At 56.0% G+C, this 100,939-nt stretch overlaps 11 protein-coding genes across 19 annotated transcripts; 9 read left to right on the forward strand and 2 right to left on the reverse strand.

The window, feature by feature from the left end:
* Positions 1–451: 451 nt before the first annotated feature.
* On the forward strand, positions 452–25,308 carry SPATC1 (spermatogenesis and centriole associated 1). The gene is made up of 6 exons (XM_088844522.1): positions 452–656; positions 17,708–17,842; positions 18,304–18,960; positions 19,064–19,576; positions 19,685–19,824; positions 24,979–25,308. The coding sequence occupies exons 1-6, from the start codon at positions 452–454 to the stop codon at positions 25,306–25,308; spliced, it is 1,980 nt and encodes a 659-aa protein (XP_088700648.1).
* A 2,356-nt stretch (positions 25,309–27,664) lies between these two features.
* LOC129560225 (sphingomyelin phosphodiesterase 5-like) lies at positions 27,665–29,783 on the forward strand (the record flags this gene model as incomplete). Its single annotated transcript, XM_055432288.2, has 7 exons — positions 27,665–28,528; positions 28,623–28,695; positions 28,883–29,023; positions 29,113–29,202; positions 29,298–29,361; positions 29,438–29,573; positions 29,645–29,783. Coding segments are annotated over 7 exons (1,461 nt in total), but the record flags the coding sequence as incomplete, so codon positions are not given.
* OPLAH (5-oxoprolinase, ATP-hydrolysing) lies at positions 29,701–38,619 on the reverse strand. 2 transcript variants are annotated; one of them, XM_088844519.1, is made up of 26 exons: positions 38,449–38,619; positions 38,186–38,377; positions 37,592–37,691; positions 37,390–37,513; positions 37,090–37,285; positions 36,857–37,022; positions 36,634–36,772; positions 36,475–36,542; positions 36,081–36,346; positions 35,884–35,996; positions 35,630–35,800; positions 35,356–35,493; positions 35,137–35,275; positions 34,900–35,012; positions 34,555–34,706; positions 33,848–34,131; positions 33,667–33,768; positions 33,422–33,596; positions 31,771–31,955; positions 31,531–31,677; positions 31,313–31,447; positions 30,997–31,146; positions 30,730–30,887; positions 30,487–30,647; positions 30,242–30,339; positions 29,701–29,986 (listed from the first exon to the last, which is right to left on the reverse strand). In XM_088844519.1, the coding sequence occupies exons 1-26, from the start codon at positions 38,617–38,619 to the stop codon at positions 29,840–29,842; spliced, it is 3,990 nt and encodes a 1,329-aa protein (XP_088700645.1). In that variant the 3' UTR covers positions 29,701–29,839. The 2 variants fall into 2 exon arrangements, with proteins under 2 accessions (XP_088700645.1, XP_055288147.1); XM_055432172.2 differs by having other exon boundaries at positions 29,704–29,986; positions 33,848–34,008.
* A 52-nt stretch (positions 38,620–38,671) lies between these two features.
* Positions 38,672–42,677, forward strand: LOC148775303 (uncharacterized). Of its 6 annotated transcripts, none has more exons than XR_016039286.1 (4): positions 38,672–38,961; positions 39,660–39,823; positions 40,252–40,608; positions 41,441–42,677. XR_016039286.1 is itself a non-coding variant. In XM_088844521.1 (4 exons), the coding sequence occupies exons 2-4, from the start codon at positions 39,722–39,724 to the stop codon at positions 41,808–41,810; spliced, it is 744 nt and encodes a 247-aa protein (XP_088700647.1). In that variant the 5' UTR covers positions 38,672–38,961; positions 39,660–39,721; the 3' UTR covers positions 41,811–42,677. The 6 variants fall into 6 exon arrangements, 1 of the variants encoding a protein (XP_088700647.1); XM_088844521.1 differs by having other exon boundaries at positions 39,660–39,738; XR_016039285.1 differs by lacking the exon at positions 38,672–38,961 and having other exon boundaries at positions 39,484–39,823.
* A 6,117-nt stretch (positions 42,678–48,794) lies between these two features.
* On the forward strand, positions 48,795–50,650 carry EXOSC4 (exosome component 4). 2 transcript variants are annotated; one of them, XM_055432323.2, is made up of 3 exons: positions 48,795–49,008; positions 49,938–50,144; positions 50,248–50,650. In XM_055432323.2, exons 1-3 carry the CDS (start codon positions 48,838–48,840, stop codon positions 50,605–50,607), a joined length of 738 nt encoding a protein of 245 aa, XP_055288298.1. In that variant the 5' UTR covers positions 48,795–48,837; the 3' UTR covers positions 50,608–50,650. The 2 variants fall into 2 exon arrangements, with proteins under 2 accessions (XP_055288298.1, XP_055288299.1); XM_055432324.2 differs by having other exon boundaries at positions 48,798–48,915.
* A 1,188-nt stretch (positions 50,651–51,838) lies between these two features.
* On the forward strand, positions 51,839–55,182 carry GPAA1 (glycosylphosphatidylinositol anchor attachment 1). Its single transcript, XM_055432220.2, has 12 exons — positions 51,839–52,026; positions 52,248–52,427; positions 52,513–52,624; positions 52,792–52,939; positions 53,019–53,120; positions 53,208–53,404; positions 53,478–53,674; positions 53,770–53,923; positions 54,086–54,181; positions 54,328–54,518; positions 54,599–54,769; positions 54,872–55,182. The coding sequence occupies exons 1-12, from the start codon at positions 51,953–51,955 to the stop codon at positions 55,113–55,115; spliced, it is 1,866 nt and encodes a 621-aa protein (XP_055288195.2). The 5' UTR covers positions 51,839–51,952; the 3' UTR covers positions 55,116–55,182.
* Positions 55,183–66,427: 11,245 nt separating this feature from the next.
* Positions 66,428–68,779, forward strand: CYC1 (cytochrome c1). Its single transcript, XM_055432312.2, has 7 exons — positions 66,428–66,593; positions 67,167–67,363; positions 67,445–67,571; positions 67,657–67,814; positions 67,898–68,058; positions 68,274–68,374; positions 68,476–68,779. The coding sequence occupies exons 1-7, from the start codon at positions 66,462–66,464 to the stop codon at positions 68,578–68,580; spliced, it is 981 nt and encodes a 326-aa protein (XP_055288287.1). The 5' UTR covers positions 66,428–66,461; the 3' UTR covers positions 68,581–68,779.
* A 1,166-nt stretch (positions 68,780–69,945) lies between these two features.
* Positions 69,946–73,830, reverse strand: SHARPIN (SHANK associated RH domain interactor). Of its 2 annotated transcripts, none has more exons than XM_088844523.1 (9): positions 73,248–73,830; positions 72,784–72,958; positions 71,169–71,300; positions 70,953–71,091; positions 70,778–70,868; positions 70,547–70,700; positions 70,349–70,467; positions 70,138–70,266; positions 69,946–70,067 (listed from the first exon to the last, which is right to left on the reverse strand). In XM_088844523.1, exons 1-9 carry the CDS (start codon positions 73,443–73,445, stop codon positions 69,984–69,986), a joined length of 1,221 nt encoding a protein of 406 aa, XP_088700649.1. In that variant the 5' UTR covers positions 73,446–73,830; the 3' UTR covers positions 69,946–69,983. The 2 variants fall into 2 exon arrangements, with proteins under 2 accessions (XP_088700649.1, XP_055288273.1); XM_055432298.2 differs by having other exon boundaries at positions 70,953–71,094; positions 73,248–73,827.
* Positions 73,831–74,287: 457 nt separating this feature from the next.
* Positions 74,288–77,093, forward strand: MAF1 (MAF1 negative regulator of RNA polymerase III). The gene is made up of 8 exons (XM_055432318.2): positions 74,288–74,427; positions 75,148–75,270; positions 75,374–75,502; positions 75,578–75,743; positions 75,874–75,995; positions 76,082–76,201; positions 76,367–76,504; positions 76,614–77,093. Exons 2-8 carry the CDS (start codon positions 75,188–75,190, stop codon positions 76,633–76,635), a joined length of 780 nt encoding a protein of 259 aa, XP_055288293.1. The 5' UTR covers positions 74,288–74,427; positions 75,148–75,187; the 3' UTR covers positions 76,636–77,093.
* Positions 77,094–77,168: 75 nt separating this feature from the next.
* Positions 77,169–89,213, forward strand: WDR97 (WD repeat domain 97). Its single transcript, XM_088844593.1, has 23 exons — positions 77,169–77,363; positions 77,531–77,659; positions 77,838–78,466; positions 78,625–78,746; positions 78,940–79,645; positions 79,717–79,859; positions 79,946–80,182; positions 80,258–80,348; positions 80,518–80,650; positions 80,740–80,873; positions 81,002–81,179; positions 81,326–81,475; positions 81,549–81,779; positions 81,861–81,986; positions 82,077–82,160; positions 82,982–83,080; positions 83,172–83,378; positions 83,460–83,654; positions 83,744–83,941; positions 84,026–84,147; positions 84,217–85,236; positions 85,333–85,394; positions 85,493–89,213. The coding sequence occupies exons 1-23, from the start codon at positions 77,229–77,231 to the stop codon at positions 85,693–85,695; spliced, it is 5,334 nt and encodes a 1,777-aa protein (XP_088700719.1). The 5' UTR covers positions 77,169–77,228; the 3' UTR covers positions 85,696–89,213.
* Positions 89,214–93,148: 3,935 nt separating this feature from the next.
* Positions 93,149–96,098, forward strand: HGH1 (HGH1 cochaperone). Its single transcript, XM_055432301.2, has 6 exons — positions 93,149–93,827; positions 93,900–94,000; positions 94,099–94,197; positions 94,409–94,500; positions 94,587–94,709; positions 94,786–96,098. The coding sequence occupies exons 1-6, from the start codon at positions 93,265–93,267 to the stop codon at positions 94,963–94,965; spliced, it is 1,158 nt and encodes a 385-aa protein (XP_055288276.1). The 5' UTR covers positions 93,149–93,264; the 3' UTR covers positions 94,966–96,098.
* The last annotated feature ends 4,841 nt before the right edge of the window (positions 96,099–100,939 follow it).

Here is a 100,939-nt window from a genome sequence, read left to right on the forward strand (position 1 = left end):
CACCCGGCCCTTTGCTGGATGCTGGCGAGTCACACAGTCCTTGCCCTCGACTTGAAGTGAGTGAAATGGGCTAAAGAGCTAACTGCATAGGCCCAGGCAAGTGCTGTGACAGAGGACACGTCTGTGGGGGCAGCCTAGAGGGCGGCAATGGGGAAGCCCCATAGTGGAGGCACCTTGAGAAGAAAGCTGGCTGGACAGGGAAGGGGTGGAACATTCCAGGCTGCAGGGGGCAGGCACATAGGCCTGGAGGCATGGAGAGCTGAGCCTGTTAGAGCAGAGAGAGCATGGAGGAGGTGCAGCCTCTGACCTCACAATACCCAGGCCCACTGGGCCAGCCTTGCGACTTGCAAACTCTGGTGCCCTCCTCCAGCCGGGGCGAGGCCCGTGGCCCTGGGCAGCCTCCAGGTGCAGCGTCCTCCTGAAGGCCGCACCCTTCCCGCTGCCCTGGGGCATGTCTCTACTCACCAATTATGAGGGGCTTCGGCAACAGATCGAGAGGCTGGTGCGGGAAAATGAGGAACTGAAGAAGCTGGTGCGGCTCATTCGGGAGAATTACGAGCTCAAGTCAGCGATCAAGACACAAGCAGGCGGCCTGGGCATCAGTGGGTTCAGCAGCGGGCTCGGTGAGGCGGCGGCCAGTGCTTCTCCACACCAGGGTAACTTCAAAAGGCCTGAGTTCAAGGAAAGCAGGGAGGGAAGGGTGAGACCACAACCACAAGGGAGGGAATCTGTGTGTTCAGGTCTGGGGAGAAGGGCGTAGACAGCAACAAACATGGGGTCAGCAGGCCCCCTGGTGAGGGGGCGGTGAGGACACGGGACAGCCAAGATAAAAGGACAAAACTAGATACCAGCCCTGTTTGCCCGACAGCAGGAACCTTGCCCAAACCCTCCACTCAGGTGAACTTGCAAGCAGCTCCATAGACTGAACTTTCCAGCCCTGAAACCCAAACGTGCTCCCCAACTGGACCCGACACAGAGCCTACCCTCAGCTTCTCCACCCGGCCCCTCCACCCTCCCCTCTGCCCCTCCCTCAGCACCCAGGCCTCTCCCCTGTTCCTCTCCACTCAGAGGTGACCAGAAGGCAACTAGCTACCTGAGTCTAAAAGCCAAGGAGAGAAACCAGAACTGAGGCTTGAGGTTTGAAATCACTAATGCGTGACACCCCTGGGGCTGGAGAGGATGTTGAGAGCGGGGTGAGACAAAAACCGGCAAACAAGTTAGAGGCATTTGCAGAAAAGCAGTTAAAGTGATGAACTTCAGGGCTAGGCCTGGAGCTTAGGGACTGGGCCAGAAGGGTCTTCAGAGGCCAGGAAGCCAGAGAGGCTGCACCGTTGACTGTGGGGGTGGCAAAAAGGGATGCAGCAAAAGAACAGAAAGCTGTGGGCACAGAATGGCTGGTACTGAAGCAATCAGAGGGAGAACTTCCCAGGGCATGGCAATAGGCTGTCAGAGTATGCTGGTGATGAGGTGACGAAATGCCTTCGCATTTGTTACATCCACATCCCTCCCTCTCTACAACGTCCTTCCTGTCCTGGAGAAGGCTGTGTGCCTCCTTCCCAGGTGCACTTCTGCACCCACACTTGGCGCCCACGCGCCCCTATGGAGACCCCCACTCTGTCAAAGGCCCTGCTCCTTGCCATCTTGCTGCCCCCACCTCCACTTCACTCATCAACATGTGTGAGGCCAGCCTCCTTCACTGAAACAGGACTCTGCTCTTTCAGTCTCTACAACTTAAGGCTCTATAGCTCTGCAGCGGACCTTGACACTCTGCTATTCTAGAAAGGTGGCTTCCTAGGTGCCGCATCCTTCTCAAACTCTGCATGCCACTTGGTTTTTTGGCTGCGAGGTATATGGGGTCTTTGCTCCCTGACCAAGGATCGAAATCAAACTCATGTCCCCTGCACTGAAAGGCAAAGTCTTCACCACTGGACTGCAAGGGAAGTCGCTGCATTGCACTTGGGACTGATAACCCTCCTCTTTCTGAGTTCCAAGAACACCTTCAGCTGGGCCATCCTCCCCCATCTCAGCTCCTCGTCTGGTTCAGGCCCTGCCCTCCAGCCAGCCTGCCCACCTGGGCTTTTCTCTCCACTAGAAGTGGTAATCTGGAGAAGGCAATGGCACCCCACTCCAGTATTCTTGTCTGAAAAATCCCATGGAAAGAGGAGCCTGGTAGGCTGCAGTCCATGGGGTCTCAAAGAGTCAGACACGACTGAGTGCCTTCATTTTCACTTTTCACTTTCATGCATTGGAGAAAGAAATGGCAACCCACTCCAGTGTTCTTGCCTGGAGAGTCCCAGGGACAGGGGAGCCTGGTGGGCTGCTGTCTATGGGGTCGCACAGAGTCGGACACGACTGAAGTGACTTAGCAGCTGCAGCAGCAGCCGAAGTGGTAATCAGGCCAAGGAGTCCCTGGAACACAGCTCACCCTAAACTAGGTATGCTTCTGACTAAGAACTTGACCTTGTGACCTGAAGCTACTTCCCTTCAGGTCTGGGCTCCTTTCCCTACAGTCCAGTTCCAGTTGGAAGCTGCCTCCCCCTGCTTTCTGCTCACTGGGTTTTCCACCTCCCAGCTTGGCTGTGGTCTGGAACTGGGCTTCACAGTCCTCCCTTACTGGTCACAAGCACAAAGGTCACTCTCCTCTGAAAGGGTCTACTTCCATGATTCTGAGACAACAGACAGGGCAACAAAAATGATATGCTTGGGGAGATACAATATTTAAGAAATGTTACACTTCAATAGAATGGGAAAGACTAGAGATCTCTTCAAGAAAATTAGAGATAGCAAGGAAACATTTCATGCAAAGATGGGCACAATAAAGGACAGAAATGGTATGGACCTAACAGAAGCAGAAGATATTAAGAAGAGGTGGCAAGAATACACAGAAGAACCATCCAAAAAAGTACGTGTGGTGTGTGTGTGGTGTATGTGAGTGTTTTGTGAGTCGCTGTGTATAGTATGTGGATAATCGTATACTTTGATAGAATAGAATAGTATGTGTAAGCGCATTTGTGAATGTGTGTTTTAGTGTGGGACATGTATGAGTGTGTGGTGTGTGGGTATTAGAGTATGTTTATGCTGTGTGTGCTAGTGTGAGGTGTGTGTGTACTGCTTGCATTTGTGAGTGTACTTGAGGGGGTTGGGGTCAGTGAGAGGTGTTGATGCAGTTGGAGGCCAGCAGGGCTCAGATGCTGAGGACTGCGAATGACATACTAAGGAGCTTGGACTTGCTCCCAAAGGCAATGAGCAGACACTGGCGGGTTCCTAAAAGAAGTAATCATATTTATGCTTCAGAAAGACCATTCCCGCTGCTGTGGGGAAATGGGAGTCAAGGGAGATGAGAGTAAGGTAGGGAAATGAATTAGACTGCAGCTCTTGAGTCACCCAGGTAGGAGATGATGGTGTGAACTAGCAGTGGAGAGAGACTGATTCAAGTGACTCAGTAAGAAAATGAACAGCTCAGATGTGAGGGATGAGAGTCCAGAATGTGTCTGATGCTTCAGCTGAGGGGACTGAGGGCATCACTTCCTGGAACCGCTGAGCCCTCCACTTCCACGGCAGCCAGGGCAGATCTCTGCAGCTGCCTGAGTGGGTCTTCAGCCGCTCACCTCCCCAGGCTGCCTGCTCCCCCTGCCTGTTCTTCGTGCTTGGCCTTCCGCATGGAGTCAGGCTCTTAGTCTTGTGCTCTCATGGACCTGGCCTTCAATTCCTCTTTCTGGGCCTACTCTTTTCTTCCCTACTCCTGTGCCCAGCACAACCTCCTAAACTCTCCAGTCTAGTCCTCTGACCCATCTCCTATTAGGAGGAACACAGGCTGTCAGCTTGGGCTTGTGCGTGCTCACAGCATGTGTGCCAGGCCCCTCAAGGTGCAGGACAGAGCCCAGGTGGAAGAGAAGGGGTGTAGGATGAGGCCCAGGGGCCAGGGGGCGGCTCTCCCCAAGCCACCGCATTCTGGCACAGAACCCCAAGTACAAGAGTCTTATCAAATCTTCCAGGTTGTCACAGAGCTTTATTTTTCAGGTAAGCAGATAGAACATAGTTTAATAGCTTGTTAGTTTGACTGATAACTTGTAACTATTTTGACATATTACAGAAAAGCCTCCACTAGTGCTCTCGATGAGGATGAGCCTGGGAGAAGGAAATCCAGTCTTGGAGGAAGAGAATAAGTTGTATTTTGCTCTAAGATATTCTCATGACACCCACCTGGAGCATCTAGGAGGCAGTGGAAAGATGAGCCTGAGGCTCAAAGGAGAAGTCAGGGCTAGAGAGAAAAGAGCCAAGAGTTGTTGATAACTGAAGTCACAGGAGGGGGTGAGACTATTTGCAAAGAAGGGGAAAGGTAAGAAGAGGTTGCGGGAACAAGTCTTGAGTCAGGACAGGTAGAGAAGCTGGCAAAGCAGCATTCAGACAAGGGAAACCTCAAAGAAAAAATGTCACCATTATGCCAAGAGACAGCTTCAAAGGGGACAGAATTGTCAACAAAGTAAAAGCTGCCTGAGAGGTCAGGCAAGAAAAGTGCTAATGGTTTGGCATTATTAACCTTGACTAGAGTGACTTCAACCCCATTGTAAGTAGGAAAGCCCTACCAAGTGAGGTGACGAGTGAATGAGAAAATGGAGAGAATAGATGGTTGACACTTCGTTCATGAAGTAGGGTTTGGAGGGGCACTAGCTGGAGAGGGGCCTGGAGTCCAGAGCTGCTTTTCCTGATGGCAGAGACCTGAGTTTATTTCTATGTAAAGGAAGATACGAAAGAAAAAAGGGATACTTTTAGAGCAGAACTGCCTTAACTGAAGGAAGAACATATCTTCCCCTGTCTGTGAAGGGAAGGAGGAAGGAAAGGGGCGTGAGAATGCCAGGTGGGAAGCTAAAGAAACTCCAGAACCATGGCTTTAATTTTCTCTGTAAAACGTTCATGGTGGAGAGAAAAAGATGAGGAAAGTCTGAAATAAAGTAAAAATGGCAGAAGGAACTGACTGGAGAACCTGGGAGGTGTGTAATGGGCCCAAATGATGCTGGCATATATGGATTATACAGGCAGCAGCCACCAACCTTCTCCAGCAGCATTTGATGGGTGGGGTGGTGGCAGACACGGGAAAGCAGGCAGGCGGAGCTAAGGGTCTCTCAGCAAGAGTTCGGGCACATCAGAGAAGGAAGTGGGCACCAGCTGGGCTGTCAGATAAACAAAAATAAAGAGACCAGGGTACTAGAGATCTAGAGGCTCGCAGGGATCTTGCAAGCAAGGCAGAAGGTACAACTTTGGGCAATCTGAGTGACAGGAAATCAGTAAACTATTGGCTATGGGCTGAATTAACTTCACAGGGAAGAAAGGCCAAGAGATTTAGGCCTTGGCCTTGTGAACGTGGCAGGTGGGAGGCGGAGCCAGGATGGGATTAAGACTGCAGGGCTTCATGCTCCTGAGGGAGCATGTCCTCAGGACATGTCCTCAGGGACTGTGCCAGGATGTCTCGAAGACTGAAGATGGATGGAGATTCAGGGCATTTGAAGCAAAGAGGAAATGCAGACTACACTGAGGGCTCAAGTAACTAAAACAGTGACTGCCTGCCAAAGTGGTTCCTCCTTACAGAGGTGCTCAGGACAAGGCAGGTGGTCAGGCTACGAAGGGCTCTCAGGGCAGGAGGGCTTCTGTTGCTCTTTCTGCTGGGCACCCTCCCCTACTTCCCACTCTTTCCTCACCTAAGCTTGTCCTCACCCAGGCCCCCACTCCTGCTGCCCCTTGTCTTCCTGTGGGGTCTGCAGGCTGGTGGAAGTTTCCTCAGGCAGGTAGCAGTCTTTCCCCCCTTCTCAAAAGGCCTTTTACCAGTCCTGCTCCACACAATCTCCATCCCTTTCCCCCCAATCCGGAGTTTCATTAACCCAAGGTCTTTACCTTGTCACCAGGTCAGGGCCTCCTTCCACACCTCAGGAGGTGTTCTTGTCGTCCCCCCACCAGGACCCATCCTCCCCCAAGTCCCAGTTTCCTACCTCGGGCCTAATACTACTCCCATCTCCCCACCCCAACCCTACACCCCACCCCTACACCCCACCCCTGACCCAACACCCCACCCTAGGGAGTTAACCTAAGCCCGCCTAGCCCCACCCCTAGTGGGAAGCCATCCTTCCCTCAGGAACTGCCTTCCTCTTGGAACCCTTGTCTCCCTTCAGAACCAGCTCCCTCAGGACGCGTCCCTCCTCAGAACTCAGGACCCACCCGCCATCAGAACCTCTCCGCTCAGAATCCTTCTCCCTCAGAACCCACCCCCCAGAACCTCCCACCCCTCTCAGGACCTCAGCCCACCCTCAGCCCTTGCCTCCCTTTCGGGACCTCGGCCCCCACCTCAGAACCCGCCGCCTCTCAGGATCTGTCAACACCCTCCTCTCTTTCGTCCTCCCGCTGGCCCTCCAAACCTTGGCTCTGGCAGCCTTTGCTCACTGGTCCGTTGGGCCTTCTGGGGTTGCGCCTTAAGCAATACCTTCCCTGCTAGACCCTCTGGCCCCGCCCCCAGGGCAGCACCAGGACGCTATCCCCGCCCACAGGTCCCGCCCCTTGAGCTTACCCCTTGCTCTGGCTCCGCCCCCACGCTTGTGCCCCGCCCCGTCAGGGCCCACCAGGGCACCCCGGCCTCTCAGGGCACCCTGCTGGACCTCCGCCACCTCGTCTGTCCCACGGCTCCGTCCCCACGAGGATCGGGGTCTCGGTGGCCGGGCCGCCCTAACCCGGGTGTGGGCCCGGCCGGGTCCTCGTGGGGCCGGCATTCTTGTGCGGGAGGCAGGGTTGGCTGCGGAGGCGCAGCCGCCCAGAGCCAGAGGCCTGCCGGGGAGAAGACGCTTGGGCTTGGCCGAGGTCAGGACCATATGGCGGCCACGTGCTGACAGACGCAATGAGGGGCAGGAGACCCGAGCAGGAAACAGTTAAAACACTGTGAACTTCATTGGATTAAAATAAGACATTTGCTTTAAAAAAAAAACAAACTTTAATTGTTCGATGTAACAAACAAAGCTTCCTGAACCCCAAACAATTTTTATGTATAAAATAAATAAGTGCAGTGAATCTAAGCTAAGTTTCTAACACTGTATGTAGTAACATGGGACTTCCCTGGAGGCTCCGCAGTAAAGAACCCACCTGCCAAATGGAGGAGATGTGTCTTCGATCCCAGGGTCAGGAAGATCCCCTGAAGAAGGAAATGGCAACACACTCCAGTATTCTTGCGAGGGAAATCCCATGGACAGAGGAGCCTGGCAGGCTATAGTCTGTGGGACTGCAAAAGAATCAGATATGAATTAACTAAACAACAATAAAAACATGTACTAAAGTACCTAGGAACATTTCAACTCACAAATCTAAATCAGTAAAACATAAATTTTAATAAGGTTAAAACAATCAATCACCTGCACATTTTGCTTGGGAATACAAAACTATAGGACTGAAATCCCTTAAACCAAGGCTTAATCTGGGATCCAGGACACTGTTGACTCAGGATGCTCCTGTTCATGGGAATTCCCCTGTGGTCCAGTGGTGAGGACTCTGTGCTTTTAAGTGTCCCCACCCCCCAGCCAAAATTACAACAGGCCAATCCTGAGATTCTCATTGCTGACCTTTATGGGTCAAAAACCTGTGAACACTGTGTCCACAAATGAGGCCACAACAGTCTTGGCTCCAAGCAGTGGACACACAGCTCCCCCAGGAGCTGAACCAACACAGCCTGAGTGCCACCCAGGGAGGCACTTAATTGGCCCCTGAACCTTGATAGTGTCTTCACTGCAACCCTAAATGCCTTGAATGAATCCTTTTGTTAATGACAATTTTCAGTTCAGTTCAGTGGCTCGGTCGTGTCTGACTCTTTGCTACCCCATGGACTGCAGCACACCGGGCTTCCCTGTCCATCACCAACTCCTGGAGCTTGCGCAAACTAATGTCAGTGATGCCATCCAACCATCTCATCCTCTGTCGTCCCCTTCTCCTGCCTTCAGTCTTTCCCAGCATCAGGGTCTTTTTCAAGGAGTCAGTTCTTCCCATCAGGTGGCCAAAGTATTGGAGCTTCAACTTCAGCTTTAGTCCTTCCATTGAATATTCAGGACTGATTTCCTTTAGGATTGACTGGTTGGATTTCCTTGCTGTCCAAGGGACTCTAAAGAGACTTCTCCAACAACACAGTTCAAAAGCATCAATTGTTTGGCTCTCAGTTTTCTTCATGGTCCAATTCTCACATCCATACATGACTACTGAAAAAACCATACCTTTGACTAGACTGACCTTTATACGCAAAGTAATATCTCTGCTTTTTAGTACACTATCAAGGTTTGTCATAGATTTTCTTCCAAGAAGCAAGCATCTTCTAATTTCATGTCTGCAGTCACCATCTCAGTGATTTTTGGAGCCCAAGAAAATAATGTCTGTCACTGTTTCCACTGTTTCACCATCTATTTCCCATGAAGTGATGGGACCGGATGCCATGATCTTCATTTTTTGAATGTTGAGTTTTAAGCCAGTTTTTTCACTCTCCTCTTTCACTTTCATCAAGAGTCTCTTCAGTTACTCTTCACTTTCTGCCATAAGGGTGGTGTCATTTGCATATCTGAGGTTTGATATTTCTCCCAAGAATCTTGATTCTAGTTTGTGCTTCATTGAACCAGGCATTTCAAATGATGTACTCTGATATAGGGCTTCCCTTGTGGCTCAGCTGGTAAAGAATCCACCGGCAATTTGGGAAACCCGGGTTTGATCCCTGGGTTGGGAATAGCTCCTGGAGAAGGGAAAGGCTACCCACATCAATATTCTGGCCTGGAGAATTCCATGGACTGCATAGTCCATGGAGTCACGAAGAGTCTGACATGACTGAGCAACTTTCACTCACTCACTCTGCATATAAGTTAAATAAGCAGGGTGACAATATACAACCCTGATGTACTCCTTTCCCAATTTGGAACCAGTCCATTGTTCCATGTCCAGTTCTAATTGTTGCTTCCTGACCTGCATATAGATGTCTCAAGAGGCAGGTAAGGTGGTCTGGTATTCCCATCTCTAAGAATGTTCCACAGTTTGTTATGATCCAAACAGTCAAAGGCTTTGGCATAGTCAGTGAAGCAGAAGTAGATAGTTTTCTGGAACTCACTTGCTTTTTCTATGATCCAACAGATGTTGGCAATTTGATCTCTGGTTCCTCTGCCTTTTGTAAATCCAGCTTGAACATCTGGAATTGTTTGGTTCATGAATTGTTGAAGCCTCACTTGGACAATTTTGAGCATTATTTACTAGCGTGTGAGATGAGCGCAATTGTGCAGTAGTTTGAACATTCTTTGGCATTGTCTTTCTTTGGGACTGGAATGAAAACTGACCTTTTCCAGTCTTGTAGCCACTGCTGAGTTTTCCAAATTTGCTGGCATATTGAGTGTAGCACTTTCACAGCATCATCTTTCAGGACTTGAAATAGCTCAACTGGAATTCCATTACCTCCAGTAGCTTTGTTTGTGGTGATGCTTCCTAAGGCCCGCTTGATTTCATATTCCAGGATGTCTGGCTCTAGGTGAGTGATCACACCATTGTGATTGTCTGGGTCATGAAGATCCTTTTTGTATGGATCTTCTGTGTATTCTTGCCACCTCTTCTTAACATCTTCTGCTTCTGTCAGGTCCATACCATTTCTGTCCTTTATTGTGCCCATCTTTGTATGAAATGTTCCCTTGGTATCTCTAATTTTCTTGAAGAGATCTCTAGTCTTTCCCATTCTATTGTTTTTCTCTATTTCTTTGCGTTGATCACTAGAGAAGGGTTTCTCTCCTGCTATTCTTTGGAACTCTGCTTTCAGATGGGTATATCTTTCCTTTTCTCCTTTGCCTTTCACTTCTCTTCTTTTCTCAGCTATTTGTAAGGCCTCCTCAGACAACCATTTTGCCTTTCTGTATTTCTTTTTCTTGAGCATGGTCTTGATCACCGCCTCTATACAATGTCACGAACCTCTGTCCGTAGTTCTTCAGGCACTCTGTCAGATCTAATCCCTTGAATCTATTTCTCACTTCTACTGTATAATCATAAGGGATTTAATTTAGGTCATACCTGAATGGTCTAGTGGTTTTCCCTACTTTCTTCAATCTGAGTCTGAATTGGCAATAAGAAGTTCATGATCTGAGCCATAGTCAGCTCCCGGTCTTGTTTATGCTGACTGTATAGAGCTTCTCCATCTTTGGCTGCAAAGAATATAATCAGTCTGATCTCAGTATTGACCATATGATGTCCATGTGTAGAGCTGTCTCTTGTGTTGTTGGAAGAGGGTGTTTGCTATGACCAGTGCGTTCTCTTGGCAAAGCTCTGTTAGCCTTTGCCCTGCTTCATTTTGTACTCCAAGGCCAAACTTGCTTGTTACTTCAGATATCTCTTAATAACAATTTTATTAAGATATAATTCACTGGACTTCCTTGGTAGTCCAGTGGTTAAGACTGCGTTTCCAGTGAAGGAGGCACAGGTTCAATCTCTGGTCAGGGTACTAAGATTCACATGCTACAAGGCAAGGCCAATAAACAAACAAACAAAAGATATAATTCACATACATACCATACAATTCACCTATTTAAAGTGTACAATTTAATATATTTTTATATGCACAGATATGTACAAACACCACCATAATCAGTTTTAGAACTCTTTCATCGCCCCAAAAAGAAGTCCTTTAGCAGTCATATTCCTACCACTCAATCCTCCTCAGCTCTAAGCAACCACTAATTTACTCTCTGCTATTATGGATTTGTTTGTCCTGGACATTCCGTATAAGTGGATTCATATATAAGTGGCTTTCATGGCTGTCTGCTTTCATTTAGCATAGTGTTTCCAAGGTTTATCCGTGTTGTAGCATGGATCAGTACTTCTAGGTGGGGGATGGGGGAGGCTGTTTTTATGGATGGATAATATTCCATCAATGGGTGTACCACGTTCATTTGTCCATTCATGGACTTTTGTTTCCTCCTTTTGGCTATTATGAATAATGATGCTGTAAGCCTTCATGTACAAGTTGTTGTGTGCATATATATTTCCATTTCTCTTGACTGTATATCTGGGAGTGAACATGCTGTGTCCTGTATAACTCTATGTTTAACTCTCTGAGGAACTTCCAGGTTGTTCTCCAGTGGAGCGGCGTGATTTTACATAAGCCACCCGCAATGTAGGAGCATTTCTGTTCCTCCACTTCCTGCCAATACTTATTCTCTGACTTTTTGATTATAGCCATCTTAGTGGGTTTGAAATGGTATATCATTCTGATGTTAATTTGCATGTCCCTGATGATTAATGAGGTTGAGCAACTTTGAATGTATTTATTGGCCATTTTTATATCGTCCTTGAGAAATGCCTATTTAGATCTTTGGTCCATTTTTAAATTGGACTATTTGGTTTTTATTATTGAGTTGTAAGAGTTCTTTATATAATCTGGATATAAGTCCCTTATCAAATATATGATTTGGAAATATTTTCTCCAATTTTGTCTTTTCAGTTTCTTGATAGTGTGCTTTGAAACACAAAAGCTTTTGATTTTGATGAAATCCAACTTATTGTTTCTTTCATCACAGTATTAAGTCTTCCAATCCATAAACACAGGATATTTTCCATTTATTTACAGTTTCTTTCATTTCTGTCAATGTTTATAGTTTTCAGAGCATAAGTTTTACATAACTTTTGTTAAATTTATTCCCAAATATTTAACTCTTTTTGATGCTATTGTCTTAATTTTACTTCTGGATTGTTCATTGATAGTATATGGAAATACAATTGATTTTTGTAGACCCACTGATGAATCTTGCACTCTGTATTCTAAGGACCACACAACTCCTTCCGCTGTTAACTGTTAACTGACTGAGTTTGGGATCTCACATGGCTGTCACAAGGGTCACAGTTTATAGGGTCATTCTCTGGACAATTCCTAGACTGACCCTTTTTTTTTCTTTTTAATTTTTTTTATTGAAGGACAATTGTTTTACTGAACTTTGTTGTTTTCTGTCAAACCTCAATCTGAATGAGCCATAGGTATACATATATCCCCTCCCTTTTGAACCTCCCTCCCATCTCCCTCCCCATCCCACTCCTCTAGGCTGATACAGAGCCCCGTTTGAGTTTCCTGAGCCATACAGCAGATTCCTGTTGGCTATTTTATGTATGATGATGTAAGGTTCCACACTATTCTTTCCATACACCTCACCCTCTTCTCTCCCAATGCCCATAAGTTTATTCTCTATGTCTATTTCTCGTTGCTGCCCTGTAAATAAGTTCTTCAGTACCATTCTTCTAGATTCCACATATGTGTGTTGGAATATGATATTTATCTTTCTCTTTCTGACTTACTTCACTCTGTATAATAGGTTCTGGGTTTATCCACCTCATCAGAACTGACTCAAACGCATTCCTGTTTATGACTGAGTAATATTCCATCGTGTATATGTACCACAACTTCTTTATCCATTCATCTGTCGATGGACATCTAGGTTGCTTCCATGTTCTAGCTACTGTAAATAGTGCTGCAGTGAACAGCGGGATACATGTGTCTCTTTCAGTTTTGTTTCCTCAGGGTATATGCCTAGGAGTGGGATTGCTGGGTCATATGGTGGCTTCATTCCTAGTTTTTTAAAGAATCTCCATACCGTCTTTCGTAGTGGCTGTATCAATTTACATTCCACCAACAGTGCAAGAGCGTTCCCTTTTCTCCACACCCTCTCCAGCATTTATTGCTTGTAGACTTTTTGATGATGGCCATTCTAAGTGGTGTGAGGTGATATCTCAATGTAGTTTTGATTTGCGTTTCTCTAACAATGAGCGATGTTAAGTATCTTTTCATGTGTTTGTTAACCATCTGTATGTCTTCTTTGGAGAAACGTCCGTTTAGGTCTTCTTCCCACTTTTTGATTGGGTTGTTTGTTTTTTTGGCATTGAGTTGTATGAGCTGCTTATGTATTTTGGAAATTAATCCTTTGTCAGTTGTTTCATTTGCTATTATTTTCTCCCATTCTGAGTGCTATCTTTTCACCTTGCTTATAGTTTCCTTTGCTGTGCAAAAGCTTTTAAGTTTAATCAGGTCCCACTTGTTTACTTTTGTTTTTATTTCTGTTACTCTAGGAGGTGGGTCATAGAGGATCTTGCTTTATGTCATCAGGTGTTCTCCCTATGTTTCCTCTAAGAGTTTTGTAATTTCTGGTCTTACATTTAGGTCTTCAATACATTTTGAGTTTGTCTTTGTGTATGGTGTTAGGAAGTGTTCTAATTTCACTATTTTACATGTAGCTGTCCAGTTTTCCCTGCACCATTTATTGAAGAGGCTGTCTTGCTTCCTTTGTCAAAAATAATTTCTGGGCTTTCTATCTTGTTCCATTGGTCTATATTTCTGTTTTTGTGCCAGTACCATACTGTCTTGATGACTGTAACTTTGTAGTAGAATCTGAAGTCAGGAAGGTTGCTTCCTCCAGCTCCATTCTTCTTTCTCAAGATTGCTTTGGCTATTTGGGGTTTTTTGTATTTCCATATGAATTGTGAAATTTTTTGTTCTAGTTCTGTGAAAAATGCCATTGGTAATTTGATAGGGATCACATTGAATTTGTAGAATAGTCATTTTCACAATATTGATTCTTCCTACCCAGGAACATGGAATATCTCTCTATCTGTTCATGTCATCTTTGATTTCTTTCATCAGTGTCTTATAATATTCTATGTACAGTTCTTTTGTCTCCTTAGGTAAGTTTATTCCTAGAAATTTAATTATTTTTGTTGCAATGGTGAATGAGATTGATTCCTTAATTTCTCTTCCTGATTTTTCATTGTATATAGAAATGCAAGTGATTTCTGTGAATTGATTTTGTATCCTGCAATTTTGCAAAATTTGCTGATTAGCTCTAGTAATTTTCTGGTACTATCTTTAGGGTTTTCTCTGTACAATATCATGTCATCTGCAAACAGTAAGAGCTTTACTACTTCTTTTCCAATCTGGATTCCTTTTATTTCTTTTTCTTCTCTGATTGCTGTAGCTAGGACTTCCGAAACTATGTTGAATAATAGTGGAGAAAGTGGACACTCTTGTATTGTTCCTGATCTTAGGGGGAATGCTTTCAGTTTTTCACCATTGAGAATAATGTTTGCTGTAGGCTTATCATATATGACCTTTAGTATGTTGAAGTAAGTTCTTTCTATGCCCATTTTTTGAAGAGTTTTAATCACAAATCGGTGCTGAAATTTTGTCAAAAGCTTCTTCTGCATCTACTGAGATTATCATATGAATTTTATCTTTCAATTTGTTAATATGATGTATCACATTGATTGATTTGTATATTGAAGAATCCTTACATTCCTGGAATAAACCCAACTTGATCACGGTGTATGAGCTTTTTGATGTGTTGTTGAATTCTGTTTGCTAAAAGTTTGTTGAGAATTTTTGCATGTATATTAATCAGTGATATTGGCCTGTAGTTTTCTTTTTTTGTGTTGTCTTTTCTGGTTTTGGTATCAGGTTGATGGTGGCCTCATAGAATGAGTTTGGAAGTGTTCCTTCCTCTGCAATGTTTGGAAACAGTTTTAGAAAGATAGGCATTAACTCTTCTCTAAATGTTTGACAGAATTCTCCTGTGAAGCCATCTGGCCCTGGGCTTTTGTATTGGGGGAGTATTTCAGCACAGCTTCAATTTCAGTGCTTGTAATTGGGTTGTTCATAATTTCTATTTCTTCCTGGTTCAGTCTTGAAAGATCGAATTTTTCTAAGAATCTGTCCATTTATTCCATGTTATCCATTTTATTGCCATACAGTTGTTCATGATAGCCTTTTATAATCCTTTGTATTTCTGCATTGTCTTTTGTAACCTCTCCTTTTTCATTTTTAATTTTGTTGATTTGATTCTTCTTTTTTTCTTGATGAGTCTGGCTAAAGGTTTGTCAATTTTGTTTATCTTCTCAAAGAACCAGCTTTTAGTTTTATTTTACTATTGTTTCTTCATTTCTTTTTCATTTATTTCTGATTGTATCTTTATTGTTTCTGTCCTTCTACTAATTTGGAAGGGGGGGGTTTTGTTCTTCTTTTTCCAGTTGTTTTAGATGTAAAGTTAGGTTGTCTATTCAATGTTTTTCTTGTTTCTTGAGGTAGAATTGTATTGTTATAAACTTCCCTCTTAGAACTGCTTTTACTGCATACCACAGGTTTTGAGTTGTCATGTTTTCATTGTCATTTGTTTCTAGAAATTTTTTGATTTCCCTTTTGATTTCTTCAGTAACCTGTTGGTTATTTAGAAATGTGTTGTTTAATCTCCATGTGTTTGTGTTTCTTAGTTTTCTTCTTGTAATTGATATCTAGTCTCATAGCCTTGTGGTTGGGGAAGGTGCTTAATATGATTTCAATTTTCTTAAATTTACTGAGGTTGGATTTGTGACCCAAGATGTGTCTATCCTGGAGACTGTTCCATGTACCCTTGAGAAGAAAGTATATTCTTCCGCATTTGGATGCAATGTCCTGAAGATATCAAGGAGATCCATCTCATCTAATGCATCATTTAAGACTTGTGTTTCCTTATTAATTTTATGTTTTGATGATCTGTCCGTTGGTGAGAGTGGTGCGTTAAAGTCTCCTAGTAGTCTTGTGTTACTGTCAGTTTCTCCTTTTATGTCTGTTAGTGTTTGTCTTATGTATTGAGGTGCTCCTGTGTTTGGTGCAGAGATATTTACAATTGTTATGTCTTCCTCTTGGACTGAGCTCTTGATCATTATGTAGTGTCCTTCCTTATCTCTTGTAATATTTTTTATTTTAAGGTCTATTTTGTCTGACATGAGGATTGCTACTCCAGCTTTCTTTAGCTTCCTATTTGCATGGAATATATTTTTCCATCTTCTCACTTTCTAGACCGACCTTTTTTTAAATCTCAGGTTTCATCTGCACTCATATATAATCATATTCTTCATATTTATTGAGTACTTCCTGTGGCCCCAGCACTGTTCCAGGCACAGGGACACAGCAGCACACAGACAAAGCCCTGCCTTCATGGGGCTTCCATGCTGATTGAGGGAACGGGACAAGCCAGGAAGGCAATGCAGAGAGTCTCAGAGTGAGATAAGTGCCAAGAAGGAAGTCATCGAGGAGAGGGGAAGGAGCAGGTGGCCTGAAGGAACCTGGCGATTCCAGATGGAAGACCTCCCTGAGAAGGTCTCACGTGAGGGATGAGTGGCAGTGCAGGGCCAGCCATGCACACAGGAAGAGCAGTCCAGGCAGAAATGAGTGAGTGAAAGTTGCTCAGTCGTGTCCAACTTTTTGTGACCCCATGGACTATATAGTCCATGGAATTCTCCAGGCCAGAATACTGGATTAGGTAGACATTCCCTTCTCCAGAGGATCTTCCCAACCCAGAAATCAAATGCAGGTCTCCCGCATTGCAGGTGGATTGCAATGGGACCAGCCAACGCAAAGACAGAGGCAAGAGTGTGGTGGGGGCATCAGTGAGATGGTCTCAGAGACCATGAGGACCATCCGTGCGCAGACGGTCTTCTCTCCCAGGTCCTGGAGATGTAGCCTGAGTCATCCAGACCCTAGGATCCTGGAAGAGGAGACAGGCTGAGGAGGACGGAGCTCGGATCTCCATGCCCTATCACCTCTGCCCCACCTCTGCCCAGTCCCTCAAACACTTCCTCCCCGTGGGCTCTTCCCTTCGGGCCACAAGCTTCACTGTCTCCTCAATCCTAAAGCAAAAAAATCCCAAAAAGTCAAAACAAGAAATCATCAAAGACTGGTTGATTCTGAAATTTTAATTTATTTGTTTTGAAAAAAATAACAAAACTTAAATAATTTGGCAGGACGTCCTGGTAGTGTAGCAGCAATGTGCCACACCCAGGACTTCTAAGGGAACATCAGATGTTCTAAGGGGTCTTAAAGCAGAGGGGCTCAGCAGTGTGCATTGAGAAACTGTAAAATGTCTGTTTTCAGGGGGAAAAATAACAAAGATTTACATAGTAGCATTTTTGTCACTGGGAAAACTGGAATCAATAGAATCCCCCAACTGAAATCAGCTGGATAAATAATGGCGTGTGCACAAGATGGAAACCAACTTGGCCACAATAAGCACTGTTTTCCAAGAGTGACACAGCTGGAGAGCGCCCCCCAGAGGTGGGGCACATAAGGACACAGGGACGTGCAGTCACTGCACACGTGTGCGCGGCCTGGGTGCCAGGAACAGCTGGCTTCACCTTTTTTTAAAGGGCTAAGAGAAAAATCAAAGAAGACTATTTCACAACATAGAAGAAGTCCATGAAATTCAAATATTAGCGTTCATGAATTTTTGCTGCCACGCATCCATGTCCATTTGTTTCCACGTTGTCCGTGGCTGCTTTCAAGCAGCGACGACAGAGCTGAGAAACCAGCAGGACTGGCCAGGAAGGCTGGCGGTCTGTAGACAGCTCCTCACTGAGGGGTCTTCCAGCCCCTGACCCACACAGACACATGGAGAAGGGCTTCAGAGCTCCTTACAGAGGGGTCTGCCAGCCCCTGACCCGCATAGCCACCTGGAGAACGTCTTCAGGGCCATGCACACAGAGCTTTGCAACACGATGCACTGAGGGGTGACAGGTCAACCAGTGGCATTCATTGCTTTTTGGCTTTTCTTTATCTCCACTCTTTCCCTATCATAAGCATGTTCTGCTTTTATTTTTATAACGTGGAAGCTTCCATCCAACTGCACACTCACAGAAGCCTTTCTCGCGCCCTCCCTAGGGGACTTCTCCTTCCAACAGCGGTCACTTGGCCATTCTGGGGCAGTCTCCTCAGGAACCAAGGGCAAACAGGCCCCCAGGCCGCATGTGGGGGTGGCTGCAGCAGGCCCTCCTGCAGCCACATCCCCTGTGACAGGTAGGCAGGGGCCAGGCACACCCTGGGCTCCAGCCACTTCAAGCTCCAGCCCCCTGAGGGTCCCTCATGTTGTGAGTTTCCGCTGTCCTTAGGAGGACAGTGGTCAGGAGGCCCGGGCCCACCCCTCCCCACCAGGGCACAGACGGGTCAACTTGGCCACTTGTGCGTTCAGACCGTCCCCTCTTCAGCGAGGGGTCAGCAGCTCAGGGCAGTGGCCCGTCTGAGGGGCAGATAGCGTAGAAGGTCCCAGCGGCAGGGGCAGACATTTAGGGAGGTGATTCTGGGAGGAAGCAGGTGCCTCAGAGGACAGAGACGAGGAGCCAGACCCTCGCGTGGGATCCGCCTAGAGGGGAGGCTCAGAGAGAGCTCGTCAGCTCGTCAGAGGCAGATGGGCCCCATGGTCCGGGCCCTGCCACAGTGGGCAGAGCCTGGCGTCTCAGTGCTTTCTCTGTGTCCCCCAGGTGTCTTCCTGCCCCCGTCCCCAGCAGCAGCAAACGAACCTGTCCTGGAAGAAGTGGGGACTGTGGCTCTGGCACCCCTGGCCGACATGCTAAACAGCCCGCAGCCTGGCCCCGTGGCAGGCCCCATCGTGAGCCCCCTGGCAGGCCCTCTCAACATACTGCTGCCCGGCCCGGGGCCCATCTCCCAGAGCAGCCCACTCACCAGCTTCCTGAGCAGCCACGTGGCCAGCCCCCTGGTAGTGCCCCAAGTGGGCACACCAACCAACTCCCTGGGCCCGCCCTCCACAGGCTTTCTGACTTCCAGCAGCCCCCTGGCGGGCCCTGTGGCAGTGCCCCCAGGGGGCACACCGGCCAGCTCCCTGGGCCTGCCCTCCACTGGCCCCCTCACTCCAGGAAGCCCCCTGACAGGCCCCCTAGCTGTGTCTCAGAACAGCCCCCTGATGTCCCCTATGACAGCCTCAGGGGTCCTCTCCCTGAGCAGCCCCCCGCTCACCTCCACGGCTGCCCCTCTAGGTGTCTCTCAGAACATTCTGGCCAACCCCATGAACAATCTGGTGCTGTCGGAGGCCCCACGGGTGCGGCTGGCAGAGCCGCTCCGAGGATATTCCCCGGGACCCCTCCCCTCGGCTGGCGGGGGACCTTCTGCCACCTCCAAAGGTAACAGATGCAGGGATGGGGGTGGGCCCCGCCAGGCCAGTCCCTGGTCCTGCCTGGCTCTAATCTGCCTCCTCTCCTTTCTGCCCCTCCCGCACATCACTAGTCCCACTCTCCACTGAGCAGCCCCAGCCAACCCAGGAGCCGGAGCCCCTCGGCATTACATTTGGGGGTGCGCCCATCCAGACCTCCACCCCCGTTGGTGCCCTGGGCACTCCGGGCCCCGTGACACCCTTCTCCTATGGCACCTCAGATGCCCAGACACAGCCTGGCGGCCCCCAGGGACAAGTGGTCCCTGCCTCTGTCCCTGTCTCAACTGCCTCCAACATCGCCATCCTCACCTCTGCCCCCACCCCCACCCCCCTAGTGACCACCAGCTACGCCCCCTCAAGCACGTCGCACCCCTCTGCCCGGACGCACCACTCCCCATCCCAGCCCTCGCCCACCCACCACTCCCCTCCACGCAACCCCCGCTCCCCACCACGAACCTCGTCCTCCCCGGCTTCAGTCACCGACACCCATGGTTCACGCGGCCCAGAGCAGTCTCGGAAAAGCGTCCTGGAGTTGGAGCGGAAGCTAGCCCACCGCAAAAGCAGCAAATTCCCCAACAGCTCTCGAGGTCAGCGCAAGGCTGGGGTCCCCTCTGCTGCCCACAGAGACCTCCCAGGCACCCCCTGGGCTGCTGGCCACAGCCACTGACCACTCTGTCCACCCCTGTTGTCCCCAGAATCAAAGCAGCTGGCCTGGGAGAGGCTGGTGGGAGAGATCGCCTTCCAGCTGGACCGCAGGATCCTATCCAGCATCTTCCCTGAGCGTGTGAGACTCTATGGCTTTACAGTCTCCAACATTCCGGAGAAGATCATCCAGGTGTGTCCTGCCCATCCCCACTGGCCACCAGAGGGCCTGCCTGCCACTGCAAGGATGGGGAGCTTGCTGGCTCTCGACAGGCTTCTGGGGGCCAGAAAGGCAGAGCACAGAAGAATCTGAGGGCGCCCAGGGATGCAGCAAGCCCAGTGCTCAGTCCAGTGGCCAGCAGGTGTCCAGGGTGCCCGGCCGCAGGGGCCTGTGTCCCAGCCCCACAGGAGGCCTTCCCAGAGGGTAGAGCAGCGAGGGCCCCCGCAGGGTCAGATGTGCGCTCCCAGCCTTAACACTGCCCTGGCCTTTGGACCTCTGAGCCCGACTCCCAAGGGCCCTTCCCCAGGCTGGCAGAGCTGAGGCCTAAGCCTTCCTCCCCGCAGGGTCTGAATCCTCAAGGGTCATGGGTGGACACCGGGGAGGCCGGTTTCGGAGCCTCTGAGCAGCTGGCGGCCTGGTGGCCATTAAGGCTGGGCTAATTCCAGTGTACTCCCAGTCTGCTGTCCACTGAGCCCACTACCCCCGAGGGTCGCGGAGGACGGTGCTTTCCAAACACGTTGCTTCTTGCCGCCACCATGTACTAGGCGCTGACAAACGGGAGCCTGGGGGTGGGGGGGGGCGTGGGCTGGACACCTTGGGGCCCTGCCCCCCAGAATGAGCGAAGGCGCCCCTTCCCCATGGACTGGCCCAGAGGGTGGGGGTGGGGGTGCGCACAGGAGTAGGGGGCGGGGCAGCCTCTGCCTCTCAGCGGTTATCCGCGGCGACTGAGCCCTCTGTGCCCCTTCCTCGCGGCCGTCATCCTCCGTGGAGGGGCTGTGGGCCTGAGTCTGAGTGGGCAGAAATGACATTCGGTTACAGTGGGCTCATCGGTTCCGCGGGTTGCACTTGCCTTTTCCGTTTGTTAAGGTGTCCTGTTAGGTTTTTCATTTTACCGTGGCCAGAATTATCTGCCTTTTCCTTTACCTGTGCTTTTCAAGTTGTTTTTAAGGCTGGAGCTGCCAGCCCCGCCTCAGTCCCCTCTTCCAGGCCACGTGTGTGGGCTCCGGGTCCTCCCTTCCAGCCCTGCCACAGCCGATGTCCTAATCCGGCTGCAGAGGGAGCCTGGGCATCCTTCTTCCAGACTGTAGTAGCTCTTCTTGGGGCCCTTCGCTCTTCAATATGAATTTCAGGGTCTGTCAAGTTCCAAGAAAAACCTAGTTCAAATGTTTAGGTTTTCATTGGTTTACAGGTTGAGCTGGGACATTTCCCATCTTTGCCCTGTTGGTATCCCTGTGTTGCTGGTTTCAGCAAGGCCCACGTTGCTAACATCTGGTTTGATGACCCTTGACCTGTCTTGGGAGCTAAAATTCAGATTTAAATTGAAGAAAATAGGGAAAAGCACTAGACCATTTAGGTATGACCTAAATCAAATCCCTTACGATTATACAGTAAAAGTGGCAAATAGATTCAAGGGATTAGATCTGATAGAGTGGCTGAACAACTATGGACGGAGATTCGTAACACTGCACAGGAGGCAGTGATCAAGATCATCCCCAAGAAAAAGAAAAGCAAAAAGGCACAATGGTTCTGAGGAGGCCTTACAAATAGCTGAGAAAAGAAGCAAAAGGCAAAGGAGAAAAGGAAAGACATACGCATCTGAATGCAGAGTTCAACAGAATAGCAAGGAGAGATGAGAAATCCTTCCTCGGTGATCAATACAAAGAAATAGAGAAAAATAGAATGGAAAAGACAATATCTCTTCAAGAAAATTAGAGGTACCAAGGGAACATTTCATGTAAAGACGGGCTCGATAAAGAACAGACAGAGTATGGACCTAACAGAAGCAGAAGATATTAAGAGGTGGCAAGAATACACAGAAGAAGTATGCAAAAAAGATCTTCATGACTCAGATAACCACAATGGTGTGATCACTCACCTGGAGCCAGACATTCTGGAATGTGAAGTCAAGTGGACCTTAGGAAGCATCACCACGAACAAAGCTTGTGGAGGTGACAGAATTCCAGCTGAGCTATTTTAAATACTCAAAGATGATGCTGTGAAAGTGCTGCACTCAATACACCAGCAAATTTGGAAAACTCAGCAGTGGCCACAGGACTGGAACAGGACAGTTTTTATTCCAATCCCAAAGAAAGGCAATGCCAAAGAATGCTCAAACTACAGCACAATTGCACTCATTTTACACGCTAGCAAAGTAGTGCTAAAATTCTCCAAGCCAGCTTCAATAGCTCATGAACCAAGAACTTCCAGATGTTCAAGCTGGTTTTAGAAAAGGCGGAGGAACCAGAGATCAAATTGCCAACATCCACTGGATCATAGAAAAAGCAAGAGAGTTCCAGAAAAACATCTACTTCTGCTTCATTGACTGTGCTAAAGCCTTTGACTGTGTGGATTACAACAAACTGTGGGAAATTGTTAAAGAGATGGGAATACCAATCTACCTAACCTGCCTCCTGAGAACTCTGTATTCAGGTCAAGAAGCAACAGTTAGAACTGGACATGGAACAACAGACTGGTTCCAAACTGGGAAAGGAGTACATCAAGGCTATATATGGTCACCCTGATTATTTAACTTATGCACAGAGTACATCATGCAAAATGCCGGGCTGGATGAAGCACAAGCTGGAATCAAGATTGCTGGGAGAAATATCAATAACCTCAAATATGCAGATGACACCACCCTTGTGGCAGAAATCAAAGAGGAACTAAAGAGTTTCCTGATGAAAGTGAAACAGGAGAGTGAAAAAGCTGGCTTCAGTTCACTCACTCAGTTATGTCCAACTCTTTGGGACCCTCATGGAGTGCAGCACGCCAGGCTTCCCTGTCCATCACCAACTCCCAGAGCTTGCTCAAAGCTGGCTTAAAACTCAACACTCAAAAAACGCAGATCATGGCATCCGGTCCCATCACTTTATGGCAAATAGATGGGAAAACAATGGAGACAGTGACAGATATTATTTTCTTGGACTCCAAAGTCATGGAAGACAGTGACTGTAGCCATGAAATTAAAAGATGCTTGCTTCTTGGAAGAAAAGCTATGACCAACCTAGATAGCATATTAAAAAGTAGAGATGTTACTTTGCTGACAAATTTGCGAATCATCAAAGCTATGGTTTTTCCAGTAATTATGTATGGATGTGAGAGTTGGACCATAAAGAAGGCTGAGTGCCAAAGAATTGATGCTTTTGAACTATGGTGTTGGAGAAGACTCTTGAAGAGTCCCTTGGACAACAAGGAGGTCAAACCAGTCAATCCTAAAGGAAATCAGTCCTGAATACTCACTGGAAGGACTGATGCTGAAGCTGAAACTCCAATACCGACTCATTGGAAAAGACCCCGATGCTGGGAAAGATTGAAGGGAGAAGGGGACGACAGGGTATGAGATGTTTGGATGGCATCCCTGACTCAATGGACATGAGTTTGAGCAAGCACTGGGAGATGGTGATGGACAGGCCCGCCTGGTGTGCTGCAGTCCATGGGGTCGCAAAGAATGGGACTCGACTGAGCGAATGAACTGAACTGAACTGAACTGACCTGTCCTGGACCACAGCCACCACTCCTGCTATGTCATGGGTGCAGGCATAGCAGCTATTCAAAAATGGGCACATGACACAGAGAAGCACAATATTTATGTCTCTAAAATGCTGCATCTGATATCTAGTTGGCAAAGATTACATTAAATTGCAAGGTAAAGTCCAGTTGCCCATGTAGATTAGACATCAAACTGTGGAAAGAGGTTTTTAGTTGTTTGAAACCTCCCATTTAAATGGAGATAAGCTCAACCTTTCAGATGCCTGGACTGTGCAAGTTCTCCCCTTCCCCACCACTCTTCACCCTGCCTGATGTTACTGCTTATACTGGGCAATAGTCACAGCCCTAAATGCAACTCTCCAGAGAAGAGGCAAGAAGAGGAGGTAGAATGTACGTAAGGCAATTTTTCAGTGTTTAAGAAAGTCAACACTTCCGCCAATACTCCAGCCTCCACCTTGCTGGCCTCCAGCAGATGGAGCCAGATGGAACCCAGGTCAGGAAGACAGGCCTGTCCTGGTGTTGCAAGGTGGCTCAGGGTTGCCCCTGCCAGAGGTCAGAGGTCGCTTTGGCTGAACCCTAACATGAGCCTGGTGCTCCGCTCACACGACCACCCAGGGAGGGGCAGACAGGGAACTAACTGGAGAAGGCGATACTTGAGCAGACTGGGCGACCCTAGCAGGTGGCGTCTAGGGAACCGCGGGCAGAGGGTGAGCAGGGCCAGATGGGGGCCTTGAGGGTCAGCCCTGGCCCAGGAGCTGGAGCAGCGGGAACCACACAGGGACTCTAGCAGGGCAACACCCAGCCAGCTCCGTGTACTGCCAACCCACTGTTTGGTGGGCCTGGGGGCAGCGGTACCAGTGACAGGTACAGAATTTGCAGGACCAAGTGCACAGGAAAACACAGCGCTACTTGTTCAAAAATTAAGAACCTCGAGATTGCTTCAGCAGAACGTCAAGCTGAGGGCACCAGAAGGCAGTGGAGGGAGGGGCTGGGAGGGGGGGTGCAGGCCTGGCCCGGCAGGAACAAAGTAGGTGAAGACCGACCTCAGGCCCAGATGCCGGAGCTGGCACCCGAGTGACAGCAGACCTCAATGCTGGGACTCAGGGCCTTGGCTCTGGGCCCGGGATTGTCAGCACATCATGAGGGCTGGAAGGGACCCCCGCAGGGTGTGGGTGCTAAGGGTGCTAAGGATGGGGTGTTGGGACAGGGGGCCTGGAGAAAAGCCTGAGAAGTAGAAGGGCTGGACCCAGGAGGAGCCCTGGGAAAGACCCTGGGTGGCCTCTTCCCAGTCAGGCAACCCTGGGGGTTTGGGGAGGTCCCCTGGTGTCTCATCACCAGCAGCCATGCCCTCCATCCTCTGCTGCTTGTGGTCCCAGCTCAGTCCGATTCCAGGTGGTGGATGGAGCTGGTGCTGGGGCTGCTGGAAGCTCTGTGCTCAGGATCAGCCCACAGGGTTCCCCCACCCTGGATCCCTAGAGGCACCTCAGCCAGATCCTCCAGGACACCTCCCTGCAGGGCCCGCCCTCCAACCGTGATCGTGGCAGAACCACACCCCCGCGGCCCCCTTCGCCCCCAAGTGCTTGCCTGCTCTTGGGCCAGGGTGGAGCCAAGGGTCCCTGACCGCTGCTGTCCCCTCAGGCTTCCCTGAACCCCAGTGATCACAAGCTGGATGAGGAGCTGTGCCAGACGCTCACGCAGCGTTACGTGAGCATAATGAACCGGCTGCAGAGCTTGGGCTACAACGGGCGGGTGCACCCAGCGCTGACGGAGCAGCTGGTGAATGCTTACGGCATCCTGCGGGAGCGGCCGGAGCTGGCCGCGTCCGAGGGCGGCTCCTACACAGTGGACTTCCTGCAGCGCGTGCTGGTGGAGACCGTGCACCCTAGCATGCTCACTGATGCGCTGCTGCTGCTCTCCTGCCTCAGCCAGCTGGCCCACGACGACGGCAAGCCCATGTTCATCTGGTGACACCACCATTAAAGCTTCCCTTGGACGCTGGCCGCTGGGCCGGGGCCGGTACTCCTGGGTGGTGCTGCCTCCTCTAGGGCCCTTCTCTCCTGTCTGCCTTCAGGGCTCCTGCCCCTCGGGGCCCCAGAGAGAGCCCCAAGACCAAAGTTTGGCAGCTGCTTTGCTGAGCGGTGTTCCAGAGGCCCCACGTCTCCCCTCACATGGCCTGAGGCCTGGAGTGGCCAGAGCAGGAAGCAAGAAGGAACCGAGCTGGCAGGGGGTGTGTGGGTGTGCCCGCAGCCCTGGCCACCTGCTGGCGGCCGGGTGAGACCTGGGCCCAGAGCAGAAGGCAGAGTGGGCTCCAGAGGAGGCTGTGAGCACAGGAACGCCTCCCTCTGCACTAGATGGGGGACAAGGAGGGTGGGGACATATTTTCTGGACCCTCATCAAGGGCAGGGGGACATTAAAGGGACAGGAGCCAGGAGAAAGAGGCTCACTCACACCTGGGCACTGGGCAGCCCAGGGAGGTGGGGGCCCTGCAAGGCCAAAGGCTCCTGCAGGAAGGGACTAGACTGGGAGAGTCAGAGCTGGGAGGGCAGCTCCCCACTACTGAAGGGGTGTGGCTGAGCAGCACAGGCCCCAAGGAGAGCAGAACAGGAGAGCTGGTGTGGGGCAGGGTAGGAGGGGACGCGGGAGGTAACATATGAGACTCGGAGGGGGAGGGCTGGTGGGGAGTGCAGGATGCCCTGAGTGTAGGCCAGGGCACTTGTCCCCTCAGGACCACATGAGGAGCGGAGAGAGCCTTCCTGCAGAAGGGGAGGAGGCCAGAGGTGGTGGTGGGGATGCGGACCCCAGCCAGGAGGCTCCCTGAGCACCACTGCCCACCAGCCCGAGGATCAGTAGGGACAGAGGAGCCACAAGGCATGGGTTCATGTCAGCTACCAGCAAGGGGTAACAGAGGAGTGGGGGTTAGGGTGAGCTGGGGTCTCTGGCCCCAGAGCTGCTGCCTCTCTGCAGCCTTACTCCCCTCCCCCCAGGCCTACTTCAGATGAAGTCAGACCCCTGGGAAAGGCAGGGAGGGCCCCTGCGTACAGACAGGCAGAGAGCCGTAGGTGTGCCTAGTTCTGTCTGCTGAGAAGGCTGAACGACAGGACAAACGAGCTCACCCAGCACCAGACTTTGGTTTCTACAGGGGATCCGGGATTTCTGGAAAATTTGGGGGGTGGTGGTACGGGGAGCAGAGCCCCTTCTCTGTGTCTGCAGGCGGGAAGGGCAACCCTGGCCCAAGCTTCAGGGCAATTTAGGAGCCAAACGTAAGAGCTCTAGGAACCACTTCGCAGCTGGAGTGAGAAAGATGGGGGCCAGGGAGGGGAGGGGAGAAGGCAATGGCACCCCACTCCAGTACTCTTGCCTCCCATGGATGGAGGAGCCTGGTAGGCTGCAGTCCATGGGGTCGCAGAGTCGGACATGACTGAGCAATTTCACTTTCACTTTTCACTTTCATGCATTGGAGACGGAAATGGCAACCCACTCCAGTGTTCTTGCCCGGAGAGTCCCAGGGATGGCGGAGCCTGGTGGGCTGCCGTCTATGTGGTCGCACAGAGTCGACACGACTGAAGCGACATAGCAGCAGCAGCAGCAGGGAGGGGAGGGCAAGGCAGCACCTGAGCAAGGCCAGGCAGCTCGGTCCTGGGCCCCAACAGAGTGGCTCCCATCTGGCTCGCGTGCCCTGGAGTGCCAGGCCTGCGGCGCAGAGCCGAACCAACGGTCCTTCCCCCAGACTGGAAGTTTCTCGTGGTAGGCCCACAGAGCCGGCGCAGAGCTGTCGGCTGGTTAGGCTGCTCCGCCCCTCATCTGTGGGCGTGTCTTCGTACTCAGGTGCTAGAAGTCACGAGCCCGGGCACAGGTCGGGGTTGAGTATACGCCGCAATCTGGGCAGCAGGAGCGAAGGGCCACTTCACGCTGACTGGCGGGAGGCGGCAGAGAGCTAGACGCAGTGCGCACTCCCTTCCGGCCGCCGGACGGGAAAAGTGTTGGCCTCCGTTGGGTGTGGGCTGCACCCAGGAGCCGCGCTGGTCCGCGGGGTCTGCGGGTTCTCCTTGAGGCTTTTAGGGGCGGGGCGACGGGCTTCTGGGGCGGGACCAGGGTCCCTTCTGCTTTCCTTTTGGTTCTCTCCAACCGCCGCAGAGACTCCGCGCGAGTGAGCAGAGGGCGGTTTCCCAGAAGGCTCCACCAGCGTCCGCATCCCCAAGCTCGCGGGGCACAGCGCCTTCCCAGCCCCAGGCACAAGCTGTGCCACGTATCCTTGACCCCTGCGACTCCCCCGCAGCTCCCGCGGACCAACGCACGGATCGACTCGCACGCTGGAAGCCAATGAGTCTTCGGAGACTCACGCTGCAGAGGAGCCTCGTGCGCCGTGCCATCCCCGCCCGACTGGCCCCCGACGCCCTGCACCCTACGACCCTCGCCCTTCCCGCACCCTGTGCTGCACGCTCTCCACCGCCTGACCCGCGCGCTGCTTTTCCCGGCCTACTGGGCCCTGGACCAGTTGCTGGGCTGCTGGGCGCCGGCCGAGAGCCGGAGCGAGCAGAGCTGGCTGAGAACTGCCGCAGGTGCCGGGGCCGCGCTGCTGCTGCTGCTTGTGGCCCTGCCCCTGACTCTCCCGGCGCTGCTGCTCTGGCTGCTGCTGCAGGCCTGGCGCCGCCCCTACTGCTACCAGCCCCCTCCGCGGTGCTGGGCGCCCCCTGCGCCCTGGTGCCCCTGCACTGAGCCCGCGCGCAGCTTCGGCTTTTTCAGCGCAAACCTGTGCCTGCTCCCCGACGGGCTGGCGCGCTTCAACAACTTGCCGCACACGCAGCGGCGGGCCGCGGCCGTGGGCGCAGTGCTGCTCGCCGGCCTGCGGCGTTCGCCCTGTGGGGCTACGGACTGCGGCTCGCCAGTGCAGACGATGCCGTGCGGGGTGCTGACAGACGCCATGCCAGAGAGTCTGGACTTCGTGTGCCTGCAGGAGGCGTTTGATCTTCGCGCAGAACGACGCCTGGTGAGCCTCTTGGCATCTAATCTGGGCCCGGTGTTGTACGACGTGGGCACATTCGGCCTGCAGCCCGGCCTACACCTCAAGTTGCTGGGCAGTGGGCTGCTGCTGGCCTCGCGCTATCCGCTGCTGCGCGCCGCCTTCCAGTCCTTCCCCCACGCACGCGGAGAGGATGCTCTGGCCTCCAAGGGACTACTTTCCGTGAAGGTACCTGTCCCCTGGCTGTGGCGCTCCTGGACCAGGGAGGGGCGGGGCATGGAGCCGAACGCGCGAAGGAGCGCCAAGGTCCGTGGTGTTGCAGGCGCATCTGGGCATCCTGGACGGGGGCCGCGTCGTGGGCTTCCTGCACTGCACACACTTGCACGCGCCCAGCGGTGAGCCCTGCCGGGTTCGTAAGCAGGCGGCCCCTCTGCGTGACGGCGGCGGCGAGTCCCAACCCTGGCCAGCACCTCCCCTCCTCGCAAAGTTTATTCACTGCCCCAGCCGCCGCGATGGGGTGGGACAGGGGGCGAAGCTGGGTGTCCAGGATGCGGACACCAGCTCCTCCGCCCCGCCCCTCAGAGGACGGGCTCCTGCGCTGCAAACAGCTGACAGTGCTCCTGGACTGGGCCGAGCAGTTCGAGGCGGAGAGCCGCCAGAGTAACGAGGCCATGGCCTTCAGCGTGCTCCTGGGTGACCTCAACTTCGACAACTGCTCGCTAGGTAAGACAGACCGCACCCCACCCCGACCCCGCGCGCACGCACACACACACTCACATACACACACACACCTGAGTGTCGCCTCTCCACAGATCACCAGCAGGAGCAGGAGCACCAGTTTTTCAGCTGCTTCCGGGACCCCTGCCGGCTGGGCACGCGCCGGGAGCAGCCCTGGGCCCTGGGTACGCTGGGGCGGGGCACCCGGATGGGGGCGGGCGGACCTCAGGCGGGCTCTGGGGAGACGCCCACTGGTACCGCCCTTCCCCGCCCACCCCAGGGACATTGCTGAGATCCTCCCAGCTCCGCCGCTCCGTGGCCTGCTCGCCAGAGATGCTGCGTAGGTGAGTGGCTACCTGGGGGTCAGACAAGGTCGGGAAGGAGGGCTGCCCTGACCGTGGTGACACGCCCCCTCCTCAGGGCCCTGGAGCAGAAGAAAGGGCGCCGCCGCTACCTGGCAGGCCCTCCCCAGGGAGGCCCCCCAGCTGAGTCCTGGCGGGGCCGGCGCCTGGACTACATCACCTACCGCAGCGCGCCTGGAGGCCTTCTGAGCCCGGTAAGTGCCAGAGCTCAGGATGCAGGCCTGCCACGCTGGGGCGACTCTCCAACCTCCCTCCCGCCCTCCAGGAGGTGGAGCAGGTGACATTCAGCACTGCCCTGGCCGGGCTCACAGACCACCTGGCCGTGGGACTTCGGCTCCGAGTGTCCATGTCCTCTTAAGGCCAGCTCGCAGGAGACAGGTGCCAAAACGGATGGAAAGACGGACGGTGACACAGAACGTGTGCCTGGCGACTCAGGGATCTTTATTGTGTGGGCCCTCCTTCACACAGCCTCCTGGGCCCTGCGGTACTCATACACGCTGCCCCGCTCGGGGAAGACTAGGGGCTGCAAGGGCGAACCTGGCAGTGGGGCGGGGTCCTCCGGGTCCCCGTATCCCCCACCGCCTGGTGTGTGGAGACAGAACACATCCTGTGGAGCAGAGGGGCAGGATCAGCCTGGGCCTGGCGCTACCCTGCCTCCCGCTGCAGGCACATCCCCACCGGGCAGGGCGTCCATATCGGCCAGCTTGGACCGCGGAGCCCGGGTCCTCAGCCCGGTTTAAATTAAATTCGGTCTCCGCTTATCTCCTCAATTCCATTCACCCTCTGTGGGATGAGGGCTACTGGGGGTAGGAGGGTTGGGGGTGGGGAGTGGGGATGGGACAGGCCAGGCCGCAGTCCTTACCCCGGGGTACACGGGCACCGAGGTCTTCCCACCTAGGTTCACTGTCCGGCCGTCCTTCCGGATGAGTAGGTTTAGGCCCCGGGCACCGGGCTCACCCCCTGCAGGAAGAGGCAAGGTGGGAGTGGGGGGTGGGTTTAGTGGGGAAACAGGAGGCTAGATGGGATAGGATATGGGTGGGGAACAGATCCCCCGCGGCGATGGGGGGCCTGGGGGCTGGGCGGGGCCGGAGGGAGGGAACCACTTACCCATCAGGCCATACGGCTGGAAGGCGCGCCGCTCGGTCAGCACGGACAGCAGCGCCTCCTCGCGGAAAAGCAGCTCACGGATAATGCCATCGCCGCCCCGAAAGCGGCCGCGACCCCCGGACCCGAGTCTTAGCTCGAAGCGGCGCAGGATAACCGGGTACCTGCACGGTCCCGGGCTCAGACCAGCAGGCCCCGCCCCCGCGCCGCCCGGCCCCGCTGCCCAGCCCCGCCCCGCGCCGTCACCTGCTCTCCAGGATCTCGGGGTCGGTGATGCGCGTGTTGGTCATGTGGCTGTGCACGCCGCTGCGCCCGTGCCAACCCGGGCCCGCGCCCGCGCCGCCCGCCACCGTCTCGTAGTAGCCCATGTGGGCGTTGCCCAAGGTCACGTTGTTCATGCAGCCCTGGCAGGGGCAAGGGGTCGCTGTGCTGGCTGCGAGTGCAGCCCCTCCCTGCCGCCCGCAGCCCGTCCCCGCCTCTGGCCGCACTGAGCGTCCCCTGGGCCCACCGCACCTGGGAAGCGGCGCAGGCCCCGAAGGCGCCCAGGATGACGTCCACCACGCGCTGCGACGTGAGCACGTTGCCGCCCACCACGGCCGCGTCGGGGGAAGGGTCTAGGATGGAGCCTTTAGGAATCACCACGCGCACCGGAGCCAGGCAGCCCTGAGGGCAGAGGACGACGGCTCTCAACAATCATGGGGTGGAGGGAGGTACACCACCTGCTCCCTAGGATCAGGCCGACCTTGGGCTGACCTCGCCCGGGCTCACTGACGGTGACGCGGGCTTGGGGTGGAGCCGCTGTCCCTGCACACAGCGCAGGCCCACGCACCTGGTTGAGTGGAATGTCACGGCCGACCAGACAGCGAAGACAGTAGATGAGCGCAGACAGCGTGATGGCCCGCGGCGCGTTGAGGTTGCCGAACACCTCCGGCCCAGAGCCGCTGAAATCAAACACCGCGCTACCCTGCCCACCAGAGTGCGGGGAGAGGTAAGCAGCCTGGCGGGCGTGCCCTGATGCCCGAGGAGGTACCCCCTCCCAAGACTGACCTGACTCAGATTGATCTGCACTCGGAGTCGGATGGGGGAGCCGTCGTCCATGTGGTCCTCTGCAGACACCTCCAGGGGCAGGCCCCGGGCCTGCCGGGCAGTTCCAAAGGCCCGGAGCATGTCCCTCACAGCGAGCTCTGCGTTTGCCTGGTGGGGAGTTAATCAGCCGTGCCCCCTCCTCCCCTGCCAACCCGCCTGGGGGTGGGCACAGAGCCACCCGTGCTGCTGCCCCCGGCCCACCTGAATGTGGCCCATGTAGGCCTGCACCACGTCCAGGCCATACTGCCCGATGAGCTCGCCCACCAGCTGGATGCCCTTCTGGTTGGCCGCCACCTGGGCGCGCAGATCCGACAGGTTGTCATGCAGGTTCCGTGTCCCGCTGCAGCCTGGAATCTTGCCTGGCGCCCGCAGGGCTTCAGTCACCGCTAAACGGATGGGACCGCCCCTGAGCCACCCGCGAGTCCCAGGGCCGCCTGGTGCCCTGCTCCTCTGCCGGGGCACTGCAGGCTCCACGTGTTGGCCCAGCACTGGCTCCCTTCTACTCTGCTGACTCTTCCCCCATCGGCTGAACCTTCTCCTCACACCCCAGTCCCCCAGGGCACCCTAAGATGGACAGGTCGCTTTGCTGTGACCACACATGGGCTGGAGGCAGGGGCAGGGGGCAAGTTCCCTGAGCAAACTCTCCCCCCACCTCCATTCCTCCTGCCCTACCATCCCCACTGGCCCACTCTCCAGCCTTTTCTAGGCCTCCCACCAAGAGGAAAAACCACTTCCCCCTTACTTAACCCTCTCCTCCAAGGGCCCACCACTTGCGGCCACGGCCAACCACTTTGGAAGAGTATCAGCATGGCTGTCTGTCCCCCCATCCCTGGCCCCAGCAGACCTGGACAAAGCCTCCACCCATGGCAAGCAGTACAGGTTCAACCCCAAGGACCACTCCGTGCCTCGGGAAAGCACCTCTCCTGAGTCTGGGTCAGGGTCCTCTCCGAGGCTCCCTAGCCACCAGGTCCTCTGCCTGCTCGTATCCCTCAGGGGTCCTTGCCCTCTGCCCCCACCCCACGCTGACCAAGGCAGCAGCCAGGCCTCGACCCCTTTATCTGTGTCCTTACACCCACAGCAGTGCATGGTCCGGTCACCCATCACCTGCTCTCATTCTGAGATGCCCCCAGGGGCTCTCATCCCTGGCAGCCTCACACTGGCTGTTCTGCCCCCAGGTCCCACCAAAGCTGCTGCCCCACCTCCTCAGCAACCACAGAGCCAGAACCTCCATCCTACAGCTGTCCAAACTTCATTCCCTCCTCCGTGCCCAAATCCCACCAGACACCAACCCTGACCTCCAAACCACCTTCACCCTTGTCCCCAGCTTGAGGCTCAGCATCCCCCAGGTCAGGTAGAGCCCTTGCCCCACCCGCCCGCCTGGCCTGCAGGCCATCCTCGGACCCTCCATGTACTGCACATCAGCAGGGGGCTCGCCAGTGCACCAGACCAGCTCGGGCCCGGCTGAAGCCCTTCAGAGCTGCCCCGCCACCCACTTCCCTGACCCAGGCCCAGGGAAGCTCTCCAAGAGCCTGCAGCCCCTGGCATCCCTGTTTCTCTGCAGCCCCCAGACCCAATGCAAACCAATGCATGAATTATAAACAGAAGCAGCTGCCCACCTTGAACCAGGCTTCTCCCTCTCCTGCACCCTTGGGTGTCCTGGCCAACTCCCCAGTCCCAAACCACTGAGGCCTCTCTGGGCCCAGGCACAACTTAACTCATCACCTCTGATTATCTCTGAGAGATACTGTGCAACCACTCTGCGGGGTCACTGCCTGGCTCCCCCAGCCTGGAGGCCAGCCTGGGGGCAGGGCGGGCAGAAAGCAGCCAGGTGTGCCAGCCCAGTGCCACTCACCCTCTTCCTGGAAGACTCCCCCCTGCACAAGTTTGAAGGACAGGAAGACTGCGCCCTCCTGCTGCAGGCTGGTGGAGTGCGGGGGCATGGAGCCTGGTGTGATGCCCCCAATGTCTGCATGGTGCCCGCGGCTGGCCACATAGAACACAGGCCGCGTCTGCCCCGGCCAAAACACCTAGGGGTGAAAGCAACGGTGAGTGGAGCCAGTGGCCCTCCTCCACGGGTCCCTGGGCAGCGCCCCTCACCGGTGTGATGACAGTCAGGTCTGGCAGGTGGCTGCCCCCCGCGCTGGGGTGATTGCTCAGCAGCACGTCTCCGGGGTGAAGATCAGCCCCCAACTGCTGGATCTGAAGCCAGGAGACAGGTGCAGAATGGGGAGGGGGCAGGGCTGAGGGGTAGGGGTGTCGGGGAAGGGGCCCGCCGAACCTGGAACTGCACCGTCTCCTGCATGGCACCCAGGTGCACGGGGATGTGAGGGGCGTTGGAGACCAGCCCCCCGTCGGGCCCAAAGAGGGCGCAGGAGAAGTCCAGACGCTCCTTAATGTTGGTGGAGATGGCCGTGCGCTGCAGGATGCGGCCCATCTGCTCTGGGGGCACATAGTGACCAGATGCTCGCTGGCCCCATGCCACCCACCTGGGTACAGAGGGGCTGGGCCCACCGCCTTCAAGGCCTCTGAGTCCCAGACCCAGGACCCCAAGCAGATGACGGTCTACCTAGACACGTGAGGACATGGCCAGACATCTTGCTCATGCCAAGGGCAGCCCTTCCCTCAGCCCTGCCCAGTCCCCCATCAACCCTACGCCCTGCCTCCTGCAGTAAGAACCCAATGTTGGTGGCCCCAGCACCAAGCCTGACTCTGGACCTGGGTTCCCTGTGCAGAGCCCAGATCACACTGTGCTGGGAGGGGAAAAGCGCCCCCCTGCCCCAGACCTGCAGGTACAGCAGGTCCATCCCAGGGCCGGGGCCACACTGCCTGCCCCACCGCTCAGAGGCTCTGCTGCTGCCCTTCCCCCAATCGCACTTTCTCCCTGAACACCCCTGCCAAGCACCCAAGCACACACCGCGCGGCAGGCAGACCCCCACCCTGCACCGCGGGGAGCAGGCCGGGGAGCAGGGCTGTGCAGCCACTCACCAGCGATGCTCATGAAGCGGTGGGAGAAGATGGACAGGTGGATGGGGTCGAGCTGCGCGCCCACCATGCTGGCCGTCTCGGCCCCCACAGAGATGCGGATGTCCCCAGTCTCAGTCACCTCTGCCTGGCAGCCTGGCTCCACCAGAATGGTACTGGGGGCAGGGGAGCAGAGGGGCTGGAGGAGCCAGGCCAGACCCCCACCCAACCAGGGACCCCACATGCCCAGGCCAAGGAACATCCCAACCGTGAAGGGACCCCAGAGTCCTCCAGACTCCTGCAGCTCGGGCCCCAGTTCACCCTGAGCCTCACCCCATGCACCCCCACCCCAGCCAGGCCTCCGCCCACCTGTTGTTGTCAATGATGAGGCAGGGCCCCTGAAGCTTGTGCCCACAGCCCAGCTCTCCCAACAGGTACACGGGGGTCTCCTGGTAGCCCCCCTCAAAGTAGCACTGGGTCATCTGAGGAAGGTGTGGGGTGAGCTTGGTTCCAGGCCCGGAGCTCTCCCCACGGCTCCCCCTCCACTCCTGTCCTCACGTCCCAGTGGCTGTGGGTGGGTGGGTGGGCACAGGCGGGATCGCTAACCTTCTCTACCCGGGGAGGCCCGCTATGGGCTTTTGGGACGTCCTCGAGGCGAAGGCCGCTGCTGCCTGTGCCCCTGACCCGCACGTCGTCCACCACCACCGGCCGCTCGGGAATAATGAAGCCGAACTCCCTCATGTACCTGCGTCCCGAGGGGGCTGTCAGGGGCAGCAGCCAGGCCAGCCCGTGCGCCCAGGCTCCTGGGAGGCGGAGGTCGCGTACCTCTCCACAAAGGCCGCCCCGAAGTCACCAGCTCGGGGCGAGCGGGCAGTGGCCAGGTGCTGGTGGGCAGACACCATCAGGGCGCAGTCTGTGCCCTGGTAGCGCAGGTGCAGGAAGCTCTCGGTGCTGATCTGGGACCTGCAATGGTGGCAGGTGGGGCGCTCGCATGGGACACCAGGCGGGGACGCCTCCTACAGCTCTCAGAGCCCGGCCCTCCCCAATTGCCACTGACGGGACCCCAAGTGAGGTGGCCTGGCAGCCCCCAGAGCCCCACCTGGGGAAGCCCTGGGCCCGCAGGGCCTCCACACACTGCTCCTCCAGGCGGCCCAGCCTCTGGTCCAGCTGCGCAAAGGTCTCGGGAGCATAGGGCAGGGAGCAGGGCTCCTGCGCCTCGTGCACCACATCAGCCAGGGCCAGCCCCAGCGCCGACAGCAGCCCACTGTGCCTACAGGACAAGGGCGGCAAAGCGGTGGGCACAGTGTCTCCTAAAGTGGCCTCCCCAGACCCACACACTGCACCCAGACACACCTGTGAATGTGCACAGTGTCCATGCCCAGGGCCCGGGCGATGGCACAAGCATGCTGCCCACCAGCTCCCCCAAAGCAGGCCAGCACGTGGGCTGAGGGGTCATGGCCTCGTGCCTGGGGAACCAGAAGGGGATCAGTGGACCCACACCCACCTGCCCCCCCCACTCCCCCCACAAGCAAGGGCAGCAGTGGGCGTACCTGCGTGAGCGCACGGATGGGCCGACACATGGCCTCATTGGCCACACGCACAAACCCCATGGCCACCTCCTCCAGGCTCAGCGGGGAGGCCGGGCAAGGCCCGTTGGTCAGGAAGCTGTTGACCTCCGTGGCCACAGCCTCCAGGGCCTTTCGGGACGCCTCCGGGGAGAGTGGCTGGTCCTCTCCCGGCCCAAAAATGCAGGGGAAGGAGGCAGGCAGCAGGCGACCCAGGACCAGATTAGCATCCGTCACTGTCACAGGGCCCCCTGGGAGGTGTGCACAGTGTGGGGACTGGGGGCTGTAGGTGGGCGCCAAGCATGGCCAGTGGGGGTGGGGCTGGGGGAGGGGCTGGGCTGTGCGGGAAGGGTCTCATGGAGAGTATGCCAGTGCTTACCTTTTCGGTAGCAGGCGGGGCCGGGGTGGGCTCCCGCAGACTCTGGCCCCACCACAAAAAGGCCCGACCTTTGGAGAGGGGACTGGTGTTGAGGCGGGTTGGGAGGCGGGTTAGGAGGTGGGGCTGCGGGTCCCCGCACAGGTGCGGGATGGTGCTGACCTGAAGAAGAGGCGGGAGCCCCCACCTGCTGCCACCGTGTTGATATCCAGCTGGGGGGCCTGGAGGGTGACACCAGCCGTGCTGGCCTCAAAAACGTGCTCAAACTCGCCAGCATAGCGGCTCACGTCGGTAGACGTGCCTGGTGGGGGTGGGGAGCAAGGAGACCCAGATGCTGCCCAGCCCGGCAACTGAGGCCCCCAGACCCCACTCTCGGCCCTCATACCTCCCATGTCAAAGCCGATGACAGGCTGGCCGCCCTCCACCCGGTAGGTGGTGGCTGAGTAACCAACCACGCCCCCAGCAGGGCCGGAGAGCACAGCGCGGGAGCCACTGAAGGAGTCCATGGGCGCCAGCCCACCGTCGGAGCGCATGAACAGCACCTGCACATCCTGTGGGCAGGCGGGCTGTGAGGGGCGGGGTGGGGCGGGCCAGGGGTGGGCAGGGAGGGGGTCTCACCTTGAGCTGACCCTGGAAGCCACGGCAGAAGCCCTGCACGTAGTTCTGGATGGTGGGCGTGAGGTAGGCGTCAGCACAGGCTGTATGCCCCCGAGGCACGATGCGCACCATGGGCATGGCCTCCGAGGACAGCGACACGTGCGTGAAGCCCAGTTCCCGGGCCAGGGCGCCCACCTGCTGCTCATGCTGGGCCCACCTAGGAGGACCGAGTGCCACTGAGACCCACCCCCTGCCCGCCAGCCTGCACCCCGCGTACCCCCAACCCCCGCCTGCCGGCCTGGCCCCCCACAGCCCACTCACGTGTACGAGTGCATGAGCACCACGGCCAGGCTGCGGATGCCCCGGGACAGGAGCCCTTCTAGCTTCCCTCGCAGGGCCCCCAGGTCCACAGGCTGCTGCACTTCCAGCAGGTCCCCTGTGCAGCCTGCAGGGAAGCCACAGGCCGGCCCGGGTCAAAGGCTGTCAGGGTCTGCTGCCCCGCCCCCAGCACTCAGCGCCATACCTTTCACTGGTGTCCCAGCACCCGGCTCCCCTCGATAGAGCACCACCCGCTCGTCCACTTCCAGCACCTCCTCGTACAGCATCTCGGGCATGGGCACGGCCTGAGGGCGGGCAGAGGCTCAGAGGCAGCCTGGGCCTGAGTGTCCTTGCTGGGGTCCTGCATGGATGGGGCGATGCAGGCAAGGGGATGTGTCCCAGCAGGCCAGTCCACAGCCCCAGGAGACACAGTCAGGCGGGATGGTCCCAGGAGACAGACTGAGTGGCCCCAGGAAGGCCCACCCAGGTGGCTCTCTGCCCCCAGGCATCTGAGTGCTGCCAGCTATCTGCCCTCACAGAGCTGCTCCGTCCCAGAACCCCGCAGAGGGGTGAGCGTCAGCATCCAGGACGGAGCAGAGTGGAGGACAGGCCCAGGACAACACGTGGCCACTCAGGGCTGGGGGGACGCAGCATCCCACCATGAGTGTCCAGAACCTGCTATCAGCTGTGGCCTTGGGCTGGCGCTGAACCTTCCAAGGACTGCCCTCCCAAAGGGGCCCAGGTGCCCCAGGAAAACATGCTCTGCAGAGTCAGCCACCGCTGGAGTGGATGAGCTCACCAGGTCAAAGAGGTCCGAGCGGGCCTGAGTGCCCACGTGCAGCAGGTCTCGGAACCCGCGTGTCACCAGCAGCGCCACCCGCTCTCCCTGCCGTTCCAACAGCGCATTGGTTGCCACCGTGGTGCCCATGCGGATGCTGGCGATGCGACTGGTGTCCAGTGGCCGGTCCCGTGGCAGCAGCACTCCCCCCTCCTGGAACCACGTGGTCAGCCTTCAGGCCTCTGGACCAGAGATCCCTCCACCCGCCACCCTGCCCTGCCCACCTGCTCCAGGATGCGGCGGATGCCCTCAGTGGGGGCGTCTGCATAGTTGGCAGGGTCTTCCGAAAGCAACTTTAGGACCCTCACGTGCCCCCCTGGGCACTGGGCAAAGACATCTGTGAAGGTGCCTCCACGGTCGATGGCAAAATGGAAGCGCCCCTCTGGGCTACCCATGGTGATGGGGTTGGAGTCCAGCAATGACTCTTCAGCCGGCAGTCCTGGGAGAACTGGCCAGAGGCAGTGGGTTATCCAAAGGCAGGCAGCCCTGAGCAGAGCGGGGATGGGGAGAGGACAGAATTCCAGGCCCAGAAGGGGCCCTGGGTGGAGCCAGAGCTGGGCAAGTCCGGGTTGGGACTAATGCCCCCTGTGCCTACTACCCAGTTCCAGTGCCCAGGGCTGCGGCAGAAACCCAGGGCCTCCTGGAGCAGGACTTTCCGAGGAGGAGGTGCAACGGGAGCCCTCGGGCTGGGGTTTCTGGACCCTTTAAGCAGGAAGAGGCACGTGCGTTGGGGGCAGGTGAGAGAAGGCCCACTGCCCGAAGGCTCGACCTTGGAGCAAGAGGGGACGGGGACCGGGCGGAGCCTGCGCAGACGCCGGCCGGGGCGGGGGCCGGGAGGCGAGGAGGAGCGCGCGGCGGGGGCGATGGGGGGCAAGGGGTACGGAGAGGGGCGGGGAGGGTCCCCACCTGGCCTGTCGGCTCCCGGTCACTCGCCGTCCGTTCGGCAGCCTGCCCGCGCCCGCCCCCAGCCCGGAAGCGGGACCCGCCCGCCGCACTACCGGTCCCGGCGCTCCGGGCTCTCCGGTTGCGTCAGGATCCAGCGGCCCGGAGCCGTCCCCTCCCTCGGCCGCGAGCCATCCCGAGTATGGCGGGGCGGGGCCGAGCTGGGCCGGAGGGCGAAGGGCGTCTCCTTGCTGATCCCCGCGGAGGCGGCGCTGTGCCGGCACAGCCCCACCCCGCGGCCCGGCCCGCGGGCACCTGGGCTCGGCGGCCGCCCGGCCCTGCGCCGGCTCGGAGCTCGCTGGATGTGGACACCCCGGAAGCGTCTTCCAGGCGCCCCGGGAGAGGGGAGCAGGCTGCCCAGATGAGCTCGGACTGCGCCCCAGCGCGCCGCGGTTGCGGGGGCGGGGGAGTCGGGGAGCGACGCGGGAGGCTGGAATTGAGGGCCCTGGCAGCCAGGGGTTCGAACCCTGGAGAAAGCCATCACTCCCCCCAGGCGCTGTGGGCAGGGGAGCCTCCACACCACCCTCCCTGGCCGACCCTGCGGTACTCGGGCTGATGTCGCCAGACAGCAGGTCAGTCCCGTGACCACCAGGAGGATGGCTGCCCCTCCCCGGCGTGCTCTCCTGTGGACTGAAAGCTGCCTGACAACCTGCCCAGGTCTGAGGTGGGCTCAAGCTGTGAAGGGCTCTAGAAAAGGAACGGTGGGGGATAGGGGGCTTCCGAAGAGCAGCAGCAGGTGAAGGGGGCCCCCTTACCTCAGGGACCAGGCAGACAGGGGGCCAGACAGGTAGGGATACAGTCCACGCCCTGGCCCCCGTCCCACCCCCCGCTTTGCACTCCTTTGACCCTTGCTGGGCCCTTGAAGCTGGTCCCAGGAGGAGAGGGAGAAGTGGGCTGCTTTAAGGGCGCAGGCTCCAGGCTGTACCCTGGCTGCAGTGGGGCTCCCCACTGACTGGTCTCTGGCCACCTCAGTGTCCCCTGTATGTTGCGGGGTTGAAGGGAGCCACTTCTGGCTCCCTCCCTTTGGTCTACCTCTGCTGCACCCCTGAAAGAGCCCCCCGCTCCAGCTCCCCCTTCCTCCACAGCCCCTTTCAGCACCTGAGAGGACATGGCCCAGGGGCACAAGGGGCCCCACTTTGCTACATGGCTGAACTGGTGGAGCCTGCGGCCCCCGGAGTCCCCAGTCTGGTGCACACCTCTCTCCACATCCTTGAACTTGATGGTTCTGCGCCGGGGAAGCCGGGGGCCGGCGGCCACCTCAGCCAGGAGCCCAGGGCCACAGAAGCTCAGGCTGCTGCCCCGGTTCCTGAGCACCAGCTTCAGCTCCTGGTTCTCCTGGATGAGCTGCACCAGCCGCCGCAGCTCCTCGTTCTCCTGTGCCAGCCGCTGGATCTCCTGCCGCAGGCCCTCATAGCTGCTGAGGAGGGACATGCCCGGCACTGGTAGGCAGCAGCTGCTGGCGGCCGGCAGGCTGGCCAGGGGCAGCAGACCCCACCATTGTGAGGTCAGCATCTCCCTAGACCCCACCGCAGCCACATTCCGGGGCTTCAGAGCCAGCACCCAGCAGTTCCAAGCACCCTGACCGGGGTGCCCCCCAACCTCTGGTTCACGAGTAGAGGAGCCCAGATCTGCCCCAGACTTGGGAGTCCCTCCCAGAGCATGGTGGTGTTGCAGGACAGGAGCTGAACGATTCAGGCATCCCTCCTCCCCACTGGCCACCCGCTAGCCACCAGCTGCTCATGCCAGGTTGTGGGGCTGGGTCCCTGGGCACAGTCCCAGAGGCGGTGGTGGCCAGCACATCATCTGAAGGGGGCAGGAGGGTGGACGTTTGAGCTGCCCTGAGGGAGGGGGTGTGTTTGGCCCAGCAGCAGCAGGAGCGGGACTGACCTCAGAGACCCTGGCGGGTCAGAGCTTGGGGGCGCGGGGTAAGCCCGCGAGGACCTTAGGGTAAGCGCAGGAGGTCCTCCCGTGCAGGTGGCAGGGAGGGTCATTGTCCCGTGAAGGACAGGCACCCCAGACAAGGCACCACGTTCAGGGCCACAACCTCAGGGAACATGGTGGGGCAGGCAGCAGGGAGGCCCCAGCAGACCAGGACGGCAGTTCCTGAGGGCAGGGGAGTCCCGCAAAGGCAGACTGGCTTGTGCCTGAGAACACATGAAGGCCTGCCTTCCTTCTCCCCACGTGTTTTCTAACGGGACGGCTCTGTGTAGTTGCCATTATTTTGAGCCATTTCTTCCATTATGATTTATTTCATGTCATTTTTGCTTTCTGCAGGCCTGCTCACTGCAGTTTCCACTTGTTAGCCAGTAGGGCAGACGAACCTAGGAAAGATGAGATGAGAAGACAAGGCCTCCCCCTCAACACCCACCCATGGGTCCGGGGGTCACTCTGGGAGGGGCAGGCTCCCACCAGCCAAGCTCCCCCAGACGCCGCCCAGGGTGAGAGGCCAGGTGGAAGGACTAGTGGCTCCACAGCACGGCGGAGCAGGCAGACTCTCCTGGACACCGAGCATGGACTCGAGGACAGTGGAGATCTCAGTGAGGAGAAGTTACCTAAGAGTTCAAACACGTTACCAGAAATGCAAAGGCTTAAAACAGCAGACATTTATTCTCTTCCATCTCTAAAGGCCAGAAGTCCAAACTGAGTCTTATGGGCTAAAATAACAGACATTCTTCCGGAGATTCCTGAGGAGAGTTTGTTCCTTGCTGTGTCCAGTGGCCAGCACTCCCTGGCTTGAGGCTGCCTCACTCCACAACTCTGCCTCCAAGGTCACCTCTCCTGCTCTTCTGCACCCAAATACCCCTTTGCTGCCACCTTGAAAAGACCCTCATGTTTCCATGGGGGCCCCCTGGATACTCCAGCACACACACTCCTTCTCAAGACCCATAGCTTAATCATATCTGCCAAGTTCCTTCTGTCACAGGTGATATTCATGGTCTCCAGGAATCAGGACCCAGCTATCTCTTGGGGGTATTCTTCAGCATATTATGCCGGCTGGATGTGGGGCAGACTTGAAAGTGTTCCCCAGGTGCACCCTGATTCATCAGCAAAGAACAGCTCATCACTGGCTCGGGAGCTGAAGCACAACCTTTGCCCAGCTGGTGACCGAATGCTCCGCTGACTCAGATGCGACTTCTCAGCAGCCGGGCCTGACTGTAAGAAGCGGGGGGACAGGGGACTGAGTAGTGACGTCAGAAGCTGCGCACCACGGAGGAACAGATTCCACAGAACTGCTCCCAATGAGCCCCGGAACTAATGAACTAACAGCAACAAGGCCAAGGAGGAGCCCACTGGTCACAGCCTGGAGTTCCTGCAACAGATCAGTAACTCTGCCAACTGGCCGCTGAGCCCTCTTGGGATGGGCCGCTGCTGAGATGCATCCATGCTGCCTGGCGGGTCTTGGGCAAGGGCCAGATTCAGTGTGAATTCACAAGGCTCAGGATCCCTCCAGGTCAGGGCCTCAGCAGAGTGTTCACAGGGTTGCACACTCTGTATAAAATTTCCAAAAGCATGTCATCACAGTGAGGTTAATTCTGTCTCTTCCCACTACACCAGGCATTGTGTCATTTCTTCCCCTGCTGTTGGGGATGGGTGGGGGCATGGTGGGCTCTGCTCAGGCAGGCTGAGGTGGGAACAGCCACCCCCTGGTGTCATTCAGGCATCACTGTCATTCTGGTATAGAAATGGCTCTCAGGAACACAGCCGCCCCTCTGTGCTGCACGTCACCAACATCAGGCTGATGGAGTTGGCTAATGTCTTCAATTCAAAAAACATCTACAATGTGATAAACAGCCCCTGCTGCTGCTGCTGCTGCTGCTAAGTCACTTCAGTCGTGTCCGACTCTGCGTGACCCCACAGATGGCAGCCCACCAGGCTCCCCTGTCCCTGGGATTCTCCAGGCAAGAACACTGGAATGGATTGCCATTTCCTTCTCCAATGTGTGAAAGTGAAAGTGAAGTCTCTCAGTCATGTCTGACTCGTAAAGGCCCTAAAATCTTAGGGCTCATATGTAAAAGAAATCTGATAGAGGTTTTCTCAAATTTAACAATTCTGAGAACGTACACAATATTAGATAAATGCAATATTAGATAATATTAGATAAAGCTACCATTAGGTAGCTCAGATGGTAAAGAATCTGCCTTCAGTGCAGGAGACCAGGATTCGTTCCTTGGGTCAGGAAGATCCCTTGGACAAGGGAAAGGCTACCCTCTCCAGTGTTCTGGCCTGGAGAATTCCATGGGGTCACAGAGAGTCTAACACAACTGAACAACTTTCACTTTCTAGTATTCTTGCCTGGAGAATTCCATGGGCAGAGGAGCCTTGCAGGCTACAGCCCATGGGTTTGCAGAGTTGAACACGACTAAGCAACTGACAAACACAGCTAAAGGGAGGTGACTGGATGGCATCATCGGCTCAATGAACATGTGTCTGAGCCAAGTCCAGGAGATGGTGAAGGACAGAGAAGCCTGGCCTGCTGCAGTCCATGGGGTTGCAAAGAGTTGGACATGACTTAGTGACTGAACAAGCTAAAGGGGCTGTTACCTGAAAACAATTCTACTCCTAAGCTGCTGCTGCTGCTGCTGGTAAGTCACTTCAGTCGTGTCCGATTCTGTGTGACCCCATAGACGGAAGCCCACCAGGCTCCCCCATCCCTGGGACTCTCCAGGCAAGAACACTGGAGTGGGTTGCCATTTCCTTCTCCAATGTGTCAAAGTGAAAAGTGAAAGTGAAGTTGCTCAGTCGTATCCGACCCTTAGCGACCCCATGGACTGCAGCCTGCCAGGCTGCTCCATCCATGGGATTTTCTAGGCAAGAGTACTGGAGTGGCTTGCCATTGCCTTCTCCTACTCCTAAGCTAGTTAAGTTACAAAAATAATCTTTGATTAAACATGTTAGAGGGGAGACTAAACTATCCTCTCTCTATATATAGAAGGGGACATCATGGAAGTGTCACCATCTTAAGAGGCCATCAGATTTTGCATCCGAAAAGCAGAGGGGAAACGTGGAGAAATGTATCAGGAAGTTAACTGAGGACATTGTTTTTTGTGTTTTGTGGTATCGGCCAACTTTAAAACTTGTGTTGAGACCTCCCTGGTGGTTCCGTCAGTGGTTAAGAATCCACCTTCCAGTGCAAGGGACGCAGGTTGAACCCCTGGTCAGGGAACTAAGGTGCCACGTGCTGCAGGGCAACTGAGCCCTCACACCACAAAGACCCTGTGCAGCCAAGAAAATTAGTGTTTTGTGTTGGGACTTCTTTCTTCACTCAATTCCCTTAATTTTGGATATATGATCTTGTTCTCCTTCTTAAAAAGGACCCTGAGATGGCTCTCCTTCAGGACAGTTGCAAAGTTGCTGTGTCTGGGAACTTAGGTTTCAGGAGGGCTCCTGGCATTCCCCAGTGAGAGGGGCTCACTGCACCTCAACTCTGTACAAACAAATGTGCTTTATGTTGAACCTCTGCTTTCCTCCTAGGAGTCCAGGTACATACCAGGCAGAGGGTGCCTATGACCAGCCCTTATGAACGCCCTGGGTCCTGAGTCCCCAGTGAGCTTCTCTGGTGGCCAGCATGTCACACACCATGTTGCAATTTGTTGCTGGGGGAATGGAGAGTGTCCCGAGATTTTTCAGGGAGAGGACTCTGGAAGGAGGCACCTGGTTTCCTCTGACTTCGCCCCAGCAGGCTTTTCCCTTTGATTTTCATTAACATCCTTTCCCTCAAATCCTGGTCATGAGTACAATTCTGTGTGCTGAATTCTGTGAGTTCTAGTAAATAACTGAATCCAGGGCCAGGGCTGCTCTTGGGGATCCTCAACACAGCTCCCAAATCTGTATAAGCTTTATACTCCTCGAACCTGAATCCACCCAGGTGTGTATGTTGTGACTAGAACACAAAGGCCAGAGAACCAAGGGGTTCTCATTCCTGAGTTGCCCATACCTTAAACTGAGATGCTACTGGGGGTGGCGGGGGCCGGGGGAAGGACACTTCCATGAGGGGCACAGTAAGGCATGCAATGATGTGAAAAGAACAGCCACCCCTCAGTCACTGTGGGCTCCTTAGGCCCAGAACCAACATTATTCTGATTATCCTGAGCTGCTAGGGCCAACCATGCAACAGGCGGGGCACCCAGGGGCTTCCACCTGCGTCAATGGACTACAGCAATCTTGACCTATAAGAACAGAAACAGGAAGTGTCCACAGTGCTGAGAATAAGGCCTGTGTGACTCCACCGGTAACCTGCTCAGTCCAGCTGAAGAGCCAAGGGTGAGGGCACTGAGCCAAACAGAGGATAATGGCCATCACGGCCATGCACCAGGCACAGTGACAAGGCCTCATGCGGCAGTATTCCAGAGTGCCTTGGAGGGGTCACTGTGCCTGGGACTTAGGCCCAAGCCCACCACAGCATGTCTGTTCCACCTGCTCTTCCCACAGCTTGACACTGAACTGCTCCTGTGGGTGGGAAGTGGGGACCATGTCACCTCCTCTTGAGCCTGGCAGACCTGTGACTGTCTTGACCCAGAGTCTGGCAAGAGTGACACTAGCTGACTTCTGGAGGCTAGGTCTTAGAACATCACGAATACCCACTTTGTCTTGGGAGGCCACCTTGGTGCCGTGCTTTGCGGAAGCCCAGGCTGGATGGAGAGGCCACATGAAGGTGTGCTGTCTCTCACAGCCCCAGTTGAGCCCTGGCCAATAGCCAGCACCTGCCACCAAAGACATGAGGGAGGAAGGCTTCATGACAATGCGGTCACCATCTGCAGTGATCACAGACAGGAAAGCCACAAGTGCACACCGCCCTCAGTGCCTGTGAATGTCGCCTCCCTGTGGTCAGTGTCACAGCCCTGCCGACTGATCCTTGCACATTCAAACCTGAAGCATGGGATCTGGTTTCTAAGCACTGCAGAGGGGCTGAATAATGCCCTAAGTTTAGTCCTAAGTTGTGTCTGACTCTTACAACCCCACGGGCTATAGCCCATTAGTCTCCTCTGTCTGTAAGATTCTCCAAGCAAGAAGACTGGAGTGGGTTGCCATTTCCTTATCCAGGGGATCTTCCCAACCCAGGGATCAAACCCGGGTCTCCTGCACTGCAGGCAGATTCTTTACCAGCTGAGCCACCAGAGACGCCCGAATAATGCAGATGAGGAGGGGAATGAGCTCCCTGATGGTGACCTTGACCACCAAGCAAGAGGTATATGGAAACAGGAGGCAGCTGTGGAGGAAAACATCTCATCCCTCTTCCTGTGAGCCCCTCTGCAGTTCCAGGGCACTTGACTGACACAAGCAGCTGGAATACCTCAGGCCAGGAAATGCAAGAGGAATGGCAGTAACCCTCTGAAGGGGGAAGGTAAAGTCGCTCAGTCGCGTCCAACTCTCTGCGACCCCATGGACTGTAACCAGGCTCCTCCATCCATGGGATTTCCCAGGCAAGAGTACCGGAGTGGGGTGCCATTTCCTTCTGCAGGGGATCTTCCCGACCCAGGGATCAAACCCAGGTCTCCAGCATTGCAGGCAGATGCTTTAACCTCTGAGCCACCAGGGAAGCCTCTGACGGGGGAAGGATTATGTAAAAAACTTTTAACACTTATTCCAGGTGGGAGAGGAGGGAGAATGTGACTCCCACACAGCCTTAACTCAGAAAGTCACTGCACTGGGGCTCCATCCCCCAGAACCCGGGACACACATCCACTGCCCACAACAGGGTGGTTGCTGGGTTCAGTTCAGTTCAGTCGCTCAGTCATGTCCGACTCTCCGTGACCCCATGAATCACAGCACGCCAGGCCTCCCTGTCCATCACCAACTCCTGGAGTTCACTCAAACTCATGTCCACAGAGTCGGTGATGCCATCCAGCCATCTCATTCTCTGTCGTTCCCAGCCATCTCATTCTCTGTCGTTCCCTTCTCCTCCCGCCCCCAACCTTTCCCAGCATCAGTCTTTCCAGTGAGTCAACTCATCTCATGAGGTGGCCAAAGTATTGCAGTTTCAGCCTTAGCATCAGTCCTTCCAATGAACACCCAGGATTGATCTCCTTTAGAATGGACTGGCTGGACCTCCTTGCAGTCCAAGGGACTCTCAAGAGTCTTCTCTAACACCACAGTTCAAAAGCATCAATTCTTCAGCGATCAGCTTTCTTCACAGTCCAACTCTCACATCCATACATGACCACAGGAAAAACCATAGCCTTGACTAGATGGACCTTGGTTGGCAAAGTAATGTCTCTGCTTTTTAATATGCTATCTAGGTTGGTCATAACTTTCCTTCCAAGGAGTAAGCGTCTTTTAATTTCATGGCTGCCGTCAGCATCTGCAGTGATTTTGGAGCCCAAAAAAACAAAGTCTGAATATTGCATGGTTCGCCTTGGAAACGAACAGAGATCATTCTGTCGTTTTTAAGACTGCATCCAAGTACTGCATTTCGGACTCTTTTATTGACCATGATGGCTACTTCATTTCTTCTAAGGGATTCCTGCCCACAGTAGTAAATATAATGGTCATGTGAGTTAAATTCACCCACTCCAGTCCATTTTAGTTCACTGATTCCTAGAATGTCTATGTTCACTCTTGCCATCTCCTGTTTGACCACTTCCAATTTGCCTTGATTCATGAACCTAACATTCCAGGTTCCTATGCAATATTGCTCTTTACAGCACCGGACCTTGCTTCTATCACCAGTCACGTACATTCTACTTATTACTTGATACTCGTATCAAGCAAAAAATTATGAGTTCCACAGGATTACTTGGACAGATTTGATAAAATATTTTTTGGTTAAATGCATAAGTGTATGAAACAATCCCATTTTAAAAAATAACAGAGTTCCACAGGCCTCTATATGGCTGCACATGTACAACTGCATATACATGTGTCTGTGTGTGACTTGGATGTAACTATGAGCGTGGAGAAAAACATGGAACCATTTTTTAAGCTATAGTAGATAGGGGGATGCGTGCAGAGAAAAAAAGGCAACATGGAAAATTGAAACTAAAAAATCTGGTCTAAAAATACGACCACGTGTATGTACAACATAAATATGCCTGCTTTTTAAACGGACAAATGTAAAGACTAAACGGTTAAAAAACGAAACAAAACAAGAGAACAGAGTGTGTGTCTCAGCTTGGGAGAACGCCTGCATTTATGACCGCGGAAGAACTTAAGACCAGCAGTGGCGGCTATCGCCCGCAAACCTCGAAGGAGAAGCCGAGCGTCAAGCAGAAGTAAAGGCGCGTAACCGCCGCGGGGGGCGCGGAGTTCAGTGGAGAGGCAGAGGGAGAGGCGGCGGTGCAAAGGGAGCCCCACACCCCGGGTCCCGGCACGGGCCCCGGCCGGCGGCGACTAAGACGGCGTGGGGCGGGCAGGCCCGGATAGTAGACGGAGCGGCCCCCACGACAACCCGGGAAGAAACGACACGGCGACTCCACGTCCAGCATGCCTTCAGCCCTGCAGGCGCGAGGCCGTACCCGAAAATGCCGCAGGGTTCCCTCCGCGCGCCCCACAGTCGCAGTTCTGCAAGGACCGGAAATGAGAAGTGGTGCCCTCGGGAACTCTGGGAGAATCGCAGGGCTCCGGAACCGGAAGTTGGAGTAGGTGCCCCGGAAACCGGAAGTGGGTTGTCAGTTCTACCGGGAATTGTAGTTCTGCGGGGATTGTAGTTCAAGAGGCGCTAGCGCTGGGGCGGCATGGCTGGGCTAGAGCTCCTGTCGGACCAGGGCTACCGAGTGGACGGGCGGCGCGCTGGGGAGCTGCGCAAGATCCAGGCACGGATGGGTGTATTCGCGCAGGCCGACGGTTCGGCCTACATCGAACAGGGCAACACCAAGGCGCTGGCGGTGGTCTACGGGCCTCACGAGGCGAGTGGGCGCGCGCGAGCCGGGCTTCCTCCGGGAGCAGCAACTGCGGCTGTGCGGAGCTACCAGTCTGAGCAGAGGCCTCGGGGGTGAGGCTGGAGCGCACCGCCTTGTGGGGCCGCGGCGGAAGTCCTAACAGTATCCTGCACGATGGTCCCTGACTTTCTCCAGCCCTTTCTCCACTCCCCTGTTACTCCTAAAACCGCCAGGGCCGCTCCCACTCGCTCCCTCACCTCTTAGCTCCACTCCGACGTCACCTCCAGGTGACACCTCACCCCACCCCACCCCAGACCACCTTACCCACCCCTTACAAGTCAAGTTCCCTCCTTTACATCCACACACGTATCTGGTTTCCCGCACCCGCCTCCTCAGCCATCAGTTTAACTTATTTCTCACTGTTTGTCTCCTCACTGGAACATAAACTCCGTGAAGACAGAGTGTTAATAAAACCGCTTGGGTTTATCGCCACTCCAGCGCTGGAGACTTAAGGCCAGAGAGGTAGAAGTAAGCATGGCACTCTTGCAGAGCAGAAAGGCTGGTGATGGTGAAGAGAGGGGTAATTCCAAATGAGACTGAGGGATTTCTAGGGAAGCAGGAACTCAGGACCTTTGTAAAGAGGGAAAAGATTTAGGACTTTTATCTCACGTGTGATAAGGTAAGCAGTATATGTATTGTGTAGAGGAGGTAGAATAAGACTTGATATATGTAAACAGACTCTCATACAAACGAAGCATGGGTCGGAAGAGAACGAGTCAAGAGGGGAAACAGGGAGGCCAGTCAGGAGAGAGATCCAGGGGGGATGGTGGCTTACAGCCTGGTTCAGTGGCCCTCCCTCGGGCTGTGTTTTGCAGGTAAAGCGGTTGCTTGTTGGGATTTTGGAGGTAGAGGGAGGAAGGGCCTGGCTCATGTGTTCTCCCCCAACCCTATCCCAGATCCGAGGCTCCCGGGCACGAGCCCTGCCTGACCGGGCCCTGGTGAACTGTCAGTACAGTTCTGCAACTTTCAGCACAGGCGAGCGCAAGCGGCGGCCACACGGGGACCGCAAGTCCTGCGAGATGGGTCTGCAGCTGCGTCAGACCTTCGAGGCAGCCATCCTTACACAGCTGCACCCACGCTCCCAGATTGACATCTATGTGCAGGTGAGCAGGTAGCATCCCTCAGCCTGGGGAGGGGAGAGAGAAAAGAGGAGGGGTTGGGGTTCAGCGGCTTGAAGGACTGATGCCACTGGGGGGGTTTCTGCAGGTGTTGCAGGCAGATGGCGGGACCTATGCAGCTTGTGTGAATGCAGCCACGCTGGCAGTGTTGGACGCGGGGATACCCATGCGGGACTTTGTGTGTGCCTGCTCAGCTGGCTTTGTGGATGGAACAGCCTTGGCAGACCTCAGCCACGTGGAGGAAGCAGCTGGGGGCCCCCAGCTGGCCCTGGCCTTGCTGCCGGCCTCAGGCCAGATTGCACTGCTTGAGATGGATGCCAGGCTGCATGAGGACCATCTGGAGCAGGTGCTAGAGGCTGCTGCCCGGGCTGCCCGGGACGCACACACCGTACTGGACCGTGTGGTCCGGCAGCATGTGCAGGAGGCCTCTGTCTTGCTGGGGGACTGAGCACATGGCCACCCAGGCCCAGAATAAAAACCCAGGCACCTTCCACTGTACTTTTATCTCTCCCCACCGCACTTCCTTGCCCTTGGATCCTGGCCTGGTGCTGGCTCCAGCAATGACTAACGGTCCGCCCCCAGACATGCACTACACACCCCTTGCAGCCTCAGTCCTGCTCACCCTGCTCACCAGGGTGCTTCAGGTGAGCACCCTGAAGAAGGGGGATGTCCCTGGATGAAGCGAGAAGCCTGGACCAAGAAGGGATTGAGGCAGCTGGGCAGTGAGACACAGCCTGGTATAACGAGCCACGTCCCAGGACCATGGAGTCTGTCGTTGTCATCCCAACGTATCCAGAGTCCTGAGCACAAGTCCTGAGGGGTGGCTTTGGGTATTCACCATGGTCATGTGGGGGCCGTGTCCCACATCCTCTGGATTGTGGCTTGGACTGAAGGGTCTCTTGCCCCCTAGGAGCCCTTTGGGCCTGTCCTGCTACTTACCTGGGGCTCCAAAAGTACAAGAGACACATAATGTCACCTGGAGTCTTCTCAGTTCTGACCCTAAGTCAGACAGACACTCCCTGCTGCCCCACCACTGCACCTTCCTCTTTCAGGCTCCCCCTTCTTCCACTTCAGACCTGACTGAGCCCTGACCACCAGCCCCTGTGGCCTGAACCAAGGGGCTGCTGCTTGCCTAATATCCCAGGCACCTCCTGGCCTGGACAGGGGTGCTTCCCACTTTCTACCCAACACACCCCAGTTCCTTTGAAACCCTTTGGCCAGTAGTCTCGTGCACCTTCTTCCCTGTGGTCATCTGACCCCAATGATCTTGGTTCTGGGCACATGCCTGATTCCACTCGGCTGTTTTTGGTTACCGACATCCATAGGAATGGGTCTGCCAACGCCTTGGCCTCTCTGTCCGTGGAAGCTCCCTCACTCTACCACGGCATTCAGACCGGTCAGAGCCAGTGGTTGCACCTTCAGAAATCTTCCAGCGTCTATGCTCTGATTGCCGCTTCTGTTCTTACTCCCAGCTGCCCTATTCATCACCCTTCTCTGATTCCAGCTGGAGCCGAGCTTTCTCGGGGGGGTGGGGGGGGGCGGTAGTCTTCATTGCCTCGGGTGCCGCACACAGCGGGTGGCCTACCTGGAGGCCGCTCTCGCCGGGCGCGGGAACCCAGACCTGGGTTCGCTCCGTCCACAGCGGTTCTGTTCTGGGCATGCGCGGCGGCGCGAGGGCCGTCGGGACCGGAAGTACGGGCGGGCGCCGAGCCCGGGTCTGACAGGGGCGGCGCGCCGGCCCGGCCGCCGTCACTGGCAGTGGGAACGCCGTCCCGGAGCCGCCCGGCCCTGCCATGGGCCTCCTGTCGGACCCGGTGCGCCGGCGCGCCCTCGCCCGCCTCGTTCTGCGCCTCAACGCGCCGCTGTGGTGAGGGCGGGGCCCCGCGGGCAGAGGCCCCTCAGACCGCTCGCGCCCGTCCCCTCCCGCCCACCGGGATCAGTCGGGGCCACAGGCTTGGGGCTCAGCTCTCCCCTCAGGCGTCCTGGGACTCGGTCCAGGTCCCGCAGATATGCTCCCTCCACCCCCAGTGCAGAGACAGAGGCAGGGCCTCTAACGCTCCGGTGGTCCCTCCGTCCCTCTCCCCGCAGCGTGCTGAGCTATGTGGCGGGCATCGCTTGGTTCCTGGCGCTGGCTTTCCCGCCGCTGACCCAGCGCACTTACATGTCGGAGAACGCCATGGGCTCCACCATGGTGGAGGAGCAGTTTGCGGGCGGAGACCGTGCCCGGAGCCTTGCCCGGGACTTCGCTGCCCACCGCAGGAAGTCGGGGTGAGCGGCAGAGCCATGGTTCTCAGGGAAGCAATGTCAGTCAAGGCCAATGAACTCTGCTCAGAAGCTCTCTTTGTGTCTCCAGGGCTCTGCCAGTGGCCTGGCTGGAGCGGACGATGCGGTCAGTGGGGCTGGAGGTCTACACGCAGAGTTTCTCCCGGAAACTGCCCTTCCCAGATGAGACCCACGAGCGCTATGTATTGTGGGGGAGGGGTGTGCCTGCGACCGTGAAGCACCTTGAGGGGACGGGGGGATGTCCTGGGGCCAGAGCAGTCACTGGTGGGCATTCTAGGGCTAGAAGGGGAGGCTCTCAGCCGCCTCGAGTGCGGTCGTGCTGAGACTCCCCCTCAAATACTGCGTGCAGATGGTGTCGGGCATCAACGTGTACGGCATCCTCCGGGCACCTCGCGCTGCCAGCACAGAGTCCCTGGTGCTCACCGTGCCCTGTGGCCCTGACTCTACCAACAGCCAGGCTGTCGGGTTGATGCTGGCTCTTGCTGCCCACTTCCGGGGTGAGGCTCAGGGGCTCCTGCTGGCAAGAGAGGATTTGGCCACCGCCTCAGACCCTGCTGACCCGCTTCTGGTCTCTAGGGCAGATTTACTGGGCCAAAGACATCATCTTCCTGGTGACAGAACACGACCTCTTGGGCACTGAGGCTTGGCTTGAAGCCTACCACGACGTCAATGTCACTGGTGGGTGCTCTTGCCTGACCCTGGCCCCTCCCAGGGCCACTCTCCTCACTGGCCACTTGTTGGCAGCTCACTCACCTGCTTCCACAGGTATGCAGTCATCGCCCCTGCAGGGCCGGGCTGGGGCCATCCAGGCAGCTGTGGCCCTGGAGCTGAGCAGCGATGTGGTCACTAGCCTCGACGTGGCTGTGGAGGGGCTCAATGGACAGCTGCCCAACCTGGACTTGCTCAACCTCTTCCAGACCTTCTGCCAGAAAGGGGGGCTGCTGTGCACGCTGCAGGGCAAGGTAGTGTCACCTGCCTGGGTATCATGGGACCTGTGTGTCGGGCCTATCTGACTTTGTCCCCAAATTTTCTAAGCTGCAACCCCAGGACTGGACCTCTATAGATGGGCCACTGCAGAGTGTACAAACGCTGCTGCTCATGGTTCTGCAGCAGGCCTCCGGCCGCCCCCATGGTGCCCATGGCCTCTTCCTGCGCTACCGTGTAGAGGCCTTGACCCTCCGTGGCATCAATAGCTTCCGCCAGTATAAGTATGATCTGGTGGCAGTGGGCAAGTAAGTGGCTTCTGATCCCTTTGCATGCTTGGGACAGGGTAGTGAGTGAGTGCCTGGGGGTCTGGCAGTCTATGACCCTCGCCCACACCCGACAGGGCTCTGGAGGGCATGTTCCGCAAGCTCAACCATCTTCTGGAGCGCCTGCACCAGTCCTTCTTCTTCTACCTGCTCCCTGCACTCTCCCGTTTTGTCTCCATCGGCCTCTACATGCCAGCCGCTGGCTTTTTGCTCCTGGTCCTCGGTCTCAAGATATCCTCTGCCTCCACTGTCTGTTTGTGGCTGGCTTCAGGTCCCCCGACTCTAGGCTGAGGAGAGCTCTCCATCCTCGGGGCGGGGGAGTAGGAGTGAGCCCTGGGTCCCCCACTGGGCAAAGCCCATCACACCTCTCATCAGGGTCCTTGACTCATCCACGCTTTGGAACTGTGGATGCAGCTGCATGAGGCTGGAGTGGGTCCTGAGGAGGCTGGGGGGACCTCTGGGTCCAGTCCCCCCCACCCTCCAACACAGGTGAAGGTTCCCCCTCCTGCTATTGGGGTGAGCTTTTAGGGTCCCAGGTGGTAGTTATTGCTGCCGCTCAGTCTCAGCTGCAGTGGGATGGGGAGGGTCCTTGGGACACCCTTGGATCTGTCTCCAAGTGCCCGTGTGCCCTGCAGGGTGTGGGGCTGGCCTCCCTCATGGCTCCCTTGCTGGTCTCCCAGGCCATGGGCCTGGCAGTCTACATCCTACCAGTGCTGGGCCAACACGTGGCCGCCCAGCACTTCCCGGTGGCTGAGGCCGAGGCCGTGGTGCTGACACTGCTGGCCATCTACGCAGCTGGCCTGGCGCTGCCACACAACACCCACTGGTGAGGAGCTGGGCTGGGTGGTCATAGGCAGGTGCACCCTAGATGTGCAGGTGGCTGCCTCTGAGCCCCTTGCCTTGCAGGGTGGTGAGCACACAGGCCCCAGACAGGGGCTGGATGGCGCTGAAGCTGGTGGCCCTCATCTACCTGGCACTACAGCTGGCCTGCATCACCCTCACCAACTTCTCTCTGGGCTTCCTACTGGCTGCCAGCATGGTGCCCGCTGCTGCCGTCACCAAGCCCTCTGGGCCCCGGTACGTGCTGCTCAGCCCCCACTGCAGAGCCTGCACCCCTCCCCACGGTTTCCATCTCACACATTCCTCCTCCTCCCTGCCTGGTGCCTCTGCTCCCCCCAGGCCGCTCTACGCTGCCCTGCTGGTGCTGACGAGCCCAGCAGCTACACTCCTAGGCAGCTTGTTCCTGTGGCGGGAGCTGCAGGAGGCACCGCTCTCCCTGGCCGAGGGCTGGCAGCTCTTCCTGGCCGCACTGGCCCAGGGCGTGCTAGAGCACCACACCTACGGCTCCTTGCTCTTCCCGCTGCTGGCTCTGGGCCTCTACCCCTGCTGGCTGCTCTTCTGGAACGTGCTCTTCTGGAAGTGACGGAGGCAGCTGGGAGTTCCCCACGTTCTCTTCTTCCTAGGAAATAAACAGTTCTGTTTCAGATGTCCTTTGGGCTCCTGGTCCGCTGTCTGCTGTGTATGTGGGGCCACAGGCCCTGTCCCGAGAAACTGCCTGCAAGGCCTGGCACTCTGCTTGGCCGATTCTGGTCCACTTATCGCATGGCAGGAGTGAGGGCCCCAGTGCCAGCCTTGGGAGGAGAGCCTGGGTGGACACTCAGACCTGACTGCAGCCCCAAGTGGACTCTCCCAATATGGGGGGTCTCTGTGCATCACGGTCCAGTGCTGAGCAGGAGGAAGCACAGTGGGCAGCGCTTGGGGGCCTGATGGGAGCTGAGGCGCCCAGAGACCCCTGCAGCACCATCTCCAGTGCTGGAACTAAGGAGACACAGGAGGCCCTGGGTACAGGGAATGTGGCCAGAACTTTGCTGTGGGCTTGGGGTGCAGCAGGAGGAGCCCCTCTCCCGGCCTCCTGGGAGTGCCCACGAGAGATGGGACAGAGATGGAGCCGCTGAGGCCACCCAGCTCCACCCAGAGCGACAGCCTGGGACAGTGGCGACCCGAGTACCGAGGGGCAGGGCACTGACACAGAGCTGCATAGAGGCCTCAGGCTGGGCCAGGCCTCCTGAGAGGGAGATCCCAGTCCTGTTGGGGACGGGAGGAAAGCAAAGTGGGCCATCTGGTGATGCCAGGGTCGCATGAGGCCGAGAGTCAAGGTGCCCTGCCAGGGTGGTAAGCCCAATACAGTCCTGTGAGCCTTAGTGCTGAAAGGAGCACACCAGTTCTGGACAGCCTCCTGCAGCACCACATCCTGAAATGGGGTCACCTGGGACCGTCCCAAGGAGGAAGCTCCAGGCCCCAGACCCCTGCCTCTGTGGTAGGGCTCCTCTTCTTGTGGGAGACTTCTCTCAACACCTAACTCTAACTCTCAACACCTAACTCTCCATGACTCCACCATGGGAGAGGGCCAGCACCTGGAGGGCTTTACTCTGGGGCTTCTCAGCATTGAAGTGTACAGGCACCCTGGGTCCAGATTGTTGGGGATGGGCTGGAGCAAGGGTGCTTGGGACCACTGTGACTGCAGCCTGCCCTTGGCCTATTTGTCTTCTAGTCACTTTCCCTGTTGAAGAAACTCCAGATCCTGAGGCTGGGCAAAGACTTGCAGCCCACCCCCCACCCCCACACACCCAGAAATGCCTCAAGGCTAGCCTCTCTCAGGACTTTCCCCTGGTCAGTGAGGCACCACTAGTCTGCGGGCTCCCGTCTTATAAGGTGGAAGAGGTTTCTGCTGTGGTCTCCCTGTTGACTCTGCAGACCGGCATCTAATACAAATCCCCTTCCAGGCATCCTACCTGGGCTTCAGCCTCGATCAGCCATTTTTAACTAGACTTTGGCAGTCACTTAAAACACAAATCGTGGAAATGTGTTACCTCATGAAATGACTGTTAGCTGTTTTGAGCTTAACTTTGCAGAACTGGATTTTGGCACTGATTTTCATTAATGGCACTTGTGCCGTACATTTTATAAAGAAAGAAAATGTCAGGCTCTCAAGATACAGATGAGTTGTACAAGGGTTGAGTATAAGGTCCTACAGGGTTTACTCTGAAGGTATCCCTCTCCCTCAGTCATGGAACCCTAATTTTGTCATGAGCACAGGCCACCGTGAGTAAAGACGCTCCCAGACTACGTGCAGCTAGGTGAGGTCGTGTGACTACAGAGGCCCCTAGACCTGAGCAGAAGCTTCAAGGGTGAGTCCAGTTCAGTTCAGTCACTCAGTCATGTCCGACTCTGCAACCCAATGGACTGCAGCATGCCAGGCCTCCCTGTCCATCGCCAACTCTCTGAGTTTACTCAAACTCATGTCCATCGAGTTGGCGATGCCATTCAACCATCTCATCCTCTGTCGTTCCCTTCTCCTCCTGCCCTCAATCTTTCCCAGCAGCAGGGTCTTTTCCAATGAGTCAGTTCTTCACATCAGGGGGCCAAAGTATTGGAGTTTCAGCTACAGCATCAGTCCTTCCAATGAATATTCAGGACTGATTTCCTTTAGGATGGACTGGTTGGATCTCCTTGCAGTCCAAGGGACTCTCAAGAGTCACCACAGTTCAAAAGCATCAGTTCTTCAGCGCTCACCTTTCTTTATAGTCCAACTGTCACATCCATACGAGACTACTGAAAAAAACATAGCTTTGACTAGATGGACCTTTGTTGACAAAGTAATATCTTTGCTTTTTAATATGCTGTCTAGGTTGGTCATAACTTTTCTTCCAAGGAGTAAGTATCTTTTAATTTCATGGCTGCAGTCACCATCTGCAGTGATTTTGGAGCCCCCCCAAAATAAAGTCTGTCACTGTTTCCATTATTTCCCCATCTATTTGCCATGAAGTGATGGGACCACATGCCATGATCTTAGTTTTCTGAATGTTGAGTTTTAAGCCAACTTTTTCACTCTCCTCTCTCACTTTCATCAAGGGACTCTTTAGTTCTTCTTCACTTTCTGCCATAAGGGGGGTGCCATCTGAGGTTATTGATATTTCTCCCGGCAATCTAGATTCCAGCTTGTGCTTCATCCAGCCTGGCATTTTGCATGATGTATTCTGCATATAAGTTAAATAAGCAGGGTGACAATATACAGCCTTGACATACTCCTTTTCCTATTTGGAACCAGCCTGTTGTTCCATGTCCAGTTCTAACTTGCTTCCTGACCTGCATACAGGTTTCTCAAGAGGCAGGTCAGGTGATCTGGTATTCCCATCTCTTTAAGAATTTTCCACAGTTTATTGTGATCCACATAGTTGAAGGCTTTGGCATAGTCAAAAAAGCAGAAGTTGATGTTTTTCTGGAACTCTCTTGCTTTTTTGATGATCCAGCGGATGTTGGCAATTTGATCTCTGGTGCCTCTGCCTTTTCTAAAACCAGCTTGAACATCTGGAAGTTCACAGTTCACATACTGTTGAAGCCTGGCTTGGAGAATTTTGAGCATTACTTTTCTAGTATGTGAGATGAGTGCAATTGTGCTGTAGTTTGAGCATTCTTTGGCATTGCCTTTCTTTGGGCTTGGAATGAGAACTGACCTTTTCCAGTCCTGTGGCCACTGCTGAGTTTTCCAAATCTGCTGGCATATTGAGTGCAGCACTTTCACAGCATCATCTTTTAGGATTTGAAATAGCTCAACTGGAATTCCATCACCTCCACTAGCTTTGTTTGTGGTGATGCTTCCTAAGGCCCACTTGACTTCGCATTCCAAGATGTCTGGCTCTAGGTTGGTGATCACAGCATCGTGATTATCTGAGTTATGAAGATCTTTTTTGTACAGTTCTTCTGTATATTCTTGCCACCTCTTCTTAATATCTTCTGCTTCTGTTAGGTCCCTACCATTTCTGTCCTTATTGTGCCCATCCATAGGGTTAATCCATGCAGACATCAAACAGCTGCTTCTTTCCCATCCTCAGGGATGTGGAATGAAGCATGTCAGAGATGTAAGCTCAGCCCACCCTGTGGGTGGGGGGAGATGAGAGGTGGACTCCCTGGACTTCCAAGGCCCTGGGCTGCTAAACTAGGCTTCATTTGCAGGAAAGAGAAACAAATCTCTACCATGTTTGAGTCATTATTTGGAGTTTCCTGACACTTCAGTCCAGTTCCTACAAGGGGGACTTTTGCTGAGCCACCCAGGAACTCTCAGGCAGTTGCCAGCTGGAAGCGTCTAGAAGTGTGTATGCATCTACAACTCTGCATATCTGTTGTGTTGATCACCGATCTTATAATAAGTACTCGATATTCTTTTGCAGCTTGCCTCTCACGCCCCAGAACAGGAGCTCTGTGGGGCAGGGACTCTGTCTTACTTTCTGCTTCTTTTCCAGCAAAGTCAAGGATAGGAAAGGTAGAATATACACCTACGTTTGTTGAATGAAAGAAGGAAAGAATCAGAGGGAGCCCTTCTGGAGGTCCAGGAGGAAGCTGGGGTCAGGCATGTCGCCATCCTCGGGGCTCACAGTTGGGGATACGGGGTGAGAACTGGGAGATCAAGGGTGCAGGACCCGCCTCAGGACACACAGCAGCTTCCCCACAGCCAGGCCTTCTGCAGACGCCCTACAGTTGGCTCGCTGTCCCAGGTTAGCTCTGTGCTCTTCTCAGACCCTTTGCCAAGTCACCCCATTCCACCTGGGGCTTCAAGGTGGGGGCTCCGGGCTGCCTTAGGTCATTTCCCGGCTCCAGCTGCCTTCATGCCCACACTCAAGTCCTGCCTCCTGTCTAGGTCCCTCTTCTGAGGCCATATCTGTCACCTCTGCCTCCTGGATGTGCCACAGTCCCCTTTAAGTCATCTCTTCCCAACCTGAACACCTACTCTGTATGCACCTCCTCCCTGTGCCCTCACCCAATTCTGGACCTGGGGTCCACTTTGCCTATCTTCCAGGGATGCCCTTTGCATCCAGGATAAAATTAAGCCTCCTCACCTTGCTCTCCAAGATCTGCACGACCAACTCCTGCCTTCAGAACATTTTTATTGCGCACAAAAGTAACACTGTACCCCCGCTCCCCTTTCATCCTTACCCTATTTTCTGTCTCTGGATTTCTGGAAACTGGACTTTGATAAGAATGAATAGGATCCCTTATCTGCAGGGCATCCATTCCAGGACTCCCAGTGGATGCTTGAAACCCTGGATAGCACCGAATCTGACTTTCTGTTCCTGTCTTCCACCCACAAATTTAATGCTTTTTCCATCATCACCAAGCACTTAGGGTTAGGCTTAGCAGGCTTCAGTATTTGTGGCTTGTGGGCTGTAAAGCACTGGCTCAGTAATTGTGGTGCATGCATGGGGTTAGATGCTCTAAAGCATGTGGGATCTCTCCCGACCAGAGATCGAACCCGTGTCCCCTGCACTGGCAGGTGGATTCTTATCCATTGTACCACTGGGGAAGTCTAATAACAGTAATTTAGAATTCTAAGTTTCCCTCTTAGCACCTCTCTTGATGGTGCTAAGTTTTGGTATGTTGTGTTTTTGTTTTCATTCATCTCAAAGTACTTTCTAATTTTTTCTGTGATTTCTTCTTTGAATGTATTTTTTAAGGAGTATATTATTTAATTTTCACATAATTGTGAATTTCCCTACTTTCCTTCTGTTATTGATTTCTAATTTCATTCTGTTGTGGTCAGAAAACATACTTTATGATTTTACTACTCTTGAATGTATTGAGACTTGTTTTTATTGCCTAACATATTGCACATTCCATGTGCACTTGGGAAGAATATGTACTCTCCGGTTGTTGCGTGGGGTGTTACATGGATGTCTTTAGGTCTGGTTGGCTTGCTGTGTTGCTCAACTCTTTCTTTTCTTTGCTGGTGGTCTGTCTATTTGTTCTGTCCATTACCAGGAGTGGGGTACTGAAGTCTCCAACTGTCACGTTAAATGTTATGTTTCTCCCTTCAATTCTGTACAGTTTTGCTCCATGTATTTTGGGTCTCTGTTAGTCTAATACATCTTTATAACTGTCATCTTGATGAACTGATCTTTTTTTCCATTATAAAATGTCCTTCTTAAACGCTAGTATCAACGTCTGTCTTAAAGTTTATATTGTCTGATATTAGTATAGCCCCTCTAACTCTCTTTTGGTTACTGTTGGTGTGGTATATATTTTTCCAAATTTTTACTATTTGTGTCATTGAATATAAAATGTGTTTCTTATAGGCATTGTATAGTTGGATCATAACTTTTAAAAAATCCATTATTCTAAGCTCTGCTCTTTAATTGGTGACTTTAATCTATTTACATTTAACGTAATTAATGATATAGTACAATTTTATCTGCTCTCTTGATATTTGGGCTTCCCTCATAGCTCAGTTGGTAAAGAATCTGCCTGCAAAGCAGGAGACCTGGGTTCGATTCCTGGGTTGGGAAGATCCCCTGGAGAAGGAAATGGCAACCCACTCCAGTATTCTAGCCTGGAGAATCCCATGGACAGAGGAGCCTGGCAGGCTACAATCTCTGGTGTCGCAAGAGTCAAACACGACTTAGCGACTAAACCACCACCATCTTGATGTTTGCTCTCTATGTGTCTTATGCCTTTCTCCCCCTCAGTTTCTTCATTATTGTCTTTGTGTGTGTGTGTTAGATATTTTACAGTGTACCATTTTAATTCCTTTGTTATTTCTTTGACTATATTTTTTGAGTTATTTTCTTAGTGGTTGCCTTTGGGATCACAATTGACATCTTAATTTGTAACAATCTGATTCAGATTAACATTAAATTAATTTTAATTGTATTACAAAGTGTTTCTCCTATATAACTGTTTCCCCCTTCTTTATTTATTGCCATAGATGCCATCTTATATAGTGTGTCTGTCTACATAGGGTTTGTTGTTTTTTTTTTTAGCCACACTGTGCTGCTTGTGGGATCTTAGTTCCCTGACCAGGGATTGAACCTAGGCCCTTGATGGTGAAAGCGGAGAAGCCTAACCACTGGACCACCAGGGAATTCCTTATACTCATAGATTTATAATTATTGCTTTATGCAGGAGTTTTTAAATCAGATAGAAAAAAAAGTTACAAAAAGCATTTGTACTTGTCTATGTAGTTGCCTGAGATGGTGCTTTTATTTTCTCATGTGGATTTGAGTTATCATCTAGTGTTCTTTCATTTCAGCCTAAGAACTCCATTTAGTATTTCTTGGAGGTCAGGCTGTTTGTGACAAACTCTCAGTTTATCTGGAAATGTCTTAATTGCCTCCTTTTTTTTTTTTTTTTTTGAGAGATGGTTTTGCCAGATATAGAATTCTTGGTTGGCAGATTTACCTGGTTTATTCTTTCAGCACTTGAACCAAGTCATACCACCACCTTCTGGCCTCCATGGTTTCTGGTATGAGATTTTTCTGTTAATTTTATTGTGACCACTTGTATGTGATGAGTCACTTTTCTCTTGCTGTTTTTTTTCCAGTTTTTTTTTTTTTTAACAATTGATGATAGTACAGGTGTGGACCTCCTTTACTTCATCCTGCTTGGGGTTCTTTAACTTCCTGTATGTGTAGAATACATACATGTTTGTTTGTTTTCAGTCAAATTTGGAAAGTTTTCAGTGACAATTTCTTTAAATATTCTTTTCATCCCTTTCTTTCTCCTTTGCTCCTGAGGATTATGTATAGGTTGGTATGCTTAGTGATGTCCCACAGGTCACCGAGGCTCTGTTAATTTTTTCCCTTTTTATTTTTTGCAGACCAGACAACCTCAATTGACCTAACTTCAAGTTTGCTAATTCTTTCATCTACTTACTCAAACCTGCAGTTAGAGTCCTTTAGTAAAATGTTTCATTTCCATTGTTGTACATTTCAACTCCATAATTTCTATTTGGATTCTCTTTGTAATTTCTTTTTACTGACATTCTCTATTTCATGAGACATTATTATACTTTCTTCTAGTTTTTTAGATATTATGGCTCATTGAACATCCTTTTTAATTTTTTATTAAAAATTTTTTACTTTTAATGGAGCAGTTTATTTACAATGTTGTGTGTTAGTTTCTGCTATACAGCAAAGTGAAAGTTATACAGACACATACATCCCCTCTTTTATATTCTTTTCCCATGCGACTCATTACAGGGTATTTAGTAGAGTTACCTGTGCTATACAGAAAGTCCTCATTAGTTATCTATTTTATATGTAGTAGTATGTATATATCATATTTAGCCCCCCCCTTTGAATATATTTAGCTAAGTTTCTCCAGGAATAGTTCCTATTGATTGGTTTTTTTTATTCCCATTTATAGGCCAGACTCTCTCCTTTTTTTAGATGTCACAAAATTTTTTGTTGAAAACTAGACATTTAAAATGATTTGTTGTGGTGGTTGTTCAGTCACTCAGTCATGTCCAACTCTTTGAAATCCCATGGACTGCAGCACACCAGGCTTCCCTGTCTTTCACTATATCCTGGAGCTTGCTCAAACTCATGTCCACTGAGTTGGTGATGCCATCCAACCATCTCATCCTATGTCGCCCTCTTCTCCTCCTGCCCTCAATCTTTCCCAGCATCAGGGTCTTTTCCAATGAGTTGGCTCTTTGCATCAGATGGCCAGAGTACTGGAGCTTCAGCTTCAGCATCAGTCCTTCCAATGAATATTCAGGGTTGATTTCCTTTGGGACTGACTGGTTTTAATGATACAAAGTAGAAATTCTGGACATTAGTTTTCCAAGTTTCCAAGTTTTGTTACTGTTGCTGCTGTGGTAGTTGCATTTGTATAGTTACTTTTCTCAACTAATTCTATCAAGTAAGTCTACTATTTGTCATGGGTAGCCAGCAAAGTCTCTACCTGGTTTGCTCAGTGGTCAGATAAATGACTGGACAGAAATTTTCTTAAGTGTCTGGAACCAATAATTGTTCAGTTGCTCAGTCATGTCTGACTCTTTTTGACCTCATGGACTGTAGCATACCAGGCTTCCCTGTCCTTCACAGTCTCCTGGAGTTTGCTCAAACTCATGTCCATTGAATCAGTGATGTCATCCACCACTTTATTCTCTGTTGCCCTCTTCTCCTCCTGTCTTTAATTTTTCGAAGGATCAGGGTCTTTTCCAATTAGCTGACTGTTCACATCAGGTGACCAAAGTACTGGCGCTTCAGCATCAGTCCTTCCAATGAATATTTGGAACTGATTTCCTTTAGGATTGACTGGTTCAATCTCCTTGCTGTCCAAGGGACTCTCAAGAGTCTTCTCCAACACCACAGTTTGAAAGCATCAATTCTTCAGAGCTCAGCCTTCTTTATGGTTCCAATCTCACATCCATACATGACTACTGGAAAAACCGTAGCTTTTATAGAGAGACCTTTGCTGGCCAAGTGATGGCTCTGCTTTTCAATACACTGTCCAGGTTTGTCACAGCTTTTCTTCCAAGGAGCAAGTGTCTTTTAATTTCATAACCAATCTATCTCCATCTTTTCTAAGTGGCTCTGGGTGCATGCAAAACATGCTTCGGAATTCAGCCAGGCAGTTTACAACTCTGCTTTAGGCTTCAACTGTGCACAGAGCCTCAAGGTTAGCCAGAAGTGAGCACTTAGGGCTTTTTCTGGTCTTTCATGAGTATATACACAGTCTTACTTAGGTTCGGGATTTTCTGTATTCTGGAAATACGTGCTGCGCTGTGCTGTGCTTAGTTGCTCAGTCGTGTCCGATTCTTTGCGACCTCCATAGAATGTAGAGCCTGCCAGGCTCCTCTGTCCATGGGGATTCTCCAGGCAAGAATACCAGAGTGGGTTGCCATGCCCTCCTCCAGGGGATTTTCTCAACCCAGGGATGAAACCCAGGTCTCCTGCATTGCAGGCTGATTCCTCAGCGTCTGAGCGCCCTGTGGACACTGTATTCCCCTTTCTCCCTTGCAAGCTTTTTGGTTAGTCTATTACTTGCGCCAGTTGTTCTCCATTGCCTCGGGGAAATTACAACTTTGAAATTACAACACTTGCCAGAATTGCTTTCAACAAACAGTCTCGGGGGTTGGGCTAACAGCCCTGGACAAGCTGAGTAGGTTTGGCAAGTGGGGTCTTCCAGGGGACCATCAGACTGCTTAAATAATGGCAATTCTTTCTAACGAAGGTGTTCTTCCACCGCTCCAGGTCGGGAAATATTGTTGGACGAAAGCGTGCAATAAAGCGGTGGATTCCGGGTTAGGGGCGTCTAGGCGCAGGCTGTGAAAGTGCTGCACTCAATATGCCAGCAAATTTGGAAAACTCAGGAGTGGCCACAGGACTGGAAAAGGTCAGTCTTCATTCCAATCCCAAAGAAAGGCAATGCCAAAGAATGCTCAAACTACCGCACAATTGCACTCATCTCACACGCTAGTAAAGTCATGCTCAAAATTCTCCAAGCCAGGCTTCAGCAATATGTGAACCGTGAACTCCCAGATGTTCAAGCAGATTTTAGAAAAGGCAGAGGCACCAGAGATCAAATTGCCAACATCCGCTGGATCATGGAGAAAGCAAGAGAGTTCCAGAAAAACATCTATTTCTGCTTCATTGACTATGCCAAAGCCTTTGACTGTGTGGATCACAATAAACTGTGGAAAATTCTTAAAGAGATGGGAATCCCAGACCACCTGCCTCTTGAGAAACCTGTATGCAGGTCAGGAAGCAACAGTCAGAACTGTACATGGAACAACTGACTGGTTCCAAATAGGAAAAGGAGTGCGTCAAGGCTGTATATTGTCACCTTGCTTATTTAACTTGTATGCAGAGTACATCATGAGGAACGCTGGGCTGGAAGAAGCACAAGCTGGAATCAAGATTGCTGGGAGAAATATCAATAATCTCAGATATGCAGATGACACTACCCTTATGGCAGAAAGTGAAGAGGAACTCAAAACCCTCTTGATGAAAGTGAAAGAGGAGAGTGAAAAGGTTGGCTTGAAGCTCAACATTCAGAAAACAAAGATCATGGCATCTGGTCCCATCACTTCATGGGAAATAGATGGAAAAACAGTGGAAACAGTGTCAGACTTTATTTTTTGGGGGCTCCAAAATCACTGCAGATGCTGATTACAGCCATGAAATTAAAAGACGCTTACTCCTTGGAAGGAAAGTTATGACCAACCTTGATAATACATTAAAAAGCAGAGACATTACTTTGCCAACAAAGGTCCGTCTAGTGAAGGCTATGGTCTTTCCCGTGGTCATGTATGGATGTGAGAGTTGGACTGTGAAGAAAGCTGATTACCGAAGAACTGATGCTTTTGAACTGTGGTGTTGGAGAAGACTCTTGAAAGTCCCTTGTACTGCAAGGAGATCCAACCAGTCCATTCTAGGGGAGATCGATCCTGGGTGTTCATTGGAAGGACTGATGCTGAAGCTGAAACTGCGGTACTTTGGCCACCTCATGCGAGGAGTTGACTCACTGGAAAAGACTCTGATGCTGGGAAGGGTTGGGGGCGGGAGGAGAAGGGGACGACCGAGTATGTGATGGCTGGATGGTATCACCGACTCTGTGGACATGAGTTTGGGTGAACTCAGGGAGTTGGTGATGGATAGGGAGGCCTGGCGTGCTGTGATTCATAGGGTCGCGGAGAGTCGGAGACGACTGAGCGACTGAACTGAACTGAACTGAACTGAGGCGTAGGCGCGCAGCACAGCTGAGCCTTGGAGAGACCAGCGGCGGGACTAACAGGTAGTTGGACGTTGTCACGGCAACAGAGAGACGCCACATTGACTTGCACAACCGCTGGTTTCCACGACGACTGGAGTAGCACGGCGATCCGGTGCGCGCCCCGCCCCCTCACACGCCTCCCGGCTATCGCGAGGTTTAACATCCTCTGCCGCCGCAGAGGCCGACGGGAGCGGTGGCCGCGCTGAAGAGGGCCAAGATGGCGGCGGCGGCGGCGGCTACGCTTCGCGGGGCGATGGTGGGCCCGCGGGGCGCGGGGCTGCCGGGAGCGCGGGCCCGAGGTCTGCTGTGTGGCGCGCGGCCCGGGCAGCTCCCACTGCGGACACCCCAGGTGAGCTCTGGCCCTGAACCTGGCCGCCGCGTGGCCCCGCATCCCTCTGAAGGTCACCGCGGGGAGGCTCCCGGCGCGGGCTTGGCAGCGCGGGAGCGGCGTCCGCACCGGGGCCTCCACCCCAGCCGGACCCCCGCCGTCTGCTGACCTGGGGCGCCTGGGAGCAGGGCTGGCCTCTACTCCGAGCAGCACAAGCGCCGGGTGCCGAGCGTGGGGGGCGCCAGGGTGGCCTCGCCGCAGGCTCGAGACTGGGGGCTTCCCCGGGGGTAGCGCCGAGGCCCGCTCCGGCCCCGGCCTCCCAGACTGGGCCCGCGTCCTGAAGTGACCTCAGCCTGACCTCGGCAGCTGCTTGTGACCTTGGCCTGTCCCCACACCCTTGTTCACTTCGGCCTGATTCCCGGCCCAGGATCCAAGAGCACGCCTCACATCCCCTCCTTAGGGACGGAGCGGGTCGAGGGGTCCGCGGCGGGGAGGGCAGCGGCGCGTGAGGTGGCCGGTGCTGGGTGCATGAGAGTCAGATTCCCAGGTAGGGCTGGGTGGTGTTCTGAAAGGCGCTGAGCGGGACTCTTGCAGGCAGTGTCCTTGTCGTCGAAGTCTGGCTTGTCCCGGGGCCGGAAAGTGATTCTGTCAGCGCTGGGCATGCTTACGGCAGGGGGTGCAGGGCTGGCAGTGGCTCTGCATTCTGCCGTGAGTGCTAGTGACCTGGAGCTGCACCCTCCCAGCTATCCGTGGTCCCACCGTGGCCTCCTCTCCTCCCTGGACCACACCAGGTGTGTGGCTGGCTGGGGGAGTTTATGGGTGGGCCGGGTGGGTGGAATCCTTGGCGCCCCTGACCTCTTCTCTCTCCCCAGCATCCGGAGGGGTTTCCAGGTGTACAAACAGGTGTGCTCCTCCTGCCACAGCATGGACTACGTGGCCTACCGCCACCTGGTGGGCGTGTGCTACACGGAGGATGAAGCCAAGGCGCTGGCTGAGGAGGTGGGCACCTGGCATGCGGAGGACCCAAGGATTGGGGTTCCTGCTGTGCTGGACAGCAGGGTTGTGATGGGGCTCTCGGTGGCAGGTGGAGGTTCAGGACGGCCCCAATGAGGATGGGGAGATGTTCATGCGCCCAGGGAAGCTGTCTGACTACTTCCCCAAACCGTACCCCAACCCCGAGGCTGCGCGGGCAGCCAACAATGGAGCACTGCCCCCTGACCTCAGCTACATCGTGCGAGCTAGGTAAGGGGCTGCCTGCAGGGTGGTGTGGGGAGTGGGGAAGGCCCACCTCGCCCCAGAGGCTGAGGACACCCGTCTGCTCCCAGGCACGGTGGTGAGGACTACGTTTTTTCCTTGCTCACGGGCTACTGTGAGCCGCCCACTGGGGTGTCGCTGCGAGAAGGCCTCTACTTCAACCCTTATTTTCCTGGCCAGGCCATTGGCATGGCCCCTCCAATCTACAATGAGGTCTTGGAGTTTGATGATGGTGAGAGGCCCCCACCCCGGGGATGGGCAAGCTGGGTCCTGCTTTCCCTGTTTTCTTGCCCCAAGAGGTCGGTCTTGCACCTTCTTGGTTTGGGGCACTATATTGGTCATCTTCATGCCATTTATCTACTGGGGGTGGGAGTTGGGTCCCATCCCTTTTGAAATTTTGGGCAGGGACCCTTTGGACAGCCCTTAGACCACTTGTCCTTGACCCAGGCACCCCAGCTACTATGTCCCAGGTAGCAAAGGATGTGTGTACCTTCCTGCGCTGGGCAGCTGAACCAGAACATGACCATCGCAAACGCATGGGGCTCAAGGTGAAGGGACTGGGCTGAGGGGCACGGTGGGCCTGGGGACAGGCTGGGAGCTGAGCAGGGGTCCTTTCTGCTTCCCTCCTCTGAGCCTGCCTCATCCCCAGATGTTGCTGATGATGGGCTTGCTTCTGCCCCTGGTCTACGCCATGAAGCGGCATAAGTGGTCAGTCCTGAAGAGCCGAAAGCTGGCCTATCGGCCACCCAAGTGACCCTACTCAATGTCTGTTTGCTGTCCTGAGCTTCAGGGTCCTCGAGCCCAGGAGCCACACTGTGCCTGTTGAGGTCTCAGGTGGCCCTCCTGGCCAAGCCTCTCTTCCTCTGGAACAAGAGGGGGAGGGGCAGGAGCTGGGGCTCCAGCTCCAGATAGTTCAGGGCCCACTGTGGAAATAAATTAAGTTTCTCAACACACTTACCTCAACTATTGTGCGATGGGCGTGTAGGTCTGCAGGGGACTCTGGGCTTCTCAGGTGGTGGTAGTAGTAAAGGACCCACCAGATGAGGATTCAGTCCCTGGGTCGGGGAGATCCCCTGGAGAAGGGTATGGCACCCCACTCCAGTATTCTTGCCTGGAGAATCCCATGGACAGAGGACCCTGGCGGGCTACAGTCCATGGGGCCACAAGAATCAGACGCAACTGAAGCAACTTAGCGTGCGCGTGCACACACACACACACGATGGGACTGGGACCCTTGCCCTGAGAGCTCCCGGGGGTGCCCAGTGTAGTGTGGTCAGGATTGCCCTGCATGGATTATTGGCTAAGAATCTAATCAGCACTGAATGTATGACAGGAAGCAGAGAACTGAAAAATAGCAACACTGATTAGAGTGGCGAGTACTTGGTCACAGGTGAAGCAGGGGGCCCTGGGCCCTGCTGCAGTAGGCGCATGTCAACCCGGGAGAGGCTGGCCTCAAGGAGGAGCTGCAGGAGTTGATCCTAGGACTGGGGGCAGCTGGGAGAGGCAGGCAGATCTCAGCCCTGCCAAGGAAGCAGAGAGGCAGGCAGAGCCCACTGGAAGGAGCTCCTGGTCTCTTGGCTGGGCAGCTGGAGGTGCTTGCTGTAAACTGAGAACAGTCCCCATCTCTGTGAGGGGATGGCCCCTCCTGGCAGTCCACAGGGTGGCTGGGAGTGACCAGGTTTACACAGCCATGGAGCTGTCAGTGGGCAGAGGGCCAGGGCGGGGCTTCTTGGCAGTGGCCTCTGGCCCTGGCCCAGGGCTCTGTGCTTCAGAGCTTTTCTTGTCCCCAAGCAGGGAGTATGAGGGGTGGCAGGGTGGGAGCGGCCTAGAGAGGTGGCCAGCGTGGGAAGGGTGAGCGCCGAGAGGATGGCAGGGTGTGTCTGAAGGGTCAGCCCAGGGGTCAGTAGACGGGGGGCATCCTGCCCACCCTTGGCAACTGGGGAATGGGTGCCAGCCTCCCGCACCTTGGGACCTGCATTCCAAATGTGCTCTTCATTAGCCTCCTGGGGTCCACTGGAAAGGCCCCACCCACCTACCCAAGATTGCCAGGGTTCCTATAAGAGGGCTCTCTGCCCTCCATCCTCCCAGGCTGCAGGAAGGCACAGTGAAAGGGCACGTGGCCGGCTCAGAAGTGTCTTTAATGACCCCAGCGAGCAATCAGCAGAGGTTCCCTGAGAGGTTCAGGAGGGGGTCCAGGGACCTTGGGCCTGGAAGGGAAGGGTCATCCTCTCTCCGCATGACCTGGAAGGAGGGGAAGATGGGTCATTCTGCTTGTTCTGTCCCATACCCTCCCCGCCTCTGCTGCTGGTACCTTTGGGAGCTGCTGGGTGGAGGCTGTGGGAAGGGGGTCCCAAGCACAGGGCCTCTGGGTGCTGCACATCTCACAGCCGGGGCGACCTGGGGCGTTGATGAAGGTGCACGAAGGGCAGGGCCAGCCGGGCTGGGGAGGCGAGCACACAGTTGCTGCTCGCCCACTTTCAATGCCCACAGTGCCAAGGCCACCCTGCCCAGTCCCTGCTCACCTGAAGGGGGCTGGGCAGGCTGGAGCTGGCTGGCTGAGGGGTTGGGGGCAGCCCCAATGACTGCGGGAACAGGCGGCCTAGTTCCCCATCCACCTTCTGGGGGCGCTGAGGACTGCGTCCTGTGACAGAGGGGGTGAAGCTCGGGACCACTGCGGGCTGCACTCCACCTTCCTCATCCCGCCCCAATCAAGGACTGACCTGGGGCTTCTCGGGGAGCTGAGAGCAGGTAGAGGAAAGCAGGGTCTCCATCCCGCCGGACCCCATAGAAAGCGAGGCTGTGTTCAGGGACACATAGGCACCTCCCGATGACCCAGCGCTGCACGGCCGGTGGGAAGCCGAACTCTGAGAACACCTGGGGCCAGAGTGTCGGAGTGTCACCCAGGCCGCCTCCCACCACCCCCCACCCGGGTTCCCAGACCACGTGCTCGCCTGCTCCTGGAGGGCCCTGATGGTGCAGTGGGGGTGAACCTGCAGTGAGACATGGGCAGAGGACGCAGCGTCTTCAACGGTGACCTGAAGCCTGGGCCAGAATGGAGGTCACAGGTAAGGACGGGGGACCTGAGAGGCCTGGGGGTCCAGGTGAGAAAGAGGTCCCAGGCCTTACCTGATGGGGCCAGGAGGAAAGTAGGCCTCCTGGAGCTGGACCCTGAGGGCCACACGATGCTGTGCAAGGATGGCTGCTGCTTGGGCTGCTCCCTTCTCATCCCCACCCTCTACGGCCCGGGTCAGGCGCCCTGCCAGCTCTTCTGCAGGGGAAGAGAGAGCCATCGCAGCCCCACACTGGCTGCTTCCCCCAGCCCCTCCAGCCCCCTGCCTTTACCTTTCTCCATCAAGTCTCCAGGGCTCCAAGGAAGATCCACCTTGGGTTGGGGGGCCTTGGCTGTGGGTACTTCATGGGGACTGGGTGGGGAGACAGGGCACGTTTCTGGGCCTAGGGCTGGGGGCAAGCTGCCTAGGAGGAAAGATGTGGGGTGGGCTGGTGGTCTCTTTGAGATCTGGCCGCCCACGGAGTACACACCCAGGCCTCTGCCCTCTCACCTCAGGCTTCCAGTGCCTTTGTCTCCTCCCCTTAGCCCACGCCAGGGCCCTGCCTTGGCCACATTTCAAGCCAGACCTTGGCCCAGTCTTGGCCCTTGCACACCACAGAGGTCCCTGCCAACTCCACTCAGAGTTGCATTTGGCTCTTTCTTGGGCTCTGGAGTCCTTCTGGCCTCCTTTGCTGCCCAGTCCCACCTGCAGCCCTCCTCCACAGGGGCCGGGCCACTTCTCTTGGCCTGTACAAGCCCTCTCAGCCAGTCAAAAAGCTCCCTGGACCTCAGAGCAGAACCAGCAGAGGTCTCCAGGAGTCCTGCAGTCAAGGTGGCCTCCTTTCAGGGAACTCCGACATCTCCTGGCTCTGCCGTCAACACAGAGCACTCTGGGCTGATCCCATTCCAAACAACCCCTCTCCAGCCGGTGCTTGTCCTGAGCGTGCCACCGGCTCCCCTTCTTACCTCCCACTTGACGCCCTGCCCATGTGGTGCAGATGCAGCTTCTTTGCCTCAATATTCTGAGCCGTCTGCCCATTGAGATAAGCAGGGCTCCCGAGCACCCAGCACCAGGCCTGCCTGGAATCTCTAAGGCCTTGAAGGAGTGCTTACTACAGGTGCAGAATACACACGCTGTGAACCAAGCAACCAATGAATACATAAAAGAAAAGTGCCTTTCTCCCTCTGCAGATGATGCCGTCTGGCCCTCTCTTCCATCTCACTGTGTGCCTTCTGCTCACCAGCTCATCTGTAGCATCTGCGAACTCCTTCCCTGATGCACTGGCTGCCTGCCGGACCTCTTCTTGTTTCTGTCTTCTAGTGACCTTGGTTGACCTTTACTACTCCCAACTTTTCCTCTTCAGAACCCAGCTCCTCCTATCTCCTTTCCCTCCCGCATATTTTAAGAACCTGACCACTTCTACGCCCTCCCAAACAGGCCCTCTGCAGTGTCTGTTCCTTCCAGCTTCTCAACCATTAACTTTTCCATCCAAACCTCCAGGAAATCCAGTCAATTACTCTCCTGAGCATCTCTGGAAACACCCTTCCTCCCTCCAGCCCTGTCTGCATCACCCACGGGAAGGCAAGGGTCCTCCAGTCTTCAGAAACTTGAATCTGAGCCCATCACTCTCAACTGTCTTCCACGCTTCTGACAATCTGTCTGCACACCCCGGTCCTGAGGGCCTGCATACGCTGCCCCTCCACACCTGTCTGGCACTGCCTTCGGTCTCTGTTCCTTTTCTCTACTTCACTCCTGGGAGTGCTCCCAAAACCCCAGCAGTGGGCAAGAGGGGCTCAGCTTTCCCCACTACTCCACCCATCCAAGCCTGGTGGGTTGGGGCTACCCCTGCCCTCTTGCAGAACAAACACTGGCCCTGGCCTGGTGAATCTTCACTCCAGGGCACTGACCATTCTGTCCTTCCACGGTAGCATCTCGGACTAGGGCTGCCCACCGCTGAGCTTCCTGAGGGTTGGCGAAGTGCAGGCTGAGAGTCCCAGGCCCTCCCGGTGGAGGCTGCAGCTCATGCTGGCAGGGGCCTCGGACTGTGTAGGAGACTGACTCCAAGGGCCACTCCAAACTGACCTGAGGAGAGGGAGAGTCCAGGCTTAGTGCCTCCCCCAGCACATACTGCATGATAATCAAAGGAATACGAGGCAACGTTTGTCGATTACTTACAACGTTCTAAGCCTTCTACTCGTGTTATTTTATGAAACCCTCACAGTAATCCTACAAAGGGAAGTACCAGCATTATCCCCATTTTACAGACAAGGAAACAGAAGCAAGGAAAAGATAACGGCACGCGGCTAGCAAACCTAAGAGCCCGGCTTCAGGCTCAGCGGCCAGGCCGCGCGCCCCCGCCGGCCCCACTCACCGCCCCCGGGCCCGCGCCCAGCATCTCCAGCCGGAAGCGCCCTGGTCGCTCGGGGTCCGAACTCAGCTGCAGCCTCCGCAGCTGGGCCTCCACGTCCAGGCCAGCTCCCAGCGGCCTCACCGCGGCATGCACGGCCAGGAGCACCGCGGCCGAGCCGGGGTCCGAGCCCGCGACTGTGCCTCCCGCCGGCGGCGCCATCTCCGGTCCGGCCCCCGCACTGCCCCCCCGAGCGCGCTTCCGTCGCCTTGGGTCGGTGAACGCCTACTCCGGCCAGAAACTGTAACCACGAGCCTGGGGTTCCGGGCGCTGCCCGCGCGTTGGAGCCGTCTGCCGCTCACGCTTCGCCCACGATGGCGCTTCGCCCGAAGGTCTCCCGATACAAGCGGATGAGGCTTGGCTTGGAGGCCTGTACTCCAGGCAGAGCGTCAGAGACTCCAACACCGGCCACGAATAGAAGGCCCTAGAGGCTCGGGTTGGGGCTGAGCTCGGAGGTCCTTCTGGCTCCCAAGCCGAACGCTGCTCCGGAGCCCCTTCTGGGCCACAGCCCACCTAATGCCGCTCACTCAGTTGCCGCGTCCCACCCACACCTCACCAGTCCACTAGGCCCTCCCGGGAACTGGGAAACCACTGGGGGCGGAGCCGCGAGGGCCGCGGCCAATGAGCACTAGGGTGGGAGGCGGGTTCGTACGGCCGAGAAGATGACGGACAGGTGTCGTATCCACTAGGAGCGGATATCGGGACTGAGCGGCGGATGCCTTCCCCAATGACTGTGCGAGCTCCCGGTTCCGGCGGCTCGAGCGGGCCATTCAGACGCGTGGGGCCGGACCTGGCAGACGCTTGTTGTTGTCCGGCTCCGGGAGGCAGAGGTCGTTCGCTCTCTTGCTCGGGCCCTCTGTGGCGGTCGGCGGACAGGTCGGTCGCGATAGTAGGGCGCCGTGCAGGGGCGAGGCTATGTCGCGGTGGCAGCCTGCAGGGGCCGGCAGGGCCGGGAGTAACGGGACGTCGCCGCGGAGCTTCTTCCCCCGGATACAGTGCGGCCCGAGCGGAGGCCGCGGCGCCTCCGCCCGTTCTTGAGGAGCCCGCGCCGCTCGAGGCCCACTCCGCCTTCTCAGCCGCACCGACGCCCATCGACCTGACCCTGCCGAGTCTGGCCCGGCCCGATCGAGCGCGGCGCAAGCAGGTAGGTGTACGCCCTGTGCCCGGCGGCGACCCGGGCTGTCCGGACTACAGTGCCCAGCGGGCTTCGCGCTGGCGCGCATGCGCGCACCCCGAGGCGCACGGCCGCCTGGGACGCGTAGTTCTTGCGCCCCGGCTGGGGTTTCCCCTGGGACACGGCGGACGCTGGAGCGCCCTAGCTGCCTGTCTGGCCGACACTCCGGGGCCTCGGGGCCGCTCTCCGCCCCCTCTCATACTTTTGAAGGAAAACGGAGGAGCTCATGGGTTTTCTCTCTCCCTCACTAGAAAGTCGTCTGTAGAACAGGGAGGAGCGCCGCGTCCAGGTGACGGCAGAGCCGAGCCCCAGGTGTCCTGGTTCCTTACCGGGAGCGGGTTTTCACTTTGGCCGGGGGGGAACTGCAGGAGTCACGCCCCTTCGCGGACTCCGAGGGCCCTCCTTGGTGGGATGGAGAGTGTTGAGGGAGAGACTAACCCAGCGTCCCCGGGGTTAGCAGGATCCCCGGTGGGTCCCCCAGCCTGGCCGAAAAACTCCTGTGAGGTGCAGGAGGTGTAGCTGAACTGGGCCTGGACTTGCCGATCTTACCGTTTCCCCCGCCAGTGCTGAAGGGCTGGAAGCAGGCTGCAGGAGAGGCCCAAGTTGTTTACAGCAGCACCTCTTACTGCGAGGAGGGCTGAAAGTGGAACCCCAGGGGCCAGATTCCCATGGACTGATCTCCGTTTTCAGGCAGCACTAGCCCCTGGAGCACAGACCCCTGCCCGAGGACATGAAGCTGCTGGAGAACTCCAGCTTCGAGGCCATCAACTCGCAGCTGACCGTGGAGACAGGAGATGCACACATCATTGGCAGGTGAGGTTGGGGCTCTGGGGGCTGGCCTCTTAGAGGACACTCTGCACTGGTTCTGGTTGAGCCTGGGAGGTGGCATGCTCCACGGTCCTGCCTGCGTCTCTAGGATTGAGAGTTACTCGTGTAAGATGGCGGGTGACGACAAGCACATGTTCAAGCAGTTCTGCCAGGAGGGCCAGCCACATGTGCTGGAGGCTCTGTCCCCACCCCAGACCTCGGGCCTCAGTCCCAGCAGGTGAGCAGGGGCAGGGCCTGCCTACGGGGGACTGGCGAGTGGGCCAGCACTGGATTGACACTTGTCTCTGTGCAGACTGAGTAAGAGCCAAGGTGGTGAGGATGAGGGCCCCCTCAGCGACAAGTGCAGCCGCAAGACCCTCTTCTACCTAATTGCCACGCTCAATGAGTCTTTCCGGCCGGACTACGACTTCAGCACAGCCCGCAGCCATGAGTTCAGCCGGGAGCCCAGTCTCAGCTGGGTGAGGGTGGGGTCGGGGAAGGGACCTGCAGGCCCACAGCCATCCCAGGTGTCCTCCCTAACTTACCGTGCTCAGCCCGGTTCTTTCCTGCTGCTGGGCTGCTCGTCAGCCCCGACTGTGACCATCCTAGGTGGTGAATGCAGTCAACTGCAGCCTGTTCTCAGCTGTCCGGGAGGACTTCAAGGCCCTGAAGCCGCAACTGTGGAACGCGGTGGATGAGGAGATCTGCCTGGCTGAATGCGACATCTACAGGTGGGCTGGTGTCCCTGCACAGGGCAGGGGTCCTGGGTCTCCGTGGCCCTGGGACCTCACACCACGTCTCACCCCCCACCCCCCAGCTACAACCCAGACTTGGACTCAGACCCTTTCGGGGAAGATGGCAGCCTCTGGTCCTTCAACTACTTTTTCTACAACAAGCGGCTGAAACGGATTGTTTTCTTCAGCTGCCGCTCTATCAGGTTGACTGGCACCTGCCTCCCCCCTCCCCTCCCTCCCCTCCCTCCGTTTGGCCCACACACCTTTTCCCCACCCTGTTCCTAACTTTCTGCTTCTCGGACATCCTCCCTGGAGTCAGCAGTAGGCTGGGGGCAGGCGATTTTAAGACTGGTCTCCCCTCCCCACAGTGGCTCCACCTATACTCCCTCGGAGGCAGGCAACGAGCTGGACATGGAGCTCGGGGAGGAAGAAGAGGAGGAGGAAGAGAGTGGAGGTGGAGGCAGCGAGGGTGGTCCCGAGGAGACCGGAACCATGGAAGAGGACAGGTGTGAGACCGCCCCAACAGCCTCCCTCCATGGGCAGGGCAGGGCCCCCTCTGCCTGGGCTCCTGGGTATGGGCTCCTCAAAGCTCACTGCACGCAACCCTTTGTGCAGGGTCCCGGTGATTTGTATGTGAAGAGGAGAAACAGAGGCCCTAGCTTCACCCAGCTTCGAACACGGCCTGGACCTACCCACCTGAGGGCCCAGGTCCCGGCGCTGCCACAGCACCAGCCCACCCCAGGCCATGCCTGCCTAGCCCTTGGCTCTAGCCTGTGGCCGTCTACTCACCCCCACAGGCAGCTGCTGCCCACACTGTGGCTGGACTAGACAGCCCAGGTCCTGGTGGGAAGAGCCACTGTCCTGCTCACACGAACTGACACAGGCAGGGGCAGTTGGACCGCAGAGTTTATTTTTGTATTTTGTGTGGGGTCAGGCCTGGGCCTTCACACTCCAGCCTAAAGGGCCGGAGACCCAGCAAGTGGTCCGAGGGGTCATCTGCCCACTTGTACCCCCCACCTTGCCCATTGGGCAGCGTGCACTGAGTGTCACTTTGCTGCAGCTGGTTTGTTTCCAATAAAAGTTTCTGTGACTTAGTGTGGACCTAGACTCACGAGGCGTTGGGGCGGAGCCTGCGCGGGGGGGTGGGGGGGTGGGGCAGGGCCTGCTGCGGTTGGTATCCTAGCAACGGTCTTAGAGGCTGTTGAGCCGCCTGGACCCGCCAGTTTTGAAATGGAGTCGGAAGTGTTGGATGCAAGCAACCCCTTTACAGTAGAAGGCAACCACCCAGTTCTAGACCAAGACCCATATGAGACCGACATCTACGAAGTCCTGGACCCGGGCTTTCTCAAGGAAGAGAGGGGAGAGGTGGCCTGGGCTCACTGAGGCACAGGTTCTGTCCTCGGGGAACGCAGCGCTCCCTGGGGAGTCTCCTAACTGGGCAGGGCTCCCAGGAGGGCCCTTGGCTGCCCACAACCTCCAGAGTTAGGGGCCCAAGACCACACTGTGACGGCTTCCACTGCCGGTTCGCAGAGTCATCATTTTCGGAGCCGGCCCCACAGCTTTTTACCAACAACTCGCGGTGGCAGAACATGGCTCTGAGTGCCCATGCCCGCCAGCTGTGGCTGCTCCTGCGTACAGGCCTCCAGACCGTTGTGGAAAAGGTGCGGCTCGGTCATGGCATCTGTATCAAGGCCTCTTTCCTGACCTGGCTCTTCCCCTAGGGGTCCCCAGTAGGATCCCAGCCGGGGTCCTCTTGGTACCCCTAGGCAGGTGCCCTGCCTACCCCCAACCCCTGGCCCCCGCCAAGTTCACTGCAGTCTTGTTGATTCTGGCCCATAGGAAAAGAGAGCTGAGTTGCACGTGGCATGCTTGACGCACGGGCTGGAACCGTTGCGGTGCCTGGAGGTGGCAGCCGGGCTGTGTTCGGTGGCACAGGACCCCGTGGGCAGACGCTTCGTGGTGCTGGACGGTGCCGGCCGCCTGCACCTGCACAGAGAGGATGGCTGGGCACAAGAGAAGCTGCAGGCTCCAGTTGCACTTACAGGGCTAGTGGCGGTGCTGGGCCCTCTGGGCACTATGGGCCGCTTTGTGGGCTGGGGCCCAGTGGGGCTGGCCATACTAAGGTACGACCTTAGTCTACTGTGGCTGAGTAAGCCAGGAGAGCACAGGGTGCCAGGCCGCGAGCCCATCTGCTGCCTGCCGGTGCCAGATCCTGGGCTGCTGCTGGTGGCGGAGGTAGGCGGAAGCCTGGTGCTCTGGAAGTTCCGTTCAGGGGGCCGCTGCCTGGTTCCCCATGGGTCACCTCTGCAGTTACCGCCAAGCATTTCGGGTGCGCTTGCGCGTCTGGCTCTGGGGCCTCGGTCTCCCCATCACTACCCATGCTGCTTCGCAGCCTATGGCTCAGCCGTGCTCACCTTTGATCTGCAAACCTGGGCTCTCACAGATGTGCGTCGGAATCTGCACAAAACGTGAGGGGGGCCCAGGGACGGGCGAGGGAGGGCGGAAATCAGGAGGCAAGGCTGCCACAGGTATCCGGTCGTCAGAGGTGCAGGTGGGCGCATGCGCGTGCGCGCACACACACACACGGCAGCTTCTGAGTCTACCCGGCCTCCCTGTCACTCCTCAGCACCATCTTCGACCTGGCATACTGTAAAGAGGTAGAGGCCATGGTGACAGCTTCCCGGGACAGCACGGTGAAAGTGTGGGAGGCTGACTGGCAGATCCGGATGGTGTTCGTGGGACACAGAGGTGCGCTGGGCGACGGTGGCTCCTGAAGCCTGGTCTCCCTCTACCCTGGGCACGGCTCTCTGCCTTCAAGAGCCCCTGGCACAGAATGTCTGCTGCTTCCTTGCCAAGCTTCTCCACCCTGGCCGCGACCCTGACCGAAGGCTCCCCCCTCCTGGTCCCTGGGACGTACGAGTGACACGCGCCCCTCCCGCAGGCCCGGTGACCGCGGTGGCCGTGCTCCCGAACACAGCCCTGGTGGTGTCGGCTTCACAGGACGGGACGCTGCGCACGTGGGACCTGCAGGCAGCGGCCCAGGTGGGCGAGGTGGCGCTCACCTGCAGGGGCCGCGGCTTGCCGTCGGAGAGTGTGAGCCGTCTGCTGGCCCCCGCCGGCGCGAGCAGGCCCTTGCTCTCCTTGGGGGCCCGCAGCGTGGGGCTGTGGCGCGCGCGGGAGCTCTACTCGCCGCTGGCGCAGCTGTCAGCGCCGGTGCTCCACCTGCAGTTGGCGCCTGCGCTGCCCAAGCCCGCCGCCCCGCACGCGGCGCTGCCTGCGCGCCTCGTGTGCGCCTGCGCCGACGGCTCGGTCTACCTGGTGTCGGTCTCTGGAGGACGCACCGTGAGCGCGCTTCTGCTGGAGCCCGAGGACTGCGCTGCCGCCGTGGCCTACTGCCTGCCTCGCGAGGCGCTGTGGGTGCTGACGCGCGCCGGACACCTGCTGTGTGCCAATGCAGCACGCTCCCCCATGCGGGTGCTGCACCGCCTGTGCCCGCCACCGCCGCCCGCGCCCCAGCCCTGCTGTCTGCACCTGTACAGCCACCTCACGGACCCCGCCAGCGCGTTCACCAACTGGGAGATAGTGTGCCAGTACAAGGGCGAGCTGTGCCGCAGCGACATGGCCTGGGCCTGGAAGGACAAGAACCGGTGGGTGCCGCAGCCAGCCGGGGCTGGGTAAGGCAACCGGGCCGGTGCCAACGGGCTGTGGTCGCCAATAGGTACCTGCCCGTGGTGGGGCACACTGATGGCACGCTGTCTGTACTCGAGTTGCGCTCCTTGAAGACGGCCTTCCGAACGGAGGCACACAGCCCAGGCCCCGTCACCGCCATCGCGTCCACCTGGAACAGCATCGTGTCCTCTGGTCGGTACCTCTCCCCTCTCCCCCACCGCGCCGGCCGGGGACTCCTTCCCTCCCCAGAGGCGCCACCGTGGCTCCTGCCCGCACAGGGGGAGACCTGACTGTGAAGATGTGGCGCGTCTTCCCCTACGCGGAGGAGAGCCTGAGCCCCCTGCGCACTTTCTACTGCTGCCACCCGGCGGTGGTGCTCTGCGCCCTTGGCAAGCGCGTCATCGTGGGCTTCGAAGACCCGAACAGCGCCACTTACGGCCTGGTGCAGTTTGGCCTGGGCAGCAGCCCTCGCTATGATCACCGGCCCCAGGACGACCCCACGGACCACATCACCGGTGAGGGGGCAGGGCCGAGGGGAAGCCCAGGCCTCCAGATGGCTCTGGCCCCTAAAGCTGAGTTCCGGCCCCCAGGCCTGTGCTGCTGTCCCACTCTCAAGCTGTATGCCTGTTCCAGTCTGGACCACACCATCCGCATCTGGACAGTGGAGAACAAGCTGCTGCGGTGGGCTGGGGGGTGGGTGGGGAACAGCTGCCTGGGTTTCGCGCCTCCACCCTGCTGGAGCCCTGGCAGCTGGAGGGGTGCAGGGGTGGCCGGGGACTTGCCTCTGTTCCTGCCTTGGTGTTCTACTCAGAGAAGCAGGGCTTGACTCCCACCCTGAACCCCCCTCCAGGCTCCTACATCTGAACGGTGCCCCTCAGGCCCTGACCTTCTGCAGCAACAATGGGGACTTGGTCCTGGCACTGGGCTCCCGCCTCTGCCTGGTGGACCACAGACTCTACCTGCCCACATCTTACCTGCTTAAGGTGTGCAATGAGCACAGGTGGGCGGGGCGGGGCTGCTGTGAGCAGACGAGCTGCCAAGGCCAGGGCTCCAGGCTCCTTTCCCTGTTCAGAAGCTGTGCCAAGAGGTCCCTGATGGTATGGATGACCCTCCACTGCCGCTGACCAGCCAGGAGTCACTGACCTCAGCCCAGCTACAGAGGCTCGCCAGCCTGTGTGGGGTGGCCAGCCTCAGGTCTGCTGAGAGGCCTGGCTGAACTGTCCCAGAGGCCCCCACCCGGCTCCCCTGGGTCAGGGCCTGGCCACATGCCCCCACAGAAGACCCCAGAGCTCCCAGGTCCCTCAGCCACTCACTGCAAGCCCATGCCAATCCTGACCGTTCGTGGTTCCCCTCCGGGGTCTAGCCACCCACCCCAGGACCCCAGCCCAGCCTCTGCCCTACCCCACTGGCAATGCCACCCGTGTCCCACCTGTGCCCCTCCCTGTCTGCAGCACAGCCTTTTGTTTCAGCCATCGCCAGACAACAGCTCCTCAGCAGCCAGTGCTGGAGGAGGTGGGGTAGCTCCCAGTTGCCCCCCAGCCCCCAAGCTAGGGCCCTCCCCTTCAGTCCCTGGGGCAGGTCTGGGATACCTGCACTTGTCTGGGTGGCACACGACAAGGCTCAAGGAAGAGTGAGCTGACCCCTGACCCCCACCCCAGGACTTGGAAGTCCTGGTTGCCCGGGACCAAGACCTTCAGCAATTGAGACTGGGGCTGAAGAGCCCAGCAGCCCGGCCCCAGCTGACTCGGCAGCAGCACCAGCAGGCCTTTGATAACTACCTACATCTGATCTACGGCCCAGGCATGCTGGTGAGCATGGGGCCTCCCCAGACCTCCCTGTGCCCTGGGCCTCTGACCTGTCTGTGTGCCCCGCCCCACCCAGGGTCTGGATTCTGAAGCAGAGCCCCAGCAGCAGTGGGGCACGGTGGCCCTTGCAGTGGAGAGAGAGACCTGGGACCCGAGTGCCCAGCCCAGAGATGGCCCTGCTCTCGGGGGCACTGAAGCCCTACCACTGCAAGACGTGGGGACCCTGGGCAGACGCTTTGCCCGCCCTCCCCGAGTCCCCTTGCCTCTCCCACCCACCTATCGGAAGGTGCACAGCCAAGCATCCCAGGTGAGGCCTCCCACTCCTCCCACCCCTGCCCTCACCTCATGATTCCCACCCCCCACCCTCTGACTCCTCCTCCTGCCCTAGCTACTGGCCTGCTCCTCCCTAAGCTGTGAGCTGGGCCTCAGTCTGGACCTGCAGCTGCAGTGGGACCGACTCAGCGAGAAGCCTCTGGCCTGGGATCCACCGTCCCCCAACCTGGGGAAGAGCAGGGTGAGGGCCTGGTGGGAGGAGGCTGCCACCGGGGGCAGAGCTGCAGGGACACTGGAGCCCCAGGCCTCTGTCCTGTCCCCCCCACCCCAGACCTCCCTGCTGCTGCAGAGGCGGCCCCAGGAGCTTCTCTCCAACCTCAGGGGCTTCTTCCCTGCCACCATCCATCCTTACAAGGTGAGAGCCCCAGGCTGAGCTAGAGGCGCCTTCCTCCGCAGGGTGCCCTTCTTGGGGACCCCATCTTCCCCTGTCTGCGCACCTTTGTGCCAACTCCACCCTGAGGGCCAGGCCCACCCGCGGCCCCCAACCCCAGCCCAGTTTCACGGCTGCTGCTCGCACTCTGGGAACCAGCTGCCAGAGGGCCAGGACCCCGGAGCAGGCTCTGGGGAGGCCAGAGCCTCTGCCGCTTGCAGCTGCTCCCAGCGAGTGTTGGGAGCGGGGCCTTGGGACGTGCATGGGAGACCATTGTCCTGCCCCAAGGGGAGCGGAGTCATTGGGAGCTGCCTCCCCACTCAGGCCCTGCCACCCCCCATGCCCAGACAGACCCAGTCCCTCCCCGACACTCACGTCTGGCACTCCCCAACTGAACCTTCCAGCTGCTACTCTATCTACCCAAGCCGGGCCTCCTACTGCCCCCCTCCCTTTTTTTCTTGGCTGCTGTGTGTAGCTTGTAGAATCTTAGTTCCCTGACCAGCAGGGATTGAACCCTGGCCCCGGCAGTGAGAGGGAAGTCCCTCCTCTGGTCTGGGGCTGAGCCGGTGCAGAGCATGTGGGGGTCAGGACTCCCAAAGGCTAGCTTCACCTGGACTTCCCTTCTCGGCCACCACAGTGGACAGCACTCTGCCTGTCTCTCTGCCTGCTTCTCTTCCTGACTGGGGTCATGAACAGGGCTGTGAACCTGGCTTAGCTCCTGGACATGGGCCCGGTGCCCGCCAGGGTGGTCTCTGGGGTAGGCAGAGTTCAGGCCCTCAGCCTGGCCCACTGTGCCCCGCCCACAGTACTGGCAGTGGCCCATCTGCTTCCCGGGCTGCGTGCCCAACTCGGTGGTGCTGCAGCAGATGTGGTCGCCTGAGGAGGTCAGTGGCCACGAGAGCAAGGTGAGGCAAGGGGCAGGGCGGGGTCCGCGGGAGGATGAGCCCCCTCCCCCGTCCCCGGCCCTTGGCCAGGGCCTGGCTCTCACCTCTGCAGCAGCGCGGGGGCCAGGACGGCCTGTGGCTGGCGCGGGAAATCAGGCAGCGCCGCACCAAGCAGCAGCAGAAGCTGATCCAGTGGCTGAGGGATGAGGAGGACGAGGACGAGGAGGAGCCGGACCTGGACTGGTCCTCGGAGCCCCTGAGTTCCCCGCATAGGCCGCCCTCCGACCCGCTGCTGGTGCCCATGAGGCTGCAGGCACAGGTGGGCATCGGGGGCTGGGCTGGTGGCGGCGCAGGGGCGGTGCAGGGAGGCAGGGTCTGCAGCTGCTGTTGCTGCCCCTAGAGCACCAAGGAACCTATCCTAAGCCTGAAGGGCGCCGGTGAGGACACCTCCAGGACCGAGACCTCCCTTCACCGCCCCCAGTTCCACTATGCGCAGTTGCTCTGGGAGCAGCGCTACGGGTATCTGCCGAAGTTCCTTCAGTTCTTCGTTGAGCAGAACTGGTTCAAAAAGCTCTTCCCTACCTTCACCCTTCAGGTTCGGGGGGGTCTCGGGAGCAGGTGCTCGGGGGTGGGAGCGGGGGAGGCTGGAGTGCCCGGGGTGATAGCAGGGGCGGGGCTCGGCAGGCCTACCCCGAGATGGACACGGTGGAGGGCCTGGCCTCGGCGTTCCTGGACCTGCTGGAGGGGACCTCCTGGGCTGACCGCGTGCACATACTGCGTGCGCTGCTGTGGCTGCTGCCGGACCTCCGCAGAGAGTTCTGTAGCCGGCTGCAGGGCACCCTCCTGCACTTGCTCAATCTGGAGCAGCCCCCCAGCCTGCAGGTGAGCGCCTCGCCCCTGGCTGGCCCCACCCCACCCCGCCCTGTCCCAGGCGCGAGGCACTGATCTCTCTCCACCTGCACTCAGGACCGAGTCCAGAAGCAGTTTGTGATGCTGGCGCTGCAGGGGCTCCTAGCGTGCTCCCTGGAGTCCCGCGAGGTGGTGCTGGAGCTGATGTCCTACTTCCTCTACTCGCCAGCCCCCTGCCGGTGAGTCCTGCTCCTGCTGACCCTCCCCACTGTGGGAGGCCGCCCACAAAACTCCCACACTTGCCCCAGGCTGGAGCTCAGGAAGCTGCTGGACGGACTTGGCCTTCAGGACCCGCAGGGCTTCCTGTTCGAGGAGATGATGACCTGGGTCCAGGGCCCAGACCCTGAGTCCAAGGCCACACTGCGCAGACGCTGCTGCCAGAAGCTGGAGGAAATGATCCAGCAGCTGCAGGTCTGGGTGGGCAGGGCAGGGGCAGGGCTGGGCAGCCTGCCCATGGAGTCTCTTGTCTTCCCCCCAGGCTTTCCCCAAGGCCGGGGTAGGGGTAGGGGGTGGGGGAGGGAGCCAGGTGAGGCCAGCGGGCTCCTCTCCCTACTCCCGCTCTGTGCCTCCTCTGTCCTCCCCTACCCTGTCCCCATCTCCCAGGACCTTCCTGTACCTCCCCAGGAGGAGGGGAAGGTGGGGTCTCTGCCTTGGGTCCTGGTGCACCCTCCCTGGCCGCCTCTCCTGCAGATGGAGACCATGCAGCTGTCTGTAGCCAAGTTGTCAGAGGCGCTGCCCAAGGTCTCAGAGACCTCAGGACTTCACCCCACTTCTAAGGAGGCCCTGTCGCAGATCTCGATGCTCTCTGGGGCAGCTGGTCACGTCTCTGTGACATCCTCCAACGTCTCCCAGACACCCTCTCTGGTGGTCTCACCAGGGGTATCAGACTTGACCACCCTGGAGCCCCAGGCCCAGCAAACGCTGGCACAGCTGCACTTTGTGCGGACCCGACGTGCGCTGTCGGAGACCCTGACGCGCTTCTGCCTCCAGCCTGAGGCCTTGTTGCGGTCCTCCGCGCCTGCCATACTGCCCCATGAGATGCCGCTGCGTGAGACGCCACCCCATGAGGTGCTGCCCCTGGCACAGATGGTCTGGTCACAGTCCAGAATGCTGGACCTGGGGCCCATTGATGCACTCAACTTCTTTTGCGAGCAGCAGCGCATTCGGCAGCAGGGGCCCCTGCCCAAGGAGCCCTACAGCCCACCCCCAGGCCCTCCTCCGCCCCCGCAGGTCCATGGCATGGTGCTGCCACAGTCCCCAGATCCCCGGTGAGCAGGCCACAGGCTCCGGGGTGAGGCTGGGGAAGAGCCTGTGTGGTGCAGCTGAGGCGCTAGCTCAGCCAAGCCTACCTCCCCACCTGACAGGCACGACCGCATCCTCCGGCTTCAGGAGGCCAGGGTACAGAGACCTCCCATGAGACGGAGGGGTGAGTGGGGTCAGGGATGGAAATCGGACCCCGGCCCAGCCCAGTTCCCCCCGAGCATCTGCCCCACACCACGTCTCACCATCCTGCTGGCCCCCCAGGCCGAATGCTGTCCCGGCTCTGGGTGGACCGCTCCCTGGACAGCACCATCCGCAAACTGAAGCTGCCACTGCCTCGGGTGGAACTGCAGCCTTTCCCCCCAGACTGGCCCAGGTCTGCCCGTCCGCTGCCCCCACGGCTCCTACAGCCTGCCCTGCAGCGCTATTTTCTGCCAGATGACACCGACCCTGACAGCTACTGCTGATCCAGCGGGTGGCCTTGGCCTGGCCCTGGCTCCCTTTTCCCTCCAGCATGGAGTCAAGACAGCTCTCCAGCCAGCTGTTTGCCCCAGTTAAGGCTCAGGGCTGGAATAAAGTCCAGAAGCCACAACCCACACACTGGATGCCACCTTCACCTTTGGGGGCCACTGAGGTGGGCAGGGGTCTGGTGTGTGGTGAACCTGCTCGTGGCCAGTTGCATGTGTGAGGCATGTGTGGGGCCTGGTGGGGTCCAGGGTGGGACAGGATCTGGGCTGGGGTCATCACTTGTTGAGCAGTGTTCCTGGTGGGGGTGCGTTTGTCTGCCCAGAGAAGGAACCCGCAGCATGGGCATGTCCCTGCTCAGGCACTCAGCCAACCTTTCCTTGTTAGTTACTGGGGTCAGGATGGGTGGGAGATAGCAACAGGTGGGCAGGGGAGAAGGGAAGGTCTGGGTGATGGCAGGTGTGTGTGTGGGAACCTGCAGTCGTTCGATACGGATGAAACCAGGAGTGGTTGTAGCTTTGCCACCTCTAGGCTGGAAAGGAGAAGACTGATGAAGGGGCCCCGCATGCTTTACCCACAAAGCAGTAAAGGGGCAGTGTGTCCCCTGGATCTTTCCCCTCAGTCACCAGGAGACAGACCTTGTCTGGAAGCTGCAGGGTCTCAGGGCCTTAGTCTTCTGCACTGCCGTGACCTCACAGGGCCCTGCCCCAGCCCCTGCCGGGCCCACGTGTGCACTGGCTGTCAGGACAGCTTGTGTGAAGGGCCATTGCTAGCTCTTCACATCTTGCTGCTGGGAGGCCTGAGCAACGACTTCTTTCCTGCACCATCAGCCTCTGACTTTTGACATTCCTTCTCAATGGTTTTGTGGTTAAAATTGGTTGCTCACAGCTTCCCCACAAACCGCTACCTGTGTGGGGTCTTGTTATGGGGCTTCCGGTGGGCAGCTCTTGATGTTTTTCAGTATATGATGTTCCTTGGGGGCTCAGACGGCAAAGAATCTGCCTGTAATGCAGGAGACCCCGGTTCAGTCCCTGGGTTGGGAAGATCCCCTGGAGAAGAGAATGGCTATTCATTCCAGTACACTTGCCTGGAGAATTCCATGGACAGAGGAGCCTAGCAGGCTACAATCCATGGGATCGAAAAGAGTCGGACACAACTGAGTGACTAACATTTTCACCTTTGGGCTTCCCTAGTGGCTCAGATGTGAAAGAATCTACCCACAATGTGGGAGACCTGGGTTTGATCCCTGGGTTGGGAAGATCCCCTGAAGAAGGGAGTGGCAACTCACTCCAGTATTCTTACCTGGAGAATTCCATAGGCAGAAGAGCCTGGCAGTCTACAGTCCATTGGGTTGCAAAGAGTCATACACAACTGAAAAACTAACACATAGACACACATGATGATTTTATAAAGAGGAACTGCGCCCCCTAAAACAAGGATTGGGAAGCCCGTGGTAGTCTGCTTCTACTGGTGTCTCTATGGTTCAAATAATAGAAGCAATAAATGCTTTAGAAAATACAAACATGGGAATTCTGGTGGTCCGCTGGCTAGGACTCTGCTCTCTCACTGCCAACGGTAAGGGTTCAATCCCTGTTAAAGGAACTAAGACCCCACAAGCCGTGCAGTATGCCCCCCCCCCAAAAAAAAGAGTTAAATGTCAATTTTGTGATATGTATATTACAACTATTTTCAAAAGTTAATACACCACAAACCATGGAATTTAAAAGGATGATCTGTTAGGTTGATTTTATCTCACATGTGTTATAGTCACTCAGTAGGACACTCAGTCTTGTTTGACTCTGCCACTCTACCATAGCTCACTAGGCTCCTCTGTCCATGGAATTACATGTTGAATTATATCTCAACACATAACCAGGTGGAACTAGGTCTGCCCCCTGATGCACAGAAAGCCCACCTGCGAACACTGGGTTGTGGCGAGGAGGCTGTAGGGTTCAGGCAGGTGCCCATCAGGGAGAACAGGCAGCTCACGTTCAAAACATCCGAGCTCCCCAAGGCTTTCAGGGGAAGGTTTTAAAGACAGCGTGAGGAAGAACGTTATGGCTTTCATGATTACCTCGCACACAGTTCTTTGACTGGTTGATAGTGAGATAACCGGGTGGGGTCACTGCAGGCAGCCTTATCAATTTTCAGGTTCCACTTGGTCTGGGGACTAAGTGCTGGTGGTCGGCATGCAGTTAACTTTTTCCACCAGCAGGGGGTTTCGGTATCTGCAAAACCACTCCATGGCTATTGCTCAGGTTATTACTTCTAGCCTTTGTGTAGAAGTCCTTGCCTTTGTTTTATGGCTAAACTATTACTGCTTTGTCTTGTTTGACTGCTTTTGTCTTTGCATTTTCTCACTTCTCTGATAATTTTGCTCACTGGAACTTGGGGAAGGCCTAGGAGGCTAAAGCTCTTCTACAGAGGTGGGGGACATTCCAGTGGGGGAGGGGGTTCTCTCCCCCTAGGTAGGCGGTTCTCTCCCCCTAGGAAGGCCCTACAGGGTCCTGTTTGATTTCAAATAAAGCTATTTTAAAAAACACACAAACCTCCTTGAAGGGGCTTCCACTGACCAAACTGAGGACAACTTGAGGATCAGAATAATGACAGTAAAGTATTATATTTCTTTGAATAAACTAGGAATACATGTGTCTTCTTTGATATAAATAGGTAAAGAGAAAGCTTTTTTCCCTACAATAAATGATAAAATTAGAAAACAGTCACTTGGCAGCCATCATGGTAATAAATAAATCAGAGAAAAAAATAATACATGCAAAAACTAGGGAGCGAAAGTTGTTTGAGAAACAGCGTGTTCACACAGCTCTAAGTATCCCTCCATAAAATACTTATTATATACCAAAAGAAAAAGAGTAACTTGACAGGGAAGAAGCTTGGGCCACTCCACCTTAAGTGATCAAGACAAGCCTCTCCAACAGACCAAAGCCATGCTACCTGACTGGACAGGAAGAAAAGAACCCAGCATCTCCTCCAGAGTATTCCTGCCAGAAAGATACAACCTGAGTCTAGTCAGGAGGCAACGAGACACATGCAGATCAAGGAACGCGCTCCACAACAGCTGGCTGGGGGTCTGTGTCAAGGGCATGAAGAGCTGTTCCTGCCTGAAGGGTACAAGAGGTGACACATGGGTACTGGGTACTGGGGTAACAGGTTATCTGGGAATCTGACTGAGGTCTCTGGGTCAACACTATATGGGGTTTCCTTTAACTTTAAATCACTTCTAAAGACTTCGGATCTTTTAATTCATCTTAGGAATAGTTAAGGCTCCCTACTGGTGAATTATAAAGGAAATCAACCCTGAATATTCATTAGAAGGACTGATACTGAAACATGAAGCTCCAATACTTTGACCGCCTGAAGCAGGGAGCCAACTCCCAGGAAAGTACCTGATGCTGGGAGAGACTGAGGGCAGAAGGGGGCAATACAGGATGAGATGTTAGACAGTAACACTGAGTCAGTGGACAGGGGTCTGAGCAAACTCTTGGAGATGGCGGAGAGCAGGGGGGCCTGGCGTGCTGCGGTCCATGGAGGAAGAGTCAGATACGACTTAGCGACTGAACCTGGTGATTTCTGTAAACACTTCCTCGAATTATTCAAAGCATGGGTCCTAAAGGTGCACATTTTTGTCTCAGGCAAAAGTACCCACCAGAGGGCATCATTTATCTGGATTATCCATGATATTTTAACTCCACATCTTGAGGAATTTTCAACTCTTCTGCCTAGGATCTGTGTGGTTGCCTTGGAGAGGCAGCACTTCCTTGGACTCGTCCACCCTCTTCCTCAGTTTCCAGGGGACTTTCAGGAAAGTTGAGACTGGGATTGAGGCTATGAAGTCTCTTCCTATTGGTCTAAGGCTCCTGCACCTTCTGACCTGCTGACTTGAGGGGCACACTGTTCCTTGCAACTGGACGCTATGGCCCCTCGAGACTTCGTCCTAGCCCTTAGTGTGAAACAAAAGTAATATCCACCTATTAAGGGGCATATGACTTCACTTTCATTTTTCACTTTCACATATTGGAGAAGGAAATGGCAACCCACTCCAGTGTTCTTGCCTGGAGAATCCCAGGGATGGGGGAGCCTAGTGGCCTGCCATCTATGGGGTCGCACAGAGTCGGACACGACTGAAGTGACTTAGCAGCAGCAGCAGCAGCAAGGGGCATATAGCTGTGGAAAAGTAATGCATATAACAAATAACTCATGAGTCAGGTAACAAATGGGGGAAACCCTCCCTACGTGAGAAAAGAAAGGTCTCCAATTAGTGACTCCAGCTTCTACCTTAAGACAATAGAAAAAGGACAGCAAATCAAGCCTGAAGTAAGCAGAAGAAAGGAAAAAGGCCAAAGTAGAAATCAATAAACTTGAAAAAGAAAACAATAAATTAATCCAAACAGTAGTTCTTCAAGATCAATAAAACAGACAAACCCCTGGCAAGACAAAAGGAGAAGGGAGACATAAATATAAAGGATGAGAGAGGTGACGCCCTGACAGAGTACACACACAGTAAAAGGGAATATTACAAAAACGTTATGACAATTAACAATTTAGATGAAATGGACTAATTAAAAGACATAAACTACCAAAATAAACCCAGGAAAAGGACAACTTGAATGGCCATATTTCTATTGAATGAATTGAATTTGTAGTTAAAAAACCTTCCCAGAAAGAAAATTTCAGGCTTCACTGAACATTTATGGAGACTAACCTCAGATATGCAGATGACACCACCCTTATGGCATAAAGAGAAGAGGAACTCAAAAGCCTCTTGATGAAAGTGAAAGAGGAGAGTGAAAAAGTTGGCTTGAAGCTCAACATTCAGAACACAAAGATCATGGCATCTGGTCCCATCACTTCATGGGAAATAGATGGGGAAACAGTGGAAACAGTGTCAGACTTTATTTTTTGGGGCTCCAAAATCACTGCGGATGCCGATTGCAGCCATGAAATTAAAAGACGCTTACTCCTTGGAAGGAAAGTTATGACCAACCTTCAGTTCAGTTCAGTTCAGCTCAGTTCAGTCGCTCAGTCCTGTCTGACTCTGTGCGACCCCATGAATCACAGCACGCCAGGCCTCCCTGTCCATCACCTACTCCCGGAGTTCACTCAAACTCATGTCCATTGAGTCGGGGATGCCATCCAGCCATCTCATTCTCTGTCGCCCCCTTCTCCTCCCGCCCCCAATCCTTCCCAGCATCAGAGTCTTTTCCAGTGAGTCAACTCGTCGCATGAGGTGGCCAAAGTATTGCAGTTTCAGCTTTAGCATCAGTCCTTCCAATGAACACCCAGGATTGATCTCCTTTAGAATGGACTGGTTGGATCTCTTTGCAGTACAAGGGACTCTCAAGAGTCTTCTCCAGCACCACAGTCCAAAAGCATTAATTCTTCGGCAATCAGCTTTCTTCACAGTCCAACTCACACCCATACATGACCACAGGAAAAACCGTAGCCTTGACTAGACGGACCTTTGTTGGCAAAGTAATGTCTCTGCTTTTTAATATGCTATCTAGGTTGGTCATAACTTTCCTTCCAAGGAGTAAGCGTCTTTAAATTTCATGGCTGCAATCAGCATCTGCAGTGATTTTGGAGCCCAAAAAAATGAAGTCTGACACTGTTTCCACTGCTTCCCCATCTATTTCCCATGAAGTGATGGGACCAGATGCCATGATCTTTGTGTTCTGAATGTTGAGCTTCAAGGCAAACTATTCACTCTCCTCTTTCACTTTCATCAAGAGGCTTTTTAGTTCCTCTTCACTTTCTGCCATAAGGGTGGTGTCATCTGCATATCTGAGGTTATTGATATTTCTCCCAGCAATCTTGATTCCAGCTTGTGCTTCTTCCAGCCCAGTGTTCCTCATGATGTACTCTGCATATAAGTTAAATAAGCAGGGTGACAATATACAACCTTAACGTACTCCTTTTCATATTTGGAACCAGTCTGTTGTTCCATGTCCAGTTCTAACTCTTGCTTCCTGACCTGCATACAGGTTTCTCAAGAGGCAGGTCAGGTGGTCTGGTATTCCCATCCCTTTCAGAATTTTCCATAGTTTATTGTGATCCACACAGTCTGCTGCTGCTGCTGCTAAGTCACTTCAGTCGTGTCCGACTCTGTGTGACCCCATAGACAGCAGCCCACCAGGCTCCCCCGTCCCTGGGATTCTCCAGGCTAGATAGCCTATTAAAAAGCAGAGACATTACTTTGCCAACAATGGCCCGTCTAGTCAAGGCTATGGTTTTTCCAGTGGTCATGTATGGATGTGAGAGTTGGACTGTGAAGAAAGCTGATCGCCAAAGAATTGATGCTTTTGAACTGTGGTGCTGGAGAAGACTCTTGAGAGTCCCTTGTACTGGAAAGAGATCCAACCAGTCCATTCTAAAGGAGATCAATCCTGGGTGTTCATTGGAAGGACTGATGCTAAAGCTGAAACTGCAATACTTTGGCCACCTCATGCGACGAGTTGACTCACTGGAAAAGATTCTGATGCTGGGAGGGATTGGGGGCGGGAGGAGAAGGGGACGACAGAGAATGAGATGGCTGGATGGAATCCCCGACTCAATGGACATGAGTCTGAGTGAACTCCGGGAGTCGGTGATGGACAGGGAGGCCTGGCGTGCTGTGATTCATGGGGTCTCAAAGAGTCGGACACGACTGAGCGACTGAACTGAACACTAGGTTTAATTCTCAGCTAGCACAGTGGTAATGAATCCGTCTGCTAATGCAGGAGATGAAAGAGACACTGGTTCAATTCCTCGATCAAGAAGATCCCCTGGAGAAGGAAACAGCAATTCACTCCAGTATTCTTGCCTGGAAAATTCCATGGACAGAGGAGCCTGGCAGTACATGGGGTCAACAAAGCATGGGATACGACTGGGCGACTAGCACCTATGCACGCAATGTTAGGTTGACAAACTCTAACGTAAAATTCATAAGGAAAGAATACTTTCTCCAATCCTTCTGAGGCCAGCGTTACCCAACACGAGGCGAAAACATCACGAGAAAACTACAAACCAATATTCCTCATGGGCAGAGATGCAAAAATTCTAAACAAAACTTCGGCAAATTGAATACAACCATAAACAAAAACGAAAATTTATACCGTGACCAAACGGAGATTATGTCAGGAATGCACTAGAAAGTCAATCACTGTAACTGATCATGCTTTTCTTCCAGAGAAAACAGATCTTTGCCAATCCCACGAAGAAAGAGAGCCAATGTACGCTATGAGGGGGTCAGCAGGAGCCCCCAAAAGGCCGCTGTTAGTCCTCCAGCGACAGTCACGCTCACCGCGGGCCCGCGCCGGCTTCCGGGAGGCGTCCAATCCCACAATCCCCCGCGCCTCGACGTGGCCCCGCCTCTGCGCGCAGGTCCCGCCCCTTGGGTAGAGTCATGGCCTCGGATTGGTTACTGCGGCTTCCGCTACCTGGCGGGCGGGGCCGCTGACCACCCGTAGGTTCACGGCCTGGCCGAGTGTGCTTCCCCGAGCTCACCGACCTGCCTGGGGGAGGACGGGGCGAACAGGGGTGCGTCAGCCGACGGCCTGGCTCCCGTAGGGTCGCCGATGTCAGAGACCAGCCCGAAGGCGGAGGCGGCGAAGCTGCTGCCTTTCCTGGCGCTCGGGGAGCGGGCTGACGTGCAGGCGGCGGCGGCGCAGCATGTGCTGGCGCTGACTGGCTCGGGGCCCGGCCGCACGCTGTTGGCCGGCCAGGCGGCACTGCTGCGGGCGCTGGTCGAGCTGGCGGTGGCCCCTCCTCCCGCCCCAGCCCGAGACGCCGCTCGCGCGCTAGTCAACCTGGCTGCCGACCCCGTCCTGCACAAGCCGTTGCTGGCGGCCGAGCCCGGACTGCCTGTCCGCCTGCTGGGCTGCGCGTTGGACCCACAGTGGCCCTGGGCGGAGGAAGCGGCCGCCGTGCTGGCTAACCTCAGCCGCGAGCCGGTGCCGTGCGCCGCGCTGATAGAAATTCTGGCGGCCGCAGAATCCGGGGAGTCGGGCCTGGAGCGGCTGGTGCGCGCCCTGTGCACTCCGGGCTACAACGCCCGCGCGCCCTTGCACTACTTAGGACCAGTGCTCTCCAACCTCAGCCAACGTCCCGCGACCCGCGCTTTTCTGTTGGACCGCAACAGGTGAAGCTCCGGGCGCTCGCGGGGAGGGGTTGGAAGTGAGCAGGGACGGCACTGAGTGGTCCTTCCCTCCAGGTGCGTGGTCCAGCGGCTGCTGCCCCTTACCCAATACCCGGACTCCTCGGTGCGCAGAGGCGGGGTGGTTCGAACACTACGAAATTGCTGCTTCGAGCACCGTGAGTCGTGGTGGGGATGCTGCCTTATCGGAGAGTGGGGAGAATAGGCTGTTCTCTGGGGCCCCTCTGGACAGGCCTGCATTTCTGTTTCTCCCTAGGACATCATGAATGGTTGCTTGGGCCCGAGGTGGATATTCTCCCCTTCTTGCTACTGCCCCTGGCTGGGCCTGAAGACTTCTCTGACGAAGAGATGGAGCGTGAGTAGCTAGCGTCGAGCCTCAGGGTTGGTTTAACAGGAGGGGGAGCCAGTAGGGGAGAGGTAGAACGAGGTGTCCGCATCAGGGCCCTTCTGAAACCTTCCAGCAGGGAGTTGCTGAGCACAGATGAGCCTTACAGTGCTGATCAGGGTCCTTCCTAGTGGCCCAGGGGTCAGCATGGAGACCCACTGACTCACAAATTCACCCCTAGGACTGCCTGTTGATTTGCAGTACCTGCCACCAGACAAGCAGCGAGAGCCTGATGCTGACATCCGCAAGATGCTAATTGAGACCATCATGCTGGTGAGCAGGGGTCCTGCTCCATTAATGACACACCCCCCCACACACATTAGCACACTGATGCCTGGGTACCCGCTGCCCTCTTCCAGCTGACAGCCACGGCACCTGGTCGGAAGCAGGTGAGGGACCAGGGAGCCTACTTGATCCTGCGAGAGCTGCACAGCTGGGAGCCTGAGCTTAATGTGCGGGTGACTTGTGAGAAACTCATCCAGGTGGGTGCGGGGTTGGGGGAGGGGTGGGTGTCCAGGGTATGCCAGCCAACTCCTCACGTGCCTCCCCTGCTGGCAGGTACTTATTGGGGATGAGCCAGAGCTCGGCCTGGAAAACCTGCTGGAGGTGCAGGTGCCGGAGGAGGTTGAGCGGCAGCTGCAGCAGCAGGATCACCAGGAAGGGGAGCAGTGTGAGCGGGAGCAGCAGGAGCTGGAGCTGGGTCCAGGGCCACAGGCAGAGGGAGTTGCACCCACGTGAGGCTCCTGAGGCCTGCCGGACCCACTTCTCTTCACAGTCCGTCCAGGCCTCCCAGACCAGGCCTGCCTGCTGTCCCCTGCTCTGAGAGTGTATCTGGCTGAGAAGCAGAGCTGCACTTAAGCTCCAGGTCTTTGCTAAGGATTGAGGGCGCCTCCATGTGCCCTGTTGCTTCCAGCAAGAATGCTGGCTGCTCAGAGGAGGACTGTTCAGCCACGGCTGGCCCAGACCTCTGACTCTCTCAGATGTCTCCAGGCGGAAGGCTGCCAGGGCTGGACAGAAAAACACTGCAGACCTGAAGGGCCAGCTCGAGCTTCCCGAGTCTCACGGGCACTCTAGGGGTCTGGGTGCTTGCAGTGCCCCTTGCTGCCAATTCCACCCCAGGTCCCTCCACCCTGGGGGCCCTCGACTGGCCCTGCCTGAGACCTGGCCTCATGGGGCTGACCTGTTGAGAGCTTCACCAGCCACAGCCTGTCAGGGTCTCCCAGAGCTGCATCCCCCTGGCCTGTCCTTGGGGCGCTTGCTGGTGCTGCCTCCTCTTCACCCTCAGCACCTTCCCTGTGCCCAGACCCAGCCCTCGGGCCTTTGGAGCCCTTCAACTGCTGTTTCCCAGTCCTGGACTGACCTGATGCTCCCACCTTCCCTGTCTAGCTAGGCCCTCTCCCTGCTCAATTCCCCTGAGCCTTAGCTGCCCAGATCCCATGCCCACCAAACTAATAAGCCTTATCCTTGACCCAAGTCTTCCCCTGGACCATGCTCTGCCCCTTTGGAGCCCCGTGGCCCCATGTGTGGTGCCTTCAAGTCCATGGCCCCAAGCCCAGCAGGCTGGCCCCAAGCCCAGCAGGCTGTCCCTCACCCCACTGTGTTCCCTTCCTGGGCCTCCCACCAAACCTAGTCCCATCTTCTGCCCTGGATCCCTGTTTCCCCACCCTTCCAGGCTTCTCTCCGCAGAGCACCCCCCAACCCACCCACCCCAGCTCTCTTGTCCTCAGTCCTGGCACTATCTGCAGAGCTGGGACCAGCTCTCCTGGAGCTCAGATCAAAGCCGAGCTCTTCATGGGTACCAGGTGTCTTTCTCGTCTGTGGTCCCCTCTTCATTCTCCCTTCCCCCAATTAAATTAGAGCTCTGGCCTGAAGGTGTGTGGACTGTTTTTCAGATGCCCCAACATCCCACTTCCTGCACTGAGAAGTCCACACCCTTGGCTCTATAGAATAAACGCTTTATCTGGCCTCGCCCCCGCCCTCTCGCCCGCCCTCAGCTAACCAGGTAGTGCCCAGGCACACTCCGGATGGAGCATAGCAACAGTGGATGCCTGGAGTGACCCACCCTGCAACCGGCCATCTCTGTGCTCTAGAGCTCAAGGCCAGCAGAGTCTGCACCCCTGGGGGCTCAGGCGCCGGACCAGAGGCACTCTCATGAGAGGTGCCCTGTAGCTGGGGTCGCCACAGTTGCAGGAGTGACCTTGGGGGATCGGAGTCCGCGTTGTGCTCCACATTGTCCAGGGACGTTCGGAGCTGGGGCTTCTCTGGTTTTTCTGCAACGGATCACAGTGGAAGGGTCAGGAGGGGTGCTGAGGAGCCTCCCATCTGCCCACCCAGGTAGGCCTGCCACACCTGGTATAGTGCTGAGCGTGCTGCAGAAGGGCGCATGTGGGGCAGGCAGCATCCAATGGTGGGTGGCCACCTGCTGCAGGCCCAGGCGAGCTCGCGGGCGCAGCTGGAGCAACCCTCGGATCAGGTCCTGGCACTCTGCGGGCAAGGACTCAAGGCTGCAGCCTCGCAATAGTAGCCCCCTCCCGCCACCTCTCGTGTCCCCAGCCCACGGCCCTCACAGCCAACGATTCTGGCCACTTGGTGGGGTTGCCCCACGCCGTCTTCCCAAACGGCTAGAGGGTGTCCGTGTTTCGCACGTGGACGGACAGGCAGAGAGAGGTGAGGCAGCCTGTCCTAGGGCTAGTGCAGGGTTCAAACTTAATGGGGCCACCAACCCCAGTTTCCCCCGTCACCACAGTCCATCTCCCAGCCTGGGCCGGGGAAGAGGCCAGGTTAGCATCCCCCATGCCACGGCGCACATGGCCCTTCTCTGGGCCTACGTCTCTCTTGCTGGCCCCTCTCCAGGCACGGCTAGGACTTGGGAGGGACATGTGGTGGAGGTGCTCACCTGGGGACAGGCCTGGCCAGAAGGTGGGGCCCCGGCGTATCAGGTACAGCATTCGGTGGGGCTGGCACTCCTTGAAGGGCAGCCTCCCAGTCACCATGGCGTAGAGGATGACACCTCTGGGGGCATGGGCTTCTCAGGGCCCGCCCCTCCTCCCCTGCCCCAGCCCCTCTTCCCCCTCAGGGTCCTGGAGCCCCTGGAGTGGTGCTCACAGGCTCCACAGGTCGGCCTGCTCCCCATTGTACTTCTTGCTCATGAGGATCTCTGGGGCTGTGTAGGCCACAGAGCCGCAGAAGGTGCTCAGCAATGAGTTCTTGAGCCCGGACCGATTGGCAAAGCCAAAGTCTGCAAAGGGATGTGCAGGGAGGGCGGGGCAGGTTGTTAGAGAGAGGGCTCCTGAGGGGGCTGTGGGCACAGGGTGTATGGGTGACTAAGTGTGGCTGTGGGCAACTGTTGGGTGCAGGCCTCATCGGAGGCTTGAAGGACAAGGCAGACGGGTCAGAAGTCTGGAGCAAACCAGTGTAGAGGCTGGAGCCCTGGGCTTGGGGCAAGAGTAAGGTATGTGCGACCCACAGAAGTTGAAGGTGATCAGAGCTGGCCCAGGCTGGGAGCCTGGTTGGGGGCCAGGCCGCAGGCTCACCACTCAGCTTTAGGCAGCCTCTGTCATCTAGCAGGATGTTCTCACACTTCAAGTCCCTGCATGGGGAAGGGGAGGTGGGGCTGGACCTGAGCTCAGGCAGGTCTCCACGCGCTGGGCAGCAGGCTGGGTGGCGCCCTCACCGGTGCACGATGCCTGAGTTGTGGCAGTGGGCCACGGCACTGACCAGCTGCCACAACAGCCTGCGGGCCTCCTCCTCCTCCAGTCCCGGGCAGTGGCGGTGAGCGGACACGGTGTTGATGTGCTCCAGCAGATCACCACGAGCCGCCAGCTCCAGCACCAAGTAGGTGCGCCGGCTGTTCGCGAAGGTCTCATACAGCTGCACCTGCCGGGCCCCGCCCCCCTGCCGTCACCCCCAACCAGGGCTCTTGGGTGCATGGGGCCGGGGCCTCAGGATGGAGCCGACCCGAGTATAAGAGTCCCGGGAGGGGAAGGGGTGGGCCTGGGGTAGGTAGGAAGGGCCAGGCTGCCTGGGGTCTCTGCCCACCACGTTCAGGTGCTTGTATGTAGCATTAAGCGATGAAATCTCACGGGGCAGGAACTTGCGGGAGAACTCCACAGGGGCCTCCGCGGTGGAGACAGTCTTGATAGCCACCTGCAGGTGTGGAGGGTGGCCACTGTGCAAAGGCCACAACCCCCTGGGGACGGGATGTGGTGGAACAGGCCCCATGGCCTTTGTGCATGTGGCCGAAGTTGACCAGGGCAAGGTTTGGTGAGCGGCAGCCTTGGGAGGCAGCGCTGACCTTCCCCCTCATCCTGTTCTGGTTACTTATGTGTTCAAGGGGTCCAGGAACTGGGAGGGATCAGAATGCCAGAGCCTGGGCTTTCGGGAAGATGTGGGACTAGGAGGAAACCAGAGCACCTGGGAGGTGCCTGGGTGGAGTTAGGACAGGGGCCACTGGGGCTGGGCTGGAGGGTGGACCATGGAGCCCCCACCCCGTGGGGAGGCGGCAAGCCTGCCTCACCATGGTGTGGCGCTTGCCCTGTAGGTCAGAGGCCAGCTTGGAGTTGTGCCGCATGCGCTCCTGCGTGGCGCAGGCCAGGTAGACTTTGGAGAAGGCCCCAGAGCCAATCTTCCTGGGGGAGAGCAGGTAGCCGTTGTCCCTGCATTCATGCACCTGCTCCAGAAAGGCTCTCTGGTCCAGCTTCTGCCTGCCGGCAGCCTTCATAAAAATCAGGGCTCTGTGGGAGAGCTGGGGCTACCCAGCACTCCGCAGGGCCATGGGGAGGGGCTCTGGGAGGTTCAGCTGAGGCCTGACTTATGTTAGAGGGATGGGGTGATGGGTTGTAGACAGATGGAGCAATGCGCTGTGGAGCAATGGGGTGATGGACTGCAAGAGGCCAGCTGAGGCCTGCAGGCCCTCAAGGCTACAGCCAAGTTTCTGAAGCCTCTCTGGGACAGGAGCAGAGATGGGGAGGGAGGCTAACACAGCTACACAACCATGGACTGGATTGGGGTTGGACAGGCTCTGGGAAAGCAGGGGCAGATTCTAGAATGGAAGGTTCTAGAGCTGTGCCTGCATTGTGCCCTCAAAGGGGTGTCCTTCTGTTCCCCAGGCATTGGTTGCCCTGAGAACATCCTGCTGGAACCAGCCCTGCCCTGTGTGAGGCCCACTTCATAGGGTGAGAACCCCAAGGGCCACAAACAGCCTTGTTTGCTTTTGGCTGTGCTGCGCGGCATGGGGGATCCTAGTTCTCCAACCAGGAACTGAACTCAGACCCAGCAGTAAAAGCATGAGCCCTAACCAATGGACCGCCAGGGAATTCCCAAAGCCACTTTGATGAGGCCTGCTGCAGGAGGCCATTCCCCCAGAGCACTCTGCACACTCAATGACACATCCCCAAGCAGATGAAAAGCCCTGGCCCACCTCAAAGAGGTGAGCCAGCATACCCCTCCCTTCTCCAGGCCCCTGCAGTGTTCTGTGAGTGCTGTTACTCAGAGAGGAGCTGTGCTGCCTGCTGCCTGCGCTGTTCAAAGCTGTAACCACCACCTCCCACAATCCTGCTTCTGTACACACCAAAGTGCCTGTCCCGTGGTAGGCAGTCCACACCCAGGATTTCAAATGTGAACATCACCGAGTGATGCTCCCTTTACAGACGAAACAAGTAAGGGCCAAGTTCACGGTCTCTCTTCTGTGAGCTGGACAGCATAGTGTCTGCTGACCAGATTTGTCCTCATGGGATCCGTGGTGCGTGCAGCACTCCCTCTGCAGGGAACGCCTTGGAAAGCCTGGAAGTGAACTGTGGAGACATTTTCTCCTCCCTGTTGGACTGTGGGCCGCTGAAGGGCAAGGCTTATGTCTGATATCCCCTGGCTCACCCACAGCCCTTGTCTGGCAAATTGCCTGGAGGATAGAAAATATGGACAGATTAGCTGGTTTGTTGCTCCGTGGGGGTTAGGAAGAGAGAAACTGGGTGTTTCAAGGGGAGGGGATTTACCTGGTGATGGTTACGAAGGTGTTACATGGGAGATGTGGGGAGCCTACACCGCCTGCCTGGCTCCCTCTCATTCCAGAGCACAACTGGAAGCCAGTGACTGCTGCTCAGGTAGGTGACAGGCAGGTCCAGAGTGCTCATCAGCTCTGCTCACCCTCCTCTTTCTCTGCACCCCGGGTCATCCATCTATTTCAGAGCATTGCTGAGCACCTCCCTGTGCTGGGCTTGGTGCCAAGCCCTGGGGAGCCACAGGCACGGACCTTTCTCACAGAGCTTACTGTTACAGAAGAGAGACTGCCCTTAATACTCTTTTTTGAGGGGGAGGGGCCTCGCGGCATGCAGGGGTTAGTTCCCCAACCAGGGATCAAATTCATACCCCCTGCAGTGGAAACAGAGTCTTAATCACTGGACGCCCAGGAAAGTCCCTGGCCTTAATAATTTAATAAAAATTGAATGATGCTGTGACCTGTGCCAGGGCTGCATTTGTGCGTGCTTGGGAGTGAAAAAGTTCAGCTGAGCCTAGGGAGGGCAGGACCAGTGGGGTGTCCTGGACCCTGGCCATGGGGACCTCGATGGGAGAGTGAGCCATCCAAGTATGAGCCTCCCTCGGATTACCACCCCCCTTCCTGCCTATGCAGTACCTGGGGGGTGGGAGCTCTTTCTCGGGGGCCAAGCCCCATCTGCGGAGCAGCACTCTGCATCAGCTGTCTGCAAGAGTTCTGTCC

The sequence above is a fragment of the Moschus berezovskii genome, chromosome 16 (genome assembly GCF_049115385.1).
Source record: "Moschus berezovskii isolate FMDL1 chromosome 16, NW_MosBer_1.0, whole genome shotgun sequence".
NCBI lineage: Eukaryota > Metazoa > Chordata > Mammalia > Artiodactyla > Moschidae > Moschus > Moschus berezovskii.

Excerpts from the sequence above, each read along its gene's own strand:
- WDR97 (XM_088844593.1), top strand. The coding sequence starts at position 77,229 with ATGGAGTCGGAAGTGTTGGATGCAAGCAACCCCTTTACAGTAGAAGGC. Across the intron at positions 78,467-78,624 it reads CGTCGGAATCTGCACAAAAC|CACCATCTTCGACCTGGCAT; the intron begins GTGAGGGGGGCC and ends GTCACTCCTCAG. Across the intron at positions 80,349-80,517 it reads GTGGAGAACAAGCTGCTGCG|GCTCCTACATCTGAACGGTG; the intron begins GTGGGCTGGGGG and ends ACCCCCCTCCAG.
- HGH1 (XM_055432301.2), top strand. The coding sequence starts at position 93,265 with ATGTCAGAGACCAGCCCGAAGGCGGAGGCGGCGAAGCTGCTGCCTTTC. Across the intron at positions 94,001-94,098 it reads AAATTGCTGCTTCGAGCACC|GACATCATGAATGGTTGCTT; the intron begins GTGAGTCGTGGT and ends GTTTCTCCCTAG. Across the intron at positions 94,710-94,785 it reads CTTGTGAGAAACTCATCCAG|GTACTTATTGGGGATGAGCC; the intron begins GTGGGTGCGGGG and ends CCCTGCTGGCAG.
- SHARPIN (XM_055432298.2), bottom strand. The coding sequence starts at position 73,445 with ATGGCGCCGCCGGCGGGAGGCACAGTCGCGGGCTCGGACCCCGGCTCG. Across the intron at positions 71,095-71,168 it reads TGGAGACTTGATGGAGAAAG|AAGAGCTGGCAGGGCGCCTG; the intron begins GTAAAGGCAGGG and ends CTTCCCCTGCAG. Across the intron at positions 70,701-70,777 it reads TCAGGGCCCTCCAGGAGCAG|GTGTTCTCAGAGTTCGGCTT; the intron begins GCGAGCACGTGG and ends CTCTGGCCCCAG.
- CYC1 (XM_055432312.2), top strand. The coding sequence starts at position 66,462 with ATGGCGGCGGCGGCGGCGGCTACGCTTCGCGGGGCGATGGTGGGCCCG. Across the intron at positions 67,815-67,897 it reads AGCTACATCGTGCGAGCTAG|GCACGGTGGTGAGGACTACG; the intron begins GTAAGGGGCTGC and ends GTCTGCTCCCAG. Across the intron at positions 68,059-68,273 it reads GGTCTTGGAGTTTGATGATG|GCACCCCAGCTACTATGTCC; the intron begins GTGAGAGGCCCC and ends TCCTTGACCCAG.
- MAF1 (XM_055432318.2), top strand. The coding sequence starts at position 75,188 with ATGAAGCTGCTGGAGAACTCCAGCTTCGAGGCCATCAACTCGCAGCTG. Across the intron at positions 75,271-75,373 it reads GATGCACACATCATTGGCAG|GATTGAGAGTTACTCGTGTA; the intron begins GTGAGGTTGGGG and ends CTGCGTCTCTAG. Across the intron at positions 75,996-76,081 it reads GCTGAATGCGACATCTACAG|CTACAACCCAGACTTGGACT; the intron begins GTGGGCTGGTGT and ends CCCACCCCCCAG.
- EXOSC4 (XM_055432323.2), top strand. The coding sequence starts at position 48,838 with ATGGCTGGGCTAGAGCTCCTGTCGGACCAGGGCTACCGAGTGGACGGG. Across the intron at positions 49,009-49,937 it reads TGGTCTACGGGCCTCACGAG|ATCCGAGGCTCCCGGGCACG; the intron begins GCGAGTGGGCGC and ends ACCCTATCCCAG. Across the intron at positions 50,145-50,247 it reads AGATTGACATCTATGTGCAG|GTGTTGCAGGCAGATGGCGG; the intron begins GTGAGCAGGTAG and ends GGGTTTCTGCAG.
- OPLAH (XM_088844519.1), bottom strand. The coding sequence starts at position 38,619 with ATGGGTAGCCCAGAGGGGCGCTTCCATTTTGCCATCGACCGTGGAGGC. Across the intron at positions 31,448-31,530 it reads TGCAGATCAATCTGAGTCAG|GGTAGCGCGGTGTTTGATTT; the intron begins GTCAGTCTTGGG and ends TCTGGTGGGCAG. Across the intron at positions 31,147-31,312 it reads GTGACATTCCACTCAACCAG|GGCTGCCTGGCTCCGGTGCG; the intron begins GTGCGTGGGCCT and ends CTCTGCCCTCAG.
- GPAA1 (XM_055432220.2), top strand. The coding sequence starts at position 51,953 with ATGGGCCTCCTGTCGGACCCGGTGCGCCGGCGCGCCCTCGCCCGCCTC. Across the intron at positions 52,027-52,247 it reads CGCCTCAACGCGCCGCTGTG|CGTGCTGAGCTATGTGGCGG; the intron begins GTGAGGGCGGGG and ends CTCTCCCCGCAG. Across the intron at positions 54,770-54,871 it reads ACCAAGCCCTCTGGGCCCCG|GCCGCTCTACGCTGCCCTGC; the intron begins GTACGTGCTGCT and ends TGCTCCCCCCAG.
- LOC148775303 (XM_088844521.1), top strand. Across the intron at positions 40,609-41,440 it reads GAGGGACATGCCCGGCACTG|GCCTGCTCACTGCAGTTTCC; the intron begins GTAGGCAGCAGC and ends TGCTTTCTGCAG.
- SPATC1 (XM_088844522.1), top strand. The coding sequence starts at position 452 with ATGTCTCTACTCACCAATTATGAGGGGCTTCGGCAACAGATCGAGAGG. Across the intron at positions 657-17,707 it reads CAGTGCTTCTCCACACCAGG|GGGACTTCTCCTTCCAACAG; the intron begins GTAACTTCAAAA and ends CGCCCTCCCTAG. Across the intron at positions 18,961-19,063 it reads ACCTTCTGCCACCTCCAAAG|TCCCACTCTCCACTGAGCAG; the intron begins GTAACAGATGCA and ends GCACATCACTAG.